This window comes from Mangifera indica, chromosome 1 (genome assembly GCF_011075055.1).
Source record: "Mangifera indica cultivar Alphonso chromosome 1, CATAS_Mindica_2.1, whole genome shotgun sequence".
NCBI lineage: Eukaryota > Viridiplantae > Streptophyta > Magnoliopsida > Sapindales > Anacardiaceae > Mangifera > Mangifera indica.
The window spans coordinates 28,259,304-28,379,621 of NC_058137.1; the positions used below are offsets into that span (position 1 = coordinate 28,259,304).

General features: G+C 33.1%; 18 protein-coding genes, 1 long non-coding RNA gene and 1 pseudogene across 40 annotated transcripts; 11 read left to right on the top strand and 9 right to left on the bottom strand.

Annotated features, from left to right (window-relative positions):
• The first annotated feature begins 5,950 nt into the window (after positions 1-5,950).
• LOC123220459 (glycerophosphodiester phosphodiesterase GDPDL3) lies at positions 5,951-12,054 on the top strand. Its single transcript, XM_044642687.1, has 9 exons — positions 5,951-6,169; positions 6,682-6,975; positions 7,550-7,665; positions 7,827-8,328; positions 8,623-8,661; positions 8,815-9,096; positions 9,924-10,066; positions 10,787-11,267; positions 11,430-12,054. Exons 1-9 carry the CDS (start codon positions 6,049-6,051, stop codon positions 11,726-11,728), a joined length of 2,277 nt encoding a protein of 758 aa, XP_044498622.1. The 5' UTR covers positions 5,951-6,048; the 3' UTR covers positions 11,729-12,054.
• A 2,448-nt stretch (positions 12,055-14,502) lies between these two features.
• On the top strand, positions 14,503-16,250 carry LOC123220468 (exopolygalacturonase-like). The gene is made up of 4 exons (XM_044642697.1): positions 14,503-14,645; positions 14,920-15,231; positions 15,309-15,824; positions 15,920-16,250. Exons 1-4 carry the CDS (start codon positions 14,517-14,519, stop codon positions 16,151-16,153), a joined length of 1,191 nt encoding a protein of 396 aa, XP_044498632.1. The 5' UTR covers positions 14,503-14,516; the 3' UTR covers positions 16,154-16,250.
• Positions 16,251-17,934: 1,684 nt separating this feature from the next.
• On the top strand, positions 17,935-18,728 carry LOC123196475 (exopolygalacturonase-like). Its single transcript, XM_044610565.1, has 2 exons — positions 17,935-18,402; positions 18,489-18,728. Exons 1-2 carry the CDS (start codon positions 17,935-17,937, stop codon positions 18,726-18,728), a joined length of 708 nt encoding a protein of 235 aa, XP_044466500.1.
• A 1,503-nt stretch (positions 18,729-20,231) lies between these two features.
• Positions 20,232-22,254, top strand: LOC123220476 (pirin-like protein). The gene is made up of 6 exons (XM_044642711.1): positions 20,232-20,522; positions 20,616-20,665; positions 20,756-20,794; positions 20,886-20,914; positions 21,278-21,444; positions 21,550-22,254. The coding sequence occupies exons 1-6, from the start codon at positions 20,407-20,409 to the stop codon at positions 22,052-22,054; spliced, it is 906 nt and encodes a 301-aa protein (XP_044498646.1). The 5' UTR covers positions 20,232-20,406; the 3' UTR covers positions 22,055-22,254.
• A 2,183-nt stretch (positions 22,255-24,437) lies between these two features.
• Positions 24,438-28,565, top strand: LOC123220484 (beta-1,2-xylosyltransferase-like). Its single transcript, XM_044642722.1, is given in 4 exon segments — positions 24,438-24,952; positions 24,955-25,247; positions 25,901-26,050; positions 27,220-28,565. Coding segments are annotated over 4 exon segments (1,548 nt in total). The 5' UTR covers positions 24,438-24,570; the 3' UTR covers positions 27,943-28,565.
• A 1,669-nt stretch (positions 28,566-30,234) lies between these two features.
• On the top strand, positions 30,235-33,720 carry LOC123220491 (putative MO25-like protein At5g47540). 3 transcript variants are annotated; one of them, XM_044642732.1, is made up of 11 exons: positions 30,235-30,500; positions 31,271-31,432; positions 31,532-31,650; positions 31,786-31,860; positions 31,942-32,035; positions 32,132-32,191; positions 32,336-32,404; positions 32,507-32,605; positions 33,093-33,137; positions 33,226-33,328; positions 33,408-33,720. In XM_044642732.1, exons 1-11 carry the CDS (start codon positions 30,375-30,377, stop codon positions 33,479-33,481), a joined length of 1,026 nt encoding a protein of 341 aa, XP_044498667.1. In that variant the 5' UTR covers positions 30,235-30,374; the 3' UTR covers positions 33,482-33,720. The 3 variants fall into 3 exon arrangements, with proteins under 3 accessions (XP_044498667.1, XP_044498676.1, XP_044498681.1); XM_044642741.1 differs by lacking the exon at positions 33,093-33,137; XM_044642746.1 differs by lacking the exons at positions 33,093-33,137; positions 33,226-33,328 and having other exon boundaries at positions 33,363-33,720.
• Positions 33,721-33,948: 228 nt separating this feature from the next.
• LOC123220520 lies at positions 33,949-35,584 on the top strand. The gene is made up of 2 exons (XR_006503064.1): positions 33,949-34,180; positions 35,169-35,584. It is a non-coding gene; the product is annotated as an uncharacterized LOC123220520 (long non-coding RNA).
• Positions 35,585-36,351: 767 nt separating this feature from the next.
• LOC123220511 (40S ribosomal protein S8-like) lies at positions 36,352-38,368 on the bottom strand. Its single transcript, XM_044642758.1, has 5 exons — positions 38,214-38,368; positions 38,002-38,074; positions 37,357-37,690; positions 36,915-37,090; positions 36,352-36,636 (listed from the first exon to the last, which is right to left on the bottom strand). The coding sequence occupies exons 1-5, from the start codon at positions 38,215-38,217 to the stop codon at positions 36,555-36,557; spliced, it is 669 nt and encodes a 222-aa protein (XP_044498693.1). The 5' UTR covers positions 38,218-38,368; the 3' UTR covers positions 36,352-36,554.
• A 731-nt stretch (positions 38,369-39,099) lies between these two features.
• On the top strand, positions 39,100-41,322 carry LOC123213433. 2 transcript variants are annotated; one of them, XM_044632871.1, is made up of 4 exons: positions 39,107-39,590; positions 40,182-40,310; positions 40,480-40,664; positions 40,745-41,322. In XM_044632871.1, the coding sequence occupies exons 1-4, from the start codon at positions 39,150-39,152 to the stop codon at positions 41,130-41,132; spliced, it is 1,143 nt and encodes a 380-aa protein (XP_044488806.1). In that variant the 5' UTR covers positions 39,107-39,149; the 3' UTR covers positions 41,133-41,322. The 2 variants fall into 2 exon arrangements, with proteins under 2 accessions (XP_044488814.1, XP_044488806.1); XM_044632879.1 differs by lacking the exon at positions 40,182-40,310 and having other exon boundaries at positions 39,100-39,590.
• A 1,885-nt stretch (positions 41,323-43,207) lies between these two features.
• Positions 43,208-45,543, bottom strand: LOC123210845 (chloroplastic import inner membrane translocase subunit TIM22-2-like). Its single transcript, XM_044629337.1, has 5 exons — positions 45,240-45,543; positions 44,131-44,195; positions 43,910-43,982; positions 43,786-43,839; positions 43,208-43,594 (listed from the first exon to the last, which is right to left on the bottom strand). The coding sequence occupies exons 1-5, from the start codon at positions 45,445-45,447 to the stop codon at positions 43,344-43,346; spliced, it is 651 nt and encodes a 216-aa protein (XP_044485272.1). The 5' UTR covers positions 45,448-45,543; the 3' UTR covers positions 43,208-43,343.
• A 636-nt stretch (positions 45,544-46,179) lies between these two features.
• On the bottom strand, positions 46,180-51,289 carry LOC123210995 (kinesin-like protein KIN-12F). The gene is made up of 16 exons (XM_044629496.1): positions 50,930-51,289; positions 50,767-50,835; positions 50,540-50,677; positions 50,348-50,431; positions 50,139-50,264; positions 49,988-50,047; positions 49,856-49,909; positions 49,671-49,763; positions 49,492-49,587; positions 49,234-49,379; positions 48,998-49,147; positions 48,755-48,884; positions 47,809-48,675; positions 47,639-47,722; positions 46,750-47,553; positions 46,180-46,659 (listed from the first exon to the last, which is right to left on the bottom strand). Exons 1-16 carry the CDS (start codon positions 51,170-51,172, stop codon positions 46,411-46,413), a joined length of 3,393 nt encoding a protein of 1,130 aa, XP_044485431.1. The 5' UTR covers positions 51,173-51,289; the 3' UTR covers positions 46,180-46,410.
• A 6,771-nt stretch (positions 51,290-58,060) lies between these two features.
• On the top strand, positions 58,061-60,615 carry LOC123218438. Of its 2 annotated transcripts, none has more exons than XM_044639901.1 (2): positions 58,061-58,266; positions 59,112-60,615. In XM_044639901.1, the coding sequence occupies exon 2, from the start codon at positions 59,133-59,135 to the stop codon at positions 60,393-60,395; it is 1,263 nt and encodes a 420-aa protein (XP_044495836.1). In that variant the 5' UTR covers positions 58,061-58,266; positions 59,112-59,132; the 3' UTR covers positions 60,396-60,615. The 2 variants fall into 2 exon arrangements, with proteins under 2 accessions (XP_044495836.1, XP_044495843.1); XM_044639908.1 differs by lacking the exon at positions 58,061-58,266 and adding an exon at positions 58,377-58,719.
• A 208-nt stretch (positions 60,616-60,823) lies between these two features.
• Positions 60,824-65,588, bottom strand: LOC123218427 (protein TORNADO 1). The gene is made up of 3 exons (XM_044639894.1): positions 63,768-65,588; positions 62,420-63,669; positions 60,824-62,325 (listed from the first exon to the last, which is right to left on the bottom strand). Exons 1-3 carry the CDS (start codon positions 65,281-65,283, stop codon positions 60,943-60,945), a joined length of 4,149 nt encoding a protein of 1,382 aa, XP_044495829.1. The 5' UTR covers positions 65,284-65,588; the 3' UTR covers positions 60,824-60,942.
• Positions 65,589-68,928: 3,340 nt separating this feature from the next.
• LOC123196565 lies at positions 68,929-73,191 on the bottom strand (annotated as a pseudogene).
• Positions 73,192-77,414: 4,223 nt separating this feature from the next.
• LOC123224652 (heterogeneous nuclear ribonucleoprotein 1-like) lies at positions 77,415-81,354 on the bottom strand. Its single transcript, XM_044648334.1, has 5 exons — positions 81,040-81,354; positions 80,798-80,923; positions 80,248-80,477; positions 78,800-79,967; positions 77,415-77,981 (listed from the first exon to the last, which is right to left on the bottom strand). Exons 3-5 carry the CDS (start codon positions 80,467-80,469, stop codon positions 77,968-77,970), a joined length of 1,404 nt encoding a protein of 467 aa, XP_044504269.1. The 5' UTR covers positions 80,470-80,477; positions 80,798-80,923; positions 81,040-81,354; the 3' UTR covers positions 77,415-77,967.
• Positions 81,355-85,500: 4,146 nt separating this feature from the next.
• LOC123196655 (probably inactive receptor-like protein kinase At5g41680) lies at positions 85,501-87,388 on the bottom strand. The gene is made up of 2 exons (XM_044610756.1): positions 86,272-87,388; positions 85,501-86,171 (listed from the first exon to the last, which is right to left on the bottom strand). The coding sequence occupies exons 1-2, from the start codon at positions 87,386-87,388 to the stop codon at positions 85,501-85,503; spliced, it is 1,788 nt and encodes a 595-aa protein (XP_044466691.1).
• A 4,077-nt stretch (positions 87,389-91,465) lies between these two features.
• Positions 91,466-93,125, bottom strand: LOC123211974 (probable serine/threonine-protein kinase WNK11). The gene is made up of 3 exons (XM_044630972.1): positions 92,956-93,125; positions 92,060-92,563; positions 91,466-91,993 (listed from the first exon to the last, which is right to left on the bottom strand). The coding sequence occupies exons 1-3, from the start codon at positions 92,956-92,958 to the stop codon at positions 91,601-91,603; spliced, it is 900 nt and encodes a 299-aa protein (XP_044486907.1). The 5' UTR covers positions 92,959-93,125; the 3' UTR covers positions 91,466-91,600.
• Positions 93,126-96,851: 3,726 nt separating this feature from the next.
• LOC123224558 (inactive FRIGIDA-like protein 2) lies at positions 96,852-101,472 on the top strand. 7 transcript variants are annotated; one of them, XM_044648324.1, is made up of 5 exons: positions 96,852-97,939; positions 98,561-98,736; positions 98,830-99,285; positions 100,193-100,243; positions 100,316-101,472. In XM_044648324.1, exons 1-4 carry the CDS (start codon positions 96,901-96,903, stop codon positions 100,196-100,198), a joined length of 1,677 nt encoding a protein of 558 aa, XP_044504259.1. In that variant the 5' UTR covers positions 96,852-96,900; the 3' UTR covers positions 100,199-100,243; positions 100,316-101,472. The 7 variants fall into 7 exon arrangements, with proteins under 7 accessions (XP_044504259.1, XP_044504266.1, XP_044504236.1 ...); XM_044648331.1 differs by having other exon boundaries at positions 100,193-100,231; XM_044648301.1 differs by lacking the exon at positions 100,193-100,243 and having other exon boundaries at positions 100,285-100,400; positions 100,638-101,472.
• A 1,689-nt stretch (positions 101,473-103,161) lies between these two features.
• On the top strand, positions 103,162-108,018 carry LOC123227476 (probable WRKY transcription factor 20). The gene is made up of 6 exons (XM_044652291.1): positions 103,162-103,536; positions 105,111-105,269; positions 105,797-106,334; positions 106,429-106,567; positions 106,655-106,813; positions 107,118-108,018. Exons 1-6 carry the CDS (start codon positions 103,309-103,311, stop codon positions 107,611-107,613), a joined length of 1,719 nt encoding a protein of 572 aa, XP_044508226.1. The 5' UTR covers positions 103,162-103,308; the 3' UTR covers positions 107,614-108,018.
• A 1,412-nt stretch (positions 108,019-109,430) lies between these two features.
• On the bottom strand, positions 109,431-112,714 carry LOC123222805 (scarecrow-like transcription factor PAT1). Of its 12 annotated transcripts, none has more exons than XM_044645828.1 (4): positions 112,571-112,657; positions 111,374-111,412; positions 111,161-111,277; positions 109,431-111,095 (listed from the first exon to the last, which is right to left on the bottom strand). In XM_044645828.1, the coding sequence occupies exons 3-4, from the start codon at positions 111,196-111,198 to the stop codon at positions 109,592-109,594; spliced, it is 1,542 nt and encodes a 513-aa protein (XP_044501763.1). In that variant the 5' UTR covers positions 111,199-111,277; positions 111,374-111,412; positions 112,571-112,657; the 3' UTR covers positions 109,431-109,591. The 12 variants fall into 12 exon arrangements, 11 of the variants coding, with proteins under 11 accessions (XP_044501763.1, XP_044501786.1, XP_044501709.1 ...); XM_044645851.1 differs by having other exon boundaries at positions 111,161-111,251; positions 112,571-112,649; XM_044645774.1 differs by lacking the exon at positions 111,374-111,412 and having other exon boundaries at positions 111,161-111,198; positions 112,571-112,714.
• Positions 112,715-120,318: the final 7,604 nt, after the last annotated feature.

Sequence of the window (120,318 nt, forward strand, 5' to 3'; positions counted from 1 at the left end):
ATTCACCCAATTGACAATATTGTTCATTTTATTAATAACTTTTTGACAACATTTTATACCAACTCAAACAACTTCAAATTTGATAACAGATTTGAATCGAGTTCAAACTAATATTAATCTTTTTTAGAAAACAAGTTAGATTCAAATCCATCCAAATATTTGAGTTTAAGCCAACTAAGATATTAGTACAAAAGTTAAATTGTTTTCAAATAAACTTTGAACCTCAACTCATCGACCTCAAAACCAATTTTAAACCAACTCTTTTAAATTTAAACTAAACTCAAATTGAATCTTTTCTAGTTTGACCTAAATCAAATCAAACCTTACTTATAACTTTATTATAATTTTTCATATTATAGGTTTTTTTTATAAATATTTAAGAGTAGTGTTATATGTATAATTTTTATGTATAAATAACAATGTGTTATTATATAATTAAATAATTAAAAATTAAAAATAAAATAAAACCTAATTATATAATAATATATTACCATTCGTAAATAAAATTATATATAACAATTATATATATAACATTATTGATTGTTTAATAACATGTACCCATGTGGAACACATAAAGGTTGTTATCAAGGGAACCTTCTTATGCAATTATATAATAATGGCAAAATCCATATATTATTAATAAATAGATATGCCTCTGGTTTTGTCCCTAAGTTTGACCGTGACTCCCTGTTTTATATATTATTATTGTCATAGATTATAATTATTCAATTCAAAGTTGATTAGGTAGGAGACCATGACAACACAATAGAACAATGTACCTCTTGATTTTGGGCAGTTTCTTTCATCTAGGTTTTATTTAGCACTTTCTACAATCACATCTAGGGCAAGGTTTAACAACAGTTGGCCGTTTAGTTATTTTTTAAAATAAAAATAATTTGTCTAACAATTCATTATAATATAAGGCCCATAATGTTTTTAGGGTACAAAATTATCAAATTAGAGTAATATTATTTGTATTAATGGATAAGTACCCACGCGTATTAGTGACTAAATTATCATCATATAATTAAGTGATTTATTTATTTATTTTAATAATTTAAAATTACTCAATTATATGATGACATATTAAACATATCTGTACCTATTAGTACAAATCTATTAATGTATGAAGAATTTATAACATCATCAACCACTCAATATTATTTTTATATTTTGAGTAATGTTATATATACAAAGTTTTGAATATTTATATAATCTGTTATTATATAATTAAATGTTATTTTATCTTTAATTTAAAATCAATCAATCGTATAATAATATATCATTTAGTACTTAATTAGGTACTCAAATTTTAGTATATATAATTTTATTATTATATTTTATTGTAAAACGCATATTATATATGCGTTTCTACTTCTTCTTTGACGAAGCAACGTCATATACAATTTTGCATGCAATATCAATTTTATTGAAAACATATTAAATAGTTTATGGGTAGCAAGAAACGCGTTTTCTATATTCCAAATTTTCTATTTCCACTTGTAATGAAAGGCTTAATTTTTTTTCATTGGAGAAAGTTACCGCTCACGTTACCCATGCAATTAAATTATTAATATGAGCAAAACCAAGCATTAGAATAAGGAGTTTCAATGAAATATAAAATTTGAAAATGGCTGTATCCATTAGAGTTATGGCTGGCTGCCCAATTCTTAAAAAGCTAGTGGTATGGCATGAGTCAATGTTTCACATCATTTTTTGGAGGCACTTTTGGCGCCCCTGATGTTTAGTGGAAAGACCGTGAACCCCCCGTTTTAAGAAACAATATGAGTATATTTTATATACAAACAATTCTTAATTATTTAATCGTACATCCTGACATGATAATTGAAATAATGTTATTGAATAATTTTGAAGTAAGAGAAGAAATAAATAATTATATTAACTAATTTATATGTTATTATGTCAGTTTGTAAACATTAGTTATATATGTAGTTTCATTCAACAGATTAAATAAACAATATTACTTTATGTAATAACAAGATATTCAAGAGTATAAAAGTTGATATGTCATTATGAATAAATGATTTTAAATTAGAGATAAAATAATACTCAATCATGCAATAATACTTTAATGTTTATACTTGTATCTCATTATTGATACAAATAATATTACTCTTAAATAAATTATTGTTTATAGATGGTCGAAAAAGTGGGTACTAATGAAAAGTAATATTGGGGTTGTCAATGTCCATTTTTCAAAACCTAAAGGATTGAAATCTTTCCGCTTAATCTTAAGAATGAAATGTGGACAAGTCATTTGTCAAATATTGTAAACGTTAAACAAATATTGATAGAAAAAACGTTAAGAGTGTTGATGTTAGTTTGAAAAACTCAGGGGTCCTATTTTTCAAACCTTGGAGGTGAAAATGAAATACCCCAAACTTTACTGCAAGTACTTATCATTGGATTGGAAAATTGAGTAGTAAAAACAACATCGCAAGTAATTTTATAAAATATAAAATAATAAATTAAGACTTTTAATGGTCAATGGTCACTTGCATTATGAAAGTGACAATAAAATTGACCATTTTGTTATTTTCTTTTTGGGGTTTCTTGTTCATCCCTCTCTTATTGAATCGATTTTTTGTTTTTCACCAATTGGCTCTGTATAATTTCTAGATGTCAATAGTGGTGGCATTATTAGGGAGTTGCTTTCTTTATTAAAAATACCCATACAAATTTTAGATTATTGCAATTTCCTCCTTAAGGTATTTGGATAGTAACAAATACACCCAGTGGTTTCGGATAGTAACAAATGCACCAAAATAATTTATTGCTTACCATAGTTCTCTTTATCAAAGTATATAACCTAAATTTAGTAAAACCCAACTAAAAAGTGAGTAAAATATAAAGAAGAGGGAAGAGTAATAAAGTAAAAAACAAAGGATATAATTTTTAAACAAAAATTTAAAATTATGTATTTTATATGTTCAAAATAAAATTTAAATAATATATAATTGGATAAAAGGGTATTGGAGTTTTATATGAAAAACTAATCAACATTTTGGGTGTAATTGTTACTATTTGAAACCTTTGGGTGTGTCGTACTTTTCTCAAACATTGAGAAATTAGGTCTTTTTTTCACATTCTTGATTTAATTCAAAGGGAGAATTTCATAAACCTTTCCTCATATCTAGTTGAAAACAATACATATAAAATAGAGTTAGATTCGGATTGCGCTTGAACAACACTAAATATTCGAATCCAAAAGATATAGTTTGAGATCGATAAGTTAAGAGTCAAACTAGACTCAAAAATAATTTTATTTTAGAGAGATAACTCAAACTTGATTATTCAAATTATTTCAAACTTGACTCATTTTATTATAGAATAACTTAATTCTTTGTTCGAACTCAACTTGTTTTATTCAAACTTGAATTTGAGTTAAAATAATTCAAATCCAATCCAATCTTAATATGAAATTTTGGAATTTTTTATTATAATTCATAAACTATATTTTTTTATCATTTATGAAAAATATTAAATTTTGAGCAATCATCTTATTAAACAATATATAGATAACAATGCCTTGAGGTATTGAACTATTATTTTTTAATATATATTGAAGAGATCAATTTTTTTAAATTAAATAGACCTAATTTTCAAATTCTTTTATAAAACGAATCAAACTTACCTTTTTTTGTTAATCAAATGAACTAAACTTTTATTATTATCTACTAAAGGTATTAAGCTAATTTACTTCATTTTGAAAACAAAATAAAACAAACAATTCTAATTATATGTGTTTGATATTTTTAATAGAAAATATTAAAAGTTTGATTATTTTTATTGTTAAAATTTAGAAGTTTGAATTTTTTTGATAAAAAAATGAAAATTCAATATATTCAATTTAAAAAGAAAAAATTTGATTTTTTTTCAGTAGAAAAAAAGTTACATTTCGTACCCCAAGTATTGTTATTTCATAATACATCTATAATTTTAAGCTAAAATTAAGTGTTGAATCCACGTGGATCTTAACAGAATCTTAGTAAAATTGACCAAATAAAAACGCAGTCGTTTTCACTAGTTAACTACAATTTACCGTCTAATCTCTAAACGCGGCAACCAAATGTGTCATAATCCGTGCTCAAATTTGGATCCTCTGCTACTCGTGATGGTGGGGTCCCACTTCCAACATGACCAATTTGCGCACTTGTGTTCAGTGTCCAATGTTTTATCGCCACGTCTAAAATTAACAGATTGGTCATGGCCCGCATCTAGCTGTCGCCCAATTAGAGAGAGCAGCTGAGGAAACTTGCCGCGTAGGATTGGTCTGGCTAGCTGGAGCCAGGAAGGGACTAGTTTTGACTGGTTCAATATTCATGGACCGGGCTGGCTCATGGTGCAAGACAGGGGACATTTGGCTATCATTGACTTGTTTGCTTCGTTGAATTTGGGAACATTTACATCAGCTAGGAAATTCTTGAAATAGTTTCTGGAAAGGACCCAGGGAGCGACTGGTTTGACTGGTTCAACTATAGGGGCTGTTTTAACAGTTACAGTCCGGACAAGATTTGAGTTTATTACAATTTATTACCTTAACAAGATTTATTTTTTGAGAAGTGTATATGAATTGATTTGATACCGTTTAAAAGTCTTTTTAAATTAAATTGAAAAAAATTAAAAACATTTTTATATTAAATTATTTTAAATTTTAAATTGAATCAAATTAAACTAAAAAATATATAATTTGGATTACGATTAGAACTTAATAAAATTATTTATTTTCAGTTATATATTATTTAATAATATTAATTAAATGATAATTTTTAGAGTATAATAAAAATATATAAAATAAATAAGAAATATATATACAATATGCATATAAAAAATGATAAAATAAATATAAAAAACAAGTTTTATACCTAATTATTTATTAAAAAATCTGTCAAATATAATTATATATATGTATTTTAAAAATAATACAATTTATAATTTAGTTTTGTTTGAAAATTATACAAATCGTAACCTAAATTAAAAACTACTTTTTAAAAATTTATCAACCAAAACAAAATAATTTTATAAACAAAATAGTAATTTTTAAGTAGTGTTGTCTGATTTTATGATTTAAATTGAATTATGTGCACCTTTAGTTTTTTTTTTAAATAATAAACTGATATAAAGACATAAGAATAATTGTGATTTAAGCTAATAATGATATTCAATTTAATTCAATCTGAGTTTATATTGAAGTAATTTGAGTTCATATTTTGCTTGAGATCAGTATCTTGTCAATATCGCCACACTAGAAGAAGCCTCTCCAACAATTTCTCTTATTCTTTTTTGATGATTGTTCTAATTTTAAATAATTTTTTCTTTAACAATTTATTTTTTTGAAGAAATTTTTTCTTTTTGTTTTTTAACAATTCATTTTATTCTTCAAAAACTTAGCTAATCAGTCAAGTGAGATGAGCTCTATTTCAAGTTTACCATTTTGATTCAAACTGATTTTAAAAAGGCTATGGACTTAAATTAGTTCAATTCAAATTTACCTAATATTTGATAAAATTATAATTTAAATTATATTAAATATATAAATAAATATTATGTTATTAAATAATTAAATATTATTATTTTAATTTAAAATTATTTAATTATATAATAATATATTTTAAATATATACACATTTACACAGTGAGTCATTGTGTTAATTGTTATAGATTTACATCAAGTAAACGCGTGATAGAGCCATGGGCCATAGTTAGAATTCAATCGTCTTTCTATTCCTTCAGACAGCTCCACATACACACAATATTGGCTTCAGCTTCAGCTTCGGCTTCGGCTTCTCGTAGCCGATTTCAACCGGCACTCAACAAACTCCATACATCAGAACACGTAATTATTATTAAAATAATAAAAAACTATTTTAAATAAACTTAAAAAAAGGTAATACTATAAATATTAAAATTGCGCAAAGCCAGCTCGAAAGATTTCAGCACTGATAGCTGTCTGTTCTCTCTCTCTCTCTCAAAAGAGGACTGTAGCACCTTTACTGAGAAGATCGGCGGAGCTTGTTATTCTCCGGCAATGTACGGCACACGCGCTCTCAGTGTTGTGGTACTTTCTGCTGTTTTGGTTGTAATTCAGTGTGCTCATGATGTCTCAGCTCAGGGATCTAACACGCCAAGTCCATGGCAGACACTAAACGGTGCGGTTTTTGTTTTCTGTTTGGTTGCTGAGAAAGTTGAGCAAAATAAAACGAGAAAAATTTGAGAAAATGAGAGTTTGATCTGAGTGTTGGTTCTAAGGTTACTAAAACTGGATTTTTTTTTTTAAATTGTCTGTTTTAGCTGGTTTAGAAGCCGAGGATGAACGAGTAACGGTTTTTATAGTTTGTGTCAGTGTTTGTTTACCGAGAAAGTGAGGGAAAAGTTGGGAATCAAGTGTTTTGTTTAGTGCATGTCTTTGAAATTGCTAGATTCAGATGATGTATATGTTTGAAGCTTAGGATATTACATAAAGAAAAATAAAAAGGAGGAAAGTGGAATGAAATAGAAGTTGTAAAATACCGTTAATATAGTTTGTGTATTTTAAATAACTACTGGATTTAGAATATTGAGTGCTACAAATTTAGAAGCCGGATCCTTATAAAATAGACTAAGAGTAAAATGAAATAACTGTTAGGCAAGCTAAATATTTTGGTTTATGTTGTGCTTGCAGGAAACCCACCGTTGGTGGTGGCACGTGGTGGGTTTTCAGGGCTGTTTCCGGATTCTAGTAACTATGCTTACAGTTTTGCATTGATAACGAGTGTACAAGATGTAATCTTATGGTGTGATGTGCAATTGACAAAAGATGCTACTGGGATTTGCTTTCCTGATATTAATTTAAACAATAATTCCAACATTAAAGATATTTATAAAGATCGGCAAAAGACTTACCTTGTTAATGGTGTCTCAGTCAGTGGATGGTTTCCCTTAGACTTCACCCTGGATGCCCTATCAAGTGTAAGCTGTAAGTTTATAATTTTTTCCTTTTTGGTTTTATGACTCAGTTGAATACCTCTGATTTGATTTAAGTTACTTGATAAAGTTGCTGGGAATTTGTATCTTGATTTAACTCATACTAGTAAATTTTAAGGACAACTGGGTAACAAACTGATAGCAGTAACGGTAAGAAAAGATGGTTGATTGATGAATGCTAACAATTCAGGATTGAAATTAGCCAGTTAAGGTTACTAAGCCTATACTGTATTTGCCTCTCAAATTAAAATTTTGTGAATCAATTGTCGTAATTTTTATTTTGGATGTGCTTAAGTATGAATGTTATCTAAAATGTGCTATTAGGGGAATTTGTGGATTTCGAAATTGAAGTGGAATCTTTATGTTCAAAGTTTGTCAAGCGCTAAGCAAGTTAATGGAAATAGCAGAAAACAGATGATCCATTTTATAAAATGGAAAATCAGGTTGGGCATATCCCTGTCGGAAGCAGTGGCTCATAGTAGAGAACACTGAAATTGTTCTGTTTGCTACAATTTGTTTGAAGTTTGACTTTCAAAATTTTGAAACACTTATTGTTATTTGGGCAGTAACTCAAGGAATCTATAGTCGAACTAATAGGTTTGATGGCAATCTTCTCCCAATTCTCACTGTTGAAAATGTGTCCACACAAGTGAAACCACCAGGCCTATGGTTGAATATTCAAGTAAGTAGTAGATTGATTCTTCTTTTCCACTTTAAGCCAGTACTGACTTTCAATGTGATTGCTTTATTTTCTATCAGTCACTCTCTTCACCATTTCTGTTTGTAATCTGCTCTCCTGATATTTTTTTATGGAGCCAACCTTTTTATCTGTTACTCTTGCAGCATGATACATTCTACACCCAACACAGCTTGAGTATGAGAAGCTATGTGCTTTCTGTGTCTAGAAGGGTAGTTGTCAATTATATCTCATCGCCGGAGGTGAATTTCTTGAGAAGTATTGTATCACGGTTCAACCAAAACATCACAAAACTGGTCTTCAGGTTTCTTGGACAATCTGAAACTGAGCCTACAACCAACCAAACTTATGGTTCTCTCTTAAAGAATCTTACATTTATCAAGACTTTTGCCTCTGGGATTCTTGTTCCTAAGGATTACATATGGCCAGTGGACAAGAGTCTTTACTTAAAAGCTCACACCTCCCTTGTTGTGGATGCTCATAAAGAAGGGCTGCAAGTTTTTGCATCCGAATTTGCAAATGATAATATATTTAGCTACAACTATAGTTATGATCCAGTAGCAGAGTATCTTTCGTTCTTTGACAATGGCGATTTCTCTGTTGATGGTGTACTGTCTGACTTCCCAATAACTCCGTCAGCAGCAGCAGGTAAATGATCCTGTTTTTTGTTGCTTTACTGTTACGTCTTATAGAAAACCTTAAGCATTGAGTCACTGTTATATGTATGTTTGTACCAACCAATCTGAGTCTCCACCTGCATTTGTGGTGTAACCGCATCTAAATGAATATAAAAACTTTTGTGGTCACAGACCCTTTTACTGATTAATGTCTTGCTGTGTCAATTTCTTGGCATGTTCAACATTTTCAACTTGGTAATCTGTTCATTGTAATTGTAGATACTGTTCTATAAAATTAGATCTGATCTATTCTTTTTTACTGCAGATTGCTTTTCTCACCTAGGGAATAATGCTACAAAAACAGGTATGCCTGTACTGCATAGTGCTTTTTGCTATAAATATTTTCATTTTTCCTTTTCTTTAATGATGTTGAAGGCTGGTGGCTGTTAATTAAAATAACACCAAAATTCTTAAAGATCTATATTAATCTATTACTTTTATGTATTGTCTATTCCAGTGAAAGATCTTTTAATCATCTCAAGGAATGGAGCAAGTGGAGACTTCCCTGGTTGTACTGATTTAGCATATAAGCAAGCTATTTTAGATGGTGTAGATGTTATTGACTGTTCTGTGCAAATGTCAAAGGACGGAATACCATTTTGCTTGAGTGATATAAATCTTATTGCTAGTACAAATGCTGCTCAATCAATCTTTAATAGCCTTTCAAAGAACATTCCAGAGATAGGCAGTGGTATATTTACCTTTAGCTTGAATTGGGATGAGATTCAAAGCTTGACCTGTAAGTTGAATCTGATTCTTCTTTCTTTTTGTGTTTCAATGATTGTTATATTGTAGATATAAAAAGAAATAGATATTGCATAAGGGTGCTTCAAATCAATACCTAATAACTGCCCACTTAAATTCTGATAGGATTGCCATATGTACAACCGTATGCCAAAACTTGAAAGCTACCTCTATAAAATTGGAATGAATTGCCAATAGGCACTAAAAGGTAAAGAGAAAATAAGAGTTGTAGAGAAAAACCATAAAGAAGAGCTCTTACTGTTTCTATTTGGGTTATCTTTGAACTTCTCATATGGGTGTCAAAGTTCATTTTGTATGTTTAAATGGCTTCTATCATTGGAAATAATTATAAAACTGTTTAAGACATTTTGTATGTCTTGATATCAATGTAAAATAATTATTTTATACCAAAGAGAAGCACAAATTAATTCCTCCTTTAGGACACCTTAAGTCTCTATGTATCATGGCGAGGGTCTGCGGTAACTTAAGCTAATAGGTTAGACAGATCTACTCACATGCACTTTAGATCAGAACAATTCAAGTAGAAATGTAGGCATGTGCACCGGAGATTCCATTTGTTGGATTATAATTTGACCTACAAGCTCAAGTTCATATGTAAGAGCCCAAAATATAGTGTATTTCAGTCTCTCTAAAATGTAAGTTACTTTAATTTGCCTCACCTCTATCTTAAAAATCTGTTCATGTATTGCTGTTTGCCTGGATTGTCTGCTCTGTTTCATGATATAGATATGGGGGCCCCGAACTATTCTCGTGATGAAATATTCAGTATCCTGTATTTATATATTTTTCTTTTTACTGTAGTGGAAATATCAACCCCGTACAATAAGTACGGATTGGTCCGGAATCCAATGTTCAAAACTGCTGGAAAGTTTCAGAAGTTGTCTGATTTTTTGGCTTTGGCAAAAAATGCAAGCACTCTTTCTGGTGTCTTGCTCGGCATAGAGGTAAGCTTTGTTGCCTTTGGACAACGTACTTGTTGAAGAACCATATTTGAACTGTATTACTCCATTAGAGGTAGTCATGCTGTATGCTTAATGCATTTACACTTGTTGGTTGTCGTTGCATCATCATATCAGCACCAGAGTTGTGAAAGAGATTCCTTGTGTAAATATATGGAACAAAATGGTCGGAATCTGTTGAAATATATTTATTAGAAGCTAGCATTTACTGTCTGCGGTGGTGCTTACCATCTTATTAGAATTCTTGAGAAGAGGCCCAATCACTCAGACTTTGATTTACATGATCAAATAATAGCCTAACTTCATAAAGTTCCTGACAATTCAAAATGCCATTGTTCATTCTACCATTTCCAAAATACCACCCTCTTCAAAGAACTTTCACAGAAATTTCAAGTCGCACTTTGATTTGCAAAAATTATATGTGCTGAAGATGGTTTCCGGTTTCATTACCTTGAAGATCATGCCCTTGAGGCTTTGAGGTAATGCATTCTGAAGCATGATATTTAATTTCTATTCAACACTAAATCTTTCGGCACAAGGTTATCCACATTTAAATCTCTCAGGGAAAAGAATATCCTTGATGGAATTTCCTTTTTGGCTACGGTATTTGTAATCTGACCTTCTGTGCAGCATGCAAAATGAGATCTTTCTCGCTTGATTCAAATCTTTCTTGTAAAAATCACATTTTGTCACTGTTCTTCTCAGCATGCAGCTTACCTTGCGGAGAACGGGATGGGTGTAACTGATGCAGTAATTGCAGCCTTGAAAGATGCTGGTTATGATAATCAGACGACTTTAAAGGTTATGATTCAGTCCACCGATAGCTCTGTTCTAACAAAATTCAAGGACAATAAAAGCTATGAGCTTGTCTACAAGATTGATGAACCTATTGGAGATGTTCTTAACTCCACTGTGGAGGACATTAAGTCGTTTGCTCATGCTGTGGTCATAACTAAGGATTCTGTGTTCACTGAAAATGCGGAATTCCTTCGTGGTTCTACTAAAGTTGTACAAAAGTTTCAAGCATTTAACCTCTCGGTATATGTAGAAATTTTCCAAAATGAATTTGTTTCTCAAGCATGGGACTTCTTCTCAGACGCAACTGTGGAGATCAACTCGTACTACCAGGGTGCTGGCATTAATGGTGTCGTTACGGAGTTCCCTAAGACTGCTGATAGATATCGAAGTAAGCGGGCACTAAAAACGTATATTCTTTCTATTTCAGTGATGCATGAATTCATTATCCCAGTTATACGAGTAAATTTTCTTGAACCACAATAATGCCTTTATGTTATATGCTAATTACGCATAATTTTACACTAAAATATGGTTCTACTACTTTTTACAGAAAATGCATGTTTAAATTTGGGCACGAATACTCCGACATACATGAGCCCGGTTCAGCCTGGTAGTCTCTTGCAACTCGTCGGGAATTCTCAATACATACCACCAGCTGAGGCACCGAATCCTCTCCTGGTAGATTCAGATGTTATGGAGCCTCCACTACCCCCGGTCGCAGACAAAGAATCTCCCAGCCCTGGGAACGGTACAACAGCTGCGCCACCTCAACCAAATGGACAGCCTAAAATCACTGCAGGCATCTTCTTCTCGTCTCTGGTCACACTCGTTTCCACTCTTCTCCTTTGACACTATAAATGATCCTTGTGATTATTTTATGCACATGTATTTGCCATCTCATTGCATGAATATCTAGTAGTAGTGGCTTGGAGTTTTTGCTGCTTCCCCGTCTCACGGCTAATCCAATTTTTTTCACCAAACAGTAGCGGATTCTTTTCCGGTTATTGTCATCCTGTTGTAGGTGTGTTCATTCTATCCCATGTATTTTGCAGATCACCAATTTCTTGAGAGGTCTCTTGACGTATTCATTTCTCATTTCATTTCTGTAAGATAAAATATCTATTTGCTATTGTCCTTTTGTGTGCAATTTATGCAATGAATTATGTACTTCATCACCTCATTTCTTAGGAACTGAAAATTGCCGTAATTATTTATTTTTCTGTTAAAATTTTGAATTGTATTGTTTGTATAATAACATATTAGTTAATTGATCTTCACTTTCTAATGTGAAATTCACAGGGAACAAGGATGAGATTTTGAATCATATAAAAACAAATGATAAGTTTGATAAAAAACTTGTTTAAGATCAACTTAAATACATAAAAGATCAATGTGAGATCTATGAGTTGAAAGATGTTTGATTGAATGTAGTTTTGAAGTAATTCCATTTTTGACTTGTTATGTGCTAAGTTTTTTATTCAAATGTAGAAAATAATTCGAACTTAGTTTATTTATGAATAAATTCAAATACTTTGAATATGAGTTTCAAACTTTGTTCCGTAATGCTATATAATTTGGGAAAAGAGAGATATAAAATAAAACTCATATAATGAAATTTTGGACAGATTAACCTTATACTTTAGCGGAAGGGGAGCATCAAGTATTGCTCTAAATTTATTTCCAAAAAATCCGCAAAACTTCGAGAGTACAAGAGTTGCAGTGAGTCTGCTACGAAGCCAAGCAAAACCATGTGAGAAGATTGAGCTTAGAGACATATATAGACATGGCTTTTCATGGCCTTCCAAGAGGAGGACCTGCAACTTCTTCTTGTTCTACTGTTCATGGGGTTGCTTATGGCATGCAAAATCTACCGTATTGCCTAGGCAACTTTTCGTAAACAATAAAATTATGTGTGTTCACTTTAAACACATAAACAAATATATATTTGATATATGTTATCAAATTACTTGATGACACATATAAAATATGTACCTATTTATGTATGTAAAGTGTGCATACATAACACTGTTTTTTTATAAAACCAACATGACCTATAATAACATACCATAAAAAGCTTGCCTCCCAAGTAACAAAAAGGGTATGAGTTTGAAATCTGTTGACGATATATAAAATCAAACTTTTTACTTATCTACTTTTACAATAATTATGAGATTAATTACTAAATATGAGATTTCACTTGTTTAATATAATTAGTTTAGACCTAATTATATAAAAAAAGTAACCCTTAATTAAATCCAAAAAAGATAGTTTAACTCAAATAAATATTATCTCATAATTGAGTAGAAGTGGTTATTATATCATAATTGCAGAAGATAGAGTTGGAAGGTGATTATGTAATAATAGGAAAAGGGCGTGATACATTAAGGGAATAGTGGGAATGACTGAAATTTTTAAGAGTCATTCTTCCGTTACCTTTGGTTAGATGTGCTTCTACGGACCCGTATTTTGGGTTGTTGCATAGCAAGACACTCTTTGGATCTAATAGTTAATTTTTTCTTTATTTCAAATTATGTAATCATAAGATAATATGTTATTTTAGTTTCATCAATATCTAACTATTTGTTTATTGTAAAATTATAGCATATCTAATTTCATGAAGATTATGTGTACATAAGAAATGTACTGAATCAATTATTTTTTATTGGGTCTTTTGTTGGTAACTTTTAATGTGAAATTAAAAATGGATCACTCAAGTTGGGCTTTAATTTGTATTTGAATTCAAATTGAATTCAAATAAAAGCTAGGTCAAAATATGTTTGAATCCTAAAGGGATAATTCGAGATTGATGAATTGAAATTTCTTTAGTTGAACTCGGTTCAAAAATAATTATAAGTTTTACTCGATTTGAGTCGAATTTTAATTCAAATATTTGAACCAGTTTGAACTTGTATGGTTGGTTTATAAAAACAAATTCAATTCTTGATTTTAACTTTAACTGAGCTTGAATGCAACTTGTTCGATCAAAATGAATTCAAATCACATCCAATCCTATCTATGAAGATTTGGAGATTTTAGTTTCAAATAAAAGAGCCTTTTTCAGCTAGCGTTTTACTTTATTTTGCATTAATCAAATGTTTTATTGATTGATACAATAATTCAATAATATCATATAATATATTGTTTAACAAGCAATACTGCTTATTTTAAGTATATAAATAGATACATATTTATGTATATAATTAAATATTACTTTATTATTAATTTAGAATTACTTAATTATATGAATATATATATTTATTTGTGTACATAAAATAAACAAATTCAATATTATTGTTATTTCAGAAGAGAAAAATATAAAACAAAACTTACATAAAATAATTTATGACAAATTTACTTCAGCAATAATAATTTACAGTAAAATAATAGTATAAAATATTTAATGTTAATTAATGATAATGTAAATAATAAATTCAAATGGAGTAAGCTTTTGTCTTCATATTTACATCTTAAATGCTTCATTTATTATTATTATTTTTTTTTTGCCTTCATAATATTTAATATGCTTCTGAATTTTGTCTTCATATTGCTTCTGAATAAATATCATAATATTTAATATCACAATGGAGGGCAAAATATAAGAGAGGAAGAAGAAGAAGAAGAAGAAGAAGAAGAAGAAATGGGTTCAATTATTTCGATGTTCTTCTTATTATTTTCATGCATAAATATTGAAGTTCAAGGTCAAAATAATATTTTCAATGTGCTGAATTTTGGTGCCAAAGCTGATGGGAAATCAGATGACTCCAAGGTAATTTAAATAATCCAAACTTATTATTATTATTTTTTTAAATTTACCATCTAAATTATTTATGTATAGCATATTTCAGAAGCAAATAAAAATTAGATCTATTTGGTTCGTGATATAATATTAATAATCTTTTTCTTTAATTTAAAAATGATTATTTATTGTTTTAAAAAAGCACATAAATTTTGATATCAAATAAAACTATTTTTCTTTTTCTTTTTCTTTTTAATTTTTATAATATTTATTTTTTGTGGATAATTATGTATATATAATATAGGCATTCTATGGTGCATGGATAAAAGCTTGCAATTCCAATGGCACAAGTGCGGTTTGGATTCCCAAAGGAACATATATGTTGAACCCAGTGACATTTAATGGGCCATGCAAAGGCCCAATTAATTTTCAAATGGAAGGGATCCTAACAGCTCCTTCGGAAAAATCTTCACTATTTCTTGACTGTTGGATTGGATTCAAACACATTGATCAATTGGAAATGAATGGTGGTGGATCACTTGATGGCCAAGGGCCCTTGGCTTGGCCCTACAACAGGTGTAGCGGAAAAGTTGAACATTGCATACCTTTGACGACTGTAAGTAATTTGACTTAATGAACAAACAAATCTCTTTGTATGCAAAAATTCTTACTTACACTTACACATTAATATAGTCAGTCAAGTTCGCTTACATGACACGTTCGAGAATTAGCAACATAACATCGATAAACAGCAAGGGTTTCCACATGAGCTTGTTCGAATGTAGCGATGTAATGATTATTAATGTCAAGGTGCAAGCCCCAGACAATAGCCCCAACACCGATGGAATCCATATGGCTAAGTCAAAATACATCCAAATATTTGACTCTGAAATAGCTACAGGAGATGATTGCATTTCCATTGGTGATGGATCTAGAACCATCAACGTTACTAATATTAAATGTGGCCCTGGCCATGGCATCAGCATTGGTAGCCTTGGAAAGGCTCCAAATGAAGATATTGTTGATGGGATCACTGTAACAAAGTGCAACCTCACGTCAACTAAGAATGGTGTCAGGATCAAAACTTGGAGTAATCCCTCTTATCCAAACACTGTCTCCAACCTTACCTTTGATCACATTTATGTCAATAATGTGGCCAACCCCATTATTATTGATCAAAATTATTGCCCCAACATGCATTGTAAACAGGTAATATATCTTCTAATATATCATGCTATTTGTATGTTCATTTATATAGGTGATGATAGAAATATGTTTTTTCTTTTTTTTGTCTCTTCTTTAAGGGTTTCTCAAGGGTTAGGATAAGTGGTGTTGCGTACAGAAACATATGGGGGACGACAAGTACACAAGTTGCGGTAAATCTGCAATGCAGCCAAGCAAATCCATGTGAGAACATTGAGCTTAGAGACATAAACCTGGTTTATCATGGTCTTCCTGCAACTTCTTCTTGTTCTAATGTTTATGGAGAAGCTTATGGCATTCAAAAGCCACCCTCTTGCATAAGGAGGCTATTGTAGAATAATCCAAGTTCGATTAATTTGAACATTTACATTAATTGATTTACAATTGTTACATATAATCTTATCAAAATATTACTAAATATAACATTATAAATATCAAGGCTAATAAGAAATTGTCTACTTATAGGCCAAATAAGGGAACAAACTAACAAAAAACATAGAACTTGAAAGACAAAACCCTAATACTATGCTTAATCAAGTAAAATTGTTATGTTGGTAAGAGGCAACGCTATCGATTTATTAGTACTAATGATGATGTATCATTATATGATTGAATGTTACTTAAATCACTTTATATAATAATTAATGTAATAAATAGTTTTTAGGGAAGTTAATTAAACTCTATTAAAGTTTAGAGTAATGTTAAGTGTATATATTTTTAACACACAATTCAAACTACCCAATTATATAATGGCACATTATCAGTATCCTAAATTATATATCAAAACTATATATGCGTAGTTTAATCACAACAAAATTAGCAATAAATTAATTAATTATTTTGAATTTTTACTTCCATTTGATTTATTTATGAATAAATTATTATAAGATTTAAAAAATCCACCAAAGTATCAGAAAAGGATATTTTTAGCTATCTTCTTATGAAATACTATTTATTTATAATTGAAATCCAAGTTCAAAATAATATTAATAAGTTTCTATATTTGCAAAATATAAAATCTAAGTCAAACCATGTAAGTACATAGTTACAAGCAAATGGTTTTTTTTTTTTTTTGTATAAATACAATTGGTCAAGAAATTGAATTACAATAAGATTATAAATACCATAGTATTAGAAAAATAATAATTAGAAAAGATAAAGATAATCTAAAAAAAGGGTTTATCTCAAAATTCCCATTTTTCTATAATTAAAAGATAAAATCGAATCCCAAGTTTCTATGTTTAGTGTTCTTACTAATTATTATTTATAATTGAAATCCAAGATTAAAATAATATTAATAAGTTTCTATTAATGCAAAAGACAAAATCCCATCAAAATTTAAAAAGAAATTAAATTACTATAAGATTATAAATACGATAATATATCTCAAATTGCATGAAAATATAAGAGAGAAAGAGGAAGAAAAAGAAATGGGTTCAATTCTTTTAATGTTCTTCATTTTATTTTTATGCATAAATATTGAAGTTCAAGCTCAAAAAAATATTTTCAATGTGGTGAAATTTGGTGCTAAAGCTGATGGAAAATCAGATGACTCCAAGGTAATTAAAATTCACAAAGTTTATTATTAAATGCATTTAAATTTGATATCAAATATACCATTTAATTTTTTTTAAAAATATTTATTATTTTTATGAATAATTATGCATATTATATAGGCATTTTATAGTGCATGGAAGGAAGCTTGCAATTCTAATGGTCAAAGTACAGTTTGGATTCCAAAAGGGACATATAAAGTGCAATTGGTGACATTTGATGGGCCATGCAAAGGCCGAATTCATGTTCATATCGAAGGAGCCCTCATAGCTCCTTCAGATGGACCGTCACGATTTCTTAATTGTTGGATTGGATTCAAACACGTTGATCGATTGCATGTCAATGGTGGTGGATCACTTGATGGCCAAGGACCCTCGGCTTGGAGCTACAACACTTGTAGCAGAAAACTTGAGCATTGCAAAATTCTAGCTACTGTAAGTATTTCAACTTGATTTATATATAGATACTTCTGTACAAAAGTATTCTTACTTATTCATGAATGAATATGTAGTCATTCAAGTTTGAATTTGTGACCAATTCAATTATCAACAACATAACGTCAATGAATAGCAAGGGTTTCCACATGAGTTTCTTCAGATGTAGCAATATATCGATTAGCAATGTCAAGATACAAGCCCCTGATATTAGTCCCAACACCGATGGAATTCATATATCAAATTCAAACAACATTCAAATATTTAAATCAAAAATAGCAACAGGAGATGACTGTATTTCCGTGGGTCCTGGATCTAGAACCATCAACATTACCAATATTAAATGTGGCCCGGGCCATGGCATTAGCATTGGCAGTCTAGGAAGGAGACCAAATGAAGAGGATGTTTATGGGATCACCGTCAAAGATTGCAACTTCATATCAACTATGAATGGTGTCAGGATCAAAACTGCGAGTCAGCCGTCTTATCCAAACACTGCTTCCAAGATTATTTTCGATAACATTCATGTCAATAATGTGTCGAACCCCATTATCATTGATCAATATTATTGCCCGCATCGCAAGGATTGTAAACAGGTAATATATTTTATAACATATTATGTTGTTTATACATTTATCTACATAAGTGACGAGAAAATCTGTTTTTTGTCTTTTTATTATAGGATTCATCAAAGGTTAAGATAAGTGATGTTACATTCAACAATATATGGGGGATGTCAAAAACGAAAATTGCAGTTGACCTGGAATGCAGCCAAGCAAATCCATGTCAAAAGATTGTGCTTAGAGACATAAACATGGATTATCATGGTCTTCCAGGAAAACTTGCCACTTCTTTTTGTTCTAATGTTCAGGGAGAAGCTTATGGAAAGCAAAAGCCACCCTCTTGCATAAAGAGGCCATAAATACTCTTAATTCCTAAATTGAAATTGTAATGTAATTTTTAGATCATGATGATGAAATTCATAGATCATCAATTCTAAGTAATAATAATTTAATTTATTTAAACCTCTCTATTTATTTGAACTGGCAATTTTTAGTCTACACGTTATTGTTTTACAGTTAAGTACATGCATCTAAAGTCTCTGATTTGACTTGATTTTTTTAATCCAACGGTTCTCCTTGCGTCATGCTTCTGTGTTCATGATGTCATAATTCAAAACCCCTAGGCCCACTAATCAATGGCCCATGTCAAAGCCCATGGCCCACCCATTAACCCTATTTTTATTAATTTAATAAATAAAAACATAATCATACATGTTTCTATCAATTAGGTAACATCTAATTATAACAAGTATAGGTTATATTGAATTTATTTTTTTTAATCATGAATCATATTTTTTTTTCAATTATTTTTAATATATAATAATTCATCATTAATTTTTTTAGTTGGAAATCATTATCACCGCAAGTGCAAACGTACTTTTAATTACGCATGATCGAATTCGGTCAAGAGAAATTGACAAGCTCGTAATGTATGGCTTTGGTTTAATCCATTAAATATAAATAGCAACCTCTAACTATCAAAGTTTTTAGATATTTTAGTGGTAGCTTAATTATTTGTGGCTTTATTTAAGTTGATAATAACAAGTATTAAAAAAATGATATATAGGAAGGAAAATTCCAAGAAGGAACGAGTGAGGAGAGAATTGTTGATTTTATGATGATAAATAGGTAAGCTTGAAGCAAGAGATGGGCCAAAAGGGTCAAATTGAATAAAGTCAAAGTTTTGGGACCAAATGAAAAGTGGCCACCGATCTCGAATAGGGCCCACTTCCACTTTCATTAGATCATGCATCATCATTCATTCACCCTTGTGTCATATTATGTATTTATAATTTTATAATTAATTAATTAATTTCTATCTTAAATTATGCGAAAAGTTTATCCACTAACTTGACTTTATGTTTGCTCAAATTAGAATTCAATAACTTCGCTTGATTGAATAAATCAACGTTCTGTTTAGGTGAATTAAATTTAAATTAAAATTCAATAATTTAGTTTAAATTTATCTAATTTATTTTTTTGGTAAAATTATTTATCTATTTAATGAAATTAATCGTTAATTTGTTCAGTTTAATTTTATAGATTTGAATTGGTTTTAGATTAAATTTTATTTGTATTCAGCTTAATTTAAATCCAATTAAAACGTTAATCAAATTATTGTGTACATATAATTAGACACAAATATTGGTTAATTAGGAATATTTATGTTTAAATTTATTTAATAAAATGTTTTATGCGAAAAGTTCGTGATTTGCCACGTGGCAATATGCGACGGTCAAGATTAAAAAGGCAAAACAGACATCATAAAAACGTTATGCTGACATAATACAAACATAAATTTAAATGAACCTTAAAACGAGGCTTAGATGGAAACCCGTTCGAATGTCCCTTGAGTTGAGCTTAAGGAAATTCCCATGTCCATGTGGCTCTTATATTGGCCGCCAAACAATTTTCACTTTGACCCCAACTGTTTTCAACACAAATCTCCATCGCCATCTTCATCTTTCCCTCTATAAATACCTGCAAATATCCCGCTCTCTTTCTACATTTTCACATCCCAAACCAAACAAATATAAAATGCCTGAGAAAGATATCTCCTTTGCTGTTAAAGAACCCCGCTTGGTCGTCAGAAAGTTCCTGGCGAGGCCTCAACATGAAGGCCTTGGCGCCATTGTGAGAAGAAGCATAGGAAGGTATGTGATCATTCGTTCAAGGAGTTTGGAGAATGATTATTTGGAGAGTTTGAGGTGTTCTTCTAACTGGGTTTCTTTTTTTTTTTTTTCCAGGTTTGAGTTGAGATACTTTGATCCTTTTCTTGTTTTGGATGAATTCTCAGGTGGGTTTTGTTTTTTTATCCTTCGTTGATCTGGGTTCTTCATGAAATGTAATGGGTTGATTTTTATGTTCATTTTTGGGAATATTGCAGTCACTGCTCCTGCTGGATTTCCTGATCATCCACATAGAGGTTTTTGTTTTGTTTTAATTTTTCCTTTGGAAAATTCACTCTGTTTGTCCAGAATTTTAGTGATTCTGATTCTTCTGTTTTCTCTTTACAGGATTTGAAACAGTGACATACATGTTACAGGTAACTTTCTATAAAAAAGCATACTCGGAAACAGCTTACTTGTTTGTTAAATAAAATTATAATAAAGTTAGCTGATTAGTCTATTAGGTAATCACATCTCATTGGTTAGCTTCAAAGTAACACACTGATGACATGGTGCCATAAGGTCAGCCTGCCTGGCCAACGGTGGCAGGCACAAAATGCCACAATTATATGCCAGGTTGTTGCGTGGAAAGTTGAAAGCCCAACATAATAATAATAATAATAATAATAAATAAATAATGCCTCTAAAGACCACTTTTGTTCTGTGTAAATCTGAGATCTCAAGTGGATATTGATTTGATTAATTGAGTTAGCAGAATTAATGTAACTCTGTGCTGTCAGGGAGCTGTTACTCATGAAGATTTTGAGGGCCACAAGGGGACGATAGGAGCTGGAGACTTGCAATGGATGACTGCCGGCAGAGGGATTGTTCATTCAGAAATGCCTGCAGCACAAGGCACCCAAAAGGGCTTACAATTGTGGATAAACCTCTCTTCAAAACACAAAATGTAAGTGAAAGAAAATCGAGGAAAAAGTGCTTCTGAATACGATACATTTTGTTTTGTATTTTACATTTTGCAGATAACCCTTCATTCATTAATCTTTTTATGCAGGATTGAGCCAAGGTATCAGGAAATTTTGAGTAAGGACATTGCAGAAGTTGAAAAAGATGGCATACATGTTAGAGTTATAGCAGGAGAGGCCTTAGGGACAAAATCACCAGTCTACACAAGAACACCAACAATGTACTTGGATTTCACTCTGAAACCAGGAGCTCATCTGCAGCAACCGATACTGAAATCCTGGAATGCGTTTGTGTACGTCTTGGAAGGTGACGGTATCTTCTCAAGCATGAAATCTTCTCCAGTTTCAGCACATCACTTGCTTCTGCTAGGATCAGGGGATGGCTTGGAGGCCTGGAACAAGTCCTCTAAGCCTCTCAGGTTTATTCTAGTGGGAGGGGAACCATTAGGTGAACCTGTAGCGCAATTGGGGCCATTTGTCATGAACACACAAGAAGAAATTGACCAAACCATTGATGATTTTGAGAATTATGTTAATGGATTTGAAAAAGCCAGGCATTGGAGATCAGAAGCTGCAATTAGCCTTGATTTTTAGATCAGGATTTAGGGAGAAGTTAATTGGTTCCTTTTCAGATTAGGTGATAAAAATTGCCAATCTCTCTAAAAATGTACATGATAGTCCAAGATTACACCAGAAATTGCTATCTATTTCATGGCTTCCTCTCAGAAGCTCATATTATTTTCTTTTGTGATAGTTAAGTGTATTTTATCATAATATTTCTAATATTTGAATTATGTTATACCCTTTAAAAGTTTTATATTTTTTCATAAATTTTGTGTATCTCTTGTTTATTTTTTAACAAGAAATCTTATCAGACACAGCCCAACCACCATTTGCAGTAGAGATATCTTTTATTTTTTAACCTAAAAGACATTATAAAATACTATTTGAGATCAAGACTTGGGAGAGTAATATAAGACAAATGTTAATCGGCTTATGATTTTGTTTATAATAAGGAAAAGAAATTGATATCCTACAACCAAAAAATGATAAATAAGAAACAATTTTATAAGGTGCATGAGTTTGTAAGAGAAATAAATTCTATTTCAATGATAAAGAGTTGAATAAAATTAAATGAAGATTACAAAGTTAGGTGTTATTTATTTATATTTTTAAGAAAAAGAACACAAATTTAATAAGAAGAAGGAATTTTAACTTTCCTAATCACAAGGAAATCTTATTTATTATATTAATTAAACTCTTTACTAAATAATTCTAATATTTCCACCTATTAATTAAACCCTTATGAAGGCATTGGTCCCCTATCAGAAGGGAAGTACAAAAAGTACTGGACAAATAAAATTTTTAAGTTATATCACAGTTTGAATTATTAAAAATTTGATAATTTTAATATAAACACTTTTAATAAGAAATAATTTTGATACTAATGATAATATATTATAATGTATTTAATAAAATAATATTTAATTATATAATAATATATTATAATTAATAACGACGGTAACACTCACAATAAGTATACACACGTGATTGTAAACCTGATAGCATAGAAATATTTTCTCATGAAATGATAAAGGAGTAACGAGATTCCATGGAAACTTGCACAAGTAAAGCATCTCTTGAGTTTTTCCCATGTTCCCACAAAGCTAAATGTCAATGTCAATCACCCTATTCTTCACCCTGGCTTGCAAAGCATGGAAAAAACTTTGGCTTGTTCAACAAGATTCTATGTCATATTTCCACCTATTTGCAATGCAAGCATTCATATTGCCAATCAAATATTATCAAATAATCTTCACACCTAATGTGTATACTTTTGCTAAGACAACATATATTTAGTAATGGTAGGGTGAGAGATAAATTTGAATCGAGTCAGTTCAAACTTGAGTTTATGTTTAATTCAAATAAATCGAATTTAAGTTGAAGCTCCATCTTGATGGCTTTATTTGAGTTCGAGAGTTCATCGATGATTCTCCGTTGAAACTCTTTTTGACATAGTTTTTCTTTTTTTTTTTATAATAATTCACTTTTTTTAACAATTTTTTTTAAATTTCAATGTCATTATTAGAGTCAATTTGAGCCAAACTTAAATTGTCTCTTTTTGATTAGAATCATTTCAAATTCATCTCTTTTTAGGGATGTGATATTGTTTCACTGATGATATTATTCAAATTGAATATATATACCTTATGAATAAAATTAGATTTGAATTGATTCAAATCTGAGCTCAAACTAACTTAAATTCAATTCGATTTAAAATGGTTAAATTTTCCTAAAATCAACGCAACCCCTAATCGAGCTTGAATTCAAGACTTTATTTTCACAAAAAAGAATTGTATTAGTTTTTCTTTTATAAAAAATAAAAAGTCTATTATTAATATCGGGATATTAATTACAATAGCCTTTTTTTTTTTGTTCTTTTATACATATATAATCACTTATTTTTTATTTTACAAATATAACTATTTTTTAATTTGATTTTATCTTTAAAAGAAAAAATTCTGAGATTTAAGGTTGATTGGATGGGTTAGCTAACTGGCCAAATATTTAACCAGTTAATTTTTTAAAAATAAATTAAATGGTGGATGCTTGGTTGAACAGTCAATCACCTGACCAATCTTTCTATTGTCAAAATCGTTGAAATTTTATTTTATATCTTAGTCTAAAGATATTTTAAATATTTTATATTTTAAACTATATATGTATAATAAGAAAAAGAGGATGAGTAAGTGGATCAGTTTTATATGTTTCTATCTGATTAGATAAATACAAATTTTAAAAGTATTTTAAATATTTTATATTTTAAAAAATATATATAATAGGAAAAAAAATAACTCATATATATAAAAGAAAAAAAAAATAAAGTATTGTAATTAATGTCCTTAATATCTCTCTGTTAGATTTTAAACTTTTGTCACGCCTTGGACACCCCCAGAAGCTACCATTAAAACTACCCCACATTTGTATTTTATCATAACAATTTGTGTCACTTGACTTTCACCCCAAGTACACATTTTGAGGAACTCCCTGTCTCCTCTTTTGGCAGGGACAGAACCCAGAAATAATCGCAACTCGAGAGTCTCAAAGCCATGAATAGGAACACATCAAAACTTGTGAAGATCTTACTGGCTCTCTTCGCTCTGAATTCTCTTTCTTTATATCTTTACTTCTCTCACTCTCATTCTCATAATCACCACTCCCACGACAACCTCCGTTTTAATGAGAGGTCAAACCTCCGTCTACCCCACCATTTCTCGAAAGCCTGGCCGATTCTCCCCTCTTACTTACCGTGGTCTCAGAACCCCAAAGTCCGTTTCCGCTCTTGCGAGGCCTATTTCGGAAATGGGTTCACAACCCGTGTTGATGTTCTCCCTGCTCCGACCGCGGGGAACGGCGGAGGTGGGGGAGCTGGAGGAGGTGGGTGGTTTCGTTGCTTTTACAGTGAGACCCTGAGGAGTTCTATTTGTGAAGGGGGAAATTGAAGATGAACCATGAGAAGATTGCGATGTCAAAGGGAGGTGAAAGGATAGAGGATGTGATTGGTCGAAGAGATGAAGAGGAATTGCCGCAGTATCAAAACGGTGCGTTTCAGATTGAGGGAGATGGGGTTAGGGGTTTTCGAGGGAAGAGATTAGGGAAAAGGCTCGTAAATGATGATTTTCTTAATAGATATGTGCCGCGCGGCGGGATTGATATGCATACAATGAGAGGGTTGATTGGGTCGATTGAGGTTGTGGATTCAAAGGTTTTTGATGAGTGTGAGCAGGTTTGAGTTTTAAAGTTTTGATCTTTTTTGTTGTTCTGATTTGGGGCTTGTTTGATTGCATTTAATGTGGGTTTAAAGTTGATATTATGATTTGTTGATTGATATATTTGTTGGATGAGTAGTGCTATGTGCATAACTTTGTGCACAACCAATATGTGTAAATATGCGATTAGATAATTGAAAATTAAATATAAAATAACAACCAATTACATGGTGAGACATCATTATTTGTGTATAAAGTTATGCACAAAAGTTGTGTGCATGGTTTTATTGCTGTTGGATTTGGTGATCTGGTACTGTTTTGTTGAATTGAATGCCAGGGTTTGGGGAGGGATAAATGTTCATTTATGATTCATTTTTGTTCTCCTTATTTTATTGATTGATTGTAAATTGGATTAATGACTTTTTTGGCAGGAATTTAGCGTAATTTTGGCTATAAAAGTTAGATTTTTGTTGAGCAATCAATCGAATTAGAAAAGAAGTTGCTGCTGGGTTATATAAAAAGTTTTCCAGTTAATAGGCTTAGAATGAAATGAAACGAGGTTTTAACTAAATTTAGAGTATTTGGTTTCTTTTTCTTTGCATCTACTTATAGTTAGTGGTCTATTGTTGTACTACCTTTCTTGTTTCTGAAATTGGAGGCTTACTTGCAGTGGGTTGAGGAGCCGGCACTTCTTGTGACCAGGTTTGAGTATGCAAATGTTTTTCACACGTTTACAGATTGGTACAGTGCATATGTGTCTTCAAGAGTTACAGGCTTGCCAAATCGACCTCATGTGGTTTTTGTTGATGGACATTCTCAGGTATTTGTGTTCAGTTTGCATGACTTATTTCTTTCTTCAGTGCTGCTTGACGTTTATCTACCTAAAATGTGAGGGTAATTCTCGGGAAATGGCAAGTGCAGTAGCATAGATTATTTTGTATAAGTGTTTTATTAGTTAACAATTTTTGTTATCATTTAAATAACCGAAAAAAAAAAAGCGTATATATTCGGTATAATTTACTGAAATTGTTGACAAAATAGCTGAAGTTTGTCAGTGAATTCACTTTTGGACCAGATTTAGTTTCCAGAGGAACTTATAGGAGATTTATTTCTAATTGTTGTGAGTTATGATGAAAATATATTGACTATCTATGATTCATTTAGAAATAGATTGATAAAATCATTTTCATCAACCTACTTTATTTATCAATTCTTTTGACTTGTAAGTATGATGTTGAACATCCACCAAATTATTGGTTTCTTCCTTCTCTAATGGTACTGTATGGCACCTCCAGTTTTGTCCAGAAAAAAAAAGAAAAACAGTGTCAACAGGATAAATTTGTAATTGTTCAAAATCTGGTGAAAAGCTTTTTGATTGTAGGACATATAAAGCATTGAGATGCTTTAATCATATTCATACGGATAGTTGCACACTTAATGTCAGACCTATCATGATGGCTTTGAGACAAATGGGAATTAGCTGTCATATGGTCAATTCAATATGTATCAACATCTAATGAAGTGTCACTTTCCCATCCTTTTTTCTCCCATAGCTTCTAGTTTCTGTGGTTTTCTTGCCAGATGGAAGCGATACGGGTGCTCTGTGGACAAATTTTTGAGTATCTGCTGTTATCAATTAGCCTTAGATTTAATTATCATTTACTTATTGTAGGTAGGCATAGCAGTTACGATAATCTTTTTTGTCATATTGATCTTACATATGGATATACTATTTTACTTTATTATTTTTATGTTCACATTGGTAGGGGTGGCTATAGATAAGCAGATAAAATTTGGTTTATTTACACTTATTTTAGTGATGCTAGATTTGGTTCTTGTGCTTTTTAGATTTCACATTACAAGCTGTGCCTCTAGTTTGTAATAGTTTTATACATGTAAGTTAGTGAGGCTAGATTCATGCCCAGTTCTCTGTGTTGATAATTCATGTTTTTGTTGCTGAACTGTTTTCTTTTAATGACATCTGTTCAGACGCAGTTGGAAGAGACATGGCGAGCACTGTTTTCAAGCATTAGATATGCTAAAAACTTTAGTGGAGCAGTTTGTTTTCGCCATGCCATTCTTTCACCTCTGGGATATGAAACTCCACTATTCAAAGGGCTGAGTGAAGATATAGCTTGTCAAGGAGCACCTGCACATGAGCTGTGGCAAAACCCTGATGATAAAAAAACTGCACGAATATCTGAGTTTGGAGAAATGATTAGAGCATCTTTTGGGTTTCAAGTAAATAGAAACCGCATTGAAAAGCCAGGTTCAGGACACAATGTCCTTTTTGTTAGACGTGAAGATTATTTAGCCCACCCACGCCACGCTGGAAAAGTTGAGTCGCGGCTAAGCAATGAACAAGAAGTGTTTGATTCTTTACAGAGTTGGGTATCTAATAATCTGGCATGTAAAATAAATCTTGTTAATGGATTGTTTGCACATATGTCTATGAAGGATCAAGTCCGAGCCATTCAAGATGCTTCAGTTATTATCGGTGCTCATGGTGCTGGTCTCACTCACATAGTATCTGCTTTGCCGAAAACCGTGATTCTAGAGATAGTTGCAAGCCAATATAGACGCCCACATTTTCAACTGATTGCACGGTGGAAGGGTTTGGAATATCATGCCATTTATCTTGATGGATCATATGCCAAACCTGCTGTTGTTACTGACAAGCTTAGCAGCATATTGAAAAATCTTGGGTGCTGAATTATTTTTGGTTTTGCCTGCAATTGACACATCCTCTCGTGGAGAGCAGGGAGTTGGAAGTGATCTAAATCATTTTTGTCTTCTCTTTTATACAGTTAGCTCTGCTGCTGCTGATTATGAAATTTTTCAATAAAGGATTGGTGCAGAAAATCCTCAAACTGGGTCTTATCGTATTAAAGAGTTCAATCAAATCTTGTCAAACCAAGCAGGTTGGTCAGGAAATGCCACAGGTAGATAGAATCCTGGACCCTTATCTGAATTAGCAAATGTTCTGGGCATGCTCGGGCAGATCAGGATTAAGAATGGCAGCAGATGTTAACCTGACAGACTGACCTCACCTGAAGGGCTGGCAAATTTGAGTAATTTTTCCAAGAACTAATTTTAAATTTATTCACACTGATTGCTTATTGTGATCGATTACTGGACACATTCAATTTGTTTGCACCAACTGAATCATATATCGTGTTAACATATTGATATTCATTGAAGCCAAAAATGAGCATTTTTGCTTTTACAACTACATCAGTTTTGTTGCTGGCACAGATTTTTGGCCTTGCATTGTCTTTGAACTTCTGGAAATGTATATGATGTTGATGGAAAGCTACTGCACCCATTTGGGTTTACTTGTGGCTGTCAAATTTCCCAGTTGCTTTATAGTCTGCAGATTAATGGCCGGATATTTCGGTTACTTGGCTTTTTATAGAGGTGACAACATTTATGTGGTTCAAGAGAATAAAATTTTGAGAGCAGATTTTTCGATTCTCTATAATTTACCCCACTGGGAGTAAGGCCGGATTCGATCTTGTCAAACCTGAATGAGGAAAACTTGAGATAAGTTCAGATCTAAAATAGTCAATTTGAGATTGATCTGATATTGATGAGTTGTGATTTGAGTTCGGTTTGAGAGTCATTCTATTTTGCGTACTATCTAAGTCAGTTTGAACTTGAATGTTCAGATTGGTTTGGATTTGATTCAAACGCAAACAAATTGGATAAAATCCAACTGTATTGAGAGATTAAGCTGCATGAACACGCCCAGGTTTGTAAGATAACAAGATAAATTTAATTTTACAACAATAAGTCCTAACAAATATAAATAAAATATTATTAAATGATTTAAAATTGTAAATAATTGAAGTTCAGGCTAAATGTATTGAGTTTAAACTAATTTAAATATTCGAATTTGAATTGACTCACATTGAATTGAAATTTAAATTATTTTCAAATTAATTCATCCATATGGAACCAATTTTGATATGACTGTAATGGATTCAAGCATATCTCAAGTTGAGCCTTATATGGATTTGATTCAAATATAATTCTAGGCAGTTTTATGTGGTTGATGAGAATGAAATGTTGAAAAAAGATTTAAGGGAAAAGGACTATTTCCCACTAAAATTTTAGCCCAATTTTGAAGTTATATCTATAAGAGATGAAAAACTTAAATTTTCACCTATGATCAAACTACTGTACAAATTTTTAGTTAGAGACATGGGTAAAATTGTCATTTCATCTATAAACTTTAAAACTTCAAAATTTAATCATTTCCCCCTCTAGGTTCCAAAAACTAACATTTCAACCCATTCTCAAAATTTAAAAAGTTTAGATTTCACCCCTAAGGTTTGTTTCCTTATCCGACCACAACCGACGGTTGACGCTTTCCATCGATCTCTCTTCTCCTGCAACAGAGGACGACGAAGGATGAACTTTTGTTGCTCAGATCTGGATGACGAAATATCGTCTAAATCTAAAAGAACAGACAAAGGATGACGCTTCATCCTTGTGTCTAGACGACATGACGAGCGATGAAGGACAACAAAACATCTTTCTTAGTCATCTGGATTGTGTGACGAAGAGATTTTCGTCTCTTTGTCATACCATCACCGTCACACTAGGAGAAGAAAAAGGTCAGAGACGACGCCAGAAGATAAAGTTGAAGAGTGGGGGGTGAAACTGCTATTTTTGAAAGTTATGAGAGGCTAGATTGTGAAAAATATGGAAACCCTAGGTTTGAGGGTAAAAATATTATTTTTCAAAGTTAAAAAACTTTAGGTAAATGTGAAAGATTAGTTCTAAATTCTTGGGGGACGAAAAAGTAATAAACTTTATAACTTTTAATATAAATAGTAAAATAACTATTTTGCCTCTCTCTTTAACAAAAATAATTACCAAAAGTTTGGCCATGGGTGAAAGTTTGAATTTTTCATCTCCTATTGGTGTGGGTTTGAGATTGGGCTAAAATTTGGGTGGGAAATAGTACTTTTCCCAAGATTTAAACATGATCCACCGATTTTCGTGGGAAACAAACGGTCAACTTTCCTTACTCTCTGGAAGAGCAAGAAAGAAAACAAAAGAGGAAAAATAAAAAAAATAAGCCATGCCCTTTGGAACCCTAACCGTATAGAGTGAAGATACGTATAATTTATACGAGGATGAAAATTTTATTTAAATCCAAATCCAAATCCCCAAAAGCTTCCGATGAAGTTGTACGTCTAACTCGTAATCTGCTGGTTTCTCTCCTCTCCAATGAACCTGATAGTCGTAAACGTGATGAGAAGGTATTATCATGATCATCAGGATCAATCATACTGTTATTAATGCAAGCAAATATAAATTATTATTTTGCATTTGCATTGCATGCACATTATTTTTATATATTTCACGATGCATTGAATTTCGCAATGTCAATGAAGGGAGAAGAGCATATTTTGAGTTCCTAATATGTGTTGATGTTGCATCAATTGTTACATTTCAAGACAAGGAATTATCAGTTTTGGCCTTCGTTGTCAGCAAAGAGGGAAACCAAAGAGTTCTATTCTGCTAAGCCCTCAACTCCTAACCAATGTGAGATATTGACATCAATCCCCCATTTGAGGGGCTTGGGTCTTATTAGACCCCCATTTGAGGGGCTTGGGTCTTATTAGACCCCCCATTTGAGGCAATTTTGTGAAAGAGAGGGAAACCGTTAGCTCAATTGTAAGATATTATTCGTTTCACAATTTTACCCAAGAGAGGGAGACCAAAGAGTTATATTTTGCCAAGAGATTCGACTTCTAACAGGTGTGAGACATTGGCATCCACTATAGGTGTTTTTGTGTGTTGGTTTTGGTTATTGGGGATTGTTTTGGCATATTTTAGTGGTGGGTAGTTATCATATTGATAAAATCAAATTTTTTTGTTCTGTAGATAGTTGTGAGCCACTATGCATAGTCCCTTATTGTACTTCATGATGTGCTGAAGATTGATTGAACCTGAGTGCATAAGTTTGATAATTTTGCTTAGATTTGATATAATTTACTTAAACTGTTTGGCACTGACCTGGTTTCAGATAGCTGAACTAAATAAGTTAATCCGGGATATGAAGTTGACTCTTTACGGAAGTGCTGAATCCGGGCCTGTTGCTGAAGCTTGTAAAAAGTTGACAGAAGAGTTCTTCAAAGAGGACACCCTTCGCCTTCTCATTATCTGTCTTCCAAGATTAAATTTGGAGGTGGGTTCTGAAAGTCGCATATTTTTTAATTGAATGAGCATCTATGTTGGTTATAAATTTGTAGCATTTTTCATTATCTAAAGATGATGATTTTTATAGGCTCGCAAAGATGCCACCCAAGTGGTTGCAAATTTGCAGAGGCAACATGTTGATGGAAGGTTAATTGCTCCTATTTATTTGGAAGAAAACTTAGATCTTTTGGAAAGTCTCGTTTCTGGGTAAGCTAGCTGTTCTTCGAGGCAGCAGTTTCGATAGGATATGCAAATCTCTTATTTCTAGCACTTCTTGGAGTTTGATACATTTCATGTTGCTTTTAACCTTTTTGCCAGTTTCTCATACTGAAGTTTATTTAGGTATGAGGACCCTGAGATAGCTTTGCATTATGGTAATATGTTGACAGAATGTATCAGACATCAAATTATTGCAAGGTACAGTGATCTGATTCTGAAGCCTCTCTCCTTAAGAAAATTTCTGTATTGTAGCTTATACAGATGATTGTTTACTTACAGGAGTGTCTTGGAATCAGAGTCCTTCAGGAAGTTTTTTGACTATATACAGCTCCCACAATTTGATATTGCAGCAGATGCTACAGCAACTTTCAAGGTTGATTGTGCTTGGTATTGATGCACATTAAACCCAGAACTTGCACAAGTTTACTGATCCTTTGCTTGAATTATGGTTATCACCCTGCTTTTGCAGGAGCTATTGACTAGGCATAAATCAACAGTTGCTGGATTTCTTTCCACTAATTTTGATTGGGTAAGATTGTTACTATGTTTACATCGTTTCCTGTTTTTAGATGGAATGAGTACAGGATCCAGTCAAGAACATTACAAATTATGTCACTGTTTACTGATTCTTCTAGCATAATTATTTTCAATCCGTTTATTTATATGGTTCCAGTTTTTCCATGACTACAATACCAAGTTGCTCGAATCAAGAAATTATATCACAAGAAGGCAAGCTCTCAAGGTAATTGAGAGCTCCCTAATGTTAACTCTTCTGTATTTCTTCTGGGCAATCTTCTTTCTTCCCTTGAATCTTCCTCTTGACTTGCTCCACAATCTTTTTCAGCTGCTCGGTGACATCCTACTTGAACGTTCAAACTCTGCTGTGATGATGCGTTATGTTAGCTCCAAAGATAACTTGATTATTCTAATGAATCTATTAAGGGTATGTGTTACCATCTTAAGTGCAAATTATGAGATTTGGATCTTATATCGAAAAGTATGAGCTTCTGTTATAGGATTTATATAACTTTAGGTTTTCCAATCTCAATAACTAGCTTTTGAGATGTGATTTTTCTAAGGTTCGTATCATTTTATATAGAAACTATCATGCCTACATTGCACTATTGCAATGTTCGCCTAATGTTGGCAAGGAGCTAGTGTACAACCATATTGTGTGGACACCAGGGCTGTGTAACATGGTGGTATATTTTGTTCCCAAGTCCAAAGTCTGATGTTTGGATCTCACATCCAAAAGTACAAGTTTCTGGTGTGAATTTTTTATGACTTTGAACTCTCCAAAATCAATTGCTTATTTTTGGGTTAGGATTCTTCTAAAGTTCCTATCAATGTGCTATGATACTTGTTATTTTATAGAAAAGTCTTGCCTTTGCCTTTGCCTTCTGTAATGCTTTGGGATTTCTTGGTTACAGCAATCAAGCAAGAACATCCAGATGGATGCTTTCCATGTATTTAAGGTTTGTTTTGAAATGGTTCATACAGATTTTGAACCTTTTGATGCCTGATTGATTTGCTTGTTTCCTTTTTGTATTTCATTGTTGGCAGCTATTTGCCGCAAACCAAAATAAGCCTCCTGAAATTATGAATTTACTAATTGCCAACCAAGACAAGCTTCTGCGATTTTTGGCTGATTTCAACTCTGACAAAGGTAGTAAAATCTCACAACTTTGATATCTTGGCAGTTGATCTTGAGTGATGAATACTTTTGAGTCTCATCTGTGCTGCAGAGGATGCCCAGTTTCAGGAAGACAAAGCTCAGGTGATGGCAGAAATTGCTGAACTGGCACTGCAAGCTAACTAGTGATTCTTCAAGGACAGACTTTACAACCCTTCTAGAAATAACGCAAAATTAAGCTCTTTGTAATTGCTCTTCAATTGATTATTTCTTGGAATCATACATTCTTCTGCGCATTTATCTTTTTCTTTGTTTACCAGTTTTGATTATAATTCTCTCGAGAATTTATACTTAATCTTATTGAAATTATGTCAATGGTAATATCAGTAAAGTTATAATGTTGATTCAAAAGTAGATTTATTGGAGCTTCATCTTCAAATTAGTTTGAATTTAATCAAAAGTAAGTCAAAATAATTTCTTGTATAAGATCGGTTTAAATAAAAAATTAATTTAAAATCGAAGAGTTGAGATCTAAACTTAATTAGTAAATAATTTAATTTTAAATTTAATCTACAGTAATTTAAACTTAATTTATATTTCAAACTTTGACTCGTTGGATTTAAAGTTGAAGTTTGAATGGGATGTAATTCTAATACGATTTTTTATCAACAAATATTCATACGGCTGATTTTAAACTGAAAAGGGTTAAATTTTAGTTATGAATTATATAATTCTAAGGGGTAAAAAAGGAATTTCAAAGTATAACCAAAATTTCATAGCCTGGGAAAGGCCTTGCTTCTCTAATTACCCCTAAAAGCAGCCTCTTATTTTTACGTTCTGATATTCGAGGGGTGATCTCAAGCCTCAAGGTAAGATTTTGCACAGGTGGGTCTCCCAAACGCAAGTAATTTTGGCTCTTTCACTTTGTTTTATGTACAATTCCTTGCTTTCATTCAGTACAGTTGAATTTTGAAAGTTTTAAAGTTTTGAAAGTTTTAAACTGAATGTCTTATGCCTGTCAATTGCATGATAAAATGCCTCTTAGACATGGCTGCCACTTTTTTACCAATCCTATGTGGAGTGGCTCGGTTCGAATGAGCCGATTTTGAGTTAGAGCTTGCGCTCAATTGCTCAGTTTGAACATGATATTATGCCTTCTATCCAAGCTCCATGTCTGTGACCCTCCGTTGATTTTTTACCCCTACTCGATTGAGTTTTAACTCGAGCAAGGTATTTTACCTTTGTTCTAAGCTCGAACTTGTCAGAAATATCTATTGGGCTTACAAGTGTGAAGATTGAAACCTATATTACACAAAACCAATTGGCTTATGTTAAGGTCCAATCCACAACACTTATATACCACTCATTTTACTTACGTTTATTAGATGTGGGACTCTTCTTTATTTGAGTCCTCAACACCCCCCCTTAAGTGCAAGCACCTAGGCTGTTAAACCTGCCTTTCGACTCAGCCGATTCTTGGCTGGGTGCGTTATCACTTGTATCCAGGAACACTTAGGCTGTTAAACCCGTCGTTTGGTTCATGCTCTGATACCATGTCGGAAATATCTATTGGGCTTACAAGTGTGAAGATTGAAACCCATATTACACAAAACCAATTGGCTTATGTTAAGGTCCAATCCACAACACTTATATACCACTCATTTTACTTAAGTTTATTAGATGTGAGACTCTTCTTTATTTGAGTCCTCAACAGAACTGGCCAGCATCTCGGTTCGGCACGATGAAATGCACCCTTAATCCTACGTGTCATGCATCAGGGATTTTTTCATTGGGCATATGCACATATTACATGGAGACTTTTATTTCAGTTGATTGAATTTTCTTCTTCCTTGGCGTCGTGGTTGTATTGTAGGTGAAGGCAAATGGTTTCGTGCTATCCTTCAACGCCCGGGAAGCTGGCAATGAATGTGGGCTGCTTCATATTTGGAGGAGCTCTTTTTGCTGTTGGCGCACATCTGTCTTATGCCAACGTTGCTCCTCAACAAGCCAGAACAAAAGCTCGCGCTGAAGCTATCAGAGAGAAGCTAAGAAAGAAATATGGGTGTGGCAAACCATAGACCACACAGAGTCTCATGCAAATGTCAAGCACCCACGTGCACTTTCATTTTGGTTTAAAGTTCGTTAACGACATTCTACCGTGGAACAAATAATTTCGGCTGTCGGTCTAGCCCATTATGTGTTTGTATTTTCTTATTTATCATCAAATGCATTTGTTGATCACTTACTGCCATTGGAGAACATTCAATCATACATTTACTTCAAGGTTCATTGACATCTTTGACAGCCTATCAAACGTGTTGATTTCTGTTTATGAAAGAATCCCACAATTAAATCATATAAAAACATTTCACAGAATATTTTGATATCTTGGACATTCTGACAAACCTTGTTTTTCACTTGAGTCAGGAACAATAACAAGCATCTTGGGTGGATATTTACACTAATACTTGACTCACCCACTTAAAATGGGTACTTGACTCAAACATCGATTGATCAGAGATAAATAACAATTAATTTTATCTCTAATACATCACACGATAACAAATATACTTTTGAATCTCAACCCATTATTCACCTAAAACAGTACTTTAACTGAAAACACTGTAAGGAAATGATGATTTTATTGATAGAAAAGGTTACAAACGAATAAATTGGACAGTTCAAAGAACCTCATGCCTCCAATTTCCAGCCACAAAGATCTACTTTTAGAAAGGGTTACAATCAGATAATCCTCCTACAACCTCAGTCTTAGGGCTGTCCCGAGCAAGTAACACACAAAACCCTATTTATTTTCTTCCCTTCCCTCTTAATAATCCTAACTACCTCTCATAGTAAAATCTAAGATATAAGATAAACACAAGTGTCCCCTGTCCTATCAGATTATGCCCATTGTTAATAGGTCTAGTATTGCTCGCTCAATTAATCAGGAAAATACAGTAAACAAGAGGAACCAAATCTACTTAACCTAAGTAACAGTTCATGGATTGGAATGAATTAATGCCCAAACATTTAAACCATACACAATAACCAAACCATGTAAAATCAATGATCTCATACAGATTAAGGACAATTCAAGTGCCATTAACTCTAAGAAAAACTGGTAGTTTCCAAAATTAAATATTAAACAATAACAAGGTTTCAAAAATCAAGTCTAACAACTCATCATCTCAAGCTCAGTGTTTATCTAAAAAAGAAAACACAAAGGTGAAACTGGAAAAATTGATCTGCAAGAAGTGGTTTATGCAGCACCAGCTCCCTTGCCCTTCTTCCTCTGTAATTTCTTCATGTAGAACTCCAGCTCTCTGCCTTCCAAGATGTATCTGCCACAAATAGATTTGCAATCACATTAATAAAAAGTAAGATAAGGCAACTATTGCCAATAGTCCCAAATCCAGCCAAGACGTGAACTGGTTATTAAACCTATAGCTCTTGCATATCTTTGGTCTAATAGGTGTAAATGAAATTAAGAAAAGGCTACGCATTTTTTTGGTGTCCATGCCGATAGAGAACATGGAGAAATAATAAGGACTTGCAAGCAATTCATAATTCATCAGGCTTTAACAATATATGATTTAAAGTAAAAAGGGAAATTATATACCCATCAGCACGACCACACTGGCCAGGTCGTGATGAGATACAAGCTAACAAACGACCACCACCAAATTGCTCTTCAATATGTGAGTCAAGCTTGCGTTCATTTTGACGCTTCTCCAGCTTTCGTACAACATGGTTGCTCTTCTTTGTCTCTTCAGTAGCAGCTGGAGCCTCACCTTCCTATAAAGTAAAATAACTCAAGGATGTGAACGCTACTCAAACATTATTACAAGATTAAACTATCATTTAAAATGACAAGAATTATAAAGGCAAGTTAAATCATCTTTATAAAAAAAAGATTAAAATGCAAACAAACAATAGTAATAGATGGGAGAATGAACCATTCACCAGAAAAATTTAATCTAACCATACAAATCTTAGTGTCATTAACACTAACTCAAAAACTCATATGTAATAGTCTATTTAAACATTAGTACACGGATTACCTCTGTTTCTTTCTTGGCTGAAGCTGCAGCCTTCTTCTTGCGACCAATGTCAACACCATAGTGCTGGAGATACCACTGCTTGAATGGAGCTGCATCAACCTGAACAATGGCACTCTTAACCAGGGTTTGAGTACGGACCAATTCATTGTTAGAGGCATTGTACACCACATCCAGAATTCTAGTTTTACGAGTCACTGCCTCACTTCCCCATGAGTAGTTTCCTGTGTCAAGCCTCAAGGCACGCCACTTGACATTTCCACCTCTAACCCTAACCCTCCTAACAGTCTTGTTGCTTGACAGCTTGGTGTTAGCAGGTTGCCTTCCAAGCTCATACCTTAATTATATAACAATAACAAATAAACTAAATCAGCGTTCTATCTCAAGTGTTTTAAATTTTTTTTATATTAAGACACAACCCCATTAACATTAAGCCAAAAAAAGAAATTGAGTACACCTAATAATTTGCTTAAGATTTAATTCACAAATAACATAAATCAAGTACTCATCAAAATCGAATCTTTCGAAACAACGAAACCCTAAGCAATTTAAGAGAAAAGCAACATATGCAAACCAGAAACAAAAACCAATATCAGTGATAAAATTTAAAACTTGAATTAAAGAACAGCAACGAGATTTAAACATTACTTTCTCTTCTTCCTCCAAGCCTTCTTCTTGCCTCCAGTGGCACGTCTCTTGTGCATAGAATCACGAGAAATACCTATCAACAACAGGTTGAATGAAAAAAAAAAAATCATCCTTCTGCCATTTTATTAAGACTATAAGCATCACAAGGCAAAAAAAAAAAAAAAACCAGAAAACAACTAATATTAAAAGTAATTGAATGAGAACTCACATACCCATTTTGCTTAGGTAGAGAAATCACAAGTTTCTCCTCTGTCTACGAAGAAGCTGTGAAGCTTTGGGGTTTGGCACAGAGAAAGAGAACGCTACTGGTGGCTGAGTATTTATGGATGCACTTCATAACTAAAACCCTAGTTCCACTTTCAATTCGACAGGAAAACGGTGTCGTTACATTGGGCCTAGGTTGTAAAGCTTGTTGCTAAAGACCAGGATTCAAACTAGGCCCAACAAAAAAATTGGGCTGAAAAACATTTTATTTTGGTTGGATTAAATTATTATATGAAAAAATATGTATTATGTTACATTTTACATTGGGTTAAATAGAGTTGATGCAACATGAGCTGATCGAGTTTGGATTTGAATTCAGATTGAATAAATTGAATTCAAATATTAAATTTATTTACATATAAGGAGGCATATTCAAATCAATTCATATAGTTTATTTGAATTAGAGTTGTCATGTAATGCTATACACACACACATATATATATATAAATATATATATACATATTTATATATGTTAAGATGTTATTAGATGGTGCTATATTCTTAAATCAAATTACTCAATTACTTAATAATATGTATTAAATATATTTTAATTTATATATTTAAAATAAATATATATATATAATTTTATTAAATTAAATTATTTTTAAACTGAGATTTATGTTTCAGATAATCTTAAACTTGTTTTATTTTATATTCAAATCGATTTTCAATTGAGATTTATTCCAGGCTTAATCCTGATTCAAATACAGCCCATAATTTCTCATTGTAAACCCTACCACAATGATCTGAATTATTATAAAACTTACATAACTTAATTTGTCAATCTATAAAGATCGATGTAATTGGAATATATATTCAATACTCTGTTTAAATAAAAGAAATTTTTGTTGATATATAAAAATGACATTCGAATCCCAATTTGAATGTCGCGTCCCCAATATGGTATTCTGTTCCTTTTGAAATTTTCATTTCTAACTTTTCTGCTTGACAACAGCGTAAAATTCTGTCCAAGTAGGAACCCTATTCCTTTTCTCTGCAAAATTCTTATAGAAGTTTTCAGATGGTCCATATATGCAAATTTCAAGCATAAACACTTGCTCAGAAACAACCCGTTGACTAAAATAAGAACAGTATTATACTCATTTGAAGGTTCTGGAATGGGGTTTTCTTTGGTGGGTTCTTTTGGTTCTCATGTTTTGTTAAAGGAATGTTGTCATAAGATTGTAAAGTTTCAAACTTTAAGTGAGAAAGAGAGGTTCAGTGTTAAATTTGTTTCGAAGTCTAAGTCTTGCCCAGGGAGAGCTTCAGCTTTGCTTTGTAAGAGTGAGTTGGTTGACTTTGAAGAGAGAACAAGCCCTCAAGAGGTAAACCGAGTTCTTACTTTCTCTGAAGTTTCTAATATTTCAAAATCTTTGTTTATTCATGTTTCGAAGTTTTGAGAATTGTTGTTCTATTTGTTATATGATAAGTGTTGATTATTAGGTTTGAATTGCCAGTTGCATTGTAGAAGTAGAGAGTTTAATTGAATGATCGGAAGAAGTCATATTGAGGTAGAGTTAAAAAATAAGTATTGCAGCATGAGTTTAAAATAAGAACCGATTTGTTGATTTGCGTTTTTAGTGTTTAGTTTTTCTCAGATTCAAACGGACCTCAAAAGGATTGAATATTGGCATGCTGTCGGACTTTGCATTTAGCATGTTGTCTCTCTTTCGCATGCTTGGTGGAGGGAAAAACCTCTTGAAGATTCATTATTGTGTTTCATGGCATGATAGCTGGATTAATGATGAAATTGTTGCTTGTTTTCACATCTATGGAGCCATATTGTGCCATTGCTTGCTTGTTAGATGATTAGCTTCATTCTCGCTTTGCCACTTAATTATGAATATATGGTGTGCTTTACTGTTTCTATGAACATGGGGAAGCTTATTCTCTAAATTGGGTTCATTGTTTGAAAGGTCAGAAAAGAGATAGAACAATGCTATGAACTCATACACAGACTAGGGAGGGGAGTTGTGTATTTGGGTTCTGCAAGGATGGGACCTGATCATCTATATTACGCAGAAGCTCATGAGTTGAGTAGAGAGGCAAGATATCTCATATCATAGTTTTCTTGCTTTATTCTCAAATTACAATTTTCTTAATATGTGTGTGTACACAACTTGGATTTGGATGCATCACAAACAAATATAGGATCCGTTACTGAATAAAACCTGCCCTGATATCTCAAATTTGACTGCCATTGTAACTGAGCAGATTGCAAACCTTTTGGACTGCACCACGTGGTCAGGGGCTGGTCCAGGGCTCATGGATGCTGTGACAAAAGGCGCTTTGCAAGCAGGAAAGCCAGTTGGTGGACTTAAGATTGATAGAGAAGCCGGTGAATGGACAGCCTCTAAATTTCATCCATACCTACCTTCGGAAACGTATCTTTCGTGCAAGTAATATTCTGCTGCTACAGTTTTTATTAACATGTCTCAAAGGTTTCTAAGTTGCATAAACTACTACAAACAAAATGCAGGTTTTTCTCTGCAAGAAAACATGGCCTGGTGGATGCTGCAGTTAGAAATAATAGCTCTGACAGAACAGCGGTGGTGGCTCTCCCTGGTGGGATTGGTACACTAGATGAGATGTTTGAGATTCTAGCGCTAATTCAGCTGGAAAGGATTGGATCAAAGCTTCCAGTTCCTTTCCTTGTGATGAATTACGACTCATTTTATGGCAAACTATTTGACTTTCTTGGTGATTGTGAGAATTGGGGTACTTTAGCAAGAAATGAGGTTGCATCATTATGGAAAATCTGTGACAACAACTCAGAAGCTTTGTCCTACTTGACAGAATTCTATGATATCCCTTCCATTGACAGGCATGAAATTAAGTTTGAAAGTACAAGTGGAAATAGGTATTAAATTTTGAAGTCTATTAGAAAACCACTTCTAATAAGAAGTTGAGAATGTTGTTTTACTATTATTAATCGTGAGACATTGAGATTGATATTTTGGCATCTCTAGAATGAAACATTCAGGTAGGAAATTTGTGCTAGTTTTGCTTATTCTTCAAGTTTGATGGAATTCCGAATGAAAAAGAACTTGCACTAAACTGAGAAACTCATCTGCGTTGTCTATTCAAAACCTAGAAAAACAAGCAGTTCACATTCCCATATTGTTCACATTACAGAGCAGCAACAAGGCTTGCTATGTTTGTGATTCTTCATATCCGATTGTTTTGTCAATCAGGAGATTTTCCAGTGACACAGCAGAATGCTGGTTGTGTTCATGGCCTATGTACACGTATTCATTTTGAAGATTGTCCCAATAATTATCTTTTTCATATTCCATATGCCATATGATAGAGTTGTATATGTTCTTTTAGTTTTGCTACTATCTACAGAAAATCGACTCAATCTACTTTACCTGAAACATATGCATAACCTTGTCTTGCATCAGTCCTGTAGAATGCACCTGAAAAAAATCTCAAAATCGGCCAAACAGTTCATATAACAGTCATCAAAAAGATGAGAGTGAATGGTGCAGCAGAATTGACCAGGAAAGTACCTTCTACAATGCAAAATAATGTGATCATGGATTTATGCCAACGGGAGAGTCAGTTTCTGCTATCAATATACTACTCTTCAACATTATAAACAATGCAAAAGAAGGAAAAAAATTAATATACATATGAAAGTAAAAACAAGAAACTGCAGATGGGTGTGTGAGATAGTGTTACCATGAATCCTTGGGATGAAGAGTCCATAAGAAAAGTTGTGTACTTTGTTCTTCTAAAATTTAGCAATGAAAAGTGTTGTTTATGATGTTTTAAGTATTTTTCCAGTATGGAAGTTTCACAATTCATTTTTCAGATTGGCAACTAATCAGAGAAAGTGAAATAAAGGTCTATGGTTAAAATGAGAGGGGTAAGTTTGTTGAAGTATCTCTCTGATTCTGAACATGATCATAATCCCTTTCCTTTTTAAATCACAGATATCAGATTCACTTTTCAGTTTTGAATAACTGACTTCAGACTAATTTCCCATTTTGGAATCAGAGATATCGTGAAATGCTTATGATAATGCAAAGACTTGTGACATTATTCTTGATTCTCCTGAGAATTTTGGTCATAGATATGTACCATCCACTCATCCAGGATCAAAGGTGTCTACCTTCAAACTACATTTCTGCAAATGTAGATATAGACATCTTCCACACAAATAATCAAATGCATATTACAGACTTAACCACTTTTGCTTCACAGTTTGAAGAAACGCATTCTGATGTTCTAAAAACAAGGTGAGAAGCTCTTTGGCAGGAGAGAAAAATGTTTGCTTTTTTGTCAATTGTTTGGATGTTACTTGGTTATTATAGATTAGATAATATGATATAATAAGGTTTCAAAATATTGTTTCTGTGTTCCTCAATGTGCAGCATAAGTAGGCTAAATACATTTTCGGATTCTTTTGGATTTCTCCATTTTTTATTCTCCTCTAGTTTAACATATGTAGTATTCTTTCTCCTGTTTGATGTGGCAATTAATATAGGAGTCTGAAAGGATTTTAGTTCCATTTATTAAATATATTTGCAGCAAATTAAGATCAATAAAACTGTATACTTATACGTCATATATATCATTATATTATTAGATAATATTGAATTAAGGATAAAATAATATTTAATCACACACATACGTATAAACCTATTTGTATACTAAAAGTGAATATACATAGTGTTGCTCAATTAAGATATACTATTGCCTGCTGAATATTTTCTATTAAGGGATCCTACCATAAGTTGGTATCTTTCTGTTTTCTTTATTTTCCTCTAAAAAAGACACTTCTTCTCTTCAAATTCTTGATCATCCTCTTCATTAATAGAACTAAATAAAGGGTTCATGCAGAAACATCTTTAATATCAATTTGTCCGTGTTTTTCTGCTTCTCTTTTGGTCAAATCAAACTTAAAGCTCAGCCTAATCAAGAAATGTAGCAGCACTAAAAAACAAACAATAAGTAAATTCGTTATTCTGCTTGCAATAAGCGTCAAAATCTCAACTAACAACCTACATAATACATTGTCACCACATAGGTAAATCTATTATAGACTGAAATACATGAAATAGACAAGTTTATCAACAGGAAGTTGGAAAGTTGTCTTTAGGTTTTCTCAAGGTCTTGCAGAAAAAGGAGAAAGCACCCTTCAATTCATCCGGAAGAGGGAGTGAAAGAGGGAGAGCAAAGGAAGAAGGCCTCTTGAACCGCCCGCTTATGCTTCTCATGGACAATGACTGTGCCATTGCCGGTTGCTGCTTGTTTAGCCCTTCAACAATAAATGAGAATGCTCCAAATGTGAGACAGCTCTGTAAGAGAGCCTGGGGTGCACCTGCATAAGCAAATGGCAAACATAAACAAAACAAAAATCAAGAAAAATGTCCAGAAGGAAGTTTTCCTAGCAGCTAATATATTATTTTTGAGCCAAACAAGCATATAGATATTCAAATAAATTAAAAAATTGTTTATTTCCTCGCTTACAGTAAATAAAATAGTGCATGGCCAAAGATATTATTAGTTTACCCGGAAAACTTAGAGCAAGACCAGTGCAACATCCAGCCACTCCAGCATTAATTACTGCAGAGATATAACATTGATTATAATATAAACCAGAAATAGTTAAATTTTCCACTGTTACATGCCATACCATCATCCTTCCCTCTCAACCTCTTTAAGAAACAGACAACCAAACTGTGTACTCCTGACAAAACTGCAAATGTCTAAAAAGCAAATTTATAGATGTATGAGATCTTTATAGCCATCAAATATGGAAACACAGTATATTGTTAATCAAACAATGACATTCAGTCAAAATTTAGCAAGACTTTTGAATCCAACCAGCAATAAAAACTGTGGAATTCCACATACCTTGGCATACGATCCTGCCTCTCCAAAGGATCCTTTGAAGCCTTTCCTCTTAATCAACCCGGAACCTGAAACAAGTCCCCGCAATGCATTTTAATGCATGACCACAATAAGGTTGATTATCATAAGCATCAAAGACATACAATCAGACAGCATTTTTCTACAACTTCCAAGGCAAACTAAATCACTAGTTTATAAGTCATCTCTGCATTCCCAACACAAATTACAAGATAGCATCCCCAAAATCAAGTTCCCAACTTAAAAGTTCCACCTGATGACAAAGCTCAATGATGGAAAAACAAAAATCTGCCCAGCTACTTGTACAATAGAGCAATCACCTCAATGCTGAAAGAAGCTACAAAGCTTCACTCAATCACCAAAGCAAAATAACTTCTATATGTGCAAAACTACTAACACTTATTTCCAACATACTTTTAACTAAATAACATTATGGACATCCAAGTTACAATGTAAAAATGGTTTCCTGACAGCACAGCAGAAAAATGCAAAAACAAAAAAAAAAATCTACAGCACTAAAATTAGCGGTAGAAAAGTAAAAATGAATCCCAAATCCATCATCATTATATGTGATATTAAGTTTTGAAGAAATAATGCGCCCACATTCCAGGTTCTCCCACCACCAAGATAATTTCAAGCTCAACACATAGCCTTCGAATACACAATAATCAGTCAACATTAACATCATATAATACTCTGAAATGGATAATCCGCCCCACAAAAGGAACAAAAGTACCTTCAACCCACAATAAACCAAAACCATGAAGGTAGACAAAAAACTAGAGCTTTGTCCAGCAATTCAATCCAAAAACACAATATAAGCAAGCCGAAAAAAAACCTAAGATTTACACATTATATCAAAGAATCAACTATCTGGCGTCAAGATATAAAATATGCCATGAAAGAATTTAAAAAATTCCTATATTTTAACCATTATATCCAAGAAACAACTATGTAGCGAAAAAACTAAACCAAACCCATCAACTGTAGCCAACAAAAATTTAAGCTTTACCATACAATCCTAAGAAAAGAAAAACGAAAGCAAAAATAAAACCCATAATCAAAAAAATAGGGGTGAACGTATATATACATACCGTAGCCGAATATGGAGCCCATGAAAGCGCCGGCGAAGGAGTCGCTCGCGAACTGGACGAGGCACACAGCAGGGGAACCAGAGGGAACAGAGACTAAAGCTTTAGAAGAACTGGGGTTAGGGTTAGGGTTAGGGTTAGGGTTACTTTCGAAATTGGAACTATCATCATTGATGGGGTTCGCAGAAGAAGAATCGTCCGGCGTTGCCATGCCTAAATATCAGAATTTATCTCTTTTTCTCTGTCGATTTATCTGATGAATACACACCGGCTGCGGACAGAGACTGAACCAGCGTAAACCGTGTTGAATTTATACATGGAAGCGGATACGACATGTCGTATGTTATACATATTATTTATATGCTTAACTTTATTTATATTACTAAACAACTCTTTTGGCAGTATTATCAAGTTATTTTTTTAAAAATTGAGGGGAACAGTGTTATTGCACCAAACTTTAGGAGTTAAAAAACACCCCAAGTAAATTATACTTCAGCAAAATACATATTTGATGTTTAGTATATTTCAAGCCAATAAAATTATATATACACACTTAATGTATATAATTATGGTATATAATTATATGTCATTATATAATTAAATAACTTTATGTTAAGAATAAAGTAATATTTAAGATATATAATATATATTCTTAATTGTATATATAGTTTTATTATATTAATAATATCACTAGTGAATATATCATATCGTATGATATGTATCACTGTATTATAATCTTATTGAAATAAATCGACTCAATAAAGACATTCAAATATAAGGTGTGTGATTTTTCGTAAAGAAATTTCGTAACTTAAGGGTATGTGATATTTACCTCGAATATATATATATTTTCTTAGACTACTGTAGGATAAATGATTTGGAAAATTAAATTTCCTTACTTGGTACAATAAGTGGAGGATTATGAGAAGGGATATTCTTAATATAAGACAAACATTCAAACATACGATGAATTCAATAATTTTCAATCTCAGATCACAAAATGTTGCTGCAAAAACAAATACTGAATGCCAATAGTAGAAAAATAAAATGAAGAAAGCCAATAGTAGAGAACAGGTAGAAGATGACCCAAGTAGGGTCATTGCTCTGGTGCAAGCACATCAATGGATGGTAACTTTGTTCTGATACAAGTTCATGTTCAGCCTTTTTAAGTAACTTAGTAATGCTCTTGATATATAGCTCCAAATTCTGCTCTCCATGCTTGATCATCATAATCTGGGGTTGTACTGCTGTGTACAGCTACGTCAGAATCCTCCCGATATAAAGGTTTCAACGCAGATTCTGGCAATCTGCTTTCTGCAAGATACTGCTTCATTGTGTTTATCTCCATCTTGTGCTTTATCTTCACCTTCTCTATTTGCTTCTTTAACTTCTCATTTTCTTGCTGAACATTGGAAAAGTTCTCCTGTATAGAACATGATGGAGAACTCAGTGTTTGTCCAGAAGATGGCAAAACATGTAAGAAGAAAAATTAAGAGAATTTGAGGTGGGTTACCTCTGCAACTGAGGCTGCATGTTCGGCTTCTCTGAGCCTGACAAGGAGTTCTCCAGCAGCATGAACAGCTTCTGCTGTGTCTCTAAGCTGGATTTTAAGACTTTTGTTTTCCTTCTTCAGGAATTCTCTTTCCCTCTCCCTCTCAACTCTAACGGCAGAGAGCTCTGCGGCGAGGGATTTGGCAAAACGTGAGCCACCTTTTGTGCCCGCCTTTGCTGCTGCTCTCTTCAACTCTGCTATCCCTTCCATCATTGCCCGGTGGCGTCCAACCAAGTCATTGTACTTCTCTTGTAAATCGGCATAGTGTTCAACCATTCTGGCATGTCCAAGCACAGCTCTATTAAGTGCATCATCTAATTCTTCAGTGCATTGCTTCTCTGATCTCAGTTCCATTTCCACTTTTTCGGCATGCTGTCTGCTGGATTCAAGATCAACTCTTAAATCATCTGTTAAACAAATCCATTCACTCTCCATTTCTGTCCATCTCTCTCTTTCCTTCTCTAGTTCTTCAGCATTATCAGGTCGACAATCTACACTCTTTCTCAGTTGCAAGGACCTTGACAACAAAGAGGATCTCAGATTCTCAGTATTGGACTGCAACTTGCTCTTCAAACTTTCTATTTCCCTTAAAAGTGCTTCCTTCTCATTCAAATCAAAGTAAGTATGTCCTTTATGATGGTCCATGACTTCCTGGACTTCCTTTATTTCACATTTGTCAGTAGCCTCTTCAAGTGGTACTATTGCATTTTGCAGAGCCTCAACACAAAGAGCATTGCTTTCTTGACCATGATTGCACTGCTCTACCTGAAGAAATTCAGAATGTTTTCAGTAATATACAAGACAATTTATCAACTGGAAGACAAGTAGAGGTAAAAACAAAAAAAATCACCAGGCGGGTTAGCTGCTCAATTTTTGCTGCTTGCCTCTTGCAAATATTTTCAAGCTCCTCTCTCTTAATGGGCTCTGCACCGTCCTGATACAGAAGAAACAAATAAATATATGGACACAGTACATAGAGTATTCTATGGCACTTGCTGAGAGTTTAAGTCTACAACATACTCTTGCCCCTTGGGAAATCCCTTCTTCATTGACTTCATTGGAATTGTGGTCAATCTTTTGTCGGCAAGATGCACACAGTGAAATGCTACCAGATGGTGTCTCTTCTGGCAATCTTTGAATGGAAGCATTAGTTTTGTCAACTTCAGGACAAGGTTTCAACATCAAGTGCTCAAAGGAGAAGGCCACTGAAGCTCTGTTTGCTAGCGAGTTCTGCTGGTGATTGTCTATGATTTGCAAGCCTCTTTGAAGGCTAGCAGCCAAGGATTCAGTTGCACTTGACTGCAATGATGATCGCAGGTGCTCACTATGTTTAAGCGACTGTCGTAAAACATCTGATTTGGAACTCTCTGACAAATTGTTCTGACTTGCCAAATGACTTGATCTAAAGGCCATGCTCTTTCTTTGGATGTTTCCAATTTTAGGAGACTCAGACAAAGTTGGTTCTTGGAAAATGGTAGAGTTATGGCATGAGCTAATTGAAATGCTACTTCTGAATGCATGATTAATGGATTTGGGTGCAGTAGGAAGTTCATTCTGAGGATTCTCCACTTCTAATTCATTTTCTTGTGGATAAATCATGTCATCTTCACTCATCAAGTCTGCCTCACAACTTTCATCTCTGGAGCTTTCTTCCTCATCAGACTTATGCAACTTATCCAGCTGCTCGCGAAGTTCCTTAACATCACCCTCATCGTAATAATTCACTTCTTCTTCGAAGTCATTATCGATGCGTGGGAGTATTAAGGACCGGTTAAGGCTTACTCTCAATTGATTAATGCTGTCCCGTACATTTTTCCCTCTAAAGTGTCCACCATTTCTGCTCGCAACTGATTTAGATACGTCACACTTGGCTCTTATTAGTTCTTCCTGCAAACAAAATGATACATTTGACCCTAGACTTTGTAACTAAACAGAAAATTGTACTCCCGCAAGAGAGAATCTGTACCTTTAGTTGTCGAATCTGATCGCTCAAATCGTTAACATCATCCTCTGATATTTCATTTACTACCGGATCGTTTCTTATGCATCTGATTCGTTGTCCAAATCTGACGGTGCTCAGTATTTCACCAATATTTCTGCATTCAACAACAAAGAAAATGACACCAGATATTTCAAGCAGAGTTTCATGAGAATAAGCATCTTGGCAAGGTCTGTAAATAGCAACCGAAATGAAGTTACAGTGGCATACTTGTTATCTGGGGAGACATTGCAGATAACAGTTAGTTTTGCATTGCCACCAAGTGATTCTTGCAGTAAATGAGTTAAACATGAATTTCTGCATACAGCATCTTCAGGCTTTCCTGGTTGAGTTTCTTGTACCAGGGCATTCACCAAATACCTGCACCAATGAAACAAAGACACCATTGTTGATCATTCCTTTTATAATATTTAAAAGTAAAAGATCTTCATTTCAAGGATTTATACCCAAGCTGTGATAGGGACTTCTTAACATATTTCCCTTCCTTCACACTTTGTCTACCGACTTCATCAAGTTTGTTCCTATCTGCTCCAGCAAGATCAATAAGGCTGATTCTGCTCGTTTTTGAACTACTGAATTTTGATGAAGCTTCCTGATTCATGGAATCAACCCATATTTATTATATGTAACTCTCAGTAACATGAACAAAGAAAAGTATCCTGCAATTGAATTAGCAACAATGAAACTGCAATAATCAGCGATACCTTGCACCAGGACTCTAAAATGAAAGTGAATACAATATGGGACCGCGAACTCTTCGAATTGATGCTTGTAGCTCCAACCTTCCTAGTTGAAAGCCCCTACATAACACACAAGGATAGAAATTATCTATACAGAACAGAAAAGGCAAAGTAGATTGGCCTAGAGGTGTCTGATTATCTACCTTGATCAAAATCTGAGTTACATCTTCATAACTAGTCACATATTCTTCAGTCAAATTCTCAACATAGAAGCCATTTTTGGGGTCATCTTTTGTCTGCAACAATGTAGACAAAAACAGCTCTTAACGCAAGCATATGCCAGGAGCACATAAAAGGGTAACAAGGAAAGGGACAGTAAAATTTGCACCTCAAGGTTCCGCTGAGTTGGATCGAGTAGATCCCCAATTTGCTCACTGTATATCTGCAGAAAACAAACGCATTACAGTATGCAAAGCAATAAACTATGCATCACCTGATAATGTTGAAAGGCTCCACACACCTCAAGAAAAGAGCAGCGGCACTGATAATTGATTTGTTTGCCATCAGAGTTGTCTTGCTCCTGCACACAATAGTTAAAGCCACTCAACCTAGAGCCAAATTTCAACATTCCTCAAGGCAGACAACAAAGTTCAGGAAAGAACAAAACATACTCTCTGAATCTCAGTGAACAGCTTCTGAAATAGCCGGGGAGCAATGCCCTGCTGACTTCTGGGTGAAGGATCCTCCACCATGGCACTTGGAGGCCCCCACATTGTGTAAGTCTTCCCACTTCCGGTCTTTTAAGAATCCAACAACAGTTAATAATCAGCACATACACAATCAAACAGCTCATGAAAACCACTAAACTTCCTGAATTTACCTGCCCATATGACAAGATCGAAGCATTGTAACCAGCCAATGCGTTTTTAACCAAGGGGACACCGACTGACTGAAATATCTCCTCCTAGAAAGCATCAAACAATAGCTTATTTCAATCCCATTTCTTATTTTCTGTTTGGTTGCCAAGAGAATGGAGGAAAATAAGAAGACACACAAAAAATATGCATCAAACCTGATTCGAATTCAAGTCAAAAACCGAATCAAATGTAAATGTACGATCCCCAACAGATAAGGAATCCGGAGAAACCTTCCTCACAGTCCGATTCACATCTCTTTCATGATCATTCATCGGTCTAACCCTCACCACAACCTTCACATAAAAACAAAACCAATCACACGAAAAACACTAATTTGAACCTCTCATAATTAAAAAAAAGTTTAAGACATAATTCAACGCACCTTCACCGGCGGATCTGAAACCGGCGATACTTCACAGTGACCGTCCGATTCCAAGATCTCATTTTGACTCTATAAATTCAAAAATTCCAAAAAAAATTCACTGTACTTTAAACAAGAAATGGAATAGAAAGTTCTAATAAGAGTGAATTAGGATAATTATTACCTTGAGTGGTGGGTCCTGAGATTTGGACTCTTCGGGTTGGTAACCGTCGGATGGGGCGATCTGGGGTTTGTTGAAACTCAACGATTTGGACGGTGACGGTGCAGGCGAGAGTTGCTTGACGTTTGGGTGGAGTGGGGGGTCGTTTTCGTTGTTGGATTTGGGGAATTTAAGACTGGTCTTGTGCTTTGTGGAGAGAGATTTAGAGAGAAGATTTCGGACTGATAAATTTGTGTTGTGCTTCATGTTTGTGTTTTTCTTATCTTCTCAATTTGCAGAAACACAGAAAGAGATGGGGAGAGAGAGAGAGAAAGATGAGTTCGAATGTTCGTGAGTACAGAGGGAAGAGCGTGAAGAGCAGCGTTTTTGAGGATGGAGGAGGAAGATGACCGTTGGAGACGTGGGGAATGGGGGGAGTTTTTCGTCATTTAACAAAATTCAAAAATATATAGCCGTTGGGAAGGGCGGTGGCAAGTCACCTTTGGTTTGGAAAGTTAGTTCAAACGAACATGAATTAAAGTTTTAAATATCTTAATTAGCAATAATCATGAATTGTTTACATTCATTCATAACGTGTCCGTTAGGGTTTGAGCTCTCTAGCTCAAATTAAACAAATCAAATTTGAACTAAAAATCGAATTTGTTTTCGTAAATAAGTTGATTCAAATATATAAGTTTAATCGACTTAGATCAAATTTAAAATTAAATTGATTTCAAGTTAAATTTAAACGTTAATTTATTGATTTTAAACTAATTTTAAACTAATTTTTTTATATTCAAATTAGATCTTGTTCCAGTTTGGTTCAAATGGTATCCAGCTCAAGTGTCTATCCATATACATTTATTTGGCAAGGCTATTACACAAATTTTTCAAGGCTTGGCTTGCCTGGTCATAATGGCCTTAACCCCATTAACCACTCCATTAGTACCGGCGCCCAATATCTTCATGGCCGAACCTATTTACAACAAGAATCATCATTCAATAGATTTATGGAAAATCATTGTTCCGAGCAACTGGAATTTAGATTGAATGAGTCGAGATCAAGCTATGAATTATACTCTTTTTCATAAACAAGTCCATTAAAACTTTTAAGTTTGAACTAATTCAGATTAAATCCAAAATTAAATATTATCAAGCTAAGTTTAAATCTCAACTTATCAATTTACACCGATCTTAAGCTGGTTTTTTAAAATTGGAATGGTCCCTTATTTGAGTTTGGCCTAGATGAAATCTAACCCTTGTCACCATCCATATACATTTTTTTGGCTGGGCTATTACACTATGATTTAAAAGCTGGGCTTGGGCTTGGGCTTGAGCCCATTAACTCAATTAATGCCCAAGCCCAATACCTCCAGGCCCAGCCCATGTATAACAGGACTCATCATTCTGTTGTTGTTTGCAAAGTTGGTCGTACTATTTTAACTCTCTATGGCCCACTCGACCCCTCATTTCAAAAGCTTATCTAGAAGAAGCGCTTATTGGCTTCTCAAGAGTTATAAAATTAAACGCCCAACTGCTTTTTTGACGTTTTCTCGATGGCCAAAAAGCACCAAAATTTCAACCGTTATTCTCCAACAACCCACTTGGGTTCAGAAGTCATACGTGGAAAACCCTAAAAATGTTCTTATAATGTGAAACTTTCATTAATTTTCCAAGACTTGTTAACTAGTTTTGCCACCATCAATTTAAAGATCTTTGAAATTTTTTCCGCTACTACCAAAAATGTTCATTAGACCGATAATAACATATTTGTATGTATTTTCGAAATGCTTTTAATGAACTATATTCAAACCAAATAAATTTACCTATTTAAGATTCAACTGAATAATATTTATTCAATTGAATTCAAACTAGGGTTTTCATTACTAAGTATTGTTTAGCTCTATTAGACTTGATTGCATTTAGGCAAAACTCAAACTTGACAAATTGTGAAATTGCAAGTGATGGAGAGGGTTAACTCAAGTTTAATTAGAAAAATTATAGATAAATTTCATAACTTATATATTTATCTATTACTCTCATATGCAAAGTCATAGATTAAGATTTTTAGGGATGTAAGTGTTAAATTTTAAACATTCAAAAGTTTATTGATATTTTATTTAGGCCAAAGCCAAACTATAAACTAGTGAGATTATCGAGTAGAGCAACAACAAACTTGAATTTAGCTCAAGAGTTAAACTCGAGCTGCTTGAATTTGAGCTTAGCTCAACAATAATCAAATCGAGCCTAACTTAATACAAGTCAAACCATGAGCAACTTATCTTATTTGTAGCTCTAGTTCAATCTATTACAATTGAAAAGTAATTACATGAAAACTTTAAAAAACTAACTTATTTAAAATGGGAAAGTTGAAAATTGAGTTCATAACTTTAATATTCAATCATCAAAATGGCAATATAAATTTCAAAGTGACTTTTAAGCCAATTGTGAATTTGAGTCTAATTTGGTGAGCAAAATGTCAACATGGTGATAAGTTAAATCTAGAGTAGTGATAATAAACAAAAATTAATAAAATTATGTGTATTGACAATGAGTATTAATATAATAATTTAAATTAAAAATAAAATAATAATACACGATTATATCATCATTCATACACAAAATTATTACTGCTTATCAGTGCATGTAATTTTACACACAATATAGAATCTTGTTTAACGGTTACATTAATTAAGATAAGCTTAGAATTTAAAGGTGTTATAATAATTAACTTGAGTTTAATAAATTCATCAAATTGAAGTCTCCTCTATCTTTATTTTCCTTCAAGAGGACAAAATGAAGGAAAATAAAAATCAAAACATAAGAAAATAAGGAGTAATCGACCAAATAAAAAATGTTGAAATTTTGAGAAAATACGTTTTTTGGATAGATGGTCAAAGAGGTCATCTACCATTCCCATGAAAGTCTATTTTCAATGAATTATAAAGTTTTTTAGTCATTATATTGCTATAATACTGATAATATTATTTGATTAATACACTATTATCATAAGAATAAATTAAAACAAAATTCAATAATTGATATCATCTCAATAATATTATTGTATAGGAGATGAGTGACCCCATATGAGTTATCTTCATTTAAAAAAGCAAAAGACAACCCCACTATAATTAGGGTTTGATTTCTATCAAATTGGATTTACATTTGTTTTTTAGTTTGAATAACAAAGCAAGATGATCTTCTTGGAAGAAGCATGTCATTGGGCCCATAAAAAGGAGAAAAGATAGTGCCTTCTCCCTATTGGTGGAGGATTTTATGCTCTTTTAAAATACCAATTCTTGTAAGTCATATAATTCTTTTGCCTTTAGATCTTCTTGATTTATGGAGCATCTACACTTGTGAATCCTTTTATTATTTATTGAAGGCTAAATGACTCTTCCCCACCCAAGGTTTAATAAAATGATGATTTCCACTCTTAAATTTAAAAAAGTTATTTTTCCACTCATTTATCAAAGTTAATTATTAGTTTTAACACTCAAACAATACTTATGTCATTTTTTCAAATATTATAATATGGATGTATTTAATTGTTATTTTGTTCCTAAGGTTTAAAAATTAATTAACACCTCTCTATATTAAAACGTAAATAATATTATACGATGTAAATGTCATTTTTTAAAACTTATTAAAGACAAATATATGTTTGTTGCTATCTTGTTTCAAAAATTATTATATTCACACATATATTTTGAGAATATGTTATAGTTTTAATAAATTATAAAATGACTTTTACACCCCTGATTTGTTATATCTAATTTAGTTCTTTAGAGTTTAATTGTTAGTTTTGAAACTACTAAGGTTCATATTGCAATTTTAAATTTTTTTAAAACATCCTGAAACTTTCTTCAAATTTCTAAAAACCTCTTAAAAGAAATTTATTGACGCTTCTAATATTTTAAAAAATTACAGTTTGTTTATAAATATATAATTATATATTATTATTGAAACCTTTTTCAATAATATTTTATGTATTTTATAAAATAATTGTTAATGACTAACATATTATTATCTAATTAGATAATTTTTAATATGAAATTAATAATTAAACTTCTACACATATAATAGTGCTTAAATGTTAATATTCATTAACACTTATTTTATTAGTAAATACTACAAAGAAGTTCTAATTATGGTGACTAGTAATAGACAAGTCATCTCACAACATTGATGTATATATTTGTTTTCTTGCCTCTATTTCTCTTAATTTCCTTTCATTTATTTATCCTTATTTGTCTTTAAAATAAAGTTGAATAGTCTAAATCTACCTAATAATTGACCCCTTGAAAGTAACATAAAATTAATATCTCATTTTTTTATTCAAAATCTAGATGGAGCTCTAGGGGAGGCTCTCTTGGTTCGATTTTTATATATAAAAATTTAAATATTTAAATAATATATCATGATGTGAAAGAATAATTTTAAATCAATAATAAAATAATACTTAATCATATGATAACACATAATCTAAATATTTAACAAAGACTCATGAATTAAAGCTTGGAGTCCATTTGATTTGCAACAAATAGAATTATAAGATAGCTTTAGATGTAGAATACAAAATTTTTTCCTATAGTTTGATTTTTTTTTTTGTACTTACGTAAAATTAGGGTTACAAACAACTTGAGTTACTTGTGGCTTAGTTCACATTGAACCGGGTTTGAGTTTGGTGCAATTAGGAGGACTCATAATGCAATTTTCGAGCTTGGGATCCACTTGATTTGCAAGAATATACGATCGCCTTAAATGTTTAGAATATAACGCAATTTCTTTCTATGGTTCAACTTTTTTTTTTGTTGTACTAAAAAAAAAAATGAATGAGTTGGATTTAATTTGATTATTGTCAGGTTGAGCTAGAGTGAGTCAAGTTTGCTATTAATTAGTTTGGTGAGATTGGAAACTCACAATTTGACTCCGATCAAATATGAATACACTCTTAGTAATTTCAAATTTTACACTTATACTCCTAAAGTTTTATTTATTGACTTTAAGTATGGGTTAATTAATAAACATTTAAGTAATGAGGTTTAAATGTAATATTTTGAAAACTGAGAGGATTAAATAATTTTTATCTAAGCTCACATCAATTGTTTTTGTCTTAGGCTTCAACTAAAGCTCTGCCTTAATAATTTCGAGTCAAGTTCAAGACAAGCACTGCTTAGTTCGATTGCACCTTTGAGTAAAACATTAATGATAAATATTAATTGATGTACTAACGATAACATGTCATTATATGAGTGAACTAAAGATAACCAAGGTTTTAAAATTCTTAATCCACTAAATACAATTTGTTTTCACATTAACACCAACATTCTTTATTTTAATACATTTATTTAAGAGTGATATTATGTGCACTTGCCATGTGTACCAATGATAATGTGTCATCTAGTCAGATAGCGATACATTATCATTAATACATAAATTGATATTCATTATAAATGTTTTATTATTTGTTTGAATATATAAATTAATATCGTATATGAATAATGAATATACTAAGTGTGCGTTTTGGACCATTATTTGTTTTAATATTTGCTATTGTTATTATCTTATTTCCAAATCTAATCAATGTTTCTAAATTTGGACCAGACTTTGATTCGGATAAAAAGTTAATCTATAGGTCAACTGAATGGACTCATGACGTCAATATGATATAACTAAAATTTTAAAAAAATTATTAAACATATTTATTAGATAATGTTGTATGATAAATGTTTCTACCCTAAAGATGTCTATACTCAATCATTGTCCTGATACCAATGTTTGATTCATGTCTTCTATGATCAATATTAGAAGGAATTATAATAAACAAAAACGCTAATATCTCTATAAACAATAATTAGCCTGGATTAGATTGACCATCGATTCGTAATCGGACAAAGGGTCGAAATTCCCATCAAGCTACTTAAACCTATAAGGCGATAATTTTTTCAATCAACATTGAAAAAATGCTTTTCATTTGGAAAAGATGAACACACAACACATTCAAGATTATGTTATTAAAAACATTTGTTAGGGCAAGTGGATGTTTCATAAACAGTACTAGTACTGAAAAGAAATGATAAGATCATGTTAAATCTGCTAAGGCTCACATGGGAAACCAGAAGTTATGGTCCTGCAAATTTTAATTTAGTACAGTCCTCCATTGCTCTGTAGAACAGATAAAAAGCTTGATGGTTCACCTCACGGGGCTTCAACAATTCAACATATGCTGCGAATGATGATTGCCCTGTGTAAATTCAAACCCTAATTATGGTTAACATTCATCCATTTTCATTTTTTTGAAAAGCTTTTATTTTGTATTTTGATACCCACGTTTAATCTGAGAAATACTCACAACTATTCATGAATAAAAAAAATATTTTTATATTTGAATCAGATATTAATTTAATTAAGATATCAGTTTATGTCTCAATTATATTTTAAAATTTAAATAGAACTGATTAGTTTAATCGAAAAAGATAAAGAGAGCGCTGTTAGCGCTAAAAAAGTGATTAAAAGAGAGTATTATATGTGTATTAACGTTGAGAAAGTGAGTTAAAAAAAATGTAATTAACGTTGAAAAGATTGAAAAAGTGGAAAAAGCGAAAAAGACGTGCAAAAATCTTAAAATTCCAACAAAGAAAATCCCAACAATGAAAGAGAAAGTCATAAACAAACAGGGTAGATTTAATTTAGTTAAATTTGGATTTATTCGAATTAATAATATTATTTGAATAATAAACAGTATTGCCTATAGAATAAATATTATATGAGCTAATTTCGAGTTAAATGGTTGAGTGAAAATTTCAGTTTCAAACCGATTTATTTTGAATCGAACTGGAATGAATTTCATCCATGTCAACCCAACGAACAGGGCGAAAGAAAGAGAAAGACTGACAATATTGACAAATGAGCATACAGTTGAAACAGTATTCCAAGACTCAGTCTGTGTTCCATGTCCCACCTGCAAGAACGCACCAATCTCTCCTCTAATTGGTCCACAATCGCCTCCTAAGGCAAGCCAAGCCAGGAGCGTGGGGCGGTGTTTCTCTATCTGAACTGCCTTGTCTGTCACTACACTCTATTTTAATATCCAAAAAGAATTAATATTTTCTTTTTCTTTTTTTATTTCCTTCCTCACTGTTTATCTATAGAAAAACAATCTATTTTTTCCCATATATACTTGCATCATACTAGCCACTTTTTGTACACGCAACTGACTTCTGGGGTTTTGTTTGGATTTTATACTCTTTATCACTTTACTTCTCAGGATACTGCCTCGTTTAACCAACTGGGTTGTGGCGAGATCTTGAACTAGAGCTTTACTCTAACGGGTTTTTGACTTTGAGGCTAAAGGGCAGGTGAAAAATTTAATGAGCAACAAAAAGCTCACGCTTTGTTGTTTTATGATCACTTTGTTTGTTGTTGTTTTTTTTTTTTAATTTTGTGCTTCGAATTTTAGTGGGTATGTTTTAGGATTGTGTGACATGATCTGGGTTACTGTTTTTTTTTGGCTTTGACTGTTTAAGTCTTCCTTGGATTCCGGTTTCTGTGTTGAAAAGCTGGTTGCTTTATGGGAATCTGGTCTAATCTAGGCATAACTGTTTGTGGGTCTTTGATTGTTTTTAAGTTCTTGGTGTTTTGGGTTTTGGAGAAGTTCACTCAGAGAAAAAGTTACTAGTTTTGAGGGTTTTTTCCTTCTGGTTTTTGAGAATTTTGTGGACTTGGTACTTGGTTCATGTGAAAGGTTTCATTTTGGAGGTTTTTTGTTTCTGGGTTTTGAGAATTGTCTGCTAATTTCAGCTCAGGCTAAGGTAAAGCTTTAATTTAGAATTGAGTTTCAGCTCTGGGGTTTATTCAATTGTACGCTTAAGGTTGGTTTTTGTCGTTGTGGTTTGCTCCTTAGTTTTAAAGGTTGATTAATTTTGAATTTGTGTTGAATTGGTCTTTGTTTTAGTTCAGGCTACTGATTCATTGCTGTTCTTTTAGGTCCAAGCATATTAACTGTTGTAAAATTTTGCTCAAGTTTTGGATCTCAGCCCTAAAATTATTACCAAATATGTTCTGAAAGTTAGTTATTAATCTATGAATATCTTTGCTAAGTATCAGCTAGTGTTTTTGATTTGCCTCAATTTCTGAGCTTTAACTTTCAGATTTCACTTGTGTAGTGCTGATTGTTCAATTGGATCCTCTTGTGATTTTCCAGATTTAACCTCTTGGTGTTCCCATGGACTCTCCACAATCTGTTGTCTCACCATTTAAGACCTCTGTTATTGCTGAGCCTGAGAAGCAGACATCTGATTTTTTTGTCCACCCTGGCAGTGTAACAAAGGGAGCTCAAGCTCAAGCGAACAGGAAAGAAGTTGTTGTGTCTAAACTGGATAACTTCATTGGTGTTCTTGATGTTTACGTACACAAGGCTAGGGACATTCAAAACATCTGCATTTACCACAAGCAAGATGTTTATGCTAAGCTTTGTCTCACTAGTGATCCGGAAAGGACGGTCTCCACCAAAATCATCAACGGTGGGGGGAGGAATCCAGTATTCAATGATAATGTTCAACTAAATGTTAAAACTGTTGAGTCCTCCCTCAAATGTGAGATATTTATGATGAGCAGGGTGAAGAATTATATGGAAGACCAATTACTGGGATTTGCTTTGGTGCCTTTGTCTGAAGTAGTCATCGAGAACGGGAAATTGGAGAAAGAATTTTCTCTTTCCTCAACTGATCTCTTTCATTCTCCAGCCGGATTTGTTGAGTTATCTCTTTCATATGCTGGGGCATCACCGGAAGTAATCGCTATTCCTGCTATGCCTAAGCCTTTAGCGGTAGATGAAACCTCAGAAATGTCTGAATCTCTTGATAAGATTGAGTTCCCGGATCCTAAGATTGTGAATGAGAACCAGATGATGGTTTCTGAGTATTTTGGGATCCCATGTGAAAGCTCCGAGAGTTTGGTCAGTTCTGATACCCAGAATGATGATAGTTCTGAAATGGGTGTCCGCATTTTGGAGAGTTTCTCTAATGCTACAGTTGACTCTGTTCAGCTTGCCAAGCTCGATTCTCCTCCTAGCAGTGTGTCGACTAATGGGGTCTCTTCCCCTTCAATTGCTGCAAGCTCTGAGTCCTCTGATGCTCCAGCAGTATCAAAGCCGCAAAACCAGAAACAAGTTTCGGCCCTGAAAGAGAAAAAAGTTGATGTTGGAGATGGTGAGAGTGAATCTTCTGGTGAGGTGCCAAGTGACAAAGTTGCTGAGCCTGTTGTCTCTGTCAACCTTGTGCCTGAGCAGAATGTGGTGCAGCAAGACATAGTTGATATGTATATGAAAAGCATGCAGCAGTTCACTGAGTCATTGGCCAAGATGAAGCTTCCTCTGGACATTGACAGTGGACCAACCAGTTCAGGAAATTCAAGCACTGATCAGAAACTACAGGCATCGAAGACCACTGGTTCCCGTGTGTTTTATGGGAGTAGGGCCTTTTTCTGAGCTTATGTACTGAAGGGGTTCAAAGGAAGACACAGGTGACTTTAGATTTTAGAATGAGGACTAATGCTAATAGTGAATGTAATAATGTATGATTAGTGTGGTGTTTTCCTTTGTATGTTGAGATGCTTCAGATGGTGAAAAATCATGACCCTGTACCTGTTATTAGTCTTATTTCTGTTACGACTTCTGTTAGTATATTTGAACGTTTTCACTTTCATAACTCTACCTGCTGCTACTTCTTTCAAGTCTCAATTATTGCAAAACCAAATTCCATCTAACAATAGGCCAATAATGTAAGTAATCAAATTGTGTTGTATATTGGTCCCACTTAATCCATGGTGATTTTCTCATTTAAAGCAAAAAATCTAGACCTAAGCATCAAATTCGTACTTTATCTTATTGAAAATTAAAGTTATACTTCGCTAAGCTTTTGCCTTTTGACAAATGAAGTGACTACTTCATGTCTGGATTTGTATGCCTCGTAGTCTAATGGGGAATGTTGAACATAGCAAACAAACATAAAAGAATTCATTCTCAGGCATCACTCTCAAAGGGGTACTTGAATGATTTCATTTGCTCTGAGAGTCATATGCCTCCTACAAATCCAAGCAATATGACCATCATCCCTGTACCTCACCCTCCACAATCCAAACTTCTCTGCAATGTCCTTCCCTGTTGAGCATCTTCGCTCCCTTAAGAAATCTGTTATCCATTGCTGCACTGCTCTAAGTTCTTGTTGGGTATCTCCTGATCTATTCTTGTTTCTGCTTCTATCCATACGCCCCATTGCTGCTGCTCCCGCTGCTCCGGCTGCAACAGCCCCAGCAGCCCCATACATAAGGGAAGAGTCAGCCAGATGGGCAACTTCCCTGCTCAAATCTGGTATCAATTGTCCCATTCCAGCTGCTAGATGAGCTCCAATCTTGAGTGCAAATGTTACCAATTTCATGAATGTAGACATATATGGAGCCAAACTCTTCACAGCCCTGTTGTCAACCTGCATCATTTCACAACCTATCTGGTCTTCAACGATGTGCATTTCTCTCCTGAATTCACACAACATGTGCAGTCTGAGTGCAGTCATGCCAGAAATTATGTTTGTGATTAATCTCTTCGAGTAGTTTTCTGTTTTGACAAAATAAATCATGTTGGGCACTTTCCTCTCTTCGAGCTGCACATTGAAGTTCACTATGTAGTTCACTTTGCGGTGCAGCTCAATGAGAAGTCTGTGTTCATAATATCTCAAGCCCTGGATCTCTTGCTTGACATCCTTTATTTCTTGTTCAATGATCCTCAGTCTCTGCAATACTGTTTCAAGTCCCTTGGCAAGTCCTCCAAATGTTGGCTCAACTTTGCCATCAGGATCATTGTTAGGATCTTGTCCATCAGGACTGCTTTCTGGAGGAACTTGCAGTTCAACAGCAAGGTTGTGTAGGTCATAATACCTTCTGTGCAACACTTCTCGAAAGTCATCATCTGATAGGAGGTCTCGTGCTAAGTCAAACCCAGCTTGTAGAATTGGTTTGCCAGAGTCCGAGACTGGATCCCAGGTATGCTGATAATCATACATGCCCTCTGCAGGAACTGAGAGCAATGCATCTTTCAGTAGTTGCAGAGATACAAATTGAGTTTTCCTGTATCTTGGTGGAGTCAGATTTCTAACACATTCTGGCCTAATGATATTTTCGGTCAAGGTAATACCATGGCAAAGACTTTGAATGGCTGGAATTATGAGTTGATGGATGAGTCTAAGAGTTTCTGTCAGGTTCTTGGTAGAGCAAGCTAGAACATCAATGTGGTAACCCAATTGTCCTCCAAGTTCAACTCTAACATAAATGCCATTGATATTTATAGTGATCAGGTACTTCTCAAGATTGTAAATGGCTCCATGTTGGTTCTTCAATGCCATGATTCTGTTGTGGAGATGCACCTGCATTTGCATATGAACAAAAATTTTAAAAAAGAAAAAGAAAAAGAAGCTAAGTAAGAAAGGTAAAAGAGAGAGGAGCTAGCAGAAGTCTTGCCTGCAAACGAGGAAAGAAGCCTGGTGTGAGAAACGTGCGACTTGAATCATGACACTCAAGATGGCGACCGGCATAGAGAAATTCAGGTGAACTTATCTGCCATCTTTGAGGCTTTCCTCTTCCTTCTTCAAGGATTGAGGGGATCAGTAACAAGGAATTGGGGTCTGATGGATCTTGTTCATAGCATAGTTCAAGTTTCAGCATCATTCTCACAAGGTCACTGGCCTCTAAGTTCTCAAATACTTTTGAACCCACCCCTGGTATTGGTCCTTGTAAACTTCCTCTCACGATCTTCTCCAACTCTTTTCTGCTAATGAAGCCATTATTCTCTGCACCGCTTTGCCTTCTAACTTCTAGTTTCACCAGTTTGCTGAGCACCTCACCACAGAACCACTCACAATCTAGAATTAAGAACCCCAATTCATTAAAGTAAATCACCTCACCTATGTGATGAAGACAAGTAGCAACAACCTTCCTCCTCATTTCCATGTTCTCCTTATTCTCATGCCTTGATCGAATTCTCAAGGCTGGAACCTTGACTTGGCATAGTTCATCAAATTCTTTCCACTTCATTGCTGGCTTGTCATAGTTCTCTGATCTCCAGTCTGATAAAATCTGTATCAGGTCATTGCATAGCTGATAAACTTGAGGAACTCGTTGAAGAATAGTCTTGCTTGTCTTTCGAATGTGATGTGTGAGCTTAGTAACTGATGCAGATGATCTAGCATCGATTGTGAATACGGTTGGATAAAAGTCAACGAAGCCTTGGAACTTATCTTTTAATCTCTGTATTGAGTTCACAACAAACTGCAAATTTTGTGATGGTTGGTTGATTTTGTCATAGTGTGTGAGGACTACAGTTACATTTGGTAGCATGCATTGTTGCAATGCCCTTCTGGAGTTGGAAACTATGAACCTGAGCCAATACTGCAGGTCTTCTTCTACTTCTTCTGGGGTTTTTGGTTCTTTGTTGGTGGGTTTCCTGAACAAACTGGATATGATAAGGAAGAATGATGCACTGCCATGCCCTGGAAACATCAGATCATGAAGAGAGTAGAACTCATGCTGGCCTGCAAGATTCCATATTGAAATCTTTGTGTCTTCATCTTTGAATGTCTTTATCTTCATTCCAACCGTTCTAACAGCTTGGTCAACTGGGTTCACTAGTGTTCTAACTTGGTCTAGATAGGGAAGCTTTGAAGAAGAAGAAGAAAAATTCTGTGAAATGGAATTACACAGTGTATTCTTACCTGCAAATGCCAATTCATACGTTGATTAGTTTAAGCAGCTAAATTGAGATTTGGTTAATGCGGTTCCATAAATTGAATCTATTTCTTCAAAACCTTACCAGCATACTCTTGACCACAGAAGAAAACGCGGCAGCTCTTTGGTTCAGTCAGTGGCATGTCTTTCAGCAAATCCATTTCTGATTCATTTTCACTCTTTCCCTTTTGGCCTAATTTTTGGTAAATACCATCAGCTTTTCCAGAATTCTTCAGCGGAGTTCTCTCGAGATCAATGTCTTCAATCCAAGGATTTACCTGTAATGTTTCCATTATAGCTTGCTGTAACAAGTCTCCTCTAACCCCCCTGCAGCCTTGCAAAGACAATTGTCTCAAACTGGCATTCTTCTGCAAGCTCTTGAAGATTCTGACAAAATCATCAGGTCGCAAACTCTCGTCATCGTATATCCCTAACTGTGTCACAGTCTCATTCGTTGTCAACATTCGTAGGATGGCTGTAATTCCATCCCTTCCAATTTTTGTTCTCCCACCTCCAAATGTGACTGACTTGAGTGTGATATTTGCTTGGCATTGCAAAGCTGAGAACCTACTCAATGGGCATAGCAAATGCTCTACACCAATGCCACTAAACCAGTTTCCATGAAGATGTAAACTTTCCAAACTGTGGTTCTTGAATAATCCAGCTGAAACATACACTACTCCCTTATCTTTAAGGCAAGTTTTTGATAAGATTACCTCTTTAAGGGTCTGATTCTGCTCCAAAACCCATCTGAACTCCTTCGCCCACCTGGATTTCAGCCGGACTCCACTCAGATCAAGTGACTTGACGGTTGAATTGCATCCCAGAGAGCAGGCAACCCTGCAGGCACCTGAAACATCAACCCTGTAAATTCTTAGTGTGAAATTCTCAGGTATAAACTCAACCACCTTGGAAGTTTTATCGCCATTTTCTCCGCTCCAAACATGAACTTCCATCGCTCGATTCCTTGCTATGACAGCAGATATGAGTGGTGTTGCAGTAAGAGTGTTTGAATCAAAGATTGTCAATGACTTCAATGTTGAGTTCGCTTCAATCATCTTTGAAAGCTCCTCTGCACCTTTGGACCCTATTGAATCTTCCCAAATTTGCAACTCTTCCAATGTGTCATTCACCTTAAGAGCATCAGCGAGAAGTGCAGCCCCCAAATTTCTAATGCCTGATTCCGAAAACATGATCTCTTTGATCACCTTATTTCTCTTGATTACATCCGAAATCTCGGTTAAACATTCTGCATCAAATTTATTTCTCTCAAACACAAGTTGCTTGACATTTGAGCTAATGTCTAGCAGTACTCCAAGGCTGTTTACTAGCTGAATTTCCCATTCTACATTGTGAAACTCCAAGTTCCTGACACCAGTTCTGATGTTTTCAGCAGTTACCATTGCTATAATGAACTGGCAAAAGAACAAAATTTCATCTTCACAAATGCTTATCTTGATGGAGTTTTCTGTTTCTCGATAACAACCTGAAGTTGGTTGAGCAAGATAGAAGGAAATGCTGTGCAGGTTTAGGCTGTCGCTTTCGGATTCGATCGCCTGCAGAACAGATTGCAGATCTTTCAGATTCTGGTTTGATGCCATTATCACAGAGTTCTGGTTTTCTTGAAAGCCAAACAAGAAGATAGTTCATGATGAATCCATTTGTAGGCCAATTTTGAAAGTTGGTTGTGGTTGTTCAATTAAACAGAGATAGAAAGTCCACTATTTGCTCAACTTTTAGTTATTTATTAAGTTGAAAGTTGAGTTCTGTTGCATAATTATGCCTTGTTGAGGGCCTTGAGCTTCTTTGCAATGATGCCTTCTTGTGGCAGATACTCAACTTCTTGCCTAAGGATTCCTTTCATCTATTTTTTTTCAAAGGTATTGATCCCTTTACACATGTTCTTGGTTTACATTTTCTTTCACATTTATGCAATGTGATGCATTATTATATTAAGTTTTTTTTTTGCTTTGATTATACATATCAGATTAAATAAATTTTGTCTGTTTTGTTATGTTCAAACCCATAATACTTGGTTACTATTTAAAATCATTTGAATTGATATATAATATTATCAAAACATTTTTGATAAAATAAATAATATTTTAAAAAAATAAATAATATTATCAAAAACTAAGTAAATCAAATTGAAGCACCGATCTTTGATTTTAGCCGAATGATGCATTCAAATTAAACAAGCCTGGATGAAATCCATTACCCACCTCTCAATGATGTGATTGATATGAAAAGAGATGCGCAAAATCTGGGTTTGAGGTTGACGTGAGATGGGTAAAGGAGAAAATGGAGGGGGGAGGGGGCTAATTTTTTGACCTTTTGGGCTGTTTAAAATTGTTTATCTTTTAACTTTTTATTTTCTTTCTTTTCCCATGGGAAAGAATAAAGGAATCCTATAAAGTAGACAAAAATAAAAAGACACATTTGAGTGTTGGACAAATTGCCTCTTTTTTAAGGGATGCCAACATCTTTCTTAGAATAATAATAATAATAATAAATAAATAATAATTATTTGTTGAAATGCCTGCCATTATAGGTGAAAATAAATTTGACAGTAATAAATAAAATAATTTTATAAAAAATAAAATATATTTAATTATATAATGATATATTAATTTATTTTTAATAACCATTTTTATATGTAATATTGTTTAACAAATATTTAATCATTAACGATCTTAAATTGATATATAATCTTAAATCAAGGAGTAAATTCGAATCGAATCAAATTTAAAATATGTAAAATAAAATTTGGCTAAAATCTTTTATATTCAACTCTAACTCATTCAAATCCTATAATATGAATGAAATACTGTTCACAAAATAAATAAAATTATCAATTAAATAAATTATATTTAACTTATTCAAGCTAATTTGGGCCCAAAGTTACCCCTATTTACAACTTTTTTCATAATTTTAATAAATAAAATTTTACTGTAAATTTGAATAAAAAGGAGTTTGCTTTTTGTTTGCATTGAAAATGTTTAAGTTGCTTGCAGCCACTCCCACATGGAGGCATGCCTAGATAAATGTGAAATGGGACCATAAAAAGTTTTTGTTAATTCGGTGCAATCAAAACCGTTCAATTTATGATTTTTTCTCAACTTGTTCAGTTTGGGTCCATTAGAAGATGGCATTGACGGAGAAGAAGGAAAAATATAAATATTTCAAATTCCACGCTGCATAGTTGAATTTGTTCTATTGTTCATATCAACTTTGGGTTTTAATTTTAGAATTGGGTAGGCCGAACCGATTTAGTCTTGAAAATTGATTTTGTTTGATTTAAATTTATTTAATTAAAATTTGACCTAAATTTGAATTAAAAGATTTGATTAGTTTTTAATTTGAGCCAAACTCGAGTCAGGGGATATTCGACTCAAATCCAGTTTGAATTTATAGCTCAAATCAGTAATTTAAATTCATGATTCGATTTGATTTAAATTCATAATTCGATTTAGTTCAAATTTAATAGTTTTAATTGACAGTTCGAATTCATGACTTGATTCAGCTTAAATAAAAATTTTTGAATATTATTCGGAAATTTTTTTAATATTATTTAGGTAAAACGACTTTATTTTATCAATAAACTATAAACTTAAGTCATGAATCCGAATCATATATTCGAACCATCAATTCCAGCTTAAGCGAGTTACGAATTCGAATTATTGATTCAAACTACAAAATCGAGTTAAACTCAAATAGAACTAAATTGAAGTATTTTTCACCCGAATTGAACTTAAGCCGAACTTAATTTTGGCTCTACTAACTTGAGCTAAATTTGAGTTGGATTATTTTTTATTCGAGTCAAAAGGTATTTGGGCTCGATCTGCCCGAATTGAATGTAAAAATAAATTATTTTTAAGTTAAATTTAAACTTCAACTTATCGATCTTAAATCAATTTTAAATTAATATTTTTATATTCAAATTGAACTCAAATTAAATTTTATTCAAATTTAATCTATATTGAATTTAACTTCATAATAAATAGATAAAATAGAATATGATATTAGTGTAAGAGCGTATTTTTTTTTAACTTATGAGTTGTATTGCTATACGATACACACAAGTATTTTGTATGAATTTTAGATGATTAATAGTAAGAGTAGATTCGATCCAAATTGAGTCTGATGTTGGTTTGGATTCAAATCAAAACTATAAATATTCAATTTAAACTCAAATTTGTTTAAATTAATGTATAGTATCACTAAGTTATCAATGAAAAAAACAATATTATTGACTGAATAAATAATATCATTGTATATAAAATAATGTTATATATTCACACTTTAAATATATGATTTAAGTATACATATGATATACGATTATGTAATTGAGTATTTATTTTCATAAAACGAGTTGAATTTGAACTAATTGAAACATTTGAGTTACTTAGATTGAATGGAAAATTGTTTTCAAATTGAATTTAAATTTCAACTCATCGATATCAAGTTAGAGCTTATTCAAACTCAATCTAACTCAAACCAGCCTAGACATGAATGACTTGGAAATCCGACAAGCCACGTTACATAATACAAAATGAAAGGAATGTGAGTTGTAAATCCAGCCAGATATCTTATTCTAATCAAGTGTGCATTGTGGATAAGAATCCGAGTGTGACCACACAGACCCAATACCAGAAGAGCCAGCCAGCCTTAAAGGTCCAGAAACTCAAAATCTTCTTGCAGATTAAACACATTGAAAGAAACAGACCACCCCATTAATTGCTTCATTGTCATTTTGTAACTGCCTTTTATTTGAATGTCGTGTATACTTCAAATCAAGAAAGAACCACCACACCAAACACCACCCCCACCCACACCACCCCCCCTTTTTTAAGCAATGCCAACATTTTCCTTAGAAATAAATAAACAAATAATAATTATTTGTTGAAATGGTTGGCATTATAAGAATAAATAAATTTGTTAATTCGATATTAATTGCATTCTCTACTCTTACTTCTATTATATTTTATATTCGTTGCGATGAACGAGGAAATGATTGATATTATAGGTATAAGATTATTTTATTCTTTACAATAGACTCATTTCTTTTATAGATATAATCATTTGTTAAATCAGTATAATCAGAATTGTTAAATCTATGATCTTTATCTTAATTTGATTAGTTGGACCTAATAAAAGATAACTTTGATGGAGAATAGAGAAAAATATCATATTTCAAAAAATTCTATAATTGTTAGTTGAATTTGTGGCATTGTTCATTGTTCATTTCACACTGGCAAATCAAACAGAACCTCACATACAATCTGGGAAAAAAACTGATCCCAGATAAAGAGGAAACATACACGTACAAGAACCAGCAACTTTGCCGGACACTGCAGCAGCAAAAATAATAAAAATCAGACTCTACTGTTTAATGCGATACCGTGCAGGCCTAGCCAGATATGCATAACACGTTAAATGTAAGATGAGGGAGACGTATGAAATTCACAATCCCCGTCCGTTTGACCTTATTCTCTTTACCTACAATGTACCTTTTAATATCCGAAAGACAAATCTCCTACGTAGCCATTCCTGAAACAAGTATTATTCCAATAAAAGAAAAGAAAAAAAAAAAAAATGGAAACATGCATGAAACCAAGAGCTAACTCTTTCAGAATCATGTGTGAGAGACACTGCCTTTCAGTAAATCACATGTGCATTTCAGGTCGATTAAGTCCATGTTTGTTCATTAAAATTAGCAATCGCCAATTCTTGATCTATCCAATTCAACAAAAAACAGCAGCATTCGGCATGAAATGGCCACATTCGGTGGATTGGATGTGTCTCAATGTCTAAAACATGAGAAAATATTAAATTCAATTTAGAAACTCCAGTGTTTGTTCATATACATTTCTTTGGCTAGGCTATTACACAATCCTTTCAAGACTATGCTTGGGCTGGTCGTAATGGGCTTGAGCCCATAAACTCCCTAGTACCTAAGCCCAAATTTTCCAGGCCCATCCCATTTACAGCAGTTATAATCATTCCGTAGTTGTTTGCCAAGGAATTGGTCCTACTATTTTAACTCTCCACGGCCCAGTCAGTCCTTCATTTCAAAAAGCTTATCTAGAAGAAGCACTTACTGACTTCTAAAGAGTTTCCAAATTAAATGCCCAACTGCTTTTTTGACATTTTCTTGGCTGCTAAAAAAGCACCAAAATTTCAGCCTCTCTTCTCCAACAACCCATTTGTGTTCGTAAGCCATACATGAAAAACCCTTAAAATGTTCTTATAATGTGAAACTTTCATCAATCTTCCAAGACTTGTTAACTAGTTTTGCCCCCATCAATTTAAAAATCTTTGAAAGCATCTCCGCTACCACCAAAAACATTTATTAGATCGATAATAACGTATTTGTATGTATTTTCATAATGTCTTTAGTAAATAATTAACGTTTTCCAGACACCTAAAACTAAAACCAAATAAATTTATCCATTTAGGATTCAACTAAGTAATATTTACTCGGTTGAGTTCAAACTAGGGTTATCATCACTAAGTATTGTTTAGCTCTAGTTAAACTTGATTACATTTAGACAAAACTCAAACTTGACAAATTATAAAGTTGCAAATGATGGAAACGATTGACTCAATCTCGATTAAAAAATTATAGTTAAATCAATTATTTTTTTATTCAAAGTCAGAGATCAAGATTTTAGGGATTTACTCATTATAAGTGTTTTATTGTTTGTTTGAATATATCAATTAATATTTTATATAAATAATGAATATATTAGAAGTGCGTTTGTTTAAAGGGTTGAAATTTCCATCATTCTACTTAAATCTATAGACATTATAATTTATGTATATAAATTATAATTTTTGAAAATAATTTAAAAATTAATAGATTAAAATAATTTTTTTAGCCAAACCATCAAACCTATTTTGAACTTTCGAGCTTTTCTGCTAATGAAGGCATTATTCTCCAACTCTTTTCTGCTAATGAAGCCATTATTCTCTGCACAGCTTTGCCTTCTAACTTCTAGTTTCACCAGTTTGCTGAGCACTTCACCACAGAACCACTCACAATCTAGAATTAAGAGCCCCAGTTCATTGAAGTAAATCACCTCACCTCTATGATGAAGACAAGTAGCAATAACCTTTCTCCTCATTTCCATGTTCTCCTTATTCTCATGCCTTGACTGAATTCTCAAGGGCGGAACCTTGACTTGGCATAGTTCATCAAATTCTATCCACTTCATTGTTGGCTTCCAATAGTTCTCTGCTCTCCAGTCTGATAATATCTGTATCAGGTCATTGCATAGCTGATAAACTTGAGGAACTCGTTGAAGAATAGTTTTGCTTGTTTTTTGAATGTGATGTGTGACTTTAGTGACTGACGCAGATGATCTAGCATCAATTGTGAATACAGTTGGATAGAAGTCAACAAAGCCTTGGAACTTGTCTTTTAATCTCTGTATTGAGTTCACAACAAGCTGCAAATTTTGTGACGGTTGATTGATTTTGTCATGGTGTGTGAGGACCACAGTTACATTTGGTAGCATGCATTGTTGCAGTGCCCTTACGGAGTTGGACACTATGAACCTGAGCCAATACTGCAGGTCTTCTTCTACTTCTTCTGGGGTTTTTGGTTCTTTGTTGGTGGGTTTCCTGAACAAACTGGATATGATAAGGAAGAATGATGTGGTGCCATGCCCTGGAAACATCAGATCATGAAGAGAGTAGAACTCATGCTGGCCTGCAAGATTCCATATTGAAATCTTTGTGTCTTCATCTTTGAATGTCTTTATCTTCATTCCAACCGTTCTACCAGCTTGGTCAACTGGGTTCACTAATGTTCTAACTTGGTCTAGATAGGGAAGCTTTGAAGAAGAAGAAGAAAAATTCTGTGAAATGGAATTACAGAGTGTATTCTTACCTGAAAATGCCAATTCATACGTTGATTAGTTTAAGCACCTAACTTGAGATTTGGTTAATGCGGTTCCATAAATTGAATCTATTTCTTCAAAACCTTACCAGCATACTCTTGACCACAGAAGAAAACGCGGCAGCTCTTTGGTTCAGTCAGTGGCATGTCTTTCAGCAAATCCATTTCTGATTCATTTTCACTCTTTCCCTTTTGGCCTAATTTTTGGTAAATACCATCAGCTTTTCCAGAATTCTTCAGCGGAGTTCTCTCGAGATCAATGTCTTCAATCCAAGGATTTACCTGTAATGTTTCCATTATAGCTTGCTGTAACAAGTCTCCTCTAACTCCCCTGCAAAGACAGTTGTCTCAAACTGACATTCTTCTGCAGGCTCTTGAAGATTCTGACAAAATCATCAGGTCGCAAACTCTCGTCATCGTATATCCCTAACTGTGTCACAGTCTCATTCGTTGTCAACATTCGTAGGATGGCTGTAATTCCATCCCTTCCAATTTTTGTTCTCCCACCTCCAAATGTGACTGACTTGAGTGTGATATTTGCTTGGCATTGCAAAGCTGAGAACCTACTCAATGGGCATAGCAAATGCTCCACGCCAATGCCACTAAACCAGTTTCCATGAAGATGTAAACTTTCCAAACTGTGGTTCTTGAATAATCCAGCTGAAACATACACTACTCCCTTATCTTTAAGGCAAGTTTTTGATAAGATTACCTCTTTAAGGGTCTGATTCTGCTCCAAAACCCATCTGAACTCCTTCGCCCACTTGGATTTCAGCCGGATTCCACTCAGATCAAGTGACTTGACGGTTGAATTGCATCCGAGAGAGCAGGCAACCCTGCAGGCACCTGAAACATCAACCCTGTAAATTCTTAGTGTGAAATTCTCAGGTATAAACTCAACCACCTTGGAAGTTTTATCGCCATTTTCTCCACTCGAAACATGAACTTCCATCGCTCGATTCCTTGCTATGACAGCAGATATGAGTGGTGTTGCAGTAAGAGTGTCTGAATCAAAGATTGTCAATGACTTCAATGTTGAGTTCGCTTCAATCATCTTTGAAAGCTCCTCTGCACCTTTGGACCCTATTGAATCCTCCCAAATTTGCAACTCTTCCAAGGTGTCATTCACCTTAAGAACATCAGAAAGAAGTGCAGCCCCCAAATTTCTAATACCTGATCCCGAAAACAGGATCTCTTTGATCACCTTATTTCTCTTGATTACACCTGAAATCTCGGTTAAACATTCTGCATCAAATTTATTTCTCTCAAACACAATTTGCTTGACATTTGAGCTAATATCTAGCAACAGTCCAAGGCTGTTTACTAGCTGAATTTCCCATTCCACATTGTGAAACTCTAAGTTCCTGACAACAGTTCTGATGTTTTCAGCAGTTGCCATTGCTATAATGAACTGGGAAAAGAACAAAATTTCATCTTCACAAATGCTTATCTTGATGGAGTTTTCTGTTTCTCGATAACAACCTGAAGTTGGTTGAGCAATATAAAAGGAAATGCTGTGCAGGTTTAGGCTGTCACTTTCGGATTCGATCGCCTGCAGAGCTGATTGCAGATCTTTCAGATTCTGGTTTGATGCCATTGTCACAGAGTTTTGGTTACCCTGAAAGCCAAACAACAATACAATTTCATGATGAATACATTTCTAGGCCAATTTTGAAAGTTGGTTGTGTTTCAATTCAACTGTTCGATTAAACAGAGATACAAGTCGACTATTTGCTTTCCTCACCGGGGCAGTTTTGTTTGTATTATATAAATATTATTTCGATAATCTATCTTTTATTATTAGTATTACTTTATTTGGTTTCTTAGTAATAAAAGATTATGGTAATATCATATTACTAATAGTGATGTGGTAAGTAATGAAAATAATAATTTGATTATCATTTTCATTTTAGGTATTAAAAGGATATCGAAGTAATCTTGATTTTATTATAATTTTATTTTTATTTATTAATCTTTTAGGACTAAAATACCTTTACTTTTAATTAATATAATAAGTAATATGAAATATATTTTAAAATAATTATACTAAAAAACATTTAAGTAAAATAATATTATAATATTTTTTTATTACCTTTAATCAAACATAATCATTATTTATATTTACTAATTTTTATTAAATTTTATCAAATATAATAATAATTTATATCTAATAATTTTTTTAATAATCTACTTTTAAAATAATTTTTTATTTTTGATAATAAAATATTATTCAAACTAAATGGCCGTATTTTTTTATTGAGAGTTGAAAGCTGAGTTCTGGTGCATAATTAGGCCTTTTTGAGGGCTTGAGCTTCTTTGCAATGATGCCTGCATTTGACAGATTCTCAACTCCTTGCTTAAGAATTCCTTTCAACTATTTTATTTCAAAGTTATTCATCCCTTTACACATGCTCTTGGTTCACATTTTGTTTCCCATCTATGCAATGTGATGCATTATTTTATCAAGTTTATTCTGCTTCTGATTGCACATGGCATGATGTATCAAAATAAATTGATGTTGTCTTTTTTTTTATCTGAATGTGACACTTATAAATTACTCTAAACTCTTGTTCACCAATGTAAATGATGTTAGGGGAAGATTTGATCCTAGATACGCTGAGGGTCGTCTAAAGTTCAATTTGAATCTATAATAACAAGTTTGAGTTCAAACTTGTTAGAATTATTATACTTAATAATCAAAGAGTTATTGATAAGATGAACAATGTTGTTAATAAAGTGAACATTATTAAGAAAGAGTGAATTGTATTATCAAAAAGATAAACATATCGAGTTAGAGGTTTATCTTGAGTTTCAATTATTCGAATTGAATGATTGATTCAAGTTGAGCCACCCTCGAATCAAATATATTATCCCCCCCTAAATGATGTAATATGAAAAGACATGCCTCGAATTTGGGTTTGATCATTTTTCAATTTCATATCGGAGAAAATGGAGGGGGGAGGTGGCTAATTTTTTGTCCTTTTGGGCTGTTTAAAAAACATTTCATGTTTCATCCTTCTTATTTTCTTTGTTTTCCCATGGTAATTGATAAGAGATCCTACAAAGTAGACAAAAAGAGAAAAAGTTCCATTTAAGTGTTGGAGTGTTTGGACAAATTGCTCTCTTTTTAAGGGATGACAAGAACTTTCTTAGAAATAAATAATTAAATAATAATTATTTGTTGAAAAGGTTGGAATTATAAGTATAAATAATTTTGTTAATTCACGTTCATTGCATTTCTTACACTTACTTTTAACATGTTTTATATTTGTTTTGATGAACAAGCAAACGGTTGATATTATAGATATATGATTCATTTATTCTTTACAATGAACTCATTTTCTTTTATAGATATAATCATTTGTTAATTTGGTATAATCAAGACCGTTGAATCTATAATCTTATCTTAAGTTATTTAGTTGGCCCAATAAAATATGATGTTGACGGGAAAAAGAGAAAAATATTATATTTAAAAAATTCTACCCTTATTAGTTGAATTTGTTGCATTCTTCATTTCTATTTGGTAATATTAAAAATTGAGTTTGTTTTTATATAAAACATGTTAGGTTTGAGTTAATTTAAATATTTGAGCTCAAATTAGCTTAGATTAAATTTAAAGTTAAATTAATTTTACTTTAAATTTAAATTTTAGTATATCGATGTCAAACCAGTTTTAAACATACTCTATTAGATTTGAGCTGATATCAAATTAAATCTTTTTTTAACAGTTGATATTATAGATATAGGATTCTTTTATTCTTTACAATGGACTCATTTCCTTTTATAGGTATAATCATTTGTTAATTCGGTGCAATCAGGACCGTTGAATCTATGATCTTATCTTAATTTATTCAGTTGGCCCAATAAAAGATGATGTTGATGGAAAAAAGAGAAAAATATTATATTTAAAAAAATATACCCTTATTAGTTGAATTTGTTGCATTCTTCATTTCTATTTGGTAATATTAAAAATTGAGTTTGTGTTTATATAAAGCATGTTAGGTTTGAGTTAATTTAAATATTTGAGTTTAAATTAGTTCAAATTAAATTTAAAGTTAAATTAATTTTATTTTAAATTTAAATTTTAGTATATCGATGACAAACCAATCTTAAACATACTTTATCAAATTTGAGGTGATATCAAATTAAATCTTTTTTTAACAATTGATATTATAGATATAGGATTTCTTTATTCTTTACAATGGACTCATTTCCTTTTATAGGTATAATAATTTGTTAATTCGGTGCAATTAAGACCGTTGAATCTATGATCTTATCTTAATTTATTCAGTTGGTCCAATAAAAGATGATGCTGACAGGAAAAAGAGAAAAAATATTATATTTAAAAAAAAATCTACCCTTATTAGCCGAATTTGTTGCATTGTTCATTTCTATTTGCCAATATCAAAAATTGAGTTTGCTTTTATTAAAAAACATGTCAAGTTTGAGTTAATTTAAATATTTGAGTCCAAATTAGTTTAGATTAAATTTAAAGTTAAATTAATTTTGCTTTAAATTTAAATTTTAGTACATGGATCTCAAACCGATCTTAAACATATTCTATTAGAATTGAATTGATCTCAAATGAAATTTTTTTCAAACTTGATTAGTATTGAATTTAATCATAGATAGACAAATAATATAATATATCATACCAGTGTAAGTAAATTTTTTTCATTGTTAAGTGTATTACATGCACGAAAGTATTTTGTATGAATTTTAGATAATTAGTGATAAAGGTGGATTCAATATAAGTCGAGTTTAGAGTTGATACGAGTTTGAATCAAATTTATATTACTCTATTCGAATTTAAATTTATTCAAATTAGTATATAATATTATTGAAAGACTATCGATTAAATAAATAATATTATTAATAAAATAAATAATAATATTAAATAAATAAATGAGTAAATTTAGAGTACTCGGAGATAAGCTGATTCGATATCCACCTCTAATTATTAGGGTTATAAGAGTTTAAACGTTAATGGGGTGAGGGTTAGAGAGTAGGGGAAAGTGGCAGCACATAACAAGCCCGATACAATATAGATTTAAGCCCATTAACCTTGAGCAACAGGTTAAATGATGGAAGTAGGCCGGAGAATTTAATACATAAACGTTTCACACAAGAAAACGTTATATTCTCCTGTCCTGCTTGAGCTAATAAGTCGTCAAATTCAAGTACTCAACGCAAAGTTAAAATTCAAACAGGTCTATTAAGTCCAAATTTATATTTGTTATTGAACCAAATTTAAACTTTAATTCATCGATTTCAAAATAGCTCTTATTTGAAAATTGGGTTTGTTTTCATATAACAAATTGAATTCGAATCTAGTCAAACATTTAAGTCTAAATTGATTCAGATTAAATTTAAAATTAAATTATTTCCAAATTGAATTCAAATTTTTAATGCAAAATGAAAGGAAAGTGAGCTGGAAATCCAGCAAGATATCTTATTTTAATCAAGTGTGGATAAGAATCAAAGTGTGACCACACAGACAATACCAGAAGAGCCAGCCAGCCTTAGACGTCCAGAAACTCAGAATCTATTTGCAGATTAAACACATTGAAAGATACATGCCACCCCATTAATTGCTTCATTGTCATTTTTCAAACCCCCTCACTCATCATCATCATCACCATCCAATCCAAAAAACAATTGCCTAACAAAATCCCGTCCTTCAACACTTCTTCATCAAGCAGAGTTTGCGAAACTTAAATGTCATAATGACAGTGCCAGTTTGAAACTCTGTTGGAATTAAGGTGAAAGAAGAAAAGAATAGGGAGAATTGTATGTGTAAGCTTGTATGATAATATGTTCAATAAAAAATGAATCAGAACATCTAGTACCTTATTTGATGTTTCAGTTTCACACTAGTAAATCAAACAGAACCTCACATACAATCTGGGCAAAAAACTGATCCCAGATAAAGAGGAAACATATACGTACAAGAACCAGCAACTTTGCTGGGTACTGCAGCAGTAAAAATAATAAAAATCAGAAACTTAAAGCTCTACTGTTTAATGCAATACTGTGCAGGCCTAGCCAGATATGCATAACACGTTAATTGTCCAATCATCCTGAGTGTATATACCGCAATCTGATTTTACGCCTCATTCAAACGCCAAGAAAGAAACCTAAATTTTTTTTTGCTATATCAGAAAAAAAAAAATCTCAAACCTTACACAAATTCCCTTGTAACTCCTTCTCTTTGAATGTTGTGTATACCTCAAATCAAGAACCCCCGTTAAAGATGTAAGACCGACTTCGTAATAAGCTTAAATGTAACATGAGGGAGACGTATGAAATTCACAATCCTCGTCCAGTTGACCTCATTCTCTTTACCTACAATGTACCATTTAATATCCGAAAGACAAATCTCCTACGTAGCAATTCCTGAAACAAGTATTGTTCCAATAAAAGAAGAAAGAAATTGATGTAAATAAAGGCTAGAATTTAGGGCTCAACATATCAAAACAAAAAAAAAAAAGCACAAAACCAAGAGCCAACTCTTTCAGAATCATGTGTGAAAAAAATTGCCTTTCTGTACATCACATGTGCATTTCAGGTCGATTAAGTCCATGTTTGTTCAACAAAAATAGCACTGGTCAATTCTTGATCTATCTAATTCAATAAAATGCGGCAGCATCAGGTATGCATTATTGTATGTATTATGTGTACATTTTTTAAGGTAAAGAAGGAATAGATGTCCACATTTGGAGGAATGGATAGGCTCAACGCCCAACAGATAAGCAAATATTGAATTCAACTTAGCAACTTTTCAGACAAAATAGTCAGTAAGAAATGCTAGTAAGTTTCTGAAAGAAAACTTAAGCTCCAATTGATAATTAACACCGATTTATTCAGATTCTGAGTAATTTCAGAAATAAAATGTTTGGATTAGATTAACACAATGCAATATCAAAAATGTGATTAGTCCTCCGAGAATGCTTCCTAAATAAAATAAAAAACCCACTCATAAATAAATGAACTTGAAGATATGAAATGGAACTCAGAAACATCAAGTATCATGAGCTGTTTAGAAGTTACTACAGCATTTCTCAGTATCTACAAGTATTCCTCAGAGTTAAGAGAAACCTCAACGAGAAACTTTAGGTTAATAATTGCTTGTGGCCAAATGACTATTTGGATATAAACTAGAGAACTCAACAAGTAAAATTGAAATAATATCAAGAAAAGGAAGAAAATCTTACCTCTATTAGACTGTCGACTTGTAACATTGTAACTTCCAATGAAATCCTCAGAACTTTTAGCAACATCAGCTGTTATACTGTTGAGTCCATAACTGAATGCACCAGAAACATCTGGTTCAGAAGTGGTAGACCGCCAAGTTGGGTCACCATAAGTTGAGCCACTTCCGTACAGGTCCCCATATGAACCCTCATAGCCACCAGTTGACCCAGCAAATGAAGAAGTTTGGACCACACCAGTGCTACTGTGTCTTCCGAGGCCTCCTCCTCCCAGACCATAGCTCCCATCACCACTCCCATAACCTGTGTTCCCACTAGCATAGCCAGAAGAAGTTCCTCCACCAGAAGCTGAAACAGGACCCCAATTGGCTCCACTATTCCCAAAAGAAACTCCGAAATTCCCACTTCCAGTACCCAAGTAAGCACCAGGGCTGGCAGGATTTGAGGCATTACTAAGGCCCCCATTTCCCCAGACATTCCAGGAAGTTGAGCTCAAAACAGAGTCATTTCTTCCAGCACCCCCACCATACCCGATGGGTGTAGTATACCTATTTGCAGTTCCACTAGGGTAAGGATTCAACATTCGTCCATAACCTAGACTATTGTTAAAACTCGAAGTCCCACCGTAACTTGGGTTCAACCCTTCTTCCATACGAAATGGGGAAAATCCGGTCCGACCAGTAGCAAGAGGACTAAACCTCCCATCCATCCTTACTCCAAGACCTCCAACTGGGCTCAGATTATATCTCTGAGCAAAATTATTGAGGAGGTTGGTGGCTCTATTCAGACCATAGTTACTATATCCTATCATAGGGCTGCGGATGGGCCCTGGAGACAGCTCCTTTGGTACTGCTCTCTTGACCTCAACCATTTTCCCATTCAGTTCATGGAATGTTTTGTGTAAAACTCTATCCACTGCTTCCTCAGAATCATACGTAATGAAGCCAAAACCTCTTGGCCTCTGAGTGTTGTGATCATACATTACAACCACATCAGTAATTGTACCAAACTGATCAAAGTACTTCTTGAAGTCATTCTCTGTGACTGTTGAAGCTAAACCTCCAACAAAAATCTTTTTTGTGCGTCCAGGGACAGGAGAACCATGGATGCTGGCAGTGTTTCTATTCACCATGCTCTGATCATCCCTAGGAACAGCCTTCTTTGCTTCAACCTGAAAATTGTGAAGCCAATAACTAAAATCAAAAAACCACAAGTCATTTCAAGTTCCATGCCGAAAATGAGGATCAAACATTGTCTTGCTTAAGAGGCATGAAGTTATGATAATAAAATGACAAAGAGCATCTAAAATTTCAGAGTTACAGCAAACCGAAATCAACTACATGACAAAAAGTTTACATTTTCAAGCAGTTACAACTAAATTCAAATTAGATGAATGAGAGAATCTCAATAATTCCACAATGTACCAAGCATATTTGCACAAAGCTACTCACCGTGCGTCCATCAATCATGTGCTTATCCATGATGACCCTCTCAGCAACAGCAGGATCGGAAAACACCACGAAACCAAAGCCACGAGCACGACCTGTGGCTCGATCTCTCATGATCACAGCCTCCAGAACTTCTCCATAGCTCCTAAAATATTCCTTGAGACGTTCTTCATCTGTGTCCCAAGAGATCCCACCAATGAAGAGCTTACCAAGATCTGATTCCATCTCTTCTACTACAATCAATCACAATTCACCTCATCAAAAAAAAAAAAAAAAATTCCAATCCTAACATAACAACATAAAGCCATAAAACACAACACCCAAATTAATCCAAAGCCCAAAAGAATTGAAAACATTCGAGAATTCAATAAATTCTCAGCAGCAATTGAACACAGAAAATTCCATTAACCAAAACCAATCGAAATCATACATGATTTGATTGATGACATACGATTAGGTACTTAAAAAAAATCAACTTTCTCCCTATAAAAGCTTAGCCAACAAATCCAAGTGGGAAGAACAACAATCAAACAGGAAACAAAACAAAACACACCTTAAGTGATGAAACTGATAGAATCTGATTGGCAATCCAGTGAAATAAAAAGTGGGAAATTGTCAAATCCAATCAAGGATCATAATTAGATCCTTAAAGCACCAATCAGAAGCAGACCCTTGAGTCCTGACAACCAAAATTAAAAGATCAAACTTTAGCTTAAAAAAATTATCTTTATGAGTACCCAGATAGCTTAAAACAAAGATCAGAAAAGAAAAACAAGAGATAGAAAGGGAATTCACCATGTTTGAATAGAACCCAGATGAGAAATGAGAGAAACTAAGATCTGAATAGAGGATTAAGAGTAATGCAAACAGAGATGTTGTTCATTTATATGTGCTTTTATATAATGATATGATATGATATCTAAATAAATAAATAAAAATAAAAACTCAGCTCTGTTTCTCTCTCTCTCTCTCTCTCTCTCTCTCTCTCTCTTTCAATCAGTCTCTCTCTATATTTGTTTTATCTTTGGTTATTCCACTCTTAATAAATAAATCAAAAGAAATGGAATTTGTAGGAAGAGATGGGTAAGAAAGATAGATGGAGAAAGAGAGAGGCACAGAGAGAGTCAGAGAATTTTATTTATTTTTATTTTTGTATATAAAATAGAAAGAGGTTGCCAAATCCTCTAGTGTAAGAATATTTGGAGGAGCCTAAAAGAGTGATGGCATTTGGCGGAAGTAGAAAATAAAATAAAATGAAATAATAAATTTCTAAAAAATAAGGTTTTTTTTTGTTTTCAAAAATATTAATTTTGTTTTAAAATTATAATATTTTAATTTTTTTCTTTAAAGGTTGATTATATTGGCCACATGGGCATATAACATAGTATCTTATTACTTGCTTGACTTGCAACCGATTTAGTTTAATCTTCTTTGGTACTAGACTTGAATATGTTAAATTGAAATTAAGATAATTCGAGTCAAACCAATTTAAGTTAAGCAAATCATCAATAATTTTTTATTTTTTTGATTTTAGTTTTTTCTTCGATAATTCTTCTATTTCTTATTTCCGATGATTGCTCTTCTTTTTGGACACTTATTGGTTTTTTCAATTATCTCATCACCAACTTGAGTAATTTGGAATTGAACTTTTAAAATTTAAATCAAATTTAAAATAACTTTTATTGAAATTTGACTTAACTTATATTCAAGTTTAATGTCATAACAAACTTAAATAATGCGGATTTTTTTCTAAAGAAACTTTTAGCTTTTTTATTTAATTATATATATATATTTTTTCTTTGATCAATTCTTTGTTAATGTAAAGTTTATACAGAAATTTGGCATTATTATGGCTTTTTGGGCCCAAAGTTCATACAGAAATTTGGCATTCTCATGTGCCACAAATTGGCAAAGTTTTATTACTTTTATAAGGCATTACAATGTAGGTGGATTGGATTGGATTGGACTGACCACTTAATTCAATGTTTTCATTTCATCCCTATATTTTTATTGCAACACAATCAAGCACAAATGATAATGATGCCAAAATCAAGCATCTAAACAATTCATAATTTTACACAATATTCCAAACTCATCAGCCAAAACCCTAAACTAGTGTTATGCTATAATATGGGTTATAGACATATATCTTAGAAATGACTGATAAATTTCGTTTGCACTTATAACTTTCATTGTGGATCACAAATCCTGTAAGGGGTTGTTTGGTTTCAGAATTTAAAGATTACTATGGTAATATATTTTTTATTATCTTGTTTAGTCTGTCAATAATAAAAGATTATGATAATCTTTTATTACCAATGCTATAATTTATTAATTTTTTGTGACAAAAATAAATTTATTTTTAATTAATATAACAAATAATATAAAAATATTTAAAAATAATTATATTCAAGGGCATTTAAGTAAACCAATTTACTGGTATTCTTTTATTATCTTTAACTAAATACAATAATTATTTATATCTATTAAATTTTATCAAATATAGTAATAATTTATATCCAGTAATCTTTTAAGTAATCTACTTATAAAACGATCTGGTTATTTTTGTCCATATTTAATATTTTCAAAACAAATTTTACAAATCCTGTTTGTATAGTAAAATGTTCTTCCATAGGGTTATGTAATACTTTTGAAATACCGTTAGTATGCATACAAACAAACAAAGATATATGGGTCTACATGTTAAGCCAACTACATAATTAAGGACAATGCCATTTTGCAATTAGGTAAGGGTAACCAACTTGGCACTATGACTAAGACTTCCGTCTTGGTTTATGATTTGGCTTGAACAAGTCAAATTTAACTAGGGATAACCCCAATTTGAGTTCGAGTAAAGTTAATTAGAATTCAATGAGTTGTTAGAAAGTCATTAGTAAACTTATCTTTTACAATAACTTTTCATATTTTTTTCAATGATTCTTCTTCTTTTTTATTTTTGATGACCCTTCTTCTTTTCAATGCATTCCAACAATTTCTCAAGCTCAAACTGGACTTTTAGAATTCGATCCGATCTCTATTTTGACTCACTCGATTAAATTCACCCTTAATTATGCCCTTTTCTAGAACTTTTTACAAGAATAGCTCTATTATAATTAATATTATATGCCCAAATCAAGTTGGTACTTTTGCTGAGTTTCATTTGTTTGCTAGGGTAGTTTGAATTTTATTTTATTATATGATAGGTGAACAATATGACCTGAGTTTTGTTTGATATAAGCTAAAAGATAAAGATAAAAGGTCATATTTTGCTTTGTTTTGAACTTTCCTTTGTCCCAAACAAAGCAACATACAACAAAGTTTTACTATAATATTAAAAATTATCCGTAGTTAATGAGAATGAAACAACTATGTGAGTGATAATAAAAATAACTATGCAATTAATGATAATATAATAATTTAACTTTTTTATGACAAAATTTGATTTTGGATGGAAAAATATTATTTATGTTATCAAAAAATGAAAAAGCCCTTTTAGACCAATCTTTATGTATGAAAAGTAATCTACTTGAAGATGAATTTGGTAAAATGATTTGTGGGTTTGACTTGGATTATATCAAATTAAATTGGGTTTAGAGTGAAAGTGAAACAACTTTAATTTGGGTTGCCCTTGGCTTTGCGTTATTGTTGAAGCATCACTTCAAAACTGTTTAAATATTAGCAAATAATTGAGCATTTATATACACAAGTTAGTAGTCAATGTGAATGTAATGAAAATTTCAGTGTAAGATTCAAGAGTAGGCGATTAATTATTGGCTTAATAAAATACAAAATCAAAAGTTTCTCTAGCAAAGTAAATGTATTTTGAGAGGGAAAAAAACACTTCGAGAAACTCTAAAAGTGAATAATTGCAGAGAATATTCTTAATAAATAAAATAATCGGTTAAAGTATAAGATTTTAAATATAAGTATAGAGTATTTAAGTTTAACTCTGCATTGCCACAAACGGATTTAAGGGTATATACTAATATCTTATGATGTATATTTGTATTAAAGTGGGAGACCATAACTTCAATTAGTATTTATAGGGACAAAATTGACTTAAACTTGAGTAAAAAAATAATAAAACTTTATACTTGATTCGAATTGGCTTGAATTCAAGTATTCGAATTGACTCAAACTCAACTCCTTTAACAAATTTAGCCCAATTCTTGGTGGGAATTCAAACCAATCTTATGAGAAAGCAAGGAAGTTTCCATCTCTATAGGTAGTTCATTTCATGATGTTCAAGTTGGCAATTTGAAGTCCTGTAATTTCTTAATTACCATTTGTCAATTGATTCATATCTTCACATTGGTTCTGATGTTGACACACCAAAATTAGTAGCATATGAAGTCACCATTCACCTATATGGCTGAGAGTGAAAGAAAGAGAGAGAGAGGTCCCAATCCCAGCTAGTAGCCATTGAAGCTCACCAGTCAAGATTCAGATGAATGAGGGTTCCTCAAGCAATAATTTAGTTGCCTTCTATTTAAAGGTTTTTAAATTTTTTTTTTTTTTTTGCAGTATGTGATAAATTTCAAAGGTGATTTTGATTCTATTTCTTGGTGGGTGGCTTATCTCAACCCATATAATTTGGGAAAATCCATAAACTAATCTTTAAGCTATTTGTGATTGTGAAGATTTGTCTGGCCTTTTTCAAGCACTCATTATTGCCTAGCTTGGGTTCTATTTCCAGGTTTTCAAAAACGGTGGAAACTGAGCTTTCCCAATTAAGTTTTTCTTTCTCTTTCTTTTCAAGATTTTTGTGTGTTTGACATGAATTTTGAAAAAAACAACGTTGTTAGTTAATAGCTATGTTTTGAGCCAGAACTAGATTGATTAATTAAACTAGTTTGATTGAGACTAATGATCAATTTAATCTAAATCAATTTTTAAATTGGTAATAGCCATTAGATTGGATCATCTGTGATTGAATTAAATGAATCACTTAAACATGAGTTATAACAATTACAAAAATATGAATCATACCTCGATACCACAATTTTGTTTCGTATTATATTGTTTTAATTTTTATTTAATATAATATTTTATTCCCATTTTGTATTATATCAATAGTGTTAATGTTCCGATGGAACTAAAAAATCAACAAACCGGGCTTAAGCCCTATCTGAGTATGTACACGGACCTGAGGCCATTCTGTCACTGCAAGCTTAGGTCGAAAAGGGCTGTGTTTTATTATTATTCTGGCAAGCAAGTTGACCCTGCTTAATGCAGAAAAAAGCTACCATAATTCTACTAATTTGATCCTGGACTATCACAGGTTTCAGGAATCACAGTGTGAAGTAAATCCTGATGATTAGAATCCAATGAAGAAAAAGATGAAATTGAAAGTTCATGCTCTTGTTCTTGTTCATGATGATGGTCTTCATTTGCTTTCACAACCTCTGAAATCCTTTCCAGGACCTCTGCAACGGTTGGCCGATCATCGGGAGAATTTGATACACATTTGAGGGCAACATTCAGCAGAGGAAATGCATACTGCTTCCCAGATTTGCTCACCTCTTTGTCAAAGACTTCGCCCGTCCATTCCTCTCTAACCATGGCCCTAACCCATTTGGGCAGGTCTAATCCACTCTTTTCCACAGTTTTTCCTGTAAGCAACTCTAGAAGAATTATGCCAAAGCTGAACACATCACCTTGTTCGGATGGGGTTTTCTCAGGGGCCATGTAGGCATTTGATGGAAACAAGTATGTCCTCTTCAAGTCTATAAATTTTGACAGGCCATATTCACTTATCAATGGATCCTCATTTTCATCTAGCAGGATGTTTGAAAGCTTCAGATTCCCATGTGGGATGGCTTCCTGGAAATGAGACCTTTGATATATGAAGTCCAAGCCCTTTGCAATGCCTCTCGCTATTGATAGCCGAAGCTTCCATGGAAAATCCCTCTTGCCCTCTATGTAATCTGCCAATTATCAACAAAAATCTGTCTGTTAAACATTGTGTGCAGGCCAAGAAATGTGCGTATGAGGCAGAAATGTTTGATTTTGACACATTGAACTTACTCCCCATGAGGTTCAGTAGGCTGCCATTGCTTTGATACTTGTAGATTAGAAGCTTTTCTTCATCAGTGGAATTGAAGCCAACAAGAGGCAAGATGTTTGGATGTCTCAAGTTCCCCATTTGCCTCATTGTTTGACAGAATTCCTCGAAGGAAACCTGCAATTTCTTCAATCTTTTGACAGCATAAACCACATTGTTCTTAAGTTTTACCTTATAAAGGCTGCTTGTGATGCTCTGGCTTCTCAAATCAGCTGTGGCTTCAAGCAGATCCTCCAATTTGAACTTTTCATTCTCCTCAACAAAGAACACGAGCTCTGAGCGCTTTTCTTCTGGCTTCACTTCCTCTGTGAACATCACAGGAGGTGTCCTGGAAGGAGAATCCTTAAGGGCCTTAAGTATCTCCTTTTCTCTAGCTAATTTTGTAGATTTCTTCCCCATAAAGTATGTGAACAATATGCAGAAACAAATTCCAATTATAAGTGGTAAAGTTGGCACCCAAATTTGCTTTCCTTTGTCAAGAGAAGAGCTAATATTTGATCCTGTTGGCTGAGAAGCACTTGCTTCTGCAGCAAATGCATCGAAGTTCATGACATATTTTCGAAAATTAGGAGTTGTAAAAAAATTGGTAGAGATGTCCAAGGTCCTCAGATTTTTCATCTTTCTTAGAGCAGAAGGAATCCTTCCACTCAAAAGATTGCTGCTGAGGTTTAGATATGTCAGCGCGGCACAGTTTGAGATCGAATCAGGAATACTTCCATGAACAAAATTGTTTGCTAAGCTGAGAACTTGTAGATTCTGAAGCTTGCAGAGAGACTTTCCATTAATTCTCCCACTCAGGCTCAATCTTTCAAGTCTTATTTCTGTTATGGCACCGGTCTGCACATTGCACTTCACAGGACCCTTCAACTTATGTGAGCAGGGATGAGGCAGCAGCCCATTCCAGTTAATTTTGAGCACATTTTGAGGATCAACAGCTCTGATGAAACTATAAAAAGACTGAGATTCCATCGTATCACCTCTGGCAGAGACTGCCGCCACAATCAACAGATGAAGAACTGCAACAACAAGAATTAGTCCCTCCAGAAGCTGCAGCCTGGAACCTGATCTCATGCTATGCATCTTGCCAGTTTCTACTTGTATTACAATCTTTTGGTTCATCAGATGGGGGGCGTCTTTTAATTGTTTAGAAATGTTGATTGAAAATGTGACCGGATATTGTTAAAACATCTTGGTGCTTTTGATAAAGTATAGCAGATGAAGACGTTTTTCCTACCATATATTTCAAAGTTCTGCCATGGCTATATTCTCTAGCATTATAAATATTATTCATAGCGTTGCTAAATATATGATCACTCGTTATGTTCAATGCAATATTGTCGCACTCATAGATCTCTTTTGCTGTTTTTCTCTTTTGGAGTTAACGAAATTATATTATTAGGGTTAGATTTGATATGAATTGTTTGAGCTTAAATTCAAGTTCAGATCGAATGAGCAAAATTTTAGCGAATGATTAGACTTGTTTTTATAAAATAAGTCAAGTTTGAACTAATCTGAATATACAAATATAAGCTGACTTTAATTAAATCTAAAATTAAATTATTTTTAAACTGAATTTAAGTCTCAACTCATTGTCTCAAATTTGTTCTTTTAGATTTAAACAAATCTTGAACTGGGTTTTATCTGGACTTTGCCAAATCAAATCCATCCCTATATGAATTAAGATGAACTCAATGCAGGGTTTTTGGACTTTCTATGGTCAGATAAAAATGGTGGCTCCGAAGATGACATTGTGTTCTTGTATGGTGGTAATTATTTTTATCAGTAACGGAGATTTTCGTATGTAGAGAATAGACATTGTTGATACTTCATAACGTTCACAGATTGAATCAACTAGGTAAGTGACAATGAAAATTTCAGTGCAAATATTGATTATTTCCACGGTGTGATACCAAATATTTTATTACCAATACCACAATTGTTACTGGGTGTTACAATACTTGTCCAAATTATTGGAATTAACGATTATTTCATCTATAAGATATTATGATACTTATGTGTCATATTGTCTAGTTAGTGGGTGGCATCTACTCTCGAATAAGCACACAAGGATTCTCTTAAGAATAAGAATTATAATAAATATCTTTTAAAAATAAGAATTTACCAGAAAATGCATTCATTGAAACGAGAGAAATGAGAGTATAAAAAATAATATTAACCCTTCTAGATGTAATCTTATATTAAGTGAATTAGGATAGATTGTACATGTTTCCATAAATTAAAGGGAGAGAATCCTTTCACAATAGATTGGGGGTGAAAATTAAATTCAACTACCTTCTTAAGACTGAAAAATGATTCATTGTTTGATTTGAACTCCTCATTACAAGCAAAGCATATGCCATTTATATCCATGGATCTGGCTATTTGAGAATCCAAAGATTTGCAAATAAAATAATAAACACATTACAAATAAAAGTTGCACTTAGTTTAATTTCTGTAATAATAATAAAATAAAAGGAGAATTTGAATAACTAAATGTGGGAACATTGGCAAAGTTTGATGCTGGGTTACAATAAAAAAAGACGAATTAGAGTTAAGTATTTTTACCCTGATTAGCAAATAAGTCATGTTTGTGTCATACTATTTGCTAAATAGGTTATGTTTGGCAGGTCGATTTTTTATAACTTAAATATTTTTTATATATAAGTATTATACTATGTTATTTTGTGTCAAAACAAATAAGACTGAACTAATTTAAATTATATATAAGTGAAAAATATATAAAATATATCATTTCGTATTAGAACAGTTAATTGAGTCATATCATATCAGCTTATTTGTAGAATGAGCTATGTTCATATTTTATATATATATATATATATATATATATATATATATATATATATATATATATATATATATATATATATATATATATATGATTTTTAATTTCAATTGTGTTCATATTGAGTATCTTCCAAACCATAACATAAAAAAAATGGCACAACTAGATGAACCGACCGCGTGCAACCTTATGTGGCCCTTTATATATTATATATTCCAATAATTTAATTGGAGGTGGCAGCCAGAAAAGAATTATGCTGGCTTCTTTTTCATTCAAACTCCACCTTCCATTATAATATATTCATTTGTAATTTCATTAATTTTTATATATAATTTATGAAACTTTATTAGGCCAAATGACTATTTCCCACACAAGGTTTGATAAAACTATAGTTTCCATCCTTCAAATTTTAAAAAGCTATTTCCCCATCCATATAACAAAGTTAGCATAAACCCATAAATTAGGCCATTGAATTGGTTCTGATTTGTTTAAGTTCAAACTGTAAAAAAATTTCAAGTCTAAACTTTAGGTTTGTCTATTTGACTCTCAATTTTTTTGTTCATACCCAACTCATTGAGAAATTTTGGGCTTCGAGTCTATGTCAAGTTTATATTTGTAATTTTAAAACCAGCAAAAATACCTTTACAATCTCCTACAAATTTGAAAACTTGATAAATACATCCTTATTCACAATAAAATTTTGGGTAAGAATAAATTGTTATTTTCTCTTACCTTATTTTGGAAATAATTGTATTCATCCATTTTGAAAATATAAGTATAGTCTTAATAATTTGTAAATAACATTTACACTCTTAGTTCATTGCATTTTGTTTTATTTTTTGGGGTGTAACTATTTTTTTTTTAAATATTGTGAGGCATACTAAAATTTGAAAAATTTAAAAACACCTTCATATTTTTTTGAATTTTATAAACCCTATAAAAAATTTCATTGGCATCCTTATATGTTCAAAAATTATAGTTTGTCTCCAAATATATAATTATATGTTTTTAACATCTTTATTAATTTAAATTAAAATTAATATAAATTATGAGTACAAAAATTTTTAGGATAATGCATTATTTAGTTTGATGATTTTATTGTCTTTTTAATAATTTTATAAAAAATTTTAACCATTTTTTAAAATTTATTAAACATATAGATGGGAAAATAGTTTTTAAAAAATAAATGATGTGAATTGTCATCAAACCTTGGTGGGAAATACTCATCTGGCCGCCAACTTTTTATTATTATTATTAGTAGAAAGAGACATAATAATGTAATTGATAAATAATCCCTAAGTTTGGCACTTCAATTAATAATTAATATGAACATAGAGAAATTCATTTCTTTGACTTCACTTTTATTCTACGTTCGGTTCTCCCTCTCCCTATTATTCTTTATTTATGTTCCCTTTACTTTGACTTTACTTCAAATTTTACAACTCATGTTTATCCTTGAATTTGAACTATATCATAAACGAAAATTCAACTAACTAATAAATTATATAATATATCATAAGTATGTTAAGCATAGCTTTCTACAAGTGATTGGAATAAATTGCTACTATTAGAGGATTATATTGAATAGTACAAGATGTTTATATTTGGAAAGAGTACAAATAAATCCATATGAAATAGATTGATTATGTAAAAGGGTTGCATAATATAATGTTTTTTTTTTTGTAATTTCAAACATTATAGTTTAGTGTTATGTTAAAATAACATCCAATCATATTATTTAAATACCCAATTGAGTATTAAAAATTTATACATATGACATTGGATATACATAGTTTTAGTATACAAACACAATTTTAATATAGTTTTATTATACAAATATAATTGAATACTCAAAACTGAGTACGTATAACTCTGAGTTTATATAGTTTTATTATACAAACACAATTTAAACATGGTTTTATTATACAAATGCAATTGGGTACTCAAAATTGATTGGGTATACATAGTATAATTGAGTACTCAAAATTGAATACATATAACACTAGGTGCACATAGTTTTATTGTATAAATATGGATGTAAACACTAACATTAAATCACATAATTGACACATCAACCATTATACATGTGTTGCATTTAAGTAATAACACATTAGTTTTTAAATTAAAGATGAAATAAACAATTAGATTATTTAATCAACGGTGATACATAATTTGTTTGTCGCTCTGAATACCCATTTTAGTCAATTCCAAAATAGCATACAATATTGAATCTAAAATATTGTCACAAGAAAAAAAAAAAAACACACACACAAATTTCTTACTAAAATTTTTAAATATATATATGTTGAAAAATATATGTACAATTAGAAAAAAAAAAAAAAAACATTATCATCTCCAAGAAACAATTCTCTTAATATCCCAATGCCCAACTACTACAACTCTTATCCTAAAAAGAGAAAATTCAATCCATTAATAAAAACATCAAAAAAAGAAAACTTAAATCGAAAGCTACTTCAAATGAAACCTAATCATGAACAAACATTATCTTCAATTTCGTCATCATCAATGCCATCAAAGAACGGATCATTAAGGAGCTGCGCCGCCGAAGGCCGAGCCCTCGGCTGAGCAAGACACCTCTCGATGAACTCCTTCACTTCTTGATCCTTGATCTTGCTCAAAGCCGCCGGCCTCACCCCAGAGGAAACCTTCTTGTAAATCTTTGCAATATTGTCACATTCGCTATAGGGAATTTCAAGTGTCACCATCTCCAAAACACACATCCCGAATGAATATATATCCACCAGTTCTGTATAATCTTCGTCGTAAAGCTCCGGCGCCATGAACTCTGGCGTACCCAGAATCGAATGCGCTGAATGGTTCTTTCCTACTATCGCCGCCATCCCCAGATCGCCGATTTTAACCTGTGGGAAAAAGCCATATTCAGTTCAGAGAGAGCTTATTATATTAAAGATTATGAAAACGCCTACCTGGCCAACGTTTCCGTTGACAAAAACGTTGCTGCAATTGAGATCTCTGTGAATTATACACGGCTCGTGCGTGTGTAAATAATGCAATCCCTTGAGGATTTGTTTGGACCATTTTTTCAGGGCTTTCTTGGAGACTTGCCGGTGCTTTTTCCGGTAGTCTCTCAGGTTGCCCGAAGTGCAAACTTCGGTGATGAAATTCAGCGTGTTGTGCTCTTCATCACGCCAGACATTGTGCAAGGAGATGATGTTTTTGTTCATTAGGGTTCTGAGCAACCGTACTTCCGAGTAAAGCCGCTCGATCATCGCCGGATTGTCGCAAAAGTTGCGCAATTTCACTTGATTCCACGCAACTTCAATGCCTTCTTCTTGGTCAAATGCCCGGTACACTTTCTTCACCGCGCCTGACCCGAGAAGTTCATTGTATCGGCCGTATCGGCCGGTAGGATCAACTTCCACGAACGGCTCCGAATCCTTGTCGATTGCATCGGGATTAACGCTCGGCATCTAAATAACAAAACCCATGCAAAATAAATTATGAAAATATGTATTTAAATTATAAATAATTAAACAAAATTGAAGACTTAACATCCACAACTTTAATCATAACAAGAACCCTTCAACAAATTCAGATCAAAAGACACTGTCAAAGATGTAACTTGAAACCAACCCAGATCTGATCAGATCAGAGAGAGAGAAAAAAAAAGAAAAAAATATAAACAAAAAACAAAAAAAAAACCCAGAAACCTGACAAGTATAAAAACAAACCAGAGACATAATAAGACGAAATTTAAACTCAAAATCATGAAGACGCCATTAAAGCTCAAACAAAACTGAGAAAAAAGTTAAAAGATAAAAACAAAAGTGACAAAGAGGTTGATGGTGATCATGGAACTTACCATAAAACGCAGCAATGAGAAGCGCAAAACGAGCAAAAGCAAAAGCAGGATAAGAAAGCAGGAGGCATGGAAAAGCTGAAGGGTTTTGGAGACGGGTATTTATACAGGGAATTGAAGTTGAAATTGGACTTGGACTAGGGTAAAGTTTTATGAGAAATTTAATGTTAATTAGGTAATTAATTGCCCATTAGGAAGGTTTAAAAGCCGTTTTCGCTTAAGATTTTTAACTGGGCAACTGACAGCTGTCCATTTTGATTTAGGGTTTGCGTGGTTTCAGGGATTCGCTTCTTTTTTTGTTGTTGGGGAAAGGGAAAGCGAAACCCTAGGATATTGAGATTGGAAGTCAACTTTGCCGGTACCTTGGAACTTTCAATCTTAACCGTACACATCAGCACATTTTGGCGGGCTTGGGGTCATGGAGGGCGTAGATGCAACTAGAGGGTTCCGGTAGATTGGGAGAAGAAGTCTAGTCTTCTTCGGTTACTAGGGTCAATTGGTAACAGCTGGTGTTCTGAATTTTGATATTGCTTGTTTGGCTGCCAAGAAAATTAGAATATTCTTATTGATCAATAAAGAAAATGGACCGAATCAGAAGGCCAATATGCGGGTCAATTGATCCAATCGGCCAAGCGGAGCCGTTACATTAGCATGTCATACCTAAAAATTACATGATATGTATACACATCCAAGTTAACCAGACACATACAATGTATTTAAATTGGGCCAAAGGACTAGTACACGTGTCAATTGATCCAACCAACAAAGCATAAGAATGGTGTTAACATATCTGACCTGATCTAATCTAATTCAATTGCTGATCAATCCAGGCTTATCACTAAGATGGGTTTTAGCCATAACTTTGATTGAATTTGCTAAGTATTAGTTTTAATTATCTTACCAACCAAATAATTAATTAAAATAAGAAATTAATTCAAGTTATTAGGCATTGAGATGCAAAAAATTATGCAATCTAAGTTGGTTGGCATCTTGTGCATAAAATAATGAATGAATCCACAAAGGAACCTGTGATTGAAGACAAGCTGGCTGGTAGTGGTGGCCATTGCCCCCATTTGCATTCTTGTCACATGTGAAGCATGTGAAATCATAAAGGCTTCCCTCATCTTGTTCACAATTCACGTCTTAAGTTTCAAGATTAATTATTAATTAATTTGGATTAATTAAAGCTTAATTAGTGTAATTAAATTACTAAAATTAACACTGAAATTAATTATAAAGTTGATCTCACAATAAACACGAGAACACATGGCTTTGTTATTTTTGTGGCCTAACAAATTTGCAGTATATTTTAATTGTTATAAAAATTAAAAAATTAAAAACAAAAAGAGGCTTTTTGGAATTTGCATGAATAGAAAATTTTAAATGTCATTACATTGAGATAAATTCTAATTTAACCTAAATATATGTTAAGGTGATCTATCAGTGAAGATTTTAATTTGAGTTCAACATTTTCTTATTTAGGGTTCATATGATATTAACGGTGTCATGGTAAAATGATTCTAATTAACGTGTTTTTACCAACGTTTTCATATTTGGATTGGACTTTGATTCAGTCAAAATATTAGTTTAGGTCACCTATTGGTTCGACCAATGATCAAATTAGTAAACTGTTTAGATAAACATTAGACTAGTATTGATCCAAAAAGAATTATAATATTGTGGTATATCGTGTATATTTCTTACCAATCTATATTGCAAAATTATTCACTCTTCAACTTGGTCAGCTTTAAAACAAACTAAATTAAAATTTAATCTCGATAGTTGAACTTTGATTCATCCAATTCAACCCCAGATCAGTTTGGTCTAATAATTAATATAGACATGATTCAAGACTGGACATACTGACGGGTTCTGGTTCAGCTAACTAATCCAATTCGAATTTAAAAACAAAGTTTTGACAGTACATAACAAGGGTTACACAACCAATCTTAAACATAACATAAAGCATGCCACTCTTAAGTTTTCAATGATGCCAATTTGGCTATAACATACGATGAGGGCTTTGAACAGTAAGAATGTCGCTTTTTTTAAAACCTTCACGGACCAAATTTGTAATCTCTGCATATGAATATAGCTAAAAAGATTCAAAATGATGAGGACAATCAATTCATCCAATAGTTTACCATTAGATTAAGGTGTTTGACAAGGTCTTAACTCCTAACCAAGATGATGAAGCATCCTTCCAGTTTCATACTGGGGCATTGTGTTTATGAGGGAGTTGAGAAAGACACTAATTGGCCAAGTTTAGTCAACCAATCCAACTAGTTTCATATTGAACCATTTGGTCATATAAATATCCCTTTTCTCAATAGATATACTGGTTTGATTCATAATATATTATACTTATATAAGAATTATTAAGTGTGACAACCTAGATAAAGTTAAAGGTTTTAAACTTGAATAGAGCTTTGACCCTATCAAAGAGTTGGTTTGTATGTCAACTATTTAAATATATTTATTGAACAATAATAAATGTTTTTAGTTTGATGGTATATGGTCCAATCACATTTAAAAAGGAGAATGAATGTTTTCCACTTAAACGGTAAGTTCTTATCTTTATAATAAAAAAAATAATATTTTTGACTTTTGATCAAGAACAATATATAAAATTCATTAATTTTTAGGATAATTACCCTAAAAAGGCAAAATTATCCTTTATTACTTTCAATGTTACTAAAATTAGATAACATTTTGCCCACAAATTTGATTACATAACTTTTCAACCCCAGTTTATAAAGAAAATTATCACATTAGAATTGTGTGATTCAAATACAATTTTAACCAAAATCGCATCAAAATTGAACAATTCTGATTACATTGCATTGGAGTAGTGTCATTCAAAACCCCAATTTAGCTAGGGTTTTGAATAAACTATTGTAATTTGACCCAAATTAAATGCAAATAGTGTAAGACCTCTTTATAATTAATGAGTAGAGGAGTAGGCATTTGGTGTCCATCACTAGACACAAAAATAACGGATGTGGATTTATATCATATAGTTGGAGCACCTGCCCCCATGTCCCTTCTTTTCTCAATTTCAACTTACTCTTATTATGGAGGATTAATGTTATAGATTGCATTCACACCATTAGTTAAGATGCCCATGTCCATGCATTCATCGTCTTCCATTAATTTTATGGTTTTTGTTGATACGAAAAATTTTTAAGATGGTTTGACATATTATCCGAGAGTTTATATCTACCGTTATGTTAGTGATAATTTTGAGTGTAAATTTGGCATAGCAACTAGTGTGGTTACAAAATGATATCCCTCAGCTTTCATATTATACTGAATTTATAGAAAAAAAGGACAACTTAATTGAATAATTACATAATTAGATATATTTATATTCGAATACGATGAATATAGACATGTAATTGACAACAATTAATTATATTATCCCATTAAAATAGTAGATAATTCTACAATCTTGTTACGATAACAGGATGTATGTAAAAAATGATATAGTGATATTAGGAATATAAAATAATATTATCGATTTTGATTTTACAAAATGTGCATTAATGTCTTCTATTCCTTTATTATAGGAGAAAAATTAATAATGAACACTAATTTATATATATATTATTATATAGTTAAATATTATTTTATTATTAATTTAAAATTACCCTGACATGTGAGAATTGAAACCAAGTGCATATTACTAAGAAAAGGGTAGCTCAGAATCAGCCATGGCCCATGGGCAACCTATAGACAAAATCTTTATGCGGCCCAATTAGAATTTATTGGGCTGCTTTTGAAGCCCACATATAGATGAGTTTTGAAATGGGCTCAACTTGGGCCATTTCAAAGCCTTACCGTTTTTCACATTCGGGGTCGGAGACCTTCTCTCTCTGTTGTCTATTTATGGCGGTTCTGTTTGCTTCAGGAACGAAATTAAGAAAAAAGACAGAAAAATCATAAACAATGGCGACACTGGAAACAATTGCAGCTGCCATTAAACAAATACCCTCTAAAAAAGAAGATCTTAAAAAGGCCTTCGATGAACTCCAATCACACTCCTTTCTTCTGTCTTCTTTCTCCCTCTCCTGGTCCAATTTAGATGCCCACTTCACCCAAATAGAGAACTCCATTACTCAACGATTCCGTCTTCTCGAATCGCTCGAGTCTACTCAGTCTCAGCCGGTTCAGCAACCCCAATTAGATTTACCGTCTCTGTCTCCGTCATTGGCGCCAGAGACGGACCCGGAAGAAGACCCAGAAGAGGATCCTGAGGAGGACACGGAGGAAGACCCAGACGGAGGCCCGTCTCCATCTGATCCGGTAGCGGAACCGGCTCAGCGCGAGTTAAATTTATCCACTGTAAAAGACCCATCTTCGTCTAACCCACCGAGTGTAGTCCCAGTGGAGTCAGTATTAACAACCCATTGTGACGCTCAACCGTACCAGCCATCGTCTTCGAACCCCCCGAGTCAAGACCGAGTTGACTTGGATGTGGCTCTACCCGAGTTGAGAACGCTATGTGAGAAAATGGACGGTAAAGGGTTAAGAAAATACATAAACGAGAGTCGAAATGTCCGGGAAAAAGTTCGGGTTGAGCTCCCAAGTGCAATCCGGGTATCTCCGGATCCTGGTTTGATGGTTTTGGATGCAATGGAGGGGTTTTATGGAGTTGATAACGAGTTGAAAAGTGACAATGACCCAGAATTGTGGGGGACAAGGAGGGCTTGTTTGTTGTTATTGGAGGTTTTCTTAGGAATTAATGCAAATATTGGTGAAGAAGTGAGGGATAGAGCAAAAAGTTTGGCTTTTGATTGGAGAAAGAAGTTGAATTTGCATGGAGAAAATGGTTTAGAGTTGTTGGGGTTCTTGCATTTGGTGGCTGCATATGGGTTGGGAAGTGAGTTTGAGAAGAATTTTCTTGTGGACTTATGTGTGCCTGCTGCAAAGTACCGGCAAGGTATTGTGTTGAGCAAGGCAATTGATTTAGGAGATAATGTTCAAGGTATGACAATTAAGGGCGATTAAAGTTGATATGATTCCTTGATATTTTATTATGCTTTTGTTATTGTTTTGTATTAATTTTAAAGTTGAAAAATTGTTAAATGATCTAGTGTGAATTTTAAAGTTGGGAACCGAAGGTATTAGCTTTACATAGTGGGGTTGGGGGAAAGGGTACGATGCCTTTATGGAAGTGCATTGTCTAATCTCATTGATTGGGAAAGGTTTTGTTAATTAATGAGTAATGGGTTAATAATACTTGCATATTGAATAGGTTAACAAATCTGAATTATTCCGGGGGCTGTGGCTTTTTAACTACTTATGGCATTAGTTGCAGGCCAGAAACAGTAACCCACTAGTTTATTTCAAAGTTTGTAATTCCCTGTTTTATCAATAACTATTGTCGATTAAACACATAGATAGCTTACATGGTTTGGTGTAATTGGAGGAAGAATGGTTTGGATTAAGATGTAACTGAGACGTGTCTATGCAGTTAATTCAAGTTAGAACTTATGGAATGAAGTGAATCTGAATGACTTTAAAATTTTCTAGGCCTCAATGTTGTGTAACCTTTGTCTCTATTAGGTTGACTCTGATGAATGTATACTTATCCTGTGCATTGCAGATCTCATTCAGAAACTTATGGTCAATGGAAAGCAAATTCTGGCTCTGAAATATATTTTTGAGTTTGAGCTGACTGAAAAATACCCACCTGTCCCACTCCTGAAAGCCTATCTGAGCGAGTCCCAGAGGCTTGCAAAGCAACTTCGCGAGGATGGAAGAAACTCCCTTAGATCACAGGTATTTTGGTTCTTTGCATAATTTTCATAGTACCTTTTAGACTTCAATTTTGAATTATTAGTTGCATGTATACTCATCGAGCTTATCATGCAGAATGAGGCCACAGCCAAAGAAGTTGGTGCCCTGAAAGCAGTGATCAAAGTAGTTGAAGATTACAAACTTGAATCTGAGTACCCCAAAGACATACTTCAGAACCGTGTAGAGGTGCTAGAGAAGCTGAAGGCAGACAGAAAACGCCCTGCTCCTGCTCCCAAGCCTCAGCAGCAGCCTAAGAAGCTACACTGGCAACCAAGGAAGCCACAAAAGATTGGAAACAAGCGTCCTCGAAAAACTGGATCCATTGGCCACACAGCACCAACTGTTGTTGCAGCCAATCTAAGTGTTCCCCTATTCCCACAACCCCATTTGCAGCCAGCAGGTTTATTACCTGAGAATTCTGCTCCATATTTGGGCACACCAGCTGGGCCTTACGGCTTGGTGGGCTCCACTCCTGTAGTTGCCCCTTATGCAGGTTCAGCCAGCAGGTCGTATGCTTTGACAGGAGCCCAGGTGGGTTTCCCTGGGAGCTCAGATCTTGCTGCCTCACATTTATATTCTTCAGAGTCACAGATGCCTTCTGGGTATTATGATAGGTCAACTACTTATGGTGGATATAGTTTCGCACCTCAATACCATCCATCTTACTACCCTCAGTAGCTCTTGCTAGTGTTTTGTTTTTATAATAGTATAAGCCAGGATAGTGTTGTAGCCTTTGCCTGATTTTGTGTTGCTGGTCTTCAGTAAGCATACCTTGCCTTTGTTATCACTATGATTGTAGCAAAGCAACTAGATCTGCAGAATGATATCTGTGGATGTGTTCTGCGGATGTCCAGAGTATTTTTGGTCAATTCTGAATTTATTGGGATTCAGCAAATGCCTTCAGTATTACTCATTTATTTATTTTTGGTAATTTTAAAGCCTTTTTATCTAGTTAGATTTTTGAGATGGGTCGAATTTGGTTTTACATATAGACCTTAATGCTTAATATTGATCAAATTTTTCATAACTATAGTACCAAACAGTTTTTTATGGTAATTTTTTTTTCTTTTACTTCACAGTTCCCAACTGTGAATAGCAACAAAAATAAACTTGCTATGGTTTATTTTATTTCTTTTTCTCATCCCTTTATTGTGCAGGTGGCAATTTTCTGCCACTCTCATTAGTTACAGGTTGTATTAGGACCTTTGATCCCTCACCAGCCAGCCACTGGAAAAAGGGAATGTCTATACTGCTATATGGAGTGAAAGTTTTCTTCAATCTTTGCTTTTTTTTGTTTTTTTTAAAAGAAGTATGATCAAGGTATATGCTTGCTTCAGTGTTTGTTTTGCTTCTATATATAGAGCAGGAAGTTTGCATCCTTTTTCTTTGTAGTCTTTCTTCTTTGTATATATTGATGTTATCTGGAATACTCATGCAGTTGTGAAACCTGTTAGTATGAATGGAACACGCTTCACAGGTAATCTTCAAGGTATCTGCTTGATTCAGTGTTTGTTTTGCTTCTATATATAGAGCAGGAGGATTTCATCCTTTTTCTTTTTAGTCTTTCTTCATGGTATATATCGATGTCATCTGGAATATTCGTGCGGTTTTGAAACTTGTTAGCATGAATGGAACACACTTTGCAGGTAATCTTAACATTTACATTTCTATGGCTTCTGTTAACAAGATTGTCAGAATAGCAGCATATTTTGTTATTGTTCATCATTTACCTTGATCCTGGTTTCATGATGCAAATCCATGTTGTTCATCTTCACTCTTTTTCAGATAGAGATCAGACATATATCTATTTTACTATCTTGTCTGATGCCTTATTGTCCCTTTCTTTGTCTCACACAAGCATGTGCATTTGTCACGAATCTTAGGTTGCTGATGGTGACAACAGAATTTTGCTAGGGGATATAGTTTATAGAAGGGCAGAAATTTAGCGTGTACTGTTTGTGCTGAGCAGGCTGTTTTCTGGTGAAAGAAAAACACCCCAGGTAGAGGATTTGTTCTGAAGCAGCCTGAACTAACAATAGAATGACAAAACAACTGTGTTCACTGTTTTTGTTCAGCACAGTACGTCTTTCCTTGTCTAGCCATATCTAAGGAAAAAATTGACAAAGCTTTCTGAAAGAAAATGCTGGTAGAATTGAATTTTTGTCAACTTTGTCCAAGGACCATATATAAAGAATCGCCATCGTGGTTCAAGAGGACAACTGTTTTGCTTAAACTTCTAGTTGTTTGTTTGAGATTGTCATCCGTTTATCTAAAATATCTTTCTCTACACTGGTATTGCTATTTGGGAAAATTGTTAGTTTTCATACCAAATATATATAGGGGTGACGGTGTGATCATCTCAACTTCAGGGGTGACATTGTTTCAAACTCTTGTCTCTCAAATTGGGTGAGTGTCTAGTTGAAACAAGGAGGAGCAACTAATGTATGAAGATTTGAAGGCATAATTAAGAAGAAACATTTTGAGCTATCTAAGCTTCCAGAATGTCCTTGTTTCAGCCTTTGGTTGTCTAGAAGAGGAAAGCATAAGGGACATTCAAGTCGTTGGAGGGTGGATTGTCATTCTATAAAGTTTTATTCAAGTTGAACATGGATATCTTAGTAATGAAATTGATCCCTCAATTGTGGATTAACATGACACTTAATATCCAATTCTGTAATTTTATTTTAAAGAATTGTTATCGATTTTACAGTTGTTATATTTAGTTTTTAATTATTATTTTTATTTAATATAATGTTTTCGAACCTAAATCGAGCTTTAACTTACTCAAGGGGCTGTCTTAAGTTTATCTTGATCCGACTGACAATCGAAACAATGAATTAAATAAATAAATTTTAGATAATATTCAAAACGAATTTATTTATTTAACCATTAATCTGGAAATCCAAATTGTATAAATCAAAATCAAATTTGGTTTAGTGGCACATATAATCATGTGCCTTAATGGGGTGTCACATTAGAATTTTAACAATTATAAAATTTTATAAAAAGGAAAAGCAACCTTGAAAATGTAATAATTGGAATTCTGAATTAAATCTTAATAATTATAAAATTTTTAGGTCGATTAGATCAAAACCAGAATATAAAATAATTGGATTAAAATTTGCATTGGATATTTGAAAAGATTATGAAATTAATTATTAAGAAATCCTTGTATGAATTGTAATGGGTATTTTTAGCATAATTATAAAATAAAAAAAATTAAAAAGACTTATAATTTCTAAATATTACAAAAATTATAACTATAAACTTAAAGGTAAACATAAAACTATTCACTTATAATATTAATAATGATAAAAAATTCTAATAAGAGATGATGAATCAATTTCTTTCTTCGTTAAGATCTGTAGAAAAAAGAAATTGAAGATGAGATCGATAAAAAATCCCTCAAAGTAATATAAATACTATTATGAGAGTAATTTAGATACTTATATACTTTTTAGGATAATCCTTTTGTAAATATTATTAACACTTTGCCAACAAATAAATAATATAGTCATAGATATAAGGTCAAACCACCTTAAAAAACTTTATTATTGTGCTTTATTTGTTATAGTCAATAACATTATGCAAAACTTTAGGGGTATACTAAAAACAAGAAAAGAATAAAGATGGGAATGGTTAAATGAATGAGAAAAGTGAAAATAAAAAGAAACAACATAAAGCACAAGAAAAATGACAATGCAATGACTCCATGCCCTAATTCAATGTATCAAGTCATCTCTCCCTCTCTCTCTCTTTCTCTTTCAAACTCTTGCTATCCAAAATTAAAAACATACATAACAAAAACACTTTCCCCATTTAAATTACCAAACTACCCCTCTCCCACCCCTCCCTAATACATGTTGGCATCTTATATTTAGTCATCAAGTCCATTAGAATCTAAAGTAACCCTTTATTGATTTGTACAAGTTTAACTGTTTTAATTAACAATTATTTTAATCCAATTCATATAATGCCTTTTTCAGAAATTGGCATTAGAGAAATATATAAGAAACCAATGGATAAAAATTGAAGTGAAATCCATTGATTAGAAACAGAAGACTGATTCTTTTAATTTAATTTATGCAATATCTTTTTAATAAGCATGAGAAAATCCATTTGTAAAATCTAAAATTTATATAAATTGTGCTCTATCAATAATTTGGAATAATTCTCTTAATCATAAGAGAATAAAAATTTAACAAAGTAAGGGTATTTACTTCTAAGAAATTTTCGAAGTATTGTCAACTAAAAATAAGGACCTAAATGTTATTATAACATTTTATAGGACTTACAGTAAGTACTCATATATCAGGGGCCAAAACTATTTAAACTCGTCTTCAGTCTTCTCTTCAACTTACATCCAAACTTGCAAACTGTCGGACAGTTTCTCGCTCACAAAACAAAAACAATAAAAATAAAAAAAACACTTAAATGAAATTACAAAAATACTCCTCCCCGTTTTGACTCGCCACTAAACTCGCTTTTAACTCTCTCTCTCTCTCACACACACACACACACACAGACGCGAACTTTTTTTTTTTTTTCTAATTAATGGAGGCGACTGAGGTTGGAGTGGGCGGGTGCGACGACGTTCTCGATACGGCCGATCCGCCACGTGTTGGTTCCACCGTTGACACTGCCTCCGCAAGTGTTGGAGCTAGGTACAAGCTCATGTCGCCGGCCAAGTTACCGATCTCGCGCTCGCCCTGTATTACGATCCCTCCTGGCCTCTCTCCGACGTCTTTTTTGGAGTCCCCGGTTCTTCTCTCTAATGTCAAGGTTTGTTTTTGAGTTTACTGCTTTGTGGGGTTTTGGTTTTTAGGTTCTGATTCTGTTTGGTTGCTGAGGAATTGAGAGAAGTGGGGATTTTTTTTTAAGGTTAGGGTTTGGTAATTTTGGGAGTTGAGCATGTTTGAAGTTGAAAGATGAGGTTTTTAGTTGTGTGGTTGCTGAGAAAGTGGGGGAAAATGGGAGAAAGTAGAGTAAAATGGAATTTTGTCTTTTAGCTTAGCTGTTGTTTGGTTCGGTTGCTAATTGAACAGTGGAAAGGATTTTTCTTCTTTAGTTCAAGATCTGGTCTGGTGATGTAGATTAAAGTCAGCCAAACTTGGCCTTAACTTTCTTTTTTGGGATATCAGTGAAGTGAAGAATTTTTCCAAATGTTGAGATTCAAAGTTTTGATTTTTGATTTACTGTACAGTGACTAAAATTTGATTATGACATAAAGGACGGTCTAACATTTGGCTTCGTGTCAAGTTTTTGGAAGTTTTACTTGTAATGGGTATATTGATGTACAAGTGTGGGTTTAGTGGAGAATTTTGTAGACTTGAGTAAGGTGAGTTGGGTTTAATTGTGAGCTCCAAGATGCTCATTTTTCTGGTAGATATTCGAACTTTGTTTTATTATATTTTGTTGGTTATGTGTCTCAACGATTAGATATCACATATGGTTGTGCTCATGTTTGGGACCTTAACAAGATTCTGATGCTTGTCAATACAATACTCTCTGTATTGGCACATTGTTGTCCAGGTGGTGTGTTCTCCAGAATATGGCTTTTGTTTAAGATTCTTAACCTTTTTCATTTTATAATGCCCAGTTTTGTTTTTTCACATAATGATGAATCTTCCTTTCGTTGGTGGAGCTGGTTGGCCTTTTTGTTTTTTATTTAACAGTGTTGTTGGCCGTACAAAGAACATTTCCATTTTGTATGTAGAATATGGAATAAATGCCTTTGTTGACGTGGAGTGGATTATATTAGAATTGTTAAATTTGCTGTGATGACAATAAGAAAGAGTAGGCTAGATTGGGCTAGGAAGCATGTGGGTCAAGACAAAGAGGAGATATATGATTGTGAAAAATTTAGTCGAGATATGACCTCAGATAGAGATGAGATGTTGGAGAGAAGTTTCATAGAGCAAAGCACGGGTAGTTGTGTATGTGGCTGGGTAATTAGATATATATGGATAATGAATACAGGGATTTTACTTTCTCTTGTTTAGGAGTTTCCTTTAGAATCTCGCTTTGCTGTAACTTGAATTTCTTTGGTATTATATAGACTTGCTAGAGTTAGTATGTTTATATTGGATGATTGGGTGAGTTCGCTTTAAAAATTTATTGATGTTGATTAAAGCATATCTGGATATCTGCTAGCAATTTCCTCTTTGTGGATGGATGTGAAACAGTTATATTGAAATCATATCTAAGTTACTGGCTGATCCTATGTCTAGGAATTGCAGTGATGATGCAAATATCCTGTATTTTCATTATCAACTCTGATGTTTTTCTCTCTTAATTAGTTTTTAAATGAAGAAGCTTTGCAAGTTAATTCTATTTGCTTTTTTTGGTTCTTGTAGGCTGAACCTTCCCCAACAACTGGTTCACTTTTTAAACCTCAGTCAGTTCATGCAACTGCCGGTTCCGGTACATATTTGGCTACAACAGTTTGTTTAAATAAGTCAAATGAAGGACAATCCAATTGTTTTGAGTTTAGACCCACTTCTAGATCAAATATGGTATGGCCTAATGATTTACTTATATTCATATTAACCTTCTATGATTGAAATCTGTAAACAACATTTCAGTATTACTTGTTTAGGTGTTGATAATTGACTAGTTAGTTAGTGAAGACTGAGGTTATTTTTAACTCTGCCCGGAGATTTGATATTTCAGAGATATATTTAGTGTTTTTGTACTTTGGTAGCTAATATTATCATGAATAATTTATCGTGGTGATCCTTGCTTATTTGTTTGGTCTAGTACTAGAATTAGTTAATGAATATTTAGTGTGATTTCTAGTTATAGTTCTATGTTTTTCTCGGTGCTGCAAGTACATCTGTATTTGTCTTTTCTGATAATATTAGTTGAAGGATGGAATAGGAAGGAGATAGATGAAGCAACCTTTGGACCTGAATTGCCTTCTCTTCTCTATCTGAATCATAATTACTAAGATTGATGTGCTTATTTTGTTCAGTATACCGTTCACAAGTATTGAATACTGTGGTAATGAGTTGTCACTTACAAGTCTTTCATCTATTTCAAGGTTCCTGCAGATCTTAACTGCCAAAGAAGTGAGCAACATATGCAAACACAAGGTCAGTGCCAAAATCTGCCCCTTGCTTCACCTACCATTAAAAGTGAGATGGCCGTCTTGTCAAATGAGTTGAATCTGTCAGCACCTCTTCAGATGGGTACTTCAGGGGCTACTGTGCCTCTTGAAGTTGATGCAGATGATCTAAAGCAGATAGGGAACCCAAGTAGTATGATCCAGCCATTACATGCTGACTATAAAGGGAGTGGGTCTTCTGTTCCAGCTGATGATGGATTTAATTGGCGTAAATACGGTCAGAAGCATGTTAAAGGGAGTGAATTCCCACGCAGTTATTACAAATGTACACATCCTAATTGTGAAGTGAAAAAGCTATTTGAGCGTTCTCATGATGGGCAGATAACAGAGATAATATACAAGGGAACACATGATCATCCTAAACCTCAACCAAGCCGTCGATATTCTGCTGGTACCATCATGTCCATCCAAGATGAAAGATCTGACAAACTTTCGTCTCTAACTCGTCGAGATGGTGAGAAATAAATTTCAAAGTGGTTTGTGTCTGTTGTTATTTTATCCAAAGACTGATGTGCCTCTTCCATTCTGTCCTGTATTTGGCATATTAGATAAGTCACCTAGCATGCCTGGTCAGATGTCACATACCATGGAGACAAATGGCCTATCTGATCTGTCACCTGCAGCTGCAAATGACGATGGTGCAGAAGAGGCTGAGGGTGATGATGATGATCCATTTTCAAAGCGGAGGTATTATAGTTCAATAAAGACTCATATGCATTCACTAGTACATCTAAATATTTATCTAATCAGGATGTTTGATATTTCATCGAACAGAAAGTTGGACACCATGATGGCTGATGTCACTCCAGTGGTCAAGCCCATCCGGGAACCACGTGTAGTTGTTCAGACAGTTAGTGAGGTTGATATACTAGATGATGGATATAGATGGCGCAAATATGGACAAAAAGTGGTGAGAGGAAATCCTAATCCTAGGTATGAGTTAATTTTGATAATTATAGTTGTGTATTCTCATTAATTGATTAAATCTGTTTCATCGTTGATGACAATGGATCTAAAATTTAACCAAGTTTGTTTTTAATATTTCAAGTCACACTTATGCACAACGTTCAAGTACTTTTTAGTTGCTGTTTAAAATTTAGCTTAATTTGCAAATTTTGTATTCTGATATTTTGATAATGTATGTAATTCAAATGGATGTACTTTGTGGTTCATGTGCACAATTGATGTTCTGGCCGTAAGTGTTTTTCACCTGCACTATGCTCACAATGGAATGCAGGAGTTATTACAAGTGCACAAATGCTGGATGCCCGGTTAGAAAGCATGTGGAGAGGGCATCACATGATCCAAAAGCAGTTATAACAACTTATGAGGGGAAGCACAATCATGTTGTACCTACTGCAAGAACAAGTAGTCATGACACTGCTGGACCGCCAGCTGGGGCTGGACCCTCGAGGATTGTAGCAGAAGAAAGTGACACAATTAGCCTTGACCTTGGGGTTGGGATCAGTTCTGCTGCGGAGAATAGATCAAATGAGCAGTCACAGGCACTGCATTCTCAACTTGCCCAAGTTCAACCTCATGCTAGCAGTTCCAATTTTAAAATAATTCAAGCAACCCCAGTGACGACATATTATGGTGTCTTAAACGGTGGCATGGATCAATATGGTTCAAGAGAAAATCCCATTGACCGGCGTAGAATCAACATTCCACCATTGAACCATTCTTCTTACCCCTATCCTCAAAACATTGGAAGAATACTTATGGGTCCCTGAATTTCTTCTCACGACGCTGATGAAAATAAAAATCAAAAAAAGTTGCTTTGAGTATTTCCTTTTCTTCCTTTCAGCTAGTAAGAAAGACAAAAGGGGATAGAATCCTGTTTGGAAAGCATGAATTTTCTGTATGTGATACTTGCCGTATGGGCTGATGATAATGGTGTTGTTAAATGCCGCATTTGCTAAAAGGCCTTCCCACTTATAAATGTTTACTGTCCGTATTAACTTCTCAGAGCTCAATGCTGTGTACAAATGTGAAACTGATACTGGTATTATTTTTCTTGAAAGAAAAACAGTATTGTAAAACAAGTTAGGGAAATGGAATTTGTAAGAAATGTATTCCATACGGTGTTTTTGTATGAACTTTTGAGAGAAGTAATCGAGACTATTAATGTTGTGTTACTTTGTTTTTCAGTTGCAATTTGCTTCTGGTCCAGATGATGACAAAATGTAGATCATTGAATTCAGATTACTTTGTTGTTTTGTTAGGGGACAAGGACCAAAGCAACGATAAACCTTGCTCTCTGGGATGGTCCAAAATAACTGTTTTCTGGTGCATGTGAAGCAACTTGGCAAACAGCTTTTCACACACACATTAACACATTATAAGGCTGTTCAGCAACACACAACACAAATCCTTAAATTTTCAGAACAAATAATAATTCCATCTTCCTAAAACCAGTTAGATTCAAGGGATGTTTTAGTATTAGAAAGTTATATATTAAAATAGAAATTTAGCAAGTTTGTTTGAATTTGATTGTTCAGATCAATTTGAACTTGACTGATTTTATAAAAGCATATATTCTTTAAAAGTGTTCCCAGAATCTCATTATTTTGGGAAAATATACATTTTGAATAAAACAAAAAAACTTAATTCAACAAATGGTAAAGAGAACAGAATGTTTCATTTATCTTTGTTAATCCAAAACATGTCATTATTACTTTAACATTTTCTCATTTCCAAACCAATGTATTATATTACTCATACTGGAAAAAAGTAATGTGTTTTATATAGGATTTTTATCTTTAAAACATACACCACTAGTATTTTTTTTTTTTTCAAGAAACCTTATTAAGATTTTTATCTATAAAAGAATTTTAAAACGGTTTTTTATGAATTAAACTTAAACCACTCACGGACATGGAGTACTACCTCTTTCCTACCCACTAACTAGGATGTGAAACCCATGTGTCTTATAGACGAAGTGATCGCCAACTCCAACATCTCCATGTCTAGGATTCTATGGCACAATGAGAGTTCAAGTAGTGAAACATTGTGTGACGTTATTACGATTGCCTTGACAAAGTTGAAGAATACCAAATGGGCTGTCATAGTTTGCCGGACAATTGCTAACAAGGCAGAATGAGCATATGAAGATTGTGATTCAATCAGAAGTAGAGGACTGCAAGAGGACTGCGCTCCAATTCCAAAAATTTGATTGTGACAAATCCCTGTGCTGTTCTTTCCTGCTTTGCCAGTCGTATCCTGACAATCAGTAAATTTAGTTCTTGTAGTGTTATCAGCAAGTGTTTTTTTCTGTTTAGGAATTGGTTTATAGTTTTTTACTTGTTTTTAGTTATTTTTCAACAAGGCTTGCTCCATTTAGGTATATAAAAGAGCATACTGTTTGCAGAAAACAAGAAAAATGTTGAACTTGGTCACCAATGTATCACTACATCTTGCAAAACTCAAAACTCTAGTCTAGCTGCAACATAACATACTCTAGTCAGTACCGTTTAAGCTATTCCGAATGCCGTTTATTAGTCAAACTCTTAATTCATGTAGTAAACAAAATGTAAGACATTTTGTAGAGTGTTGGGAAGCCGGGAAGCTAATTTATTTAGCAAAAGGAAAACCATACTCATACAACAGCATCAAGCTATAAGACAAGAAATAACATGATATGCTTCCAAAAGTTCTACCTCAAAAGTCATAAACAAAGACCTGTGAATATCCATCAATCAGAGTGGCCTATCAACTCCATGCACAAGAAGTGACTATAGCTTGGTTTTTCCAGCCAAGAAAGAGTGCCCCATCTCTTTCTTCAAGCGTGTATTTGTTGTTGTAGCTCTCCAGCAGAGTTTTGATGGTTGCATTCACAACAGGACTTAATGGATAAGGTGTAAACCCTGCCATCAGGAAACGGTATCTCCACTTGCCTAGAAGCTCATGACGTTCCACTCTGTCAGGTCCTTCACATGCTATAATGTTGACAATCTCCCGGGCCAGGCAGTGCTGCTCAACATTGATTCGATCCTTGTGATCTCTTGGTAGAGCAACATCAACTGATTCAAAGATAGCTGCATAATGATTCATTGTCTCAAGGAAACGATTGAAAAATGGGGCAGTATTTGTATTCGCTTCTTGTTCAACAAGAGTGACCACCTTAGGAGATAAGCTCTTCGCCAACCTCAGAAGTCTGTCTCGATGATTCAGGGTGCTCACACTTTCATCTGGCATGTGGTGTAGCATCAAAGCAAAATTCACAGCAATAGCTTCACCAGGTCGAACTCCAAGGTTTTCAAGTTGGATATCGGAGCCCGACATTGCAGCAGGATGGAACTCGAAAGGTACCTTGTATGCTTCTGCCAACTTTGACAGTCTTTTGCCCACAATTTCAAGTCCTCCTCCCCTGGCATAAGCTGATGTTGAATCATCAATGCCTGTAATTCGGACCTTTGGAGGCCCTCCTGGCCGAGAAGCAAGAGCAATAATAAGTATGATCCACTGGGTTCCTTGTGCAATTTGAAAATCAATTATGTGGACTTCACTTTCATCCTTCATGGCTTCAGCAATTGCTCCATTTGCTGACATATATCCAAACTTGAAGTATGGGCATATTTCGTACAGTAAGTGCATGTATGAGAAGAGTTCAGCACTAGCAGGCTCTTTGCATCTCAGGGCTTTGTAGATAGAACTTCCTGTGGAGGCTAACTTTGCAACAAGCCCCTCCAACATGTAAGCTCCTAAACGTTGGACAGGCTCACCAGAAACAGACACCATCTGGCGTAATTCTGTCATCAAACATTCGGTTGTGTACATATCACTATTCTCTATAGACTTTGCACAACTGCAAAGCACCTCTCTTAAGTCTCCTCTGGACAACATCTCAATCACGTAGTTCCACTTTTCTGACTCTGGCAAGATTTGGAGTCCACTTGGACTGCTGTTGCTGTATACGTCACAGTTGTCTGAATCAGGTCCAAGCATAACACTTTCTAATTCTTTTATCTTGTGCCTCAGGTCATCCTCATCATCTATAACACAAGAGTCATGTACTGGTGACTGGCTAGTTTCGTCAGGTGAATGTTTTAGGTCCGAGGCGTACAACTGAGAGTTTGGCCATGAACTTGGGCTCTTTGGAGGTGAAAAACTGGCAGTAGATGGAGAATTAACAGCAGGGTAACCACCTGTTCCGGAGGAAGAATCAAGGGTGCAGTATTGTTCAAAAGTCTCCACAGAAAGGTGCGCTCCTTCACTGCTATCATCAGAGCATAAGCTGTGGTCTAAATTCTGAAGGGGAGGCCTAACAAACGAGGTTACCTCTTGCACGGGCTGGTTGAAAAACTTCTGACTCCCATCTGAAAATGTATGTTTCTGAGATGTTCGCATTGGATAAGGCTAATTCTTTGATCTATAACAACAAAAGGAGACTTCGGCCTGAAGCAAACCAGAAAAGTTCAGGCAAGAATTTTCTCAAACTTTGGTTACTCTACATAATGTATTCTCATCATCACTTAGACATGTACGACATACCAACTTGATGTAGAATATATATCAGCAAACTAACATATTCTGCAGGGAAGGTTAAACCAATTATCATACAAAAGGAAAGACAATCTGTGGATCAACATTGGTAGACACGAAAAGGATAAGTCATGAGAAACAAAAAACCACATTCTTAGCTCCAAATACAGAAACCCTGGCCAATCAAACATCAAAATAGAGGCATCTTGGTCCATGTATAGGCAGTTCCAAGGGTAATGATGAAAACAGAAGAAAGAAAAAAATAGCAAATAGCTGAAAAATATGTTTTGGACTCTAAAATTTACTCAATAGACATGATTTCTCATCTCAATTAGAGTGTTCTAGGACAAGTACAGATCACAAACACAAGCAGATTAACTTGCAAAAGGGCTAACAAGCTATTAAAAATCTTATATGAAGAAATTCCCCAAAAACTCCCACCTAACTTGGAGGCTTATTGATTGGTTTGGTAAGCGAAGTCTTGTACCCAGAATTCATTTCCTGCACTAACATCTGACAATTTAGGTTATTATATTACTGGAACGGTAATGTTACAGGGCTAGTTTCTACCCATTTGATCATTGTCAAGATCTGAACAAGGTAAATATGACCATGATCTAAAGGAAGAAACTGGCTCGGCTCAATTACCGGGCCAGTAAGGAGATATGACCCAATTATTTGTACCCAAAGAAATGAAACAGTTAAAGATGAAAAAACATTGCAGACTATCTTTCTAAAGTATCAATCAAAGATTCTAGACAACATTAAAAAGAAAAAAATAATCTATGATGATTTCAAAAGCTCTGAAAAAAACAAATTCAATAGAGAAAATTTTCATTTCTAAATCAATAACTTCCCCCAATCTCTTTGTAAAAAGAAAGGAAAGTTCTCACTCTGCCCCCCAACTGTAAAATCATAAAAAGGAGAAAATTTCAACAGAGATCATCCATGACTTCCAGCTTCATGAATCCCAAAACTGACAAGCAAGTGAATCAGAGATCCTGAAAGGCTTCAGTAAACAAGTAAAAAGATCAAAATTTTCTAAACAAAAACCACATAGCTATCACCAAAACACAGTCAAACTCAGTAAAAAAAAAAAAAACCATTAAACAAGCACAAACTCACAAGAGTAATCTCCAAAACCAGCTGAAAATCAAGCGAAAATCATGATGAAATGAACGCAAAAGGAAAGGGTTTTAATCTGACCTTATGTTGAACCTTGTCGTGCTTAAGATTTGGCGTTTGATTCCGATTCAAAGATGAGACAAAGATCTGCAAATATCCATGTCTCTGAGTTTGTTTAAGTACGATCAGTGGATGCATCTTTATTATAGTAAAACACTTTTATCAAATAGTCTCCTTTGTTGAGCTAATTACATATATGCCACTCACCTGTAAACCTCAGCATTTTGGCGTCACCTTTTGCCTAATTAACATTGTAATTATGTGATTAGATTCAAATTAATCTTCTATTATGTGAAAATTTTTAAGTAATTAGTTACAACGACTTCTTCATTTCTATATTTATACATAAATAATAATGAAGAAAGGTTTTCCCATCAATAAATAAATAGAGCAAAAAATAAATATTTGATTTGCTTCCACTTGCTTTAATTTAATTATAAATGATGAGTATTAAAATAGGTAAATAAATTAGTGTATCATAATAATTAAATAATTTTTAATTAAAGATGAAATAAATAATTAAATTATATTATGATATATTAATTTATTTGCAATGATTTATATTAATTATTTGTATATATAGTATTATTCACAAGATTAGATTTAAGTCAAACCTGAATATGATTTGATTCGAATTTAACTTAAATTTATAATACCCAATTCAAATTTATTCAAATTAGTTAAAAATATTATTAAAAAATCATTAATAAGATAAATAATATAATAAATAATATCATTTTAAAAAAATTTATGTAAAACTATTAAATTAAAACTCTAATTAAATTTTAATTTCAATCAAATCAAATCAAATATCAAATTGAATTATTCAATGTGGTTTCAACCCTACTTACTCATTTTCTTTGTGGTCAAATAATGTGTTACACGTTAGTTGAATATTAATAAAAGTTTGAGTCATAATTAGCCCAAGAGTTTACTCTTTAAAGTGTCAAGATAAATGCATAATTAAGGCATTAATGGAGGCTTAACAGAGCCGCCTTTGAGAGCTCCAATGGGAACAAAGACGAGCTTTGGGACTAGCCGAAATTTGAGAGGGGAGGGAGGGAGTCCAGAGACCAACGTGTGGGTAGGAGAAAGATGATGAATGATAAAAAGGACCCACACGGTTTAATTATTTATTTTATTTGATCGATTTTGATTCTTCTTTTTCATCTTAATTAAAGTGAACGCCTTTCGACTTTGTTATGATGGTCATTGCCGTCTCTCCCTCGTCATCAACATGAACATGAAACCAACTATTTATTTCATGAATATCCTTTGATTTTACTACGCGTTTTCCTTTCCCTTATTTTATTGGCCTTCTAGATGGGTTTGTCGATCCCCATATGCCTTTGATATTCAAGGAAGAAGCACATTTTGGTAGTTATAAATGTTTATTATCTTTCTTATCATTGTTATTTTGATTTTAGATAGATTTAATTCACGAACGAATATAAAGATAGATTTAATCTTAGTTAAATTGAATTTTTTTTTTTTTTTATAATTAGATACAACTTGAGTTAGAAAAAAGTTTGTGGGTGATTTCAATTTGAATAAAAATTATAATATTCAAATTCAAATTTATTTAAACAAGTATATAATATCATCGAAAAACTGTTTATTTGCACCATTAATATGATAATCATTGTCGTTTAAGAATAATTCATTTACTTTTGTAAGTTATAAATTCAAATTATATTGAATTACAGTAATCCTTAAATTCAAAGACAGGATCTTGATTTTATTTGTAATTTTAGAATGCAGAAATTTTACCATTAATGGAGATGTTATAATCAAATTATGTTGAGTGGCGCACTTCTTTATCTTCCAATATTGATGCCAACTTAATGCTTTTCAGATTGTCTCTCAATCTCAAAGGATCCCAAGAAAGTAAATCCCATCTAATTGAATACTATGTCAAGTTTATATAGAGGTGATTCAAACTTAACTTGATTTGAATTAAAATTTTAATTTAACAACTTAATTCAAATTCAAATTAAATTTGAATCTTTCTTTAATGATACTATTTATTATATTGATGATATTATTTATTGTTTATCGTCAATAATATTAGTCATGTTACTAACAACCTTTTAATGATATCTTTAATCAACTCAAATTTGATTGAAAGTTGGTTTGACTAACTAATCACAGTGGTTTTGAATTGGAATTGAGCCAACCCATATCCAACCCTTAGTTAAACATGGAAAATTTAGGTAAATAATAATGTTTAATGCTTGATTAGATGACTTTGTATGGCTTTGCATGGTTTCACCGACCATGAAGGGTCCTATGGTAGGTGGAATGATCATATTTAAATATAATTCCACCATATTGTCTCCATTATTCTGACTTGAAATAAGGATTTTATTTTGATAAACTATAGTCCAATCTTATCATAAAATACTTGAAATATTATTAGATATATGTTTAATATTTGATCGTACTTCATCCTCACCAAATATCTGGTCAAAATCATATTCAAGGTCAGAAAACAACTACCCCCAACTTGTTTTATTAGTAAATTAAATATAATTAACCTAAAGTAAACCCAATTCATACATGATAGTATAAATAAACACAGGGTAAGTACACCAAATAAATGAGTTTTGAGTACGAAAATACCAAGAGTCGAAATGAAGAATGATAAGATGACTGACTTTTAACATAGTTAAGATGACTTACCCTCTTTCCCAAAGTCTCAACGAACAAACATTTTTATATCAAGAATGCGGCAAGAGAAAGAATTAATTATAATAATCTCATCATCTTAGAAAGTGGGCAGAATTTCAAACAAAACTTAAGACATTAAAAAAGGGAAGCTGTTGGTTTGAATAAAGAGAAACAGGAAAAAATAAATAAATAAATGAACCAACAAACAGGTCAATATGAAGATGAAGGTTTGTCAATGGTGATATAGGGCAAGTCTTGCATCAGGAATGACGTCTACTTTGATAAAGAAATATTGACTTTTGAGTCAAAACAAAATTGATATCGTTATCGTTATTATTATTAGTTTATCTTTTTTCCAATTTTTTGTTCGATTCAACCATGTAACATGATAAAATTGATTTTTATTTTTCAAAGACTTGGGCCTTCTTGTCGACCATTTATTATGCAGAGTTGAATAGGAGCAGTTTCATGACTTCATGGCTCACGCCATTTTTTTTAATCAAATTATTTGGTTTATAGTCAAATATTTTGACCAAACTGTCTCACTAATTTAAGAATATTTTTATTTGAAACAATTATATTGTTTTGAGCTATGCATGCAATCCAAATAGAGTTAAGTTTAAAGTTAATTTGGATTTGAATTTATAGTACTTGATTTAAATTATATTAAAAAGAATTGTCGACAAAATTAATAATGTCATTAAAAAAATAAATAGTATTATCTGTGAAATGACTAATATTATTAGATAAATAAATAAATCGATGTTAAACTAAACTAAAGTTTTAATTCAATATCAACTTATTTAAGACAAACATAAATAGAAACATTTCTGGTTATTTGTAATTCATATTTTTTATCATTAAATCAAATATATTATGTACTAATGCTTAATTTATAGAAATTATAATAAAACCAACAAAAAAAATAATTTTATAATTGATTCCCAATTCATAAAGATTCTCTTTTGAAGGTGGATTACAACTAGATCAAATCTGACTTAAAGCTAAATGCATACTTTGAGTTTGATTATTAACTTGTTTGAATTCTTATACAATTTTATTAGAAAGTTATTGACAAAAATAATATTATTAATAAAATAAATAATAATATCAACTAATAAATAATATTATTAAAGAAATAAATGAATCGAAACTGAATTAAATTATTAAATTAAAACTTTAACTTAAATTTAATTTCTTGAAAACAATATAAATTTAAGCTGAAACTAACTTGATTTGATTGCACCCCTATCCTTGCTTTTGGATAATCTGGAAATGGAATATTAGTTGTCAGCCAAATCACACCTTAAAAGTAAAACTTTGAAAATTGATAATGTCCTTTGAGTTGAATTCACTTAACCCAATATTAATAAATGTTGACATCAAGTCTAAAGTGAAAGAGACCAGGTCGATGGCAAACTAGAAAAACGAGAATATACAGAAATATATTTATTGTAGCTATATAACGAAGCGAAATCTGCCGTGCAATCAATTTTCCACAGCACAATATAATTGATTATCACATGTAAGCATTATAATTAGTGATGTGCAATTGTAATCAATTATGTCATACTGATAGTTTCTGGGATTAATTGATAAAAAATTTTAGAAAAATTTGGGATAAATTGGACTGCCCCAATTTAAATTTAATTTTATCCGAACTGATATATAATATTATTATAGGACTGATGATGGGTTAAATAGTATTATTAAAATAATAAGTAATATTGTAGATAAAATTAATAGTATTATTGTATAATTAAACAAACTAATTTTGAACTGAATTACCAACAAGCATAAACAGTATAGTTTTGCTTTCAATATTGTCAAATTAAAGACATAACTTCAATTATAAAAGTAGTATTTTTTACCTCTTGTAATTATCTTGATGTATATTAGTCAAGTGGAGGAAGAAACATTACAGGAGAAAAGTGAAAACAAGCACAAGACATAAGTCAGAAAGGTAGCTTTTCCTAGCACACAAGGGAAGTTTTGACATGCCCGTAAGTCTTCGTAGCAAGACAAAACATGTCATTGTAAGGTTTAGAAGAGGAATTAATTGTAAGCTTTATGTTAGGATCCTAAGTAGGATTTTAAATTCCATATTAGAAAGTATAAACTTTTAGTGTGAAATTTATATAACTTTAGACTTTTTAATCTTAATAAACTACATCAAAGAGATAATTTAACGACTATAAAGATTTGACAATTAAAAGTTTACACAAAATATATGTCTACACACTCTTACAAGGTGATTGAGGGCAAGGGAAGAGGCAACGTTTGTTATAAAGAAATTTGAAAACAAAAAGCACCCAAAGGCTTCATGAAAACATAGACAATTTGATCATTGTAACTATCAAAGTTATCTTAACGTCTCCCATTTGTTATTTGCTCTCGCATAAAATGATAATTCAATTCAATATGCTAAAGTCCGAGCATGAAAAACAAGATTGAATGTGAGATGAATAACGCCAGAGAGTGGCCGGCAAGAAATAATGACTGGAAATCATCAGATAAATGGAGAATAGGATGGGTAATTCAAGCAGGGGATTGTTGAGTCAAAGAAGGATCAGTAGAATCACCTGGTTCGTGAGTAGAACCATGTGGTGTGTGCCACTAATCTGAATCCAATGCACATGTTTCATCAAATTTGACATGCTGAGCAATGTAAATTTTATTGGTTGGAGGGTCAGACACCTAGCTATGGACAAAATGTTTATGAGATGGACCAAGATGGACAAAAGGTTTACTAAGAAAGGAAACTTTATAGTTATGGTATGGACGAAGAAGTGGAAAACTTAAGCACCCGAAAAATTTTAAATGAGTCAAATCTAGGCCTCCGGATGAAAAGAAGATAAAAGGGAGAATTGTCTTTGAGAATTGGAGTAGGCAAATATAGTCAATGAGAGACTAGATGGCACCAAAGGCATAGGACCAATAACAAAACGGTACAGGACTGTGAGCAAGAAAGGTGAGATTGGTATCAACAATATGTCCAATATTTCTTTTGGTAGTGTTGTGTTGTTCATGTGTATATAGACATTCTAGGTGATGAATAACTCCATGGCCTCGAAGAAAAATTATAAAGTTCTTGGTATTGGCCGCCCCAATTTCAAATAAAGGCTTTTATAGATGTGGCAAATTGTTCCTCAACAAAAGCCTTAAAATTTATAAAAGATTTATAGAAATCATTTTAATTTTAAGAAAGTACAATCAGGTATATCTAGTATAGTCATCAATAAATAAAACGAAAAAATAATAATTAATATTGGATAAAATAAGGGAAGTGTCCCATGCATCAAAATGAACAATCAGAAGAAGTTCAGTGCCATGTTGAGCAATTGAAGCTATAGGAATACAAGCTAGCTTTTCTAAATATTGAGACGAACACAGAGAATTTGGAGAAGTAGAGAAGACGATAACAAGTGATTATCTTGAATTATTTTGGTCGTGATATGAAACTTAGGGTGGCCTAGCTAGCCTAGGATGCCGTGCATTAAAGGGAGTAATACAAGCTACATGAACTTCGTTGGATCGTGCTTTTAGCAAAACATATAGGCCGTGCTCATTCATGCTTTAGAGGAGTTTCCACTTGGTTGTTTGATCCTTCACAAAGAGGTAAGAAGACCAAGAAGCATGAGTTGTCACAACAACATGATAATAAAATTTTGGAAATATTAGGGACATCCAGGATGTTTTAAGAACAAACTTTTGAGAACTAGAGGGTAGAATAGCATTTCCAGTGTGAGATATACATGCGCAAACCTTGACTATTACCAACCCGTTGCTGATTTGCACCAGTTAAATTTGTTAAATTTGGTGTTGTGTGATGAGTAGCATTAGTATCAACCATTATGAGAGAACGGACAGAAGGCTGAATTGTTAGGAGAGAAGGCACCTATGACAACTACATTTGCCAGTGGAATGAAATTTCAATGTAGTTCATTTCGACGTCGACATCTATTGTATGATTGCGAATGCCACAAATTTGACAAGGTTCATGATTATGACATAAAGACAAGTATGGTTATGAAGGTCTCGGAGAAGAAGGATTGTTAGTTGGGATATGTAAGAATGGAGTCGACGATGTAGAGGTTGATTTAGGTGGTTTGTGTGCAAGATTGGCAAAAGGATAATGGGGGATAATGGGTCAGGAAGTAGATTTAAAGCAGTAATGATGCTATGAAATTCATGATCAATATTGCGATAAATGATGGTAATGAATTCTGGGAAAGACATGGACCCTCTAGTGTAGTGAGTTCATCAACAAAAGATTTGGCATGCTGCAAATACTGAGACAATGAGATCATTTCTGTCAAAATCCTTTGACGATTTTGATAGATGGAACCAAAGGTATTGGCAAGAGCACTCTATATGGCTTGTGATGAGGTTAAGCCAATGACATAAGAGAAGACTTCCTCAGAAAGAGAAGATAATAGGACCCAAGAAAGAAGCATCAAATTCTTCTAAAGCCATTACTGAAATCTAAGGTGTTGGGGGATAATTTCATGTGGTGTTGAAGTTGTGGTAGAGAGGGGTAGATAATCCATTGATGAATCCCATTAAGTTTTGATGAGAAGAGGAAGGAATTTTGTTTTCGATGCAAAAAAATTTTTATTCATAAATTTTATAAAAAGATATAAGAGTTATTTGATCGAGTTTACTTTTGTTTGTCGTAGTTAATTTAAATTGATTAGATTGAAAATATAACTCTTAACTATATGCGAAGAAAGTTATTCGCGTAAGATTTTTTTATTAAAATAAAATAAAACAAAATATAAAATAAAAGTTGACCACACACATCATGATATAATACCCAGCTGCAAGGTGTTTCAAAGTTTATTCAACAACAAGAGAAGAAAGCTTAATTGTCCGGCAGGGTGGTATACAACAGTTCCCACCATTCATTATAAAGATAAAAAGACGAAAACAATGACAAATTAAAACATGAAAAAAAAAAAAAAGAATAGAAGGAAACTGCATGCCCTTCATCTCTTCTCCATCCAGGCTACAGGAGAACACATTTGCAGGGGGCTGAACATCCACTGAGAAACACAGCTGCAAGCAAAGGAAACCCTAAATTAAAAAGCTGACACACA

Coding starts and splice junctions, on each gene's coding strand:
- LOC123213433 (XM_044632871.1), top strand. CDS start 39,150: ATGTCGCGTCCCCAATATGGTATTCTGTTCCTTTTGAAATTTTCATTT. Junction 39,591..40,181: donor AGAGAACAAGCCCTCAAGAG/GTAAACCGAGTT, acceptor ATTGTTTGAAAG/GTCAGAAAAGAGATAGAACA. Junction 40,665..40,744: donor GAAACGTATCTTTCGTGCAA/GTAATATTCTGC, acceptor AACAAAATGCAG/GTTTTTCTCTGCAAGAAAAC.
- LOC123224652 (XM_044648334.1), bottom strand. CDS start 80,469: ATGGAATCAGATCTTGGTAAGCTCTTCATTGGTGGGATCTCTTGGGAC. Junction 79,968..80,247: donor ACATGATTGATGGACGCACG/GTGAGTAGCTTT, acceptor CACAATTTTCAG/GTTGAAGCAAAGAAGGCTGT.
- LOC123218427 (XM_044639894.1), bottom strand. CDS start 65,283: ATGGCATCAAACCAGAATCTGAAAGATCTGCAATCTGTTCTGCAGGCG. Junction 63,670..63,767: donor CTGTGGTCAAGAGTATGCTG/GTAAGGTTTTGA, acceptor TGGCATTTGCAG/GTAAGAATACACTGTGTAAT. Junction 62,326..62,419: donor GCTTCTTTCCTCGTTTGCAG/GCAAGACTTCTG, acceptor ATGCAAATGCAG/GTGCATCTCCACAACAGAAT.
- LOC123220476 (XM_044642711.1), top strand. CDS start 20,407: ATGCCTGAGAAAGATATCTCCTTTGCTGTTAAAGAACCCCGCTTGGTC. Junction 20,523..20,615: donor GTGAGAAGAAGCATAGGAAG/GTATGTGATCAT, acceptor TTTTTTTTCCAG/GTTTGAGTTGAGATACTTTG. Junction 20,795..20,885: donor TCCTGATCATCCACATAGAG/GTTTTTGTTTTG, acceptor TTCTCTTTACAG/GATTTGAAACAGTGACATAC.
- LOC123196475 (XM_044610565.1), top strand. CDS start 17,935: ATGAATAGCAAGGGTTTCCACATGAGTTTCTTCAGATGTAGCAATATA. Junction 18,403..18,488: donor ATCGCAAGGATTGTAAACAG/GTAATATATTTT, acceptor TTTTTATTATAG/GATTCATCAAAGGTTAAGAT.
- LOC123220491 (XM_044642732.1), top strand. CDS start 30,375: ATGAAAATTTTATTTAAATCCAAATCCAAATCCCCAAAAGCTTCCGAT. Junction 32,192..32,335: donor TTTCCACTAATTTTGATTGG/GTAAGATTGTTA, acceptor ATATGGTTCCAG/TTTTTCCATGACTACAATAC. Junction 33,329..33,407: donor TGATTTCAACTCTGACAAAG/GTAGTAAAATCT, acceptor TCTGTGCTGCAG/AGGATGCCCAGTTTCAGGAA.
- LOC123210845 (XM_044629337.1), bottom strand. CDS start 45,447: ATGGCAACGCCGGACGATTCTTCTTCTGCGAACCCCATCAATGATGAT. Junction 43,983..44,130: donor AGGCAGGATCGTATGCCAAG/GTATGTGGAATT, acceptor TTTGCTTTTTAG/ACATTTGCAGTTTTGTCAGG. Junction 43,840..43,909: donor GTTGAGAGGGAAGGATGATG/GTATGGCATGTA, acceptor ATATCTCTGCAG/TAATTAATGCTGGAGTGGCT.
- LOC123222805 (XM_044645774.1), bottom strand. CDS start 112,687: ATGCATCCACTGATCGTACTTAAACAAACTCAGAGACATGGATATTTG. Junction 111,199..112,570: donor ACGACAAGGTTCAACATAAG/GTCAGATTAAAA, acceptor ATACATTTTCAG/ATGGGAGTCAGAAGTTTTTC. Junction 111,096..111,160: donor TCAACCAGCCCGTGCAAGAG/GTAACCTCGTTT, acceptor TGATGATAGCAG/TGAAGGAGCGCACCTTTCTG.
- LOC123220468 (XM_044642697.1), top strand. CDS start 14,517: ATGGGTTCAATTATTTCGATGTTCTTCTTATTATTTTCATGCATAAAT. Junction 14,646..14,919: donor GGAAATCAGATGACTCCAAG/GTAATTTAAATA, acceptor TATATAATATAG/GCATTCTATGGTGCATGGAT. Junction 15,232..15,308: donor ATTGCATACCTTTGACGACT/GTAAGTAATTTG, acceptor ACATTAATATAG/TCAGTCAAGTTCGCTTACAT.
- LOC123224558 (XM_044648287.1), top strand. CDS start 96,901: ATGGCGACACTGGAAACAATTGCAGCTGCCATTAAACAAATACCCTCT. Junction 97,940..98,560: donor TTTAGGAGATAATGTTCAAG/GTATGACAATTA, acceptor TGTGCATTGCAG/ATCTCATTCAGAAACTTATG. Junction 98,737..98,829: donor GAAACTCCCTTAGATCACAG/GTATTTTGGTTC, acceptor CTTATCATGCAG/AATGAGGCCACAGCCAAAGA.
- LOC123220459 (XM_044642687.1), top strand. CDS start 6,049: ATGTACGGCACACGCGCTCTCAGTGTTGTGGTACTTTCTGCTGTTTTG. Junction 7,666..7,826: donor GCCTATGGTTGAATATTCAA/GTAAGTAGTAGA, acceptor TTACTCTTGCAG/CATGATACATTCTACACCCA. Junction 10,067..10,786: donor GTGTCTTGCTCGGCATAGAG/GTAAGCTTTGTT, acceptor TGTTCTTCTCAG/CATGCAGCTTACCTTGCGGA.
- LOC123220511 (XM_044642758.1), bottom strand. Junction 37,691..38,001: donor GCTTGGAGGAAGAAGAGAAA/GTAATGTTTAAA, acceptor TATATAATTAAG/GTATGAGCTTGGAAGGCAAC. Junction 36,637..36,914: donor CAGTGTGGTCGTGCTGATGG/GTATATAATTTC, acceptor TATTTGTGGCAG/ATACATCTTGGAAGGCAGAG.
- LOC123196655 (XM_044610756.1), bottom strand. CDS start 87,388: ATGCATAGCATGAGATCAGGTTCCAGGCTGCAGCTTCTGGAGGGACTA. Junction 86,172..86,271: donor CCTACTGAACCTCATGGGGA/GTAAGTTCAATG, acceptor GATAATTGGCAG/ATTACATAGAGGGCAAGAGG.
- LOC123211974 (XM_044630972.1), bottom strand. Junction 91,994..92,059: donor TCAACGGAAACGTTGGCCAG/GTAGGCGTTTTC, acceptor TTTTTCCCACAG/GTTAAAATCGGCGATCTGGG.
- LOC123227476 (XM_044652291.1), top strand. CDS start 103,309: ATGGAGGCGACTGAGGTTGGAGTGGGCGGGTGCGACGACGTTCTCGAT. Junction 103,537..105,110: donor TTCTTCTCTCTAATGTCAAG/GTTTGTTTTTGA, acceptor TGGTTCTTGTAG/GCTGAACCTTCCCCAACAAC. Junction 106,814..107,117: donor AGAGGAAATCCTAATCCTAG/GTATGAGTTAAT, acceptor AATGGAATGCAG/GAGTTATTACAAGTGCACAA.
- LOC123210995 (XM_044629496.1), bottom strand. CDS start 51,172: ATGAAGCACAACACAAATTTATCAGTCCGAAATCTTCTCTCTAAATCT. Junction 49,380..49,491: donor TTTTAGAGTCCTGGTGCAAG/GTATCGCTGATT, acceptor TCCATGAATCAG/GAAGCTTCATCAAAATTCAG. Junction 48,676..48,754: donor ATCAGATTCGACAACTAAAG/GTACAGATTCTC, acceptor TTTTGTTTGCAG/GAAGAACTAATAAGAGCCAA.
- LOC123218438 (XM_044639901.1), top strand. CDS start 59,133: ATGGACTCTCCACAATCTGTTGTCTCACCATTTAAGACCTCTGTTATT.